Raw genomic sequence first — 101,746 nt, forward strand, 5'->3', positions numbered from 1 at the left:
TTAACCTCCAAACATTGCCAGACAACTGTGGCTAAGACAGACTTGCTGGAACACAGACTGTCTGCTCAGGGTCTTTTACTGGAAGCCTCAGTGATATACAAAGGTGAACTGAAGGAGGATTCATCCTCTAAACATCAGACACACCCAAATCCGAGGGACTCACTTGCATTTTGGGGTGTTGTTATACACACTGACAAAGATGTAACAGCCAAGACAGAAGGCAACATGAGCGGAAAGTTATTTTCCATATTCACCTTAAAACAACCTTGGTGAATGATATTTTCTAGGGATTAATGACCAGGCCAGTTTAATGGCTCTCTGCTGAACTTCAGGCTATCAACTTTTCACAGCCTATCATTAATCCCTGGAAAATATCTGGATTCGTGGTAGATACGAGTGAAAAATAATACACAGTGTGAAGGTAAGTGTATTAATATATATACTGGTATCGGTGAAGGTAATTGTTTAATCATGAACTGGCCCTAAGTGCTAACTTCAGATGCACTTCAGAATACAAGTAAATGAGGTACAGCTTAATTACACTGTAATTACAAAGTGGCTTCACTGCACTTCTATTTATATGGTGTGTAATTGCTATCTGCTCTGGCCGAAAGCTGAAATCATGATATTATTGTCCCTCGTGTTTCGTACTGGAATTTGCTACACAATACTGTATTTTGAAGGATATTTGTAACAGGTAAGCCAGAGTTCAAATACTTAGTGAGTAAATTAATTCAATATATTTCTAGGCACTGCAGCTGTGATCATTTGGGGTTTCTTTAATCAAAAAAGAGTATGGCAATGGTTGGCTAACAAAAACAAAAAGAAACAAAAGATAAACCCAAATGGTCAGGCTGTTTTCCAAAATGTTGAGTTTAGTCAGAAGGGCACCAGGCTTCTGGATATTTGGGATTTTCTAAGCCAATCCCCTGATGGAGGTCCCCAAATGGAAGCTTATCTTTAGAGAGGTGATTCCTCCTCATAGATCTCTGTTTAAATACAGTATCACAATAATGATAGTGATGCCATGTTTGCACTCCTTGCAGAAGAAGTCCCACCCTTTGAGCAGCAGCAAGGTTTTGCTTCTGGTCTTAATGAATCAGCACAGTTGTCTTTATAAACTTCTCACTCATCCATATGGTCCATATCATCCCAATAGGACTGTTGTCCAACAGACTTTTGATCAACTTTCTGGACAACACAGCACCTCATGAAGGGGTACACATGTTAAAAAAAAAGAAAAGAGTCCAAAGAAATAAGAAATGTGGATTACCATACATCATGTCCTAGGTCCTCAGCTGTAAACAGACTTAATTACATGGGTTGTCCTGCCTGGAAGAGTGGAAAGGAGAGCCCAGCCATGCAGAACAAGCTGTGCTGCCTCCTCAGTCCCTGACTGTGGTCTGAGGCAGGGGGTCAGTGCTGAAAGGAGCTTCCTTCTCACTTCTCATTGTGACTGGCACCTGGCTGGGACCCACCCAGCACCATCAAAGATGCTCCGAGGATCCCTCTGGGCACCAGATTTGAGTGATTCACAGTCTTTTAACACAATCCTGACAGCTCTGGGGAGTGCAGCCCCCAAATCCAAGCCTTTAGCAGGTGGATTTTCCTTTCAGTCTGTTGGAGCAAGGTTGGGATGTGTGTATCTGCATGTGTGCACAAGGTAGGGCTATCTCAGATGTCTGAGGCACATCAGAGAGATTTTCTTACCCATGCTGCCTTTGCAGCAGCAGGGCTGCAGAGGTTTCCATCAGACTTGTAGAAGTGCCAAAAGAAACCCCATAGTCTGCTGGGAGAATAATTAGGCTTGGCAGGTTTGCTCCACAAGCACTTCTTAAACATAGTATTAATGGGTGATAGGTAGAGTCTGTGTTTTTTTCACTTAATAATGCATGGAACCTCCTAGATATTCTAAGGATCCCTCTCTGGAGTTGTGCTTTATGATCAGATGGCATAACTAATGGCTGGGACTGATTACATACTGATTAAAAACTACTTAAGAATTTCATCTGTCCAGGAGAGGAATGCCAGGCTCTGCAGCACGAGGAAAGTGCTTGTTCCTGTTTCATTTCAACTGTACCCATTAAGCTGAGGGACTCTGCTTTGCACATCAAAGGGGGTCCAGGATACATCAGGAATCCTGATGTGTCCAAGGTTAGTCAGAATCAGATCTTGAAGCTGATGTCTTTGGTGAATGGATATCTTTTCCTCCTCAGAAGCCAATGGATTTGACCAGGAAAGCATAGAAGCTCATTATTGTTTGGTGCTTATTCCAAACAGTGTTCCCAACAGAAGGCGGGAATTTCTTCATGTGGCACATTTTGGTGGGATACCCTTGCACCGAGCAGACAAGTCTAAAAAATTCTGGAGAGCCAATGGGAAGCCCGTGTTTCTCTGGTTTTCTCTTCCCACGGATTTAACCTGGTGTCAAAAATGACAAATTCACGGGCTAGGGAGTTGGACCATGGGCTGGACAATCAGAGATGGTGATGGTGTGATGATGGGCAGTACGAGCTAAGCTGTTTGCATCATTAGGACTGTCAGATACTTGGTCAGAAGTAGATCCATACTTTGGCTCCTCTGGACACAGCAATACCTCAGTGAGTGCCAGAGCAGACAGCAGGTCAAGTCTGTGTTTCTGAGCTGCACTTCCATTGTGGGAAGCTTTGCTGACAGCTATGAATGTCACTCATCAAAACACCCTCACATGGTTCTGATAAGTCTAAATAACACTATTTTACAGACAATGTCATCGTTGCTGTAGAGGGCACGAAAGTCGTATTTTAAGTTCATTCCAGATGTAATGAATGCACCTGTATTGCCTATTAGGTGTTTTCTGAACACAGTCAAATAAATTTGGCATCAGCTGCCATGGGAACTGTCCTGAATAATCTCTTGTGTCATCTAAAACAATTACATATTTCAAACATATAGGTTGGCACTTCATTTCTTTGCTTACTTGCTTGCTTGCTTTTATTTTAACACAGTTACTACCAAGTTGCCTCTACTCATTCGTAGCTCCAGACTTCTCAAGTCTCCTCATGTGTTTTGCACTTTCTGAACACGGTTCATTCTCGTTATTTAGAGGAGGATGAGGCTGTGTGCAGCAAAGCAGCATCTGGCACAAGGTGTGATGACAGAAAATGTCCCTTTCAAGTAGTGTGACACTCCCCCATGTGGCACAGTCACTGCTCTACCATTCTGTTAAAACAGGAGGTGGGAAGGTGTACAAATTTTGCCACGTCCAAGTGTTGAAACATCTGAATTCCACCTCCATGCCTTTAAATTTGGAAAGTTAAATATAGGGAGGGTAAAAGTGAGGGGAACTATAAATAAGAAATGAATACATGGGATAAATCTAAATTCAATCCATGATACTTGTCACACCTCCCCATCAAACAACACTTGTGCCTCACCAGCAGGACATGGCAAGAGCTGGGAGTGCTGTGTGGTGTCCTGCTCTGTTGGCTTCCTTTGTGGTTGTTGGGAATGACGGTTCAGCATTCAAATCAGGCTCTTGACAAAGTTCAAGCAACCCTGGAAACAATGGGCAATTACTTCTAATAAGGTCACAAGCTAATGAAATACAAGAAAAAAAAAAAGTCTCATAATTGTACTCCAAAGAAAGTGTTTGCAATCATCCTTGCATGTCTGACATCCCAAATATCCCCCATGTGCCTAGTACATATATTTATGGTACAACACTTGCACTTCTTGACTTGTCTACACAGGTGCTTTCCAGGCTTAAGTAAATATGAATATTGTGTTCAATTTGCCACACAAATCGCTAAATTAGATGCACAGGCAGTTTCTACTCTGTCACAAGAGCTTTTTGTAATGGATATTTCATATTGCACCAGTCATTTTTAATAATTGAAAATGTTCTTAGGAAAGTTTGAGAGTTTTCCAAGAATGGATTACAGCTTGAGCCTGCAAGGTGCTAAATTCACAGGATTTGAGTCAGCAGAGCATTTCTAGGGCTGCTCACAGATTTTTAAGTACAGTTACTTGGCATTGCTTTGCTGCAGTCACTAGTGAGATGTCATGATCAGAGGCTTGAGTGTGGGGTGGGAGCAGGAGGAAGGGAACAGGGAAGAGTCAGGCCACCCACCACCGAAAACCAGCTGTAATCACCAAAATTGTCTTAAAATTATTAAGGCTTCCTACATGACAAAAGTAGTGCCCCAATCTTAAACAGAGTATATGCTTTTATGACAGGAGGGTGAGTAGGTTAAATGAAGTAGCTGCTTCACGTTAGAAGAATTCTGAAGCCTTAAAGATCCACTTATCCAACGTAGCGGGTTTTGCCCTCAGGGACAGTTTAACAACAGCGTCTCTTTTTCCAGAGGATTTTCATACCTAGCTGAACAGAACGCCTTTTATTAAAAATTTTATCTGTATTAACAAAGTTTTGTAACCTCAAAAGCTTGCTTTGGGTTTTTGCTAGGCAAGGAGCCTCACACCAGCTCCCACTGTAAGGACAGCTGGGAATCTGGGTCATTGTTCCTAGGATTAATTGATATGACCTGGTGGAAAGGTATGAAAATCTTCTTGCCAGGTCATTCTCCACTCTTTTCAGACTCATGGGCCCCTACAACTGGAGGTGAGAGTCAGGCTGGCCCAGATCACTGAGGATGTCAGAGGAACCCTGTGGCAAGGAGCTCCCAGTGGTGGTCCTGGAGTAAGAGGCTATGACCAAGAGTTGTACGACCATGTACAGGGAGCCAGGACTAGAAATCCTCTGAGGATAAACTCCTTACTGAATCTCAAGGCAGCATTACACACGTGGGCAAATGTAAATCCGTTTAATTTTTAAAAATAGTTTTATTAAGTATATGAAAGCTTCCAGAAGGCATATTGGAAAATGTTCACCTCTTTCAATGTCTTTTTTACTGAAATATGACAGGTAGATTTGACAGAAATAAAGGGTATTAAAAACACAGCACCAAAGGCCTGAATATATCATATAGACTTTGGGGTTTTTTCAGAGAAAATACAAGATATAACATAAGGATAAAATTTAAGTCCTACTGAAGACAACGGCCAAAGACCACTATTCTTCAGCGAAATAAAAGATTTCACAGAAAAGGTTTTGTACAAGAGGATATATTTCAAGAGTACAGTGTATTTATGAAAGTATTTTTGCATGGCTTTCTTCACAGTGTGTACACAAGTGATAATTAAATAGAGCTTTTCAGTGACGAAGTCATGAAAAAAGTACTATCTGATCACATATGGGCACCTCTGAAGTAAATTAAAAGGAGAGCTAGCCTTTGGACTGGTGTTGACTTCAGATTTGAGTGACCTGCCTGAAAAGTCCTATTTTTTATCTAGTCACTTGGAGTTAAATCCACAAAAGTCTGATGCACTCAGCAGCATGATGCCATGCTCAGCACCCATGGCTCCTGGGTAACAGCTGCTTAGTATAAAACACACCAGTCAGAGTCCTGATCTTCCCACCTCAAAATTATCACCACAGGATGACAGTCTCCTGCGTGGCCTCAGCTCCACCTCTGCATCACTGACCTGGGGAAATTTATTTAATTCCAGAGGATGGCATGAGGCCAGCAGGTATTGCAGTGCAAGCACGAGGGAGGTGCCTATCCCGGCCCAAACAAGGGGGAGGCAGCTGTGTTTGTATTCCCTCCAGGATGGATGCAACTTAACCAGGTTAAAAAAACATGGCACAAGGTCGCAGCTCTGAGACAGTGTTTAAAATCACTAATCCTGAGTAGCATGAGGCACACAGTGAGCAGACTGCACTGCAGAGAAGGTTGTGGTTTAATGCACAACTATCCATGGTATTCCCTATTTTCTAGCACAGGATACCTGTGCTCAGCAGGGCTTTTAGGCATCCAGCTCAGGGCAGTGGATCCCCATTTCAGCTCTGGCATGTCTAAGCTTTATTCACTGATGCAATGATGCCCATAGCTCCTCTGTGCTCCAGTCTTTCATTTGTACAATTAATTAATAGTAGCAGCACTTATTGCCTCACCAGGGTGTTGTAAAGAAAAAGCATGCTAAAAATGGTAAGGCACTCAGAAATTGGATAATAAGGACTTTGTAGCCTCCCAGGGTAAATTTCAATTTGCACTGTTTGAAAGCAGATCAAAGTTTAAACCCTTTAAAACTAAATTTCTGCCCCACACAGACAAAGTACTTGAAGAAGGACTCCTGTAGTATGGACTTGTCCTGGACTCCTGCATAACATCACCTTTCTGGTCTTTTCCCTGAGTGCAGCTGTAGTACAGGGAATAACAGCAGGGTGTCAGTTATACCCCAACTCAGCCCCTCTGGGAAATGGAAAACATCTAAAGGAAAATAATATTGCAGGACCTTTGGTATGCAAATGGATACTGCACAGTGTCCCAGCACTTTATGAGAATCAAGACTTGATTCTGTTCTAGTTTTCTCCTACAACAACAATGAAGACAATGCACGTGGCAAAGAGCAAAATTTAAAAACCTATTGGGATTTCACAGCAGGTGCTCACTTAATAAACCCAGAAGTCATTTCTTGTTCAGCCTATGAGAACAGGTTTAAACTTCATTTGTGCCATTTATTTCCTTCTTTACTCCTTCTTGTTCCTCTCTCAAGGGTTCCAGCTCAGGTCCAACCTGTGTGGTATCTTTGTTCCAGTTATTTCTGCCTTCATTTTCTGTCCTTACAGATTTAGGATCCTCTTCTTTTGTCTTTTTTTCCTTCTCCTCCTTGGCAAGCATACAGTAATTATAATAATTCATGATGAACAGGAAAGTTCCTGCCAGGACCATCACAGCTCCACATTTAATGAACATATATTTATAGTCCCCAAAGGTATCAATAAGAGTTCCTGTAAAATATACATCAAAAAAATAAAAAAAAGAAAAAGAAACTTAGAGATGAAGGCAAGATTATTTTGTTTTCAGACCCTAAATATAAAGGAACACCCCTGTGGCTTTAGAATAGGATAAGACATTTTTTGGACTTCTGATCTCTTCCACAGACATCCTGAACCTGCAAATGCTTCAAACATGTTCCACTATACAGCCTGTGGGTAGTTGACATTTGTACAGGTAATGCTACCCATAATTTGCATAAAGTAGAAGAGGACAGAACCTACACTGTAAAGAGTGGACTTTTCCAGCACACCTATTTTTATCCTAGTTTATGGAGAAACTATTCCTCTGATCTCAGAGCCTGCAGGCAGCCTTTCCACTGACTCCAATGATCAGCTACAAGGATGTCCATTTGACTTGGCAGTTCTCAGGCTGCCAATAAAACTGGCAGCTTTTGAGAAGACCTTCCTGAGGAGGCACCTGCCCACTGGATCTCGTCTCAGACTCCTGACAAAGACCCTCAGATTTATTCCACCACAGGTTGTTCACCAGCATTAGAGGGGACTCAGCTTTTGGTCACAGCTGCCCTTTCTGCATTTATACTCATGATCTGAAGATGAAAGGGCACAGAGTGGAACTGGGAAACATTAGTTCCAGGGAAAGCAAAGATGATGCTGTCAATGTCAGATAATTTCAATGCCAAGACAAATGTGACAGGTTCCTCTCAAAGGTTAATGCCTCTGCTACGGAGCTGCAGAGTAATTGAAGGGAGATGGCTTAATTGAAATGTCACTGTTCTCCATTATGTCAAAATGTAATGCAAATCTTATTGGGATTACGATCCTGAGCATTAATTCCCATTTACTGGTGCAACACGGACCATTCTTAACATCCCAAATCCTAATTAAAGTAAGACCCACTCCTAACCTGGCCTTGATAGTACAGATAGTCCTGCTTGAAACTGCCCATCATCCATTAGCTCTCTGACTTTTTGGAATATGTTCTCCTCCTTAAAGAGAGGGACCTTTAATTACTTCCCGATTGACCCCTAATGTTGAAAAGCTGATGATTATTTATCCCACTGCATTACACTAACAAGGGATTTTATGGTCACCAAATAGATTTCTTGATCACAAAAAATAATAATTTTTCACTGGTTTTGGTCAATGGTTTTTCCTGGATCACCCCTGGCTGCCTTGGTACACCATTTTCAATGCACTGTGTTGTAACTGCACAATTCACATTACTGGCGAAACATCAACCAAGTGTTAATTGCAACAATTTTTCCTTTTCTGCTCATCAGGATGACCTAGAGGTCTCCTAAATACATTTCAATGAGAGTTTTAATGAGTAGAGTATTGGAAAATTCAACAGTAGGTTAGTCTTGCCTCTTTTCCTTTGAGAATAAGATAAAGTCATAAAACACACTGGGAACAATTTACTTAGTTCATTAAAGCAGAACCCTGTAGTAGGTTATTAAAATGCCAAAGAACCAATAAATTTGCTGCTTATTAAAATGGTGGGAAAAACCCTACAAAACTAATATTACTGATTATTACCTAGAACTGTTTTAGCCTCATTAGGAGTCTTCTGGTCATTAACTTAATCTTCCACACAGAAAATGATATAATTCAGAAAATAGTCATTTTAAAATTGTATTTTCTTTTGTTTGTCATTAATTAAATAATGAATCTCTAAGACAGCAAGAGGATACAGCTGCTTCTGTCACACTGTATGAGCTACATGGTAATATGAAGAATTAAATGGCTCTGCAAGATGTGTCATATGGAGTATTAGCCAGATTTCAGTGTTGAATCCAGGAAATGGGTTTAAACTGCCTACTTTCTGTGCACCTTATACATCTAAATAAAGACAGCACACACAACCTAATTAAACATTTTTGCATGCTTAAAGGTGACCAGTTTCCAAACCAGTTATTCAACATTGCATGCAGGTGAAATGCAAATTGCAGGACAGGGCAAATAGGTAGGACGGTATCTATACACTGAGAGAATGTCACCTATAAAGTCATTTAATTCATGTTCAACTCAAATTTGATAGTACCTGAGCCAAATGCCAGATTCAAATACGGTGTCTTTCAGATATGGTGTGTTTTTTGTGGAAAGAGCACATGTTATAGAGGGAATATTAAGGATATTAAATCACAGGAGATCACTGCTCCCACTTACCTTTTTATGACTGTAAGTCCTCTTAAAGGTTCAATATTGTCCACATGAACCTCTGAGGGTCTCTTTCTTCTGATATTTCAAACCATCCAAAATAAATTTTTTAATTATTTTTGGAACAGCCTTAAATCTATCAGCTGCACTAAGATAACTCAATTTTGTAAGTGAAGTGCTCAGAGCCTTAGAGACAAAGAGAAAGGCTTAAGTTTGACTCAATGAAAGGATTTCGTACAACCAGTGTGTTTTAAATTGTGGTGGACTCCATCCTTTTGCAACAGGAGCAATCTCCAGGAGGAACTATCTGAAGTGCAACATTCCTGGTGTGGTAGGAAGTCCTGCTCTGCAAGTTCAGTTCAAGTGTTTGAAGGGATCAGGGATTAAAAGATCACTCTCCAAAACTGACTTCAGCTGGAAGACTACACAGAAAGGAGGAAGGAAATGCTGGAGGAGATATCAAGGACCTCCTTCCCTGTCCAGTTACTAGTGGCTGGGAAGCAGAGAAAACACATTTAGAATAATTTCCTACAAACTGTGCTTGCAAGAGGCTAAATATAAGCCACAAGCCAGCGGAAGCAGAGGAGGAAAATGCACTCACCTCCAATGGGTGGTCCCAGCAGGATGGTGCAGCACTCCGCGATCGTGACCAGGCCGACGGCGCTTGTGAACCGGGCAGCTCCCACCAGGTCCATCAGTGTTTCAAAGAGCATGGCACAGACCATGCCAAAGGCAAGGCCGAAAAAACTGGAGTAGACCACGAGCCCCGTGTAGCTGGAAGCCAGAGGGCACAGGAGGTGACAAGCGCCGTTGAAAGCAATGGCAAAGCTGAAGAAGTACTGAATGCGCGGCCTCACCCATTTGCTGTTTGCAATGATGCCGGTGGTGGGTCGAGCAACCATATCCACGATGGCAAGGATTGAGAGGAGGAAAGCAGCTGAATATTCATCAATGCCAGTGTGCTTTGCATAGGGTGCCAGAAAAACAATGGGGGCAAAGAAACCCAGGAACATGAGCACGTTTCCGATCAGGTAAATCAAGAACCCTCTGTGTTTAAAGAGGGAAAAATCGAGGTACTGATTGATTTTTTCACAACAGTCCTTTCCTCCTTCTTCTGTTTTATTCTCCATGGGGACATTTTTGGGACTACTCATTTCCATGGCATCTTCAGTGATCTTTCCTGTCAGAGCATCCTGGGTTTTGGCTGATGCCATGGCTGCCCCGACGGGTCTGAAGAGAGCTCCTGCCACACAGCAGTTTAATAAAATTGCCCCAAGAATTAAAAAGCTGCCCCTCCAGCCAAAATTTTCAAAAAGGAATTGGTTGAGAGGTGCCAGGGTGCAAAGCATCACAGGGCTCCCTGCCATAGCAAGGCCATTTGCGATGGGTCTCCTCTTCAGAAAGTATTTCCCTATGATTATCACTGATGGCTGGAGGTTGAGAGCAAGGCCAAGTCCTGGAAAACAGTTAAGATTAAAAAAAAAGAAAATTTAAGACCCATTTCACCTCAGGTCATTGTTTAAGGAAATTCATGGACAGTGGGACCGCTGGTGGCTCTTCAGCATGATAATCAACATGCAAACTTTGCTCAAGGTGTCCCTGAGCTTCTAGCTGCCAAATTTGGGTAACCGAACTCCAGAAAGACCCTCTCAGTCAGACTGTCCCCCTGCTTTTGAACTGCAAATCTCTTGGGTGGCAAAACTGGGACAAAGAGTTTGATTCAGGAAAAACTGAAACTGTTCCTTCAATGAATGCTGATGGGTTCTGTCTGGGCACAGTAGCCTTGCTGGGGGAGAGCATGGATTTATTTTTAAAAAATGACAACTCCCAGTTTGAGGAAGGTTTTTCTGGCTTGGACAGTGCCAACCACCAAAGCATATCCTTCTGGCACTGGCCCTCCCTTCCATGGGCCACGGGCACCCAACACTGCTGCCAGGCAGAGAGTCCTGCATAGAAAATAACATCACCCCTCTCAGCCATGACTAATTTGGTGGTGTGAGCAATGTAGGTGTAATGCAAGAGATTAAGAGGTTTGAAAGTACACAGCAAAAGAGCTACTGAGGATGCTAATTACACAGGACCCTAGAGTGTTTCTTTTAATTAAAATTTATTTTTATTGCACTTAGGTATATAAATGCTATTATAAATCTGCATTGCTAATTCAGTTAGAGAGCTTCTCTTGCACAGGCAGAGATACCAAATGCTGGGACAGTCTTAATTTTCTGTGGTACTGTTTGAGAGCACTACCATACAGAATAAGAGAAACATGGAATCGTTCAGGTTGGAAAAAAAGTTCAAGACCATTGAGTCCAACCTTTGACCAATCATCACCTTATCAACTAGATCAGAGCACTAAGTGCCATGTCCAGTTTTTTATTGAACGCTCCCAAGGATGGTGAATCCACCACCTCCCTGGGCAGCCCCTTCCAATGCTTAATCACACTTTCACTGAAAAAATGCTTCCTGATGCCCAGTATCAATAATCAATAATTTAACACCAATAATATTTCCAAAAATTTCTGTGATGTGCAGTATTTTCTTAAAAATTTAATTCTTCATAATCTCCATCAAAATTACATTTAAAAATCATATTTTCCACTCTATCATCCAGGAAACAATGAGCCACATTAGACCAAAGCAGAAATATAATCCTTGGAGTGATTATATCAGAGAACATGAATCCTGAAAATAGGGTCATGAGGATTTTTTCTTGTTCATTAGTCTATATAATTAGTTTGTTTAACTGTGCAGTACATAATTAGGCATATTGCTTTACAGAAGAGAATTTAGAAAGGTCAAGGTCCTCAAAATTAATTAAGGAACACTATCATTAGGCGCTGATAGAGTAGAATCCAACTGATGCAGCAGAATTCAGCTGATGTTGGATGGCTTTAGTTAGAATGGGTTTACAAAATTATGATTTTTGCCAAGTCTAAGATTCTTTTTTTTTTAATTACTTTGATGTTTACAACATTAAAAATAAATCCAAATGGCAACATATTAAAATTAATCTTGATATGAAACACATTCTCAGCATGAACTTTGCTAGATAGTCCATATATTTGGTAGGGCACGTCTTTGGGAAGTACAAGCTGCTCATGACACATACGGGGCCAAATTCAGGCTGACCTGAGAACCACAGAGGGTAAACACCACCTCTGTTAGAGAACACCCTTGATGGTGCTCAGATATAGGAATGCATCTTCTTTCACCTGAGAAAATGCAGTACAGTGGATGAGAATTTGCCTTAACTCCCCATTTCTCAGGCTGGTCATTAAGGGCAGAAATTGAACCATCATTTCCACACAATCATTTTTGGTAGGGACCTACCACATGTCTTCCAGAGAAGGAAATCCAGACTGGATGCCAGCTACCCACTTAAACAATAATCAACTAAAATTTTTTATTATGTGAACATTAATTTGCCAGTCAGACAAATCCAATTTAATATTACCTCATGCTCTTCCCATTAACTAAATTTGCAGAGTTCCAAATTTAATAACTGGAATTTCAATTTACTTTAAGCTTTTGGCTTACTTTAGTTGGAAATATTTACATCCATTTTATTGCAGTTTTCAGAAACTACAGCAGCTTTTCCATAGCTGAAATTGTTACTCAATAACCACATTTTCTCCCCAGGGATATGACAGAGAGGCCTGTCAGTGGACTTGCATGGGCAGAAGCAAGCCTGTGCCAGATAGAATGTCCTTCCCTGGATTAAATACATATCCCTCATATTAGAAGGAAGTAAGTGCTGCTACAGGAGTCAGCTGTGTAGCTATTGATCATGTTCTTACTTTATCAGCAAGGGGAGATCTGACCAGGTATTTCAATGTTCAATGTTTTCAGCTGTGGCAAAGACTCTACTCTCATCAGCCAACAGGCTTCATCCAAGATCCCATTTTATTTCCCGGCAGTCTAATTGGTACAGGTTGAGTTAAACTCTGACCAGTTGTTACTGCCTTGCATTTAGCTTTGAAATCTGCTTCTTCTACCTCAGACTTAAGAAGAGGCTGCACGCTGAAAACACCTATTTAATGCATCCAGGCTGGCAGCTGTCCAGGCTGACAGCTTGCAAACCCCATTTCTTTTTCTAAGCGCTGTAGGGAAACAAATGGGAAGAGACTGCGGGGTTTGCAGCACGTGCAAAGAGCCTGGTGCAGCCCAGAGCTTGGTGCCATCAAGGACAGGGCTGCCTCTGACAGCAGAGCCTGGTTCCTGCTCTGCATGCAAATGGCACAGACATAGTCATGAAAGCAGCTGAGATTGCCGTGTCTAATCTCTCCACCACAAGCAGATACTTCCTGCTCTGCTCCTCTGAAGAGATTTCCATTAACATACCACAGGCACGGGGCTGTAGCAGAGACCTCCCAGCACCAGCTACCTCGTTTGTGTCTCCATCCCTGCGAATTACATGAACAGAGACTTTCACATCTCTCTGTTTCCTTTCCAGGCTAGCAGGAAGGAGGCTAAAAAGAGGGTGATGTTTACAGGTTGCTTTGCAGTTACTGCAAATCCCCTTCACAAAAGTCTCTCTCCTCGTCCAGTAACGCTGTCACAGCTGCATGATGAGCAGGCAGCTCCCTAATTGCCCTTGAATGCTTCCATGTAAGGCCTGACCAGCAAAAGCACTTCAAGCATAATTAGAGGTATCAAGCATGTTAGCAGGAGTACAAGCATCTTCCCTTCTCTCTCAAATTAATATTCCTTCTCCAGCACACACACCATGCCTGGAAATGATGGGTTATTAGCCAAGAACTCATCCATACGGCTGCCCTCGTTCAGCAAGCAGGAGGAAAAGGGGTACACAACAAAAAATGTGCTTTGCTCTGAGGAAACAACACAGCACTAAAGACAAGGAGATGTGGGGGTGGTTTGCCCCGTACCTTGAGGCTGCACACATGTGCACTGAGCACAGAGCAGACTATCAGCTTTCTGAGGTGGGCAGCAGACCAGATTTACAAACATATTCAGGGACCAAAAAAAATCAAGGTCTTTATCAATCCATTTGGGTTAGGCACAAAACACGTCCTGCCATGTTTTTAGACAAGGACCTTTGAACATAGAAGCTGGTGTCTTCCTACAGCCCTGTTTCTTGCCTAAGCCCTTCTGCTTACCAAAATGCATATATTTTTAGCAAAGGTTTTATGGTTTCTGTGTGCTAATCCAGTGTCAGTCAACTCAGAATCATAGAATGGTTTGGGTTGGAAGGAACCTTAAATATTTTCCAGTTCCACCCCCTGCCGTGGGCAGGGACATCTCCCAGGATGCTCAGAGCTCCATCCAACACGGCCTTGAACACTTCCAGGGATGGGGCAGCCACAGCTTCTCTGAGCAACCTGTGCCAGGGCCTCACCACCCTCAGAGGGAAGAATTTCTTCCTAATACCTAATCTAAACCTACCCTCTGTCAGCTTGATGTCATTGCCCCTTGTCCTGTCACCACATGCACTTCCTATAGAACACTTGTTCAGCAGGGAAGGATGCAAGCTCATGCATCAATAAATAGTGGGAGATATTGGTTATTTTTATTTCCCATTGCTTTGTTTCTGGAATTTCTTTCAAGGAATCTGCAAGATTTATTCATCCAGTAATAACACAGTTTCATCTAATTACAGTGACACTCCATAGAAAGAGCAAGGTTTAAGAGAAGGAATCCTATATGGGGATTTATTCACTACTCTACAGATTTACTAAAGCAATATTGGTGTAGAAGAGCAGGATGACAATCTTTCTGTCCCAATTTACTTTGTTAGTGGCTGGTTTTATTGATTTTAAATGTTGAGCTCACACTTTTCACATTCAGAAAGCAGCAACACAATGCATCTGTGGAGAGATGGGGAACATTCATTAAAACATACACCTTGCAACCTCAAAAGCCAATTTTGAACTCACTGTGTCATGTTTTCAAGCAGATGTCCTAGCTGCCCTGGAAGAAACATTGTCTGTACCTTATCCAAAATAATAAACAAAAATATTTATAATTAAGCATCTATACTCACTCAGGTAGAGAACTCTTATGCATCTACCTTTTAAAGCCATAACCTGGCACCTGCAGGCTTTAAAGTGCTGGACTGAGCCTATGCCTTCTCCTGTTTCCAATATGTACATAGAATACAGACAATTCAAATTGAAGCTTCAATAAGGAAATACAGTTGGTGTTTGTTCACAATAGGGAGACTATTGCTTATTTCCAATCAATTCCCAGGTTATTATTTTCAGATAAAGGACCTCCTCACCTCACAAGCTGGCAAAGGGCAAGTGAACTAAAGCAAACTCCTGAAATCTCATTTTATGTATCTCACAGAGGGAAGATAACACACAGTAATATGGGAACACTGGTGCTCTCTTGTAGTCACACTTGCATCCAGAAAGACTTGCCTTGCCCAGGGCAGAGCACAGTCAACCTGAATTTGCTTCAGTGGTTGCTGAGGGCACTGATGGCCATCTCCACTGTCCCCCCCAGCCCAGAGCACGCAGCTGCCAAGAGCACAGCCCTGCTGAGATCCCACACGCGATGCTCAGCCGGGAACACAGCGCTGAGCAGGGACGTGCTCTTTGCTAAAGTTCATCTGGAGCAGTTAATAAGGAGGGCCCTTGTCCCACCAGCTTTTCGTGTCACCACTTTCCCATTGTGTTTGTGTTGATCCTCACATTGCCCAAGTGTGGATGTCCCAAGCCATCAGATGTGAACCTCAACCGTGGAGGGGAAGGAGGTGCTCTGTTCTTACCTGTAATGAAGCCCACGCAGATGTAGAGCTGCAGGATGCTGGTGCAGAAGGCAGCTGAGATCATCCCAACACCACACAAAAGGCCCCCAAACATGACCACGGGGCGGCTGCCATAGCGGTTCACTAAAATACTGCTAATGGGACCTGGGGAAAGAGTGGAAAAGGGTCCTTGAGGTTGGTATCTTCTGACAGAAGGGTATATTTGTCACAAAGCAGGTAAAACTCTGCATTATCAGTGCTCCTGAGGTGCTGCTGACAGCTTTTAGGGTGACTTCAGGAAGAAAATGGAAAACCAGGGAAAGATGATCCACACGGAGATGGCAGCATGCCTGAGGCCAAGGCTGTGTGCTCGGTGACAGCTCCTGCCCCCAGGACTTTCAGATGTCATCAGAGAAGGCAAACAGCAAAAACAAATCAGGTGAACACATGATCTCAACATAGGAGCTTCCTGATTTATGGTGATAGTAAACCACACACACAAAGCAGTGGTTCATATTACAAGGCTGATATCATGAATGCTGTTGCATTTTTAATGCCCCCATTTAATGCAATTCCGATACTGCTGACCAGGACCAAAGCTTCAGCAGAACAGTTTTAATTAAATCTTAATAGTAGTCCATGTAGGTAGAAACAGTTTAGGATGATGGATTAGCTAGAGCTCAAAAGAATCAGTTTGGCCTTGCATTTATGCAAAAAGGAGGTTCAGGAAAGTGTAAAATTATGAAAGAGGGAAATGGTTTAGCAAAGACCATGCACACTGAAAGGAAGCATTGAAATCTGAGGAAGTGAAACGTGGAGGACCAGTAAAAATCAGAATCACAGAATAATATATATATGAGAGACTTTGATGGACTCAGGACCAACCTCCTGCTCAAAGCAAAGCCAACTCTGAAGTTAGATCAGGCTGAGGCATCAGAACCAGAGAAAGCAAACCAAGTAGGAAAGAGCAGTCCAGAAGTCCAAGCCATGAGATGTGAGGAAAAGATTCTGTTTTACTCAAAAACCTTGAATCAAAATGCTTCAAAAATAATGTTGGAAATGAGGAAGGGGAACACAGGCAGCTTTTAGTATCTCATCTTACATGGTTCTACTCATCACACAGCAATGGTATTTCAGAGCCCAATGTACCTGTTTGCCTTCCTGCCTGCCACTATGAACAGCCCACACACAGAGTACTGCAAACAGGTATTTTAAACGTACAAGCATCTCTTAGGAGTTTGCCTGTGGGGACCTACCTTTCCATAGAGCCATGTGAAAGAATATTTACCTTTGCTTAAATAATCTCAGCCAGAAATAGGGTCAGAGTTCTTTCCAAACCCTGCAAACCACAGCACAGCTGAGCACAGGAACGAGACCCAGAAACCCAAATAGTCCCTCAGCATGGCTGACAACATACAAACAAGTTCTCAGCTGTTAAAATGTGCACAAATAGAAAACAGTAGGTATGACTGGTTTAATCTGGGGAATGAAGCCCACAGAAATACTTTCCACTAGATGTCTGAGGTCAAAACACTCCAAAATGAAATACACACAAGCACAGTCTCAACAGCATCCCTGTAACTGTGTGATCTGTGAGCTGGTCCCATCAATTGCACCACTCAATTAAAATTTCTCTGTGTATAATTATGTGGAGAGTTTTTGTCCCCTAATCCTGTAACTGGATTCACATACACACACCCTTCTGCTGCACAGAGCACTACAAAATCCAATGAGAAGTTTTGGGGAAGGAGATGGATATTTCAGATCAGCACAGTGAGAAAGGGCCCCCTTTCTGTCTGAGTTTCCCCTGGTCAGGGTGTGGACTTGTATCATGCTTGAGCTGGTCTCAGCATGTCCTGTAATTCAATAGATCGAGCCAGTGTTCCTCAGAAAGGCACCAACACATTCATCTGCAGCCCAAGGGCATGCAACTCTTCCATTTTTCAATTTTCCACATGTCCACATTTCTCCAGAATCAATCTAATTACTCAGCTAAGAAAATGTGGTTTCAATTACTTTCTCACATTGGAAGAGGGCTTTCACATCAGCCCTAGAACTATAGGATGTTGTGCCACAGAGCAGAGCATTTAAAGCCCACAGGATTCCTTCTAAGGTCCCTCTCCTGTTCCAACCCAGGGCAGCAAACAGGGAGAGAAGCCCCTGCTACGAGAAGTGAAACAGCCTGCTCATGTACGTCCACTCTTGCAGCATCCAGCTTGGGAAAGGGAAATATGGATCTATGACCCTCTCACTTCAGTCCATTTGCTCTGGTACCAGGTTCACCCATCAGTAAGGATGGTTTGGAGCATGACAGCAGATTATGAACTGGAAAGGGCTGAGGGTAGGACACATTCTGCTCTGCTGCCCAGATATGGGGACAGCCCAGGGAGGGTAGATGCTGGAGCAGGGGAAAATAAAAGTTCATGTCCAAAACACTGTCTGTACAAATGAGAGAACCCTTCCTGCATCCCTGGGGACCTTCCATGAGTGCAGTGTCCCTAACCTCATCCCAGCTTCCCAGTGATCATTTATTAAGCCACAAGACTGCAATTGCTCCCTGTTCTTGTCATGTGTGATCTCTCAGCAATGCTTTACAGCGGGTCTGCATGACCTTCAGCAAACAACCTTCATCTGCTGTAACTAGCACTATCAGTTTTACAGGGGGATAATCAGTCCCACTTGTTTGCCAGTCTGGTGTGTTCTTCAAAGGTGTCACCTGCCTGGGCTGGGCTGGACTCACAGGGAACTCAGGCAAACTTCAGAAGCACATAAGCCTTTCTCTTTCACACCTTGAAACTGTAAGTCCAGGCACTGTGAGCCCACTTTGGTGAAGAACACAGTGAACAGCACATTCCTGTGAGTGACAGCATTTTATCTCCCTGAGTAGCCTCACCCACAGAGCACTGAGGGTTGGAGACCTCTGAGGTACTGAGTGCAGCCAGTTAGAGAAGAAAACAGGAGCAGAACACCTGGATTAAACATTTCCAGCCACTGGAGAATCCACAGCGAAGGCCATGATGAGCACTCAACCTGCAGCAAAAGCATCACCTACACCTACCCTTTACAAGACACCAAAAAATCCAGCCCAAAGCCCCAAACAGTTGGGAAGCCAAACTTCCCCAAGCTGCTGCTCGAAGGCCGGAGGGTCTTTAATAGTCCTGAGCAGACCTTTCAAACGCACTGAAGCAAGTGCAAAATCACATCCCCAAAATTACTTCCACTTAAGTCATTCTGGACCTACAGAAACACCCACAGATTTAACGGAGCAGCCCTTCAAAAGCTGTCCCATCTCTCAGCAGAAACCAGCGCACTCAATGTGTCACATATTGCACACTTCAGCTCCCAAATCCTGCCAGTCTGGGCAGGGGCACAGAGCACAGACACGTTGCCCTTCACCCTGCCCAGGTGTCTTCAGTGATCAGCATCACACCCAGCAGATCTGAGCGCACCCCTCCTGCCCCGTGACACTCACAGTGTATTTCTTAGGGGGGGGTTGATCAGCCATTAGATAACTTTAACAGCAGTGTTGTGGGGAACTTCAGGAAACATCAAACAGCAGAGGAATTAAGACGAGGGAACACAAAGCCAGCGCTGCAGCTGTGGGAAGTGGGAAACACAATTACTGCTTTGCTCGCAGCTATTGCAAAAATTAAAAGTGTGACAGCCCCTGGCAACATGGTGGAATTGAAAAGCAGGACCTGTCATTTACCAGTTACTCAGCTGGCATGGAAAGAATAAAGATGATGTATATTACCACAGAGAACTATTTATGGTAACAATGTGTGTAGCTTAAATCCCAAGGCACATTTACTTGATAATACCTGCCTGGTCAAATGTGCAGGAGCCACAGGCTCCCTGTCCTGGCATCCAAAGGAAATAATTCTTCCTTCCTGCAAGCCTTCAGCAGGAGAAGCTAACAGGAGTCTGGGTGATTTTTGCCTCTTAATTTACAGCAGCAGGTGAGAGAAGGGTAAGAGAAACAGCTGGCAAAGTTCTCAGAAAGCTGCCATTTGCCTGGCTCGACCTTGCAGAAGGAACCACACAAACACTTTGCAAGTCCCTGAAATGTCAGAGCAAGGAGCAAAAGATATCCCAGATGCTGAGCACATCCCAGTGTATGGCTCCTCAGGGAGCAGAGCAGCCAGGGCCGGTGTCACCCCGCCAGGGCTGTGCCCACAACCCACCACCGTGACAGCACTGAAAATACTAATGAGGAAATTAGAAGTAACATTTTAATCAAGCCCTGGCACCCCGATACATTGCAATGACAAGGGTGCTGGGATAGTATCACCAGTGTTTTAGTGCAGGAAGGGATGTCATTCCCACACACTCAGCCTTAGGAAACACAGTAGCCCCTTCCCAGATCCAGCAAGTGGCTTCCTCCCTTCTGACAAACTTCCAGCCACGGCCATCATGTATCATCCAGTGCAGGGGGATGACACAAGGCAGAGGAGGACACAGGGAAAGCTGAGCCTCATCCTGCTGCAGGCTTTGCTCGGAGCTGTGCCTGTGTCTCTGCAGCTCCCCTGGCTCAGTGTCTCCATCAGTGTCTCCATCACCCCTGGGTAAGAGCAAGGAATGCCCACTCAGAAATGCCTCACTTACACCCCAAGCCCTTGGAGAGCAGGGTGCACACAATGAGGGTTCTGCTTCTGCCTGCAGTAAAACTCTGTGGTCTGGTGAGCAACAGTTTGCACCAAATATCTCCAAAAGATGCAGCTGGGATCATGGAGCCCCTGGAAGACTGATGAAATGTAAAGCACTATCCTCAGCCCCTATAAATCATACTGGTTTAGTGCCTGTCCTGTTTAAAGCCTCTCTTTTCTCATATCTGTGGCAGATTTCCATTCTTTGTTAGCTGGTACATGAAAGGCCATGTCAAAGAGGCTGCTCTTGGTGGCAAGAGAAACACAGTGGGGAATGCAGCAAGCCCCAACTCATTTGTTAGCTTGTCCAATTACTTTTCACCTTGAGTTTTGTGTTTGCAGAAGTGAAAAGGACCCTGAAGAGGAGACTGTAAACCCAAAAAGAAAATGCAAAATACCCTGAATTCTCCTCTCTTCTCCTCCACAAAGCCAGGCCATCTTGTCATTCATTCTTTTTGAGTCGCTGAACTATGATCCAGAGAGGATGATAATGGAGAGTTGGCATTTAACAAGAAACATCAATCCAGACTGGCTTAAATTCTTGCAAGTATGACAGTGCTCAAAAAAAAGACACCTGAATTGCCTTTCTGTTTTCCTCAACAAGGCTTATGAATTTTTTATGAGCCACAAAACTTCCAGTCTCAGTACAAAACACTGATGTATTTCTAACAGGGACTAAAACATTCTTCTCTCCCATACCTCTACATATATATATATATATATATCCCTTATTTGTAAAGTTTGGTGGGTTTTTTTAACTTAACCTCACACTAACAGACACAGTGCTCCTCATTTTCGGTGGAACTTGTCTTGGATGAATTTCTGCTGAAATATTTTTGTACAGGGCTCTCAGAGAAGTAACTAAGAGCTGAGACCCTGAAAAACTGACTCTGTCACCCAGAGGCCTCCAGCAACAGGGTTTTTTTCCAGGTTTCACAAGACTGACCTTCCGACAGTGTAAAGTGGCACAGAGCCATTGCAAATGTTCTAGGTCTGCTGGTAAGAGCATTTGGTGACCACACAGATGATAAAATAGCAACACTTTAAAATCATCAAGTGCGTGGAACTGCAGTGTTGGGAGATTTGGGACCACCAGTGCCCCCATTGCTGGGGGTGCAACATGCAGCTCAGCTTTTCCTAGTTTTTCACAGTGAGAAGTGGCTCTAAACAGCTGTTCCTGCACAGGGACATGGGTCAGCACCAAAAGAACTGCCCAGGTAGTTAATATTTTTCCAAACTTCTGTGAACACACAAACAGGAACTCAGCACAACATGACTGGTGCTGACTGTGGGGAGTCACTGGGGATGCAAGAAGGAGCAGAGTGTACTCAGCTGGGAGGAAAGGGGGGGAATCATTTATGCTAATAAACTAAAGTCTATTTTTACACCAATAGTAAAACGACAGGAGCAGGCCTGCAATTTCCTCAGTAATAATCTCACCCCCTCCGTGGAATAGCGACACTGCCTTTGGCTTCGTAATTTATCCACCAGGGGACCAGCCCACTGTAACAGAGCAACCTCCTCATTACCCTGAAAATGAAAGCAAGTGTCCCCACATTATTAACGTGCTGCCAGACCCCCCCAGCCTCTGGAGACAGGGAGGATCAGCCATCAGTTGCTGGTACCCATGCACAGCCTGAAAGGGAGGTGACCTGAGAAAACACGGGGCACAGTTCCAAAGGCAGGGGAAAAGGGATGAGAGGGTTAAAACCTACAGCCTTTCACTCATTGCCACGCCAGAAGAGACTTGGATAGCTCATACTCCTAAGTATTTGTGCCACCAGAGCTTGGAGAACTGCTGCTCACCAGCTGATCCACAGTAGCTGAGCCCAGCATGTGCCTGCTCCAGATCACTGGAGAAGAACTGGTGGTACCTGCTAATAATGAAGTATATTATTAATCTCACTTGCTTGGTTCAGATGGTTTTGTTTGCACCTGCATTGGCTGAGGAGCCCACAAACAACTGGCTCTTCCTAAGGCAGTACTGCTGAAGACAGGATGGCCATGCATGCCAGTGCTGGAGGACAAGTGGCAGTGAGCAAAGGCCCCACGTGACAACCACAGCATCAAATACCACTCTACCAGACCCCACAGGGCAGCTTCCAAAGACCTGTCCACACCTAAACCACCGTGATGCCTCCAGCTAATGACCCTGACCTCTCATCAGAAATACTTGCATTTACCAGAGCAGCTTCCAATTTTTTTTTAAAAAAATAAATAAATAAATAAAAAAGAAGAAAAACAAAATAGACGAGTCCCAAGCTTCAGAAAGACAAAATGTTCTCCTCCTTATCTAGCAATCTTTTCTGATCAGCACTCAGGCATTTCAATTCCCAGATAACCCGGCTGACACGTGCTGCTCCTGCGGCACACGGAGGAGCCACAGGCCAACAGCTCCAAAACTGGGGCTGCAGCCAAGGTCCCTCATGTCACTTCGTATTTAGGCAGTTAAATAGCTGCTCCTGCAAGGGGATGGCGTCTCAGGTGCCCAGGACGTGCCACCTTCCTGCGCTCAGAGGCTGCCTCGACTGCTGGTCTGGATCTCACCCACACAGCAGATAACAGGCACTCACCCTCAGAAGGTCACAGCATCACGGTTTTTGAACTACTTTCCCATGATTTCTTTACTTAACTTTTTGCTTTGGCAGGACCCCTGACTTTTATCTCTTCCATCATTCAAAGCCCAGCTGCATGAGTTCCTTCCTGGAGGTCAACAGCCTACTCGTTGCCTCTCTTAACACATTGTTCTGCAAGCAAGTTGGCCCCTGCCTGGTCACGTTCTCCAAAGGGCTTTACCCACCCCTGGAAAGACCTGCGTGACTTGACCAAGAGGCCAGTTATGCTGGAGAGCCCATCCAGGGGCAGAAGAGCTGCAGTGCTGTGGGATAGGTTGGCATCAGAGCTCTTGCCCACCCAAAACACATCCTGTACTGACTGGGGAAAGAAGCCTTCAACTTGGGGCAGTGGTTATAACTTATTCCTGGGCTTAACACCTGCCTGTGCACCACTAACAACCCCCACAACCAAAACTCTTTGCTTTCTTCTTCCTAGTTCTTATTAATCTTGGTTTTTATTAAGTCTATCACATCTCTATTACTGCTGCCTGGTGACCTTGCTAGCTCCAATGAAGGGCAAAATGATAAAGCTTTGTGACCAAGCCCACGAACACAGAAATATTTCACCTGAGCCTATAGTGCTATTATCGCTCTTAAGTAGAGCAGAGCTATTTAAAAAAATAAAAAATATAAGCCCATACATGGTGACCTTGCAGAGCTTGAGTGCTCTCTGAGAGTCAGGAGAAGTATATGAATCTGCAGCACCATCCATTACAGAAATCATATCATTCCTCATCCAGCATTCATATCAAAATCCACAACTGTAATGGTGCTGCTACCCCAGGGATTGCCTCAGCATGGGAAGATGTCTTGTTTCAATGGGGTCTCCTGGAGGCAGAGAAGGTTTTGATGGAGTCTGGACCAGAGCAGAAGAGAACGTTGGCAGTTTTGATAAAGTTAAAAACTGCAGAATCAAACTTATTATTAATATAGCTCTACACCACTGCATGTTGTAAGGTGCTTTCTAAACCTGTCACTGCAATTTATCATGCTAGCAATGTAATAAAATACAGCTATAAAATTTTGGATTAAATGTTCAAGGTCAATGGTGGACTTTCAGCTTCCCCATCTCTTCCCTGCTGCTTTAGGAGATGCTCTATTAAGCAGCTACAAGCTCTGGGAGAAAGTTTCTTTGGAGAAAAGATTCAGTTGTGGAGCATTTCCAGTATTAAATCTTCAGATATTTCACCAAATTACAAAACAATAAATAACAAACAACAAGAGTAATAAACACTTCAGGTTGAGGCTTTTCCTTTAGAAAAACTATCATTTTTCTTGTGTTTGCAAAATGTGGCTCTCTGCTGCTGTCTTTGAAAAATAGACAGAAGGTGATTCCTTAATTTTAATAGAAATTTGGATGTGTTAGAGCAGCACCCTGGAGATTTTGGGAGGAGTGTTACAGCAGCGCACAGCAAGGCTGAGACCAAAATTCCACTTCAGTGCATACTGAATAAAAACAATGTTGATGCAACTGAGCTTTTTATGTATTAAAGGGCAACAGAAGCAGCACACATTTACACCTACAAGCTGTGCACAAACCTGCACAGCAATTGCAACAGACTGAAGTTCTTAAAAATTACTAAAAAGATCTCGTGTTCCCTGCTTTAGCCCCAGTTATTCAAACCAAGCTGCTGAAATGACTCTGTGTCAGGATCTGGTCAGATGACTCCTCTTATTGCATTATAAAAATGAAGGAAGCAGTTGGCCACAACATCACCATTTAAAAAAAAAAAAAAAAAAAAAGGAAAAAAAAGAAAAACCCACTGAAAATGGGGGTAGAGATACTGCTCTAGGCATTAAATTATTCTCTCTATTCTGGCACATGTGCCAGAGAGCTGGCTTGTTGTTCAAGCTCTAACACAAGTCGGCCATAATAAAAGACATTACTTCTTCCCATGATCCATACCTCTCTTATAGCCTTACAGGAGAAGGTAACAGCTACAAGAACATTGCTGCTACTAAATTATTAGCAAATTAATATTGCTTGTATTTTCTTTCCTGGGAGCTCAGCTGCCTCCTGCTTTCCATGGGTAACAGTTATCCCCAGGGACATATCTGTGGCTTAGCTTTAAATGTATCACCCTTAAAAACGGGAGAAGGGAAGCTCAGTTTGGTGTTGTGAACGTGACACAGGCACAGGGCCCAAATCAGGAGGTGCAAAGGCCAAAGACTTTTGGCTTTGCAATGAGGTTGTTTCCTGAACAAAATGTACTTGAGGCAAGACCTCGGGAACCTTGGTATTTTGTTGGCATAGCAAAGTCCAAGGAGGCAATTTGCAAAGGGAAACCCTGCCCAGGGCATCTGGCAGCATGATGGATGCCCTGTGGGGCTCCACAGTTTGACAATGTTGGTGTGCCCTCTTCACCCCCAGAGCCTGTTGCCTGGGTGCTGAGGTGCAGCTGAAGCACCTTTAGGGAAGGATGATACCATGTCTCCTGGTCCCTGATGGAATCAGAGAATGGTTAAGGCTGGAAAAGTCCTCTAAAATCATTGATCAGATCCTGATTCCTTTTCTTTTCATCCATCAAAGACTCCGCCCTGTAACATTTTTCTCATTTGGGGTAAGGGATGAGCTCCTCACCCACGACAACAACAAAAAATGGTGGAAAGACTGTAGAACAGAAATCCTTCTTTATCAGATTGGCAGGGCTTCAGCCTGTGGGATTTAGTCAGAGAAAAGCAATGTTCTCTCATGCTCCTTACTCACAAACCTCCCAGTCTGCCCTCCACGACTGGAAACATGGAATTGCTGAACATGAGCACTGACAAGCACTACAAGTACCCCATCATAAAGTCCAGGCTATCCACTTTACTGCACAGTAATCTGTTTTACTACTTGTATTATAGTGACAGAATTGTTTTCTGCAACCTAGTTCAGATTAAGAAACTGGGGGATAAGACACATTAACTTCTGTAATATATATTGCCAGGGCCTCGGCTGGAATAAAACAGTTTCCTGGGGGAATTAAGCAGAAAGTGAAGAGCAGAAACAGTCTCGGCTGCTGATTTTCAGTTTTAGTCTAAAAAACTGGAACTGCTCTAGTGCTACAAGCTAAAGCCTCAGGTGGTACTGTAAATCTGCATCCACGCTGTCAAAGTCAACAAAGCTTCTCCAGTGAAGATTTGAGTTAGTTCATGTATTTTCAGAAAATAAGCTTCATTTGCATTATTTATGAAATGCAAACATAAGCTCTGTCACACAGTAAGCTGCACGTCCCAAAAGCAAGTCCCTACACCAAGGAGCACAACCAGGAAACCAGAAGCTGTTTCCTGGGGGTGTTTGCAAACAAAAGCTGTGGTCAGTGGAAGCATCAACCCCTGTGTGCCCTGCCAAGGCACCAGGACATGCCAGCTGCCCCCAGCTTCCAGGGACAGAGGGAGATGAGATTCCATGGAGTGTCAGCCCTCACAGGGGACATTCCTGTGCCCAGATGCCAACCTCACTGCCCTGAGTCCTGGTTCTGAGGGCCATGGCACAGTCCAGAGACAAGGCCAGCACTGGGAAGGGGACAGAAACACCGTGGCCTTTCTCTGAGGACAGCTGAGCAAACAGCAGTGCCCATGCAATCTTGAGGAGAGCTTTTGATCCATGTGGCCACCTTCCAAATCACTGCCATTTATTGCAGCTGGAGCAGGGGGAAGGGGTGTGAGGCAAGTTTGGGGATTTCCTTCAGCAGCTGTGATGCCCACACCTGACCCCAGCAAAGGCACCACTGGCCCTTCCAGCTCCTCAGGATATGGACTTGTTGCCTCACGTAGGAGATGCTCAGTGCCCCCACACAGTTCCCACACAGCTGCAGACTGCACCTCCTGCACCTCTGCTCTGTGACAGTTCTGCCCCACCACTGATTTGGGAAAGGAAAGGAATAGACAAGCCATGGCAATATTTAGTAACATTATTAATTATTCAGGACTATGTTAAAAGTGCGGCATTTATAGAATTTTTTTCTTTTCAGAAAGATTAGCAAAAATCCAGTGTTCAACTATTTTATCGTCTTTCAGCAAAGTAAATCAAACTTTACCACCCAGCTCTAACAGGCAGTGTAGCAGAGCAAGAGTTGGGCAGCTCACAGGAACCATCCTTGAACGAGAATTTTCAGATCACTGGAGTCATTCATAAGTTAAACCCACTCTGGCATTAAATGCCTGGTCAATCAAATTAGTTGTGTTAAATACACTCTTGGGCACGTGCATTTTATTGCTCCATGTTCTACAGATTCCCACCATGGCCCTGTCTGCAGGCACTGAGTGACTTGGTATCTCACCCTGCAGAGAAAGTGAGGATCAAACAAGCATCAGTCATATTCCAGAGCAGAGCAGAGGAGGGGAGGATTGGTAAATGGACATAACTCAGCAAGTGGGAAGGTACAAAGGTACGTTTGCCTGCAATTAAATCTAGTGGTGTCCAGCTGTACCATCCCCCATATTACTGTGTAATATTAGGGAGGGTAAAGTTAAAGATCCTCGCAAAAAGGCAGGAGATACTCAGTTCATTGGGATAAAAGTCCACTACGACGTCCCAGGTACAGAACACTCGGCACTGGCTTGGAGAGACAGAGAAGGAGGTGGGCTGGAAAGTGAGGAGATGGGAGGAGGCAGAGGCAAGCAGAGCAGCATTTCACCTCCTCCAGCACCAGCTCGTTGGCCATGACCTGCACCCTGAGGGGCTCCAGCCCCCCCTCTATGTCCCTGTGAGCAATTTCAGGCCCTGCCAGGTGCAGGGTTAATCTGCAGGGCATATTCCTCACTCGGTCATGGTCAGGAACTGAAGCACCTCTTCCATAGTGGGGGAAGTATGGAAGTATACAACATTTTTGTATTGGAAGACAAAGTAGAGCTGCCAACAACCCACAGGGGCAGCCAGGAGCCCCCAGCCCACAGGCACATTTATTGCAGTGTAGTGGGACAGACGATGGGACAACAGCAGTGGCTTAAGCAGGGGATTTCTCCTTCTAAATCACATTTTGCCTTAAGTGCTCCATTTGTGCATTCTCAAATAAGAACTCAGCTCTTGCAGAGCTGTTCTCCGTGGGACCAAGCCTTTGCAGTGAGTTGCAACAGAATGCATTACAACAGGCTCTGTACAACACATCTTTACCTTCCTTAGCAACTGTGCTGCTCAAAAACCACTACAGTGCACTATTAAGGAAACAAAATCCTTTGCAAAAATAGAGAATATCTTCAGAATTGCTCTAATAGCCAGGATAAACATTGATGAAGTTTCCTGCAATCACAGAGCATGGTTCCTGTCCACCTCCCACTGCAGATTTAATCAAGAGCAGCCCAACTTTTTCATTGAGTCATGAAAGTGATACTAAAATCCATAAAAAAGAGCAACATTATATGCAGTGCTTTACAACTGATAAGAACGACTAACTCTGGCAATTTCATTGCTGTGATTACAAGCTGCCACAATAAACAAGCAGCTACTTCATTTATTGCTCTATATCCACACTCAGCTCTGGCTGAAACCCAGAACCAGCTGCTTCACACCAGTCTATTCCCAGGGCTTTGTCCCTGATGCCCATGGAAAGTTTTCACACTTAATCTTCTGATTTCTGGGTAGGTGACCTCAGCAACACACTGGGTCTGGCCATGCTGGTACTTCACAGTCTCTTGGCTGCAAAGTTACTGACTTGTATCAAAGCAAGGCAGAAGATGCTAGTGTTGCCCATCCCTTTGCCACTTGGATACAAGGAATACGTCTGGTATTGCGTATGGGGGGAACGGAGCTGCTGCGTGACAGGACGAAGCCCTTGTTTTGTTCCCGGTGTCAGAGAAAGCCCCTGATGTGCAGCCTGTGGCTGGCAATGTCCTGGGGAAGGGGGTGCAGCAAAGGGACACACCATGCTGTGGCTCAGCTTCTGGTGCACAGAGGGTATTGTACCCCTATAGAAAGGCTTTTGTGTAACACTGTGCCCATACCAGTGAAATACGCCCTTTTTTGAAAAGCAGCGAAGGTACTGCAACCCTAACTGGAAATAAAGCGGATATCAGCACCAAACTGGCCACAAAACATATTTTCAAAGACATTTGGAGTCCCCTCCAGGCCAAAAAAGCACACAGAGGGGTCAAAAGAGTCCTGCACCCACTGAGCCCAGTGGCAAATTCAAAAGGTGCCAGACCTGTGTCCCAACCAACACTAATTCAACCAAAAATATTTCCCCTTCGCTTCACATATGACTTGTTTGCCTGAGCTAACGTTTGGAAACAGGATCAGAAAGTAAACCTGTGGGTGCTGCTGCTCCTCATCTACACTGTCCCAAAGTGGAGATTTCTGGCTTGTTTCTGCTTTCCCCCCAAAGGCAATACCACGCTGCAGAGGCTGGTGCAGGATCACTCACCTGCACCGTACGTCGTGGCCAACATGATCGAGGAGATCCACGCCACCTCGCTATAGGACGTGCCAAAGAAATCCTGGATTTCTTTGAAGAAGATGGCCAAGCCCTTGGGGAAGGCGTAGGCGAAGCCGATCGAAACGAACGCCCCGAACACCACGGCCCAGCCCCAGCCGCCGTCCGGCGGGACGGGAGCTCGCCCCGGGGGCTGCATGGCTGGGGGGGCGAGCGGCGCCCACGCTCCTCAAGCAGCTCTGGAATACAAAGTGCAGAGTTGCCGGGTCAGGATGCGGAGCCCCGGAGCCCCAGTCCCGGGATGCTGCTCCCCCAGTCCAGGGGTGCTCCTCCTCCAGACCCTGGCCCTGGGAATGTCACTTCCTTGAGCCTCTCGTCCCAGGACGCTGCTCCTCCATACCCCTGTTCTGGAATGCTGCTGCCTGGAACCCCAGTCCAAGGATACTGCTCCCCCAGCCCCGGAATGCTGTTATCCCAGTCCCAGGGTGCTGCTCCCCCTGCCCCCAGCCTACAGTGACACCGCGGCCCCAACACACTAGTGAGTCCCGTCCCGTGTCGCGCCCCCCCGAGCCGTTCGCGTGGCCATTTAACGCCGCGGGACGGTGCAGAAATGCCACGTGGAATTGGGTAAAACAAGGAACAGCGGCTCCAAACCGGTGTACCTCCCCCTTCGTTCCTGCCCAGCCCCCGGGGACACGCCTGCGATGTGGGATCCCGCATCCCCGCACACGGACCCACCTGCGGAGCGCGGCGCCGGCACCGACCCCGCGGTACGGGATGAGATGGGATGGGATGGAACGGGACGAGATGGGATGGAACGGGACGGACAGGATGGGGCGGGGGAGCACCCGCACCGCCCCGCGCGGGACCCGCCCGCTCCGGCGGACGGGACACGCACCAAACCTCCCCCCGGGAGCTCCATCCCTTCCCGCTTCTCCACTTCCCCCGTGTTTTCCTCGCCCCCCTTGCTCGCAGCAGCACCATCCACTCCGTCGGCGTTAATTAAACCACCCTCAGTTACTTAATGCAAATTGTTCTTTTTCTCACCTCCCTCCCGTGTTTCCATCAGCATCCCTCTTCTTTTCTGCTCAGTACCAAGTTGCAGGCTGCTCTCCTGCCCCCAGACCACATCATCATCATCAAAAAAAAAACCATAGTGACTTTTTACATGGGCAGATGGGGATAGGACAAGAGGGAATGGTTTCAATCTGAAAGAGGAGAGATTTAGGTCAGATGTTGGGAGGAAATTCTTCACTGTGAGGGTGGTGAGGCCCTGGCACAGGTTGCTCAGAGAAGCCGTGGATGTGTTCATGAACACATCCCTGGAAGTGTTCAAGGCCAGGTTGGACAGGGTTTGGAGCAACCTGGGCGAGTGGAAGATGTCTCTGTCCACAACCAGGAGTTGAACGTGATGATCTTTAAGGTCCCTTCCAACCCAATTCTGAATTCTGTGATTGTACGATCACTGCAGACTTCTACCCTCTATTTATGTTCACCAACTTGCTGTATATTCTACTTTTCACATTGAACTCTGGGAAAACGTTTAGCAGTGTTTGCTCTGGCTGGAAAGTTGCAGTTTCACCACAAGGTGTTTATCTTACTCAATCTTGCCTCCCTCTGGCTTAACTAGCATCCCCTTGGGTCTTGAAGGAATGCAGGCATGTGCCTTCCTGGGCCCAATTTGGTGGAAATTCATATGGAGATGGCAGATGAGTGTCAGCACCTTGTCTCTTCCTTTGAGGAGACCTTCTTCCATCCCCATGTAGCCATGATTGGAGTACAATGGGGCAGATCTTACAAATCATTTTGGCAAAAGACATTTTGCTTGCAAATAACTATACCATCTGCATTACAACTATGGCCCTTTCTTCCCTCTTTCCCCAAGAGGAGTTTTCATTCCCTTTTGGTTTCTCTGTGTGTCAAGGCTCAGATCAACTCTTCCTACAAAGCTGCATTCAGTCTGTTTCAAAAAAAAAAAAAAAGACAACCCAACACTCAAAAAACCAAGGCACACTAGTTAGGTGTGTGGAAATTAGCTGGTTTTAAAATCTCCCTTCAGACACTGCTGCTGTTCACGTTTTATTTTTCTCCTCTTCTTTTTGAGCTGAACACCACCTACATGGGGATGTCACAGGGGGCAACGGGTTTCCCCCTCCATTGCCCACCTGAGATTGAACTTGGCACACCCTTAGCAGCAGCATGGAAGATGGGAGGGCAGAAGGAAACCCCCAGGAGCAAAGGGATGAAGAAGCAGGTACAGCTCCAGCCCTGGAAGCTCCATCTCCCAGCTGGAAGTTGAGAATTTCCTTTTGCAGAAAAATTGAATTGGATGTCACGCTCAAGAATGTCCCCCACAGGACAGCCTTGGGTAAATATTCACACAAACTGCTGGCAAACTCAAAACTGGAGCAGGAAATCATTTGCAGCAGGAGATACTGGGGGCAAACAAATGATTTCTAAAGATGTCTAAATGCAATTAGTTTTTGCACTCACGTGTCTGCTCTGAAGAGAAGCTCACAAGCGAAGCACAACAGCCTGAGGGCAAAGGGTAGGGGACTGACAGTAGAAATCCTGGGCTCACTAGGTCAAAAAAAACTTCCTAGCAGTTTAGGGGGACTTGGACTCATCTCACAGTAGCTGCCTGTGCCAGTGCTCCCCTCCATTTTGGGAGCACACACTGCCCCCCAGGGCCGGGCTCTGCTCCCTCATGCACTGACAGCAGTCGCTTCCTGGAGGGCAGGTTTTTTAATTTGCTGGCAAGCGGCAACAAAATTGATTAAAATTGTAAAGTACCTTTTCAAATGACTCATTTCCCTATCACAGTGCTCCATGTAAATAAGTGACTGCTATTGTATTCCCAGAGCTCCACTCCAGAGCTGTTGAAAGAAGAGGGGCAAACGGGGAAAAGGGGCCAGGAGCAAGGCGGAATCTGAAACTCTTCCTCTCTCCCCAAAAGGGCTCATTTTCCAATCTTTGCAAAGCTTTTCGTGGCAGTTCCCATGTCATGATTTTTAAATCAAATGAACTAACATCCTTCACTTACTTACAGCCCGAAGTTTCATGAACAATATTTAAAATCACAGAATCTTGGGATGGTTTGGGTTGGAAGGGATCAACCCCCTGCCACAGGCAAGGACACCTTCTGCTAGACCAGGTTACTCAAAGCCCCATCCAACTTGTTCTTCTTGAACACTTCCAGGGATTAGGCACCCACAGCTTCTCTGGGCAACCTGTGCCAGTGCCTCACCAACCTCATAGTGAAGCATATAAGTTGCCTCCAAAAAAGTGACTAGTGATGACAACTTGAGTGTTTTTCTTTTCTTGAAAAACAAAAAAAAAGGTGTGGGGGGAGAGTGGAGAAACCCTGGGCTTCCTCGAGAATGGAAATCTTTCCTATTTATTCTCAGTGGATCACTTTGGTATTTGGAAATAATTTCATTCAAAGCCTTTAATGCAAAGCATTTAATGGCAGACAAAGGCAGGAGCTCCAACTCTGTAACTCCAACAGTGTTTTTCCTTCATTTAGTCTTTGGAAAGTCAATTAAAAGCTTTAGAAACTGCTTTCACATTAAAAAAAAATCTTTACCTAGTTCTGCTGCATGAAAACAGCATCTGGTAAGTAAACACTGAGAGAGGTAGCTCTGCACTTCCATGGCACACCCCATTTCTCAAAAGAACTCTGCTGTCATGTTCCATTTGCTCATAAAATGCAGCAGCAGTAAAATGCAATCCATAAGCATGGTTAAAATGGAGCTTCTGAATTAATGAATGAGATTACAGACATTATTGAGATTACAGCATTGTCCCCAAAGCCAAAGGGCTGGACCTCACAGCTGGGATATGATATCATCAGCATCCTCAGTGCAATGTCTTAGGAGGGAGACATCCCAGTCCTCCAAGAACAGACCTACACAGCTATGTTCCTAACAGTATTCTTAGCTTTTTTCAAAGGATCAGTCCAGACTAATACAAGAACAGATTTCAATTCAGCAAAATTATTGGCTCTGGAACAGATGCCATCAAGAAATGCCAGCTGGGGGAAAAGAGCAGCAGTTCCCTCCCCTGGTGAGTGCAGAATTACCCTCATACCCCACGTTCTCCTCACCCTGAGCATGACCAGGCTGATGAAACACATTCCTCATTTATCTTGGTGGTAAACCCCTGAATGCTGGAGGTCTTGTTCTCCTCCACAAGACCTCCAGCATTCAGGGATTTACCACTAATAATTTCATGCTTGAGGTTTTAATTAAAGGGCATCTAACTCTGGCTGGTGGCTCCCAGGGGAACTGAGCAGCAGGAGGGATGCAGGCAGCACCCCACCAATGCAGCACCCACACATGCTCCACGTGGGACACGTGGGTCAAGCATGGCCAATCCACATCCTTGGCATCTCAAAGGCTATTTGGAGGGGACCTTTAATTTCCATGCAGCCTCTCTGCTGCTCTGTGAGATGTTCTGCTGCAGGCAGAGCCACCAGCCACCTGGTTATGGGGTGACAATGCATGGAGCCAGGCAATGGAGCTGGCACTGCTCAAAACCACCCAAGACACTGGGAGAGCCTCATGGCTTTGCTTTTCACTGAGTAATGTTTTACAAGAGGGTCAAGGAAAGGTCAAAATAGAAAGTTATGAAATGTCAAACTTGCTTTTTGCTAAACCCCAGTATTAATAGCATGGAGACCAGACAGGCAAAGGGATTCATATGACATGAAATACGTCTCTTCAGAGCCAGCAAACCTCTTAGACAGCCTCAGCCCTGTGTCTGTGCCATCAAACCAGCCAGGTGCATGAAGCATCACTGCGGGATGAGCTGGTTTCCTGGAGACAACAAAATAAACCAAGCAGCAACATCACTTCTTCTGTTTCTCCCCTGTTGCAGGAGTTTAATCAGCAGCCCAAACCAAAGCATTTTTGCTGGTAAAAAGATGGTGACAATTAATCTAAATCTAATAACTGGAATGTTTTCACTGGGGAATTAAAACAAATTATTCCTTTGCTATTGCATCTTTGTCTCATTTACATTTTAATCCCGGAAGGATCTTCCTGTGTTATATTTGGAAAATGACTGCATAAAAAGGGAAAAACAACATGGTTGAAAGTACTTAAAGATGCATCCAGAATTTAGCTATTAACTTTTATGGCAGAAGTCTGACTATGCCAAGTCCTAAATGGCTGAAAATTAGGACAAATACTGTGTTTTTTTCTCAAACACTGCTGAATGCAGAGCCTGGTGCCATTTCAGATTGTGCACACAAGGTCGGGCAAACAAGCAGCTGAGGCAGAAGGTTGTGTTGAAGGTGTAATTACACATTAGCCAGAGCAGAGAGAGTCACTCTGTCATTTGTACTGAGAGTAAAGGGGACCCTTTTCTGGTGACACCATTTGCAGAGGGAAACCTCTGCCCTTCCCACCCTGTGGCTCTCCACTCGCAATCTCCAGCCTTGTTGTCCTTGCTCTGAGGTTTCACCACAGGATAATGAGTTCATACCCTTTAGCTCAAGGTAAACAAATGGTGAATAAAGGCACTTTAGTGTTGTCCAAGTAAAACCAGTGCGATATCCCACCTTATTCCAGCCTGTCTTACCCACTTTGCCTGCCTGAGACTCCTGATGGAAATGTTCTTGTGGGAGTTTCTTCACTCACTTCAGTAAAAAGGAAGCAGATTAGCAAAAATCTGCAGCTCAGATTGTCAAAACTAATCCAATGAATTGTGACACATCCAGCCCCTCCATAAGGCATGGCCCTCAGCAGCTGTGCCACATCTGCATCCAGAGGACCAGTGCTGCCTCCAGCCCACCTCCAAGTAAGCTCTCAAATAGTTCTCAACAGGGCAGGAAGAGGATCAGCTGCCTCAGGGCTGCCTGAATAATGCTTCACCAAGGTGGAGAGCTTTAGATCTCATTAAACCCTCACGACGTTTGAGAGAGGAGAGATGATGCAGGGCCACCATGAAGAATGATTCCCACTCCAGAGCAGCAAAAACCTGGAGCTGCACCATGTTGACTATGCCTGAAACAAAGGTCAGTGGCTGGGGGACAGGGGGATGTCACACCAGTTTGCAAGTAGTCTCTGGGACACTGCTGTTTGCAGATCACAATACTCTGAGTCATAATATAACACAGGTATTTTCCCAAAAAATTAACCCCACCTCACCCAAGTTTTAAGGTATTGGATGGGTAGCCAACTAAAGCTACAGAAAAATATCACAGAGAGGTAGCTGAATCTTTGTTTTGATTTTTTTTTTCTCCATCAAATAAAATTGTGACAAGTGACCGTAACTCCACGAGGTCTTCTGCATTTGACATGAGTTTCCCCAGGAAGTCTTCCTGTAGGACTGCAGCATTCTGGGAGCAGGTACTGCTGTTTGCTGCATACATGTAGGACACCTTTGATGTGCTTCAAGGCCAAGGATGCACCAAGCAGAAGCCAATCTCAGCTGGCTCCTCACCACACAGCCCTCGTCACCAGCGAGGCTCCTGGGCACTGAGAGAGCGGGTGGGGAGCAGGATGACAGGATCAAGCCTGCAGCTGCTCTGCCCACAACCAGATCCTCTTAGTGGGGTGGAAGAAACCTGGCAAGCTCCTCATTAGCCTTCAAATTCAGTTAAATGCTGGGATATGGAAATAAGAGGCAGACTCAAACCTGGGAAGAGCTAAGTGCCTGCATGACATGGTGCAGAGAGCTGTGTGTAACATCACTGTGCCCTTAACACAGGGTGATGCAATGCACAATATTGCTGTAGGTTAACTCAGCCAGGCTCCTGAGCCTGAATTTTCTGTGTTGCTTTGCCCTCCTGGCTGACCATTGTCCAGCAGATCAAGCATGATGCTTTAGTATTAACTTTCAAGGTCTTGCAGAGATAGTTCTTTAGGAACTTGTTGAACTTTTGACATTGTGCATCCATGTTACCCCACAAGATAAAAAGAGGAGACTTTTTGGTCGAAGTGTAGTATTTGCCCAAAGCTTGCTGTAATCCTGGGTTTACAGACTGGCCTTCCTAAGAGCCCCCAAAGTACCACACAAATGACTCCTCATAAGACAGGCTTCAAAGATGCACCTATTTTCTTGTTTACTGGGCACTCCATCACTTCACATCCCTGCAGATCTTTGGGAAAGCCCCTTTTCCCAAATGCCATGCTTGGGGCTGAAATTTGCCAGGCTTCTAGTGCTGTAGTTCAGCAGATCAAACTATGCAGCTGAAAGATGAAACCCTGGCTCCACTAAAGGTGATGGCAAGGTGCCTGCTGACTTCAGTGCAGCCCAAGCTTTACCCAGAAATAATATTTAATGTTTGGTGAAGCTTTTTTTTTTCCCCTAATTACTCCAGTGCAAAGAAGCATCTGTTGTCCCAAACAGCTACTTTGTAGACAGTCAGCTGTAGCATTTCTGAATATTGTAAAATGAAAGCTGGGGTTTGAAGGGATCCCCTGCAATCCCTCAGTCATTCTGGGTAGGCTTTGCTGGTGCTTTCCTCCCCCCTCAAACACAGCATGCAGCTTCACTGGATGCTACACAATTGCTGTAGACTTATGCTGCTGTAGCTGAAAGGAAGATCAAACTGAGTATTCAATTACTTATTCACTCGAAGATATTTATTCCCTGAGATGAAACTCCTAAATTTGTTATTATTGCCATTCCCTCTTCTATTACTACTTGCATGCTGCTGCTTTCAGATCTATGGAGGTGTCAACACCATTTACTGGAAGCAACAAGTGAAAGATGAGAACATGACAGGGAAATGTTTAGAATTATGAATCATCCTCAAGAACAGAGGACATAATTGATATTCCTTAATTCTGGAAGAGTCTATAATCATTACACAGGGATTCTTCCAAGGACTTATGCTTTTCCAAGATCTATTTCTTTCATAGGTTGTTTGGCTTTTTTAAAACCCAGTTGCTGCAGTGATTTAAAAACTGAGGGAGGTGAAGAGCAACAGCTACCACAGCACAGGCAGACCCCCCAGAGAGGAAAGATGCTCTTGGCAGCAATGAACACAGGTATTTCTGAAAGGGACAGGACCCCCCTACCAAAGTCTGTGTGAAGCTAAATGCAGTGCTGAAAAGGAAACGTCACCTTGCTTCATAACATCTCACAATTATCTGCTTGTGCTGACACCCTCCTGTTGTTACATGTGCCATCTGGGAAAGTCAGGCACTTGCACACACAGCTGTAGATTACAATGGCAGCTCTGCAGCAGTAAGATTTCATAAAAGTCTGTATTTAAGGATGGGAAGATCAGGGCCGAAAACCATAAGTTTTATACTGTAATGGCTTCTTCCCCCATCGAAACCACCAACAGCAGTTCCCTTGCTGCACTCTCCCCTGTATCTTTGTTTGGTGTCAAGGGCACCAGCTCAGGGAATGTGGAGAATGAAAAGCCAGAAATCTCAACCACTCTGAGACATGTCCAAAGTCTGGTGCTCAGCTTCAGACATCCAACTTTCAGACTGCCCTAAACAGCAACCCCGAGGAAATGAGTCCTCTAAATAAGTCTCTCTTCTGTCTCTCACTCTGACTCTGTCAACCCTTCTCAGCTCCTGACATGAAACCACCAGAGCCAAACAGCAGCCAGAGGATGAACATCCATTGTTTCAAGGGGGAATCAGTGTTCAGTAGAGCTGCTGATTTAATCCCCTTGGAAGTGAACCCTTCTGTCCATCTGCAGCAGCAGACCATAGCCCAAAGAGATCAATGAAGCCACTTCACTGCCCAGCTCATCAACTCCAGCCAGACCTGAAAAGGTTCTTTCTGCAAGCAGGGAAGCAGCTCATCCCTCACACCTCTCAGGTCACGTACATCGCCTTTCACCTTAATCCATCCCATATCAGATGACAAGACAGCTCCTTTTTTTTATTGCCATGTAAAACCGGTTCCTAAAGTACATGAGTGCATGACACTTCCATACACAGGGTGTACCCAATGTCTGCAATGTGTGACCCAAGAAGCCTCCAAACCACCCTGTCCTGAAGGCAGCACAGTACCAGGAGGATCCTACAACTTCTTTTGTAGTAGTCTTTCCAAAAGTGTGTGTCAGTGACCTTGTTTGAGGAATAATACATGTTTGGGTTAGATGCAAGTCGTGTGGCTATTCTTGTGTTCTTAAGTGTTAATCCATTTACCTTTCACCCTTGCTAAACAAGCTAAGAACCACCAGAAATCTCCTCACAGCCCAGAAATAACTATCAGCAGCTGAGCCTCACAGGCATTAGTAACCTAAAAGCAAGATGGTCCTCTACTAACCATTAACAGCAAGATACACATCAGCTACTCAGATCAAAGTGACAGACTGACACCTGGCACCAGTGTCTGAGGGAAACATCCCTCTGAGAATATCCACTTGATGATTTCATTATGAGGACAAAAGATACCTTTCCCACAACAGCAACTTTTGCAGCCAATGTACAAGAAAAAACCCAGAGAACATTTTTACTTGAAGTAACCAGTGGACATAGTTGTTCTTTCAGAAAGATTCTGCACAGAAAAGTCTAAAACATCATCCCTTAATTATTTGTAGCAAAATTTTAGCAGCAGAATTAGGGAAAAACATATTTAAATACTATATCAATATATACACACACACATCCCATGTTTGTTCATCAGCAAAGCTTAGATTTCAAGTTTCCAGCAACTTCTCTACAATCATGAGTGCAAGTAACATATTTTTGTTTCAAATAGAAAGACAAGAATAGGAAGGGAACAAAATACAGTGCTCAGACAATCCAAGAGTCAAATAATTCCACCATGGCCAAGCCTCCACCCACATATAGCAAGATTTCTGATGAAATAATAATTGATGACATCATATATATTGCCAATAAAATACTCAGCACTACTGGCTTTCTCAGCTTTGCCAATGCACATCATCAGAAAACAGAAGGCCAAGCTTAGAATCAGCAAGAACTTTCTCAAAGAAATATATTCTCCCCTTTTGGCGTAGAGATCAGACCTCCTTCTTCCCAAAGGAAAATACAGTCTCGCTTCACTTACCTCCTCCATAGGTGGTAGCACACATGATGGATGTTGTCCAGGCAATCTGGCTGTAGGAGATGCTGAAAGCAGCCTGGAGCTCTCTGAAGTAGATTGTGAAAGCTTTAGGAAAGGTAAACGCAAACCCAATGGAGATGGAGGCTCCAAACACCACTGCCCAGCCCCATCCACCATCAGGGGGGACATAGCCCAGGTCCGAAAGGACTGGAGGAGACATGGTCAGAGCAGATTTCAGAGCAAAACCCACTTCCTGCTGTCCTGCAGAGGAGAGGATACGTGTGTTATACAGAATATACATATCATGTAATCAGGCAACATTTTAAAGCATAATTAAATAATTTAGAGATACAGAGGATCCCCCATTCTCAAAGCTTTGGACTTTTTGCTGCCTATTAATGGTTCTGCTGTTCAATTCTAACACAGCCAAGATCACCCTTCCCTCTCCAATAACCCTGTCCAGCCCTTCCACCTGGATTTTAAATACATACCCTCAAAATACTCCCATGGCCTCCAGGCTCAGGGATGGACCTCAGTCAAAATCTCAGTCAAAGTCTCCACTTTCTGTTCTGTCCCCCATCCAGCTGGTGGCTCGGTGTCCCACCTTGGGAATGGCTTCTGGAGGTAACTCCTGTCACAGTCCCTCTGGAGAGAACCAGATGCTCCAGCTGTACTGTTTTCAGGGTAAATGCTTCACTGTGTATCTTTCAAAAGTAGGTGGAAATCCTTGTGGTTTCAAGATATCCCCGCTTAAAAGAATAGTTCTCATGACATGAGCAGCAGGTGAATGGCCCCAGTGTGTCCAGCACCCCCTGTTCTGCCAGGGCACAAGGCTCTCCTGGCTCTTTGCTTCCCCCAAACCAACAACCAAACTGAGCAGCTGCTTGCAAAGGGGTTGAAGTTTCTTCCTACTTGGGGGCAGCAATTCCACTCATGCCTAGTGCCTGCCAGGATAGCAGATTATGCTCAGGAGCAACACAGATAAAAGAGGGCATTCACTCATTTGCATTCTTCCCATTTTTTTTGCCATTAATGTAAAATGAGGGTAAAAAGGAAAGAAGAAAAACCTACATGTCTCTCAGGAGTTAATCCACAAGCCTTCTATCAAGGTCAAGGTCTTAAACTAGAGAGGAGAGTCTCACAGCAAAAGGTGGCAGGTAAGTTGGATAAAAGGTTGATTAGTGCCCTTATATACTGAAACTCAGAAATAAGAGAAGCTGGTAGGAAAGGGCATTATCAGAGCTAATGGGAAGGAACAGGCACAGATATCAGCTGAGAACATTTTGCTCAACCTTAATAGCAGCAGTCAGCTAGCTAGGGAGAGAGGAAACTTTGGTTATCTTGGAGGGGGGAAAAAAAAAAGAAAAAACACCTTAGGAAAAGCACAGTGTAATTTGCATCTATTTGAGAGTCCATTGTCTTTTGAGAGATGTCATTCAGATTCAACCTGTAAGTAGGAGGAAACAAGGAAACTACTTTAACCATACAGGAAAAAAAAAGGGGGGGTATTTTAAGCTGGTGATGAGTGTCTGCAGATAAACTCCTGAATTGATGTTTTCATCTACTTTTACAGCTGTTTAGTGGTAACACCAATTTGGGGCCTTTACACTACAGGCTTCAAGCTCTCCCAGCTGCAGCTGGAGGAAACATTAGTCCAAAATGCTAATATTCAGTAAATCCAGTATTTAAGAACTCTGATAACATCCAGGATGGCAAGTTGTTGGTTGTCCTGAGATTTCATCGCTATATCGAGATGACCAGCTAAGAAGCTTTTCACAACAACAAAATAATGCATAATAATGAAAAATGCCCCTTTACAATATGAGGGATGCTATGTTGTAATTTCAGGATCAAGAAAGATTGCACTTGCAAAATTTCTCTTGCTCTTATATTAGGTAATAAAATGATCTGATAGAGATTCATGAAACATTCTTTTCCCTCTACAGGCATCCACAATATATAAACAAGTTATTCTGATGTAGAGTCTTACTATCCACCCTCACCTAAGCTTTTCCATTAAATGAAATAATTGTCTTTTGGAATTACACTAGCTATACTTCCGTACTGCAGGGTGGGATTTTAAAAGAAAACCCAAGTTAAAAAGCAACAGTGGTAATGTTGGAATGACTGCCTGTTGATGTTTAAGAGACTTTATTACCCATCAAGTTGCGTTTCATTGCACTGTTTCTTTTGTTTATGGTTATTCTACTCAATTTAGACCATACAAATACTGCAGAGAATACCAAGCTCCCAAAAATATTGACATATACTTGTGGTTCTGAAATTAGGCAAAATAAAACTGATTGAGGGGTGGGTATAGTGAGGATATGTTTTCTTATTTAACTTTGTGTTTGGTATTCCAAGGGACAATCTACCAAAATTTAGGATACACAAAATTCTCAGGCCCCTCAAATTTAGATCTTTTTTGGTAGTCCTTTAAAAAAGGTTGAGCCTGAACTTTAAATATATTTTCTGGGACTAACAAGAAAGGTTATTTTTTAATTACTACCAGTTCATTCTGCTTGTAAAATTATGACTAATTTTACACCACCTTTAAAAGTCTTGCATGACAAATATATTAATTCATTTAATTTGCTTTTATGTACAATGAGACATATATTGAGAAGATATCACCATAAAATCAGATTAAGGTATCAGTCCATTGTCCAGGTTTTCTATATCAAGGTAAACTCTTACACAACACAGAAAACCAAAGAGACGAACTGAAGTTAAATGAAAATGTAGTGTACAATAAAATATAAAAATCACATCAGCTGACTTGCTTCCCCAACTGTAAAATAAGGCTTACAGAGGTTGACTTGGGGAAATCAAACTTTGGGATTGTTTTAACAGAGTTTAATAACCTAAGCAATGAGCAGGCAGTGATACAGTCCCAGTCTCCCCTCTTTTCTCATGGTTTATGGGGACATTGGCACTAAGGAGGGCACAGGACCATTCCCTCATGGGGTGCTACCCCTTTGTTACCACCCTCTTAGCCACTGCTTTGTAATTTTAAAGTGAGAGTTGTCTTTGTACAGCCATGATCTGGCACAAATTTACTTGTTGACTCTCTCACTTTATTCCTATTTCCTTTTTGTGAAATTATACATGTCTGGACTTCCCATTTCTCCACTTACCATTCCCTATAGGTTTCCTGATATCACCATCTTCTTTCCCTAATTTATCGAGCTGCTGTCTTTTGGAACCAACATATGCAATCACAGTCTGCATTCTGTAAGCCAGATCAACTGGGGACTATTCTTGGACTATACAATTATTTTCTACAACAATTGTTTTATCAGGTCGGAGCTGGTTTTTTGTTGAGTGAGAGAGCACCAGGACAAATCAAACCCAAGTCTAATGCAGCTTCACCTGTCAATCCAGGGACTCCCTGATGCCAAGTTTCCCTCAGCCCAAGGAAGCCACCACACACCAGACACACACACTCACCAACCACTGTCCAGTGGGACTGTTCCCTCTTCGGCAGAGGCGTGCACCACTCGGGCTCCCTTCCCTTGGGAATGCCGGTTGCTGGCTCCCTCAGCAGCGACCTGCTCAGCTTTTAAAGCCATCTGCTGACCTTGTCCCCCACTCCAAATGCAATTGAGATCAAAGGTTGAGATCAGAGGCTCTACTCTCAGATGTAAAACCTTCCAGCAATTGGAACATCGTCTGTCACCCAACCCCTCATGTTACATCCAAAGGCTACTGTATCCCACATTAACTAACTTTTCATGAACGGGATTGCACTTCACCCAGGAGCAACAAATCCATTTCCATTTGTAGTGCTTGGAACATTGGCCTCTCGGGTCTCTGTGGAGGTTAATAAATTATTTGTCAGATATCCCTTTTCCTTGTACCTATTAACTTATTCTCTCTTTACAATGCGTTTTTACAGACTCTGCTCCCACTCTCCCCCGGGGGAACTTGCATATGGAGATCCCCTGTCTTTGCCCAGCCTGCTATGGCAATTTTAACCCTCTACCTGAAGTTCTCCTCTGTGACTTCTGGGTCACCTAAAATCCTGCATCAGATTGATTCAGACCACCCAAAAACAAATGCAGGGATTCACAAGCCACAGCAACACCTATCAAGGGGTAAATGTCACTCTGGAGTGGACAGAATAGGATACAGAATATTCCTGAGTTTTTTGCCAGTAACCAAGCAGTTGACTTGGATAGTGACTGAGCAACGTCCACACCACCAGTTTGTGCTTTGGAAAGGTTAATGTAACCCAGTTTCTGCAGGAATGTTTCCACAAGACTTACGTTGCAAATCCCCATTTGGGGGATTTAAAACATTCCCCTGCCATGTTTATAATCCAGACACTGCAACACACTATTTAAGCACAGGAAAAACAGGAAAAAACTGGCTGTAGGTGGTCCAGGGTAATGTTTTCATCCAGTCTGAGTAGAAAACTCTGTAGAAAGGTAAACAGAAAGAAAAATCATCCATCTGAACTAACTTTGTGAGTCAGCATCTACTGTAGCGAATATTTCCTGCCTTGTGGCCACATGGAGTCATCTTCACTATTTCATATTGCCCAAAAAGAAATATCTTCCTTGCAAGGACACAATGAGTGCTCAAAACCACACACTGGCTCCCAGTTTGCATTCACAAAAGAGGCTGCCAATGGTGCTCCCACAGCCAGCTCAGATGCTCTTCTCACAAGCACAGGACACACAACACTCACACACCCCTCCTCACTTTAAAGAATTTTCTACCAGCCAGTTGTAACAGCACGATAAAAAATTTCCAGTGGTCAAAAGACAGGAAGATAAATTCTGGGGAGAAATCCATTGAGTGCTATTAAACACAGAGATGCCTCCTCTGGCATTGCAGATGGCAAATTGCTGGAGCCTGGGGAGTATTGACAGGTAGCTCCATACTTGTCTCCCCAGGCACCCACCATTAATTCACTGTCAGGAGAGAATTCCAATTGCACATACCTTGGGCTGATTGATCTTATGGTCCAGCTCTTCCTGCCTCACTGGTCATGGCTTCTACCAGTCCTTCTTTCTGAAAATGTTTTACAACCAGAAATGTAACAAATATATCTGGTGCTTCTTCTGTCTTCTAAAAGGAAAAAATCTTTAAAGGCAGTTATAGGTGCTATGGGAATTCATTACAGATTGTTGGAGGTGCATGTGGATCCTCTGTGCTCCATCCCATGGGAGGGCACCAGGATCTGCCTGTTGAGGATGCTGCAATCACACAAGACCTGGAGTTCACAGGAGTCGTTTCTTCCAATGCTACACTTTGAGGAATAATGTTATTGTAAAAACTTTATGGCATTGTAAAAGGTAAAACTCCTAGGGACCCCACTAGTAACTTCTATAATTTCAAACATGTACTTTCTCTTTTGCTTGAGGATAATTCACAGTTCCCTTGGCTCTGAGCCATTTCAGATTGGTGCTTTACCAAATCAAAAAATGAATATGCCTTTGTTAGATTATGTTGACGCTCTTTCCATCTCCATGTTAATAGAAATTGCCTAATTTATAAGGGTTTTCTGCTGGTAGTTACCAGGCAGTGGTCAATGCACTTCAGACACAATAGCCATTCACACCATTGAGATTGCTCTTCAAAATCACTTTGGAAAACCTTGGACACTTCTACCATTTCACTGGCCTATGAAAAATTGAAGCTTGAATGTCTAAGCCAAGGGCTCTTTCGTCTTAATACTTCTTATATTAGTTCTGATATAAAATGTGGTACCTCTTTTATTTAAGAAAAACAAAATGCAAATTTGCAGATCAAGTACAGTTTAAACACTTCATTTACTAGAAGAAGATTAATTTGGTATTCACCAAATATTCCTGCCCCAAACTTTTCAGAATACATGAAGAAATCTGTTCCTGGAGGAACACAAACTGAATCAAACTGGAAGGGTTTAAAGTGTTTCAAAATTTATCTACAAATCTTTTTCTGCAGCTGATGTATCACACGCCATCTTGACTTCAAAATCATTAATGAAATTTAGAGCTGAGTTTATGGATAATCAAAAACTAGATATGTATCATTAAAAAACAAGAGAACCAAATTTTGGCACAAACTGAGCATAAAGTTCACACTTCTTACATTTGTACTGGGCAGCTTTCTGGGGCAGTAAAAGCTGCAGAGCAGGGGTCACATGCAGATCTGAGGAGATATGGGAACACAGAGAGCATTCCTTAAAGTAGATTTATTTGGTACTATTTTAGTTGATGTTTTACAGATATGTTATCATCGCTTGCACTCAGTGACACTTAAAAGTTCTAAATAAGCACATACCATCTTTTAAGTGTGGAGCTGACCTGTTACAAGGCAGCAGCTTGAGGTCATTTGGGCACAGCCTCCTGCCCTGTTAACCCAGTGTGGCTTTGGGGCCAGGTTATGTCCTGGCCCACAGCCAGAAAGAGTGGGAAGGCGTGGGAGAAACCAGGCCCCACTTCTGCGGAATTACATGGAGCAATGGTCCTTCCACACTGGGAAGGCCTCACCATCACCCAGGTACTACAAAGTGTAGGACATCATGCTCTTATTTATTTCCCTTTTGTTCCTCTTCAGGCAGATCTATGCCTTCTTTACTCGAAGCTTGTGATGCCCAGAAAGCCACCTGGTCCTTCAAAAACAGTCAAACCCAGACAAATGTTCTCCAAGTGGAGATTTTAGCATTTTTCTCCATGAGGAAACACAATATGCAGGGTTTTGTACATGTGCTCGATCACTCCCACTATCTGCTCCCACACACACCTCAACTTCTGAGATAGTGCCTGCCTTAAAATGTATTTTGTGTAGGGCCAAAGCTTTCAAATATGTAAAGAGCCTGTACAGGATTTGTGTCCTATTAGTTGGCTAAATAAGAAAGGGATCCCACCACCACCTTCTGAAAGGGAAGGCTGACAAACACCTTTGTTACAACTCAAAATACACTTGAAGAGATACATTAGAAATTAGCTGGTTTTGCTGCTCCTGAAATAATTTGTTAAACCATAACCTAGTCACATAAACTTTGCTAAAATTAGTAAATGCCTGCCTCTCACAGTGGATATTTGCATCATTATTTCTGTAAACACAGGAATACAAAAATCAAGAGTAAAGCACAGGGGACTTTAATAAGATATCAAGAAATGGGAGAGGTTCCAGCTTTGTTGGTCTGACTCTTCCCTCTTTGAGAGGCCCAGAGGGGAGAACATGTTGTAAAGAGATAAGGAGAAAGGAACAGCTGGGTGGTTATTTCCCCACCTATTGACAGTACACAAGTGCCAAGTTCTCAAGTGAGATACTCCCCTGCATGCAGCACACACGAGTCTAGCTCACAGCTTTGGGCTACAAACCTAGTGGATTAGTTCATTTAAGTAATGCTTCTTTGTTTGGGGGGCTGGGGGGTGTTTCTGTCCTTCAGCAAATGCTTCCAAAATTACATACCTTGCTTCCAAAAGGATGTCTGAAAGGAAAAACACGCCCAGGAAATAATTCCACCATCAACCCACGAACAGAAATAATCTCTCAGACGCCCACCTACTTCTCTCTTCAAAAAACTACATTGGAATTTACTTTAGTGTCCAAAGAAGGAAAATCTAAAATCATTTGCAGATCTGTGGCTCCCCAGCTCCCTGTTTGCCCTCCTCGTACCTGAGCAAGTTAACTGAACCTTGCAAAGTGATCCCACTCACTCTGCTATATCATTGGCATTTTAACACATGCCAAGCACTGAGAGGATTTCACAAGACCCCAAGGGAATTTGGGACACTGGGGGACAATTCATGTATCTTTTCTTTGCCACAAGAAGAGAAGGGAAATTAAAGAATCGAAGAACCTGGTTGAACCACTCCTGTCCCTCTTTTGTTCTGATCCTGCTTCCATCTCCTGTGTATTTCCTGCCCATGCTTGAGTAATATCAGAGTTCCTCGTTCATTCACACAGATCTCTTGCCTCTTTTTCCCAATTTCTTGCTCACTGGGATGCATCATTCTTGATCCTGGGGGAAGTGATTCTTGAATATCAACCAGCTCTCTTTGGCCACTCTTCCCTGAAGGGCTTGTTCCCATGGGATTGCTATATGAAGATCCCTGAAGAGGCTAAAGTTGGCTCTCCCAAAATGGTTACCATCTTGCTGCCCTGCTTCCTCCTCTCCCAGTACTGAACTCCACAGTCTCATGGTCACTGCAGCCAAGGCTGCCCCCAACCACCACATCTCCCACAAGCCCTTCCCTGTGTGTTAGCATGAGGTTGAGCAGCACACCATTCCTTGAGGGATCCTCAACTCCTGTGACAAAGTTGTCACCAACGCTTTCCAGGGACCTCCTGGACTGTTTGTGCTTTGCTGTGTAGCTTCTCCAGCTGATATCCAGGTAGTTGGAGTCCCCCACAAGAACCAAGGCCTGTGACTTTGAGGTTGCTTTAAGCTCTGTAAAGCCTCATCCAGTTCCTCCTCCCGCTCATGTGGCTTGGAGCAAACACCCACAGCAATGTCACCCTTATTAGTCTGCCCTTTCATCCGAGCCCATAAGCCCTGGACTAACTTGTCATCCACCCCAAGACAGAGCTCAACACATTCCAAGTGTTGCCTCACACAGAAGCAACTCCACCAACACACCTGCCTGGTCTGTCTTTCCCAGTGTGCAGCCCTTCATGCCAACATTCCAGTTACACCAGCTATCCCACCACATCTCTGCAATCCCGGTCAGATCAAAGCCCTGTGACTGCACACAGGTGGTGCCTGGAGAGCCTGACAAGAGCAGCACCTTCCCAAACAAGAGAACCCCATGTTGTTTTCCCAGGCTGCCATGACTTGGCAACTCCACTGGTCATTGGGTCCCTCCCTCTGGAAGGGAACAGAGGTTTACAAACAACCAGTATCATGCACAAGCAGCTCTGCTGAGCAAAATCACTGCAGCAGAAGCCACAAATAAAGCTGAAGAGTTTTGCTTAAACAGCCAGGGGAGAGGAGGCCTCTTGTGCTCAGCTCTGCAGCAAAGATGCTGGGAAATTCAGTATAAAGCATTTCAGGGTTTTCCAATACACAGTATTATTAGGATGAAAAGCCCTACTTGACATTCCTGCTAGGATGTCAGCTCCAGCTACAGGCAGGGAAGAAGGGAAGGGAAGGAAAGTAAAGAGAAAGAACATGTTGCCTGTGTGCAAACAAGTAAAAAGTTAGACCTGAACAGGCACAAGGAACGAGACAAAAAAGTAGAACAAAGCACCTTCCACCTTGAAAACAAAAGAAAAAAAGTGACACACACAACTGAGACATGAGTGCAGAAACAGAAGAACTGAACAAACATCAAAAAGATACATCATTGGGTTAATTTTCAGAAATTTACTCTACTAAAATGCACACAAGAGATTTATCACAAAACCAGTTGAACTCCACTGTATTTCAACAATAGGTTTATTTTAAGAAACATAACATGACATTAAGTAAAAATGCAAAATTGTGCAATTATGGCAAAATGTTTAAAAATCCACACATTTGCCCTCATAGGACTACAGTACTTCTTACTAACATACCTGAGCACTGAATGTTGGATGCCACTTCTCAACAGCCTCACGAACAGGGAGCTCTTCGATCTCTGTAGAACATACACTGCATGTCTGGTGCACCAAAACTGCTTTTAGTTATTCTAGAGTTTACTGATGGAATCAAGTGGAAGTTACAAAATGTCTCCTTCTAAAGTTAACTAATAATTCTGGAAAAGAGATTTACACTCACCTAAGTCCTTACAACGCTAGAAATTCATTTCATAAAGGGAAATAAACGAATGCAGAAAAAATACCAAATGGGCAAAATGTACAGATTACTGTTCAAATATTACCAGTACCTTTGGTGCAATTATTTTTTTTTTGTTTGTGCTGTGCAAGTTTACTTAAGCCTGACTCTAAAGCAAAACTTTACCAGGAATCTGACTTTCAGCAAAACATAGAAGCATTTAAGAATTGGCAAAATGTCACAGCTACATTACTGTCTCAACAAACTCCTCATGCAAAAGATTTAGTATATTCTACTCCCACGGCAAGTTCCAGGATTTAGCTTTCAAACACATGACAGACTTGGATCACACCCTCAGTTTGAATGGTTAAACAGAATGGAGATCTTCGTACTTTAGTGCAGATAAACAAAATTAACAAACCTACTGCAGAATTAACCACAGCATATTGTACTTCTATACATCACATGACCAGTCAACTGCTAACTCAATCCTATTTCATAGTTTCAAGTAATATATTGAAATTTGTTCTACTAAATAAATATAGAAGATTGTCAAAAAGCAGCAAGAAATCTTGTAAATATTCAACCAAGCTTAAAAAAAAAAACAAAACAAAACAAAACCAAAAAACAAAGAAACAAGGAAAAAGCTCCATAACACTTTGCAAAAAAAATGGTCTTACACACAAATGCAACACTGTTAGGGAGGGTGCTTCAGAAAGCTTGCAGCTAGAGGCCTACAACAGCGCAAAGAGAGCTAGCCAAGGACTAAGGACCATTTTAAAAATTAAATTAGTTGTACTCTTCAAAAAGCCTCTTATTCTTGGCTATGCGTATATATAAAACTATCCAGAAGAGAACTAAACAAAGGAACAATACACCTCAACACTGTTGGAAAATGCAGTCTTAGCGAGAATTGCCAAATTCAGGACAAAAAGAACCACAGGTGCTCGCACTGGAGAGAAGCGTTTGGTGAATCTCCGGAAGATGAGGTATGTAATGCAAAGAGGCATTTTTGTTTTCCTTTCCATTTCACAGTTTTTTGTTTGTTTTTTTTTTTTCTTTTTAGACATTTTGTGCAAGAATTAAGAAATAGAACCAGGAGAGTATTTTCGTGTATTAGAAAGATTCCATTTGGGAACAGTAAGACCACATAGTAAACAAACATTATCCAAATCCTCAGCCATGCCAGGGGGATAAACAATGAGCTAAATATTTGGCTGACTGAAATGTCAGCTGTTAAGTCAGATAGTGGTAAGCACTTTCAGCCAGTGATGGCCAGTGCCATGTGAAGTTAACTGGTTTACTTAGGTCAGTTGGAGAAAATAGGAAAGAGTAAGATAACTTACAGCTCTGCAAAAATTAACAAATTAAACCTGGCAAATTACAGCTGATACAAGTTTTAGAATTCATCTTTTCCCTTTTAAATCCAGTTTTCACTACTGAAGTGGAGGCTGAACTTTGAACTTATTTACTTCTTAAAAATAAGCTAAAAAAATAACAGAAAGTGTTGTAATACATTGGATTCTTATTCTGTATTTTCTCTAAGAGTATTTAAGCCATGGACATTTATTGTCAATTTTGCTTTAATACACTGGATAATGATGACAGCTCAGTAGTGCAATTTTTCACATTATAGATCAGAACGGAAGAGAAGATATTTGAGGGCTTGACTGCGGAGAGAAAAGAAAAACAACTTGTGAAGTTAAGCCACACTTTTCCAAATCACTGGAGCACATGCCAACTCTGCACACAGCACTGTACTTTAGTGGAGACAGAATGAACACTCCACACAAAAAGAAAAAATAAAAGAGAACCAATATTATTAAGGCCATATCCTGTCACCATTCTGTGCAAGAATACCACTGCAGTAAAAATGTTATGTTAGAAAAGACAATCTGATGACAGGACAGGGCCCGAAGACAGACACACACTCCATGAAAAATAACAGGCTGTCTTAAACAGTAGCAGAAGGCTGGCCCATTTCAGACAAACAAGTATTAAAAATGTACTAGCACCATCAACTTTTGGGTTAAAGCCCTTTATGGGATGAAAAAAAGGTTTTAATCAGTGTTAAAAAAAAAAAAAAAAGTTTTTACAGCACTACATCTACGTGGCAAAAAACAGGTGTGGGATTTTTTTCCCCCACTATCATTAAGCTCAATTTTAACAAAAGTCCACAGACAACAAGTGGTACAACAATATGAACAGGCCTCCATCCGGGGCTAAAGAACTCCACAATCCAATTCTGACTGAGCTTTTCTCCCAAATTGTAGTGCACAAACAAATCACGAACATCTCAGAGGACTTCAAAAACAGTACAAAAAGAACAGATCATTATGAATCAGGATCTACCATTCCTATGTACTTTCAATCTAAAGTAAAAAAAAAAAAAAAAAGCAACAAAACTTAGTGATATTGCCTCAAATTTTACCCGTATTAAAAAAAAAAAGAGAAAAAAAGAAAAGTCACTTCAACACATCTTGGACATCCTTAACTATTAATGCTAGATTTTCTTTCACTGTAGTGCATAGTTATCCTGGCTCTTCCACTTAATTTGCTTTTACCACCAAAACACCCCTCTAGTATGACATGATTAAGTGTTTACCAGAAAAAAAATGCTGATAATTGCACTTTGTAACCTCCTTCTCATTTCCCAGGAAGATATCAGTAAATATGAAACTGAACCAGCAATTCCCTCCCCAGACTGCAACCTTTAAAGAGCACCCATCCCCACAGACAAAAAACTGTCTGTTTCAGCTTACAATAAATACTGACAGAATTTCTTTGTTTTCTTTTAAGACATGTTTTCTCTAGCATCAAATTACCACTGAAATCACTAAGACCTGTTACCGAAAAAAAAAAAAAAAGAAATTTAAATAACTTTCTGAAGACACTGCGGATACAATTTAGCAACAACACATTCAAAATGCCGGCCTAGATCCCAGAGCTTGTCTGGAGTCTCGTATACTTTCTGCCACTGGTCAGTAACCTCATCGTACTGGTAGAGAGAATTCTTCCTGCTGGTTCTGAAAACGTGTTCTTCAACAGTGACTTGAGTAGCTCTGACAAACAGATGGAGTTTGTTTTTGAGGAGTACGAGTTTTATGTATGGATTAATGGACTGGTCACACGGGAAGTCTTTTTTTCGAGTCCACTTGTTCTGCTCGATGTCGTAGGCCTCCACGGTGAACATGCGCTGGTGGTTCCCACAGGTCCCAGCTATGTAGTAGATGGAGTCGTTGTACACCGTCGCCAAGCCTTGGAGTCTAGGCACAGTCATTGGGGTCAGAAATCCCCAGTAATCCTTCTGAGGATCGTAGCAGAGAAAAAATTCCCCTGAAAAGAGAGAGGAAAAATAAAACATAACTTACGCTTCGTTTCCAGACCAGCAGTTCTGCGGCCATCAAGCTTTCAGGTTCTCTCTTCCACAGACAGAAATGCTCTTCCCATAATAAACACTCACTCCCAGTACCATCACCTGCTTTCCTTCAAGTGCATTACAACAATATTAACATCATGAGTAAAAACTACTTTGAGTTTCTCTTCCAGTGGTAGAAAAGGGAATTTGAAGCTCATCAAAATCACAATGTTTTACATATTTCCTAGCTACTCTTTATTCCTTCTAAACCATGCTTATTAATTCAGGACAAAACCTTTCAAGATTGCAGTCTTGAAATGTCTGAAGTACATTTGTTTCACTCTTTAACATCTTCACAATGTGTCATCCACAGACTGGGGAGTCTCAGAATTCAGTGCTTAAACCTGAGCAAATAACTGTGCTTTGTACTCCACACAGATCTTGAAGCTACTCATATGAGGTGGTCAAGTTACACATATAGGCTGATTTGCTTAAAAGGAGGCCAGGTGAATCCCTGCATGAAAGTACTGACTCATTGTTAGCTTTGTGATGAGGTCATAAAACACCTCTGCTGTTCACTGCTCAGGGCAGCATAATGGAAGTTCAGCATTCCTTTTTAACCACCTAATGTCTCTTTGACCCAAGAGAGAGACGAGAGAGAGACATTGAGAGAACTTGTGAACGTAACAGAATCATTTAAAGCCACAACCAACAAAAGTCAAATCTGATAAAGAAACAATGAAAGAAAACTCTCTGTAAATCACATGAAAGCCCAGGAATGCAAAGTCAAGGAATCAGGCTGACTTTCTCTGGTAAATAACAAGGACCTTACAGTATTCCCTATCCTGTTTCTTTCCTGTGGTTCAGCTTAGTATGGGAAGTGACTCAAAGAGGGAGCTGGTATGGATGCAAGAACCCAGCTTCTACAGGTGTTTACAGAGGTGGTAACTGAGACACCTTCTCCTCTTCCTTTCTTTCTTTCCACTTCCTGGGCCTCTTACCACAGCCCCACAGACCAGTCTCAGCACTTTTCAGAGTAGGCTGTGTATGGCTCATGCACACACTCAAATACATATTTTATGTAAGATCTTCGTAAGTAAAATAAAGGGAAGAATAAATTATTTGATCCATTGCCATAATGATCTTTTTTATTCATTTAAGAATCAATATCTAATACACCAATAAGTCTGATCACTTGCCAGAAGGAAGGATGTAAAGGCAGTACTGTAATTACTGACCAAAGAAACAGAGCTAATTAAGAATGACAATTTATCTATTTCTAGTTACTAGAATGATTTCAGAAAGCAGGGCAGGGCAGGAAACAAAGACCTACAGTGGTTAATTGACTTGTAAAAGTCACCAAAAACACAGACACCAGGAACTCCCACAGCTTTAGCCCAATAAAATGTAAAATGCTTTTTCATGGGACAGTATCTTTTCTTCAACACTAGCATATTTCACCCAGGTAAAGATTTAATACAGAATTTTCACAGAAACGTTTTATACGGTTGACTTAGAACACCAAAATTGCCATTTGTGCAATAACTCAACACAACCTACTGACACGTTTCCAGGGCATGAGAATTCAAGCAGCAACCTCCCTCTTTCTTGCCCACTGCTCTCCCTAGTTTTCCCCCACCCCAGTGCCCCAGGGGTTTTTCCAAGGTGCTTAAGAGAGCACAGAGATTGAAAACTCCCCACTTCCAACAAAATGCCACAGTCAGCCAAACCACCTTACCCTGTAAAACATAGATGTTATCCTTATATTCCACAGCACTGTGAAACTCCATTGCCACCGGCATGGGACAGACAGCTGTCCAGCAGTTCTCCCGGCTGTCGTAGCACTCCACAGACTTGAGGGAGTTCCTGCCATCTCCTTCATAGACTCTGCCCCCAATGGCATACAGCTTTCCACAGCAGTGAACCAGCTTGCAGCCTATCCTGGCTCGCAGCAAAGGAGCTTTTGGAAGCCACCTGTTGCCAGAGTGATCGTACATCCAGAAATCACTCTCCGCTCTGTGGTCGATGGAGACCTCGCTGCTGCTCGGTCTGTAACCACCCGCGATATAAATGTCGTTATCAGGAGACACGAGAATTCCGACCTCCCTCAAGTCATTTGGTGGCTTGCATAGTTTAAACACTCTCCCTGTGACCGAATCGAAACAAGGCACTGTTTGCTTCTTTCCTGAGTGTTTGTGGGCAGCATCAAAGCATATGATCATTTCAGAAGCGGTCATTCCAAGCCGTTGTGTGTAGCCATTGGCACTGGGTTGTCCCTTTTGTACACAGCTTTTGGCCATCGCCTGTGCAAACATGGGAGGGATTTTCTCTAAAAATGTCTCTTCCAACAGAGGCATACGGATGCATTTGGCAAATATTTCTGGAAGGTGCACTTCTCTCTTATTTTGTTCATGCTCAAACCACCTTATAATGCTGTCATAAACGTGTTCTTCTTTGTCTACATTTAAATCATCGCTGTTGAGGATACTTATCAGTTGGTCTTTCCTCAACTGAAGAAACTCCTGCTCTTTGGTGACACTCAGAAACTTTTTACGAATGTAGTCTTGTGACCTGTCCTTGAGTTCCTGATGACCATAGTGATCAGCGAAGATAAACACCCCGATGGAGTTCTGTGGGTCCAAGTGACTAATCATGTATTTAGCACACTGGTCTTGTATGGAAGGGATCTGGAAGATACTGGCTGCAGTGAACAAAGCTTGGACGTTGGCCTCTGTCAGCACTACTCTGGAGGTATATGCATAGTTCAACACTAAATGCATTGACTCTGCTTCCACACCAACTATCCGAACTTCCTTCTGGGTGCTCTCGGTAAGGCCGCTCGTGAACATCGATCTGCAGAGGAAACACATTCAGTAGTTTATCTGCAATTACCTCCTAACTACTGGTATGAAATTAAATTACACTGTACAGGTGATCCCAGTGCACTTGTCTTCACATCAGCCCAAATACATTTATTACAGGTGTTACATTTAGTTACTCACACAGGTGTGAATGTTAAAATATGTAACTTTAAAAGAAAACAATTGGAGGCAGTTTTGTTTGTTTTACAGTTGTGTGACATTTTCTCCAATGAGACTTTCCTTGACACACAGACACTGATAATTCATTGACCTTAAGAGAGCAATAATGTTTACTTGCTAGGATCTATAATTACACAGAATATTAGTATAGGTGCAGGGTTTTTTAATTTTCATTTAACAAAAATAAGCTCTAATTCTGTTTTGATTACCACTAGAGCAAGGGACTGTCATACCTGAAATAAGGACTGATTGCAGCAAGAACATTCCTGTGACAAGAGAATGTTTTCCCATGATCCACTTCCACCACAATATCTGTCAGCTGTCCTTCATCATACATGGTCTTCAGCTGTTGCAGGATACTACAGGCATGGAAGGGGTCCATTCCACTGCTGACTGGGTTTGAGGGAGGAATTCCGTTCAGTGTTTGTGAAAACTGACTTGGTTCTATAAAGCAAAATCAAAACTGTTTAACAAAAAACAACCACCAACAACAACAATAAAAAAAAACCAACCTTCAAAAAAATTACCACATGCCAAATAACCCCATGCATGACCAAGAATCAGCACAAATTTGTTCCACAGTTCCTCAGTGTCAACATCCATCAACAGCAAGTCTAACATTTTCAGGGGTAAATATATATTTTTTTTCTTTTCACAATGTAGATGTCAGTTGCCACTAACCCATAAAATTATATTCATTAATGTTAAGGAAAATAATACAAATATTTCATATTTATGACACTTCACTGGGGATTAGGGAAATCAAGTCAAGAATCACAATGCTTATTGACTTATAAAATGAAAAAAACAAGGAATGCAGAGGAATAAAATAAGTCCACAACCTACCCCACCATTACACAAGTCTGTATGTAAATATTTAACTTCACACCGAAACAGGAACTGCCTCCTGCCTTACACAAGTGATGGTTTGAGGACAGACTCATGAAGAAACAGCCCTACAATAAGTATATTGGGCAACAAATTTAAACTCACATAAATTTGCGTCTACAGTTACATGCTTTTCTCTATAAATAAAATACAATTATCATTTAAAATTGCCCGGGTATGAAGGAGTTCATGTGCCACTGTGGAAACGTATTTAGTGGAGCATATGCTGCTAAACAACATGTGATAAGCCTAATGAAGTAAATCCCAAAGTGAAAATTGAGCAATAGCTCAAGCACAAAAATCCGTTTCGTAATAGCGACAAAATTTTTACGCAACAACAACAACAACAAAGGAAAGCCCAAAAGAAAAACATTAGGTGGCAAGAGCTGCAAATCAGGTAAAGCTGCTGACTTGCAACAGAGAGAGCTTCCAACGAAATTTGGGAAACACAAAGGGGCAATGAGGAGAGAGACCAGCGATGATGAATGGGAGATTTAAACTCTAACTCGTGGTGATACACAGCAGCTGCAATTCCTCTTATGCAGAATTCAGACACAGCTTCCAGCACAGCCACAATAAACCAGGAGGGATCTGCTGCTGGGCACCCATTTCCCACAGCAGCACTGAGGCCAAATATCATCAGTGTCTCTTCAGAGTATCGTTAGAAAAAGTCTTCAAAACATTTGTTTATTTCTTTTTTTTTTTTTTTCCAAACAAACCGGTAAATAGTTAAAGGTAAAATCTACAACCGGATAATTTCCTTATCCTTACTGATAATTTCAATGTTCCCAACATTTGAAACTAACCAATCATTAGAGAGGGGGAGAATTTGTACTTGTTAAAAAACAATGTTAATCACTAGTTGCAAGTAAATAACACTTTGCTAGGTCACTTCCAAAGCGTCCTACCTAGCAAAGCTACAAGAAAACTTTGATGCATTTACTGTTGCACAAGAGTTTCAGTTACTTTCTAACAGCGAAAAAGATGCAAAATTGTTCTTCTCTGACCGTGCTAGTCACTCAGGCAACGAGCTCGTTATCAGGGCAGCTTCCAGTGCTGAGAACACTCATCCTCGTATTCCAGTTTTTCTATTTAATCCTTGACACGTTACAGCTTTCACCCCATAAAACCTCCCCAGTCGCTTTGATCAACTTCATTTTCTCCCTCCCACCCCAAGCGCCTTTTTTCCTCTATTAACACTCCTCTCGCTCGCACCTCAAAATTTTAACTCTGCCCCTCACGAACATCACCCCAAAACACTCTCTACGTTAATTTATGAGTCGCTCCTCCTCTCCCCACACACCCATTTTCACAGAAGCCTTTCACCAACCCCAGCTGAACTCGCCTCATACCGCGGGGGGGGTCTCTCACAGGACCCCCCTCATACAGCACAGCCCCTCACACACACCCTTTCCTCTCACAGCATTCTCCTCCGCCCTTACACCCCGCACCCCGGGACCCCTCACAGCCCCCCCATCCCGCACACCCTCACACGGTGCTCCCCCCCCAGCACAGGCCCAAACCCCCTCACCGCCGCCCCCACATGCCCCTCACCACACAGGCCCCGACACCCCTCCCCGGGCCCCCCCCGCCGCCCCGCACGGACCTCCCAGCGCTGCCATCCTGGGCCCCGCTCGGGCAGCGGCTCCGGGGGCGGCCCGGCAGGAAATGTCACCGCGCCGCTTCCCCGCCGGCACCGCGCGCACCCCGCAGCATTGGCCGCGCCGATTGGCCACCGCCCCCGCCACCTGCCGGGAAATGTAGTGCGGGCCCGCCGCCCGCGGCGCGCGGAGCATGCCGGGAGCTGTAGTCCCTCCCGGGCGGGATGCCTGGGAGTTGTAGTTCCCTAGGGGGCGGGCTCTGCCCGTCGCGTAGCAACGAGGCGGCGCCTCCGGGCGAGCCGCCATTTTGGGCCCTGGGGCAGGGATGTGGGGGCACCTCCAGCGCCTTGTTCCGGAATGTTGGAGCCTGTTCCCTGCTGACCGGCTGAAATGGCCTCTCCACGTAAATAAATTATCCTCCAATTCCTGCAATTCTTCTATCCACGCTGAGTTGCAGCTCCTGGGGCAAACCCTTCCAAAGAGGAGTGAAGGTGTCACTCAGAGATGGCTGCCTAGCAGGTTGGGCAGAGCTGCCACCACCATCACTGATGAAAACACACAGAAAAGGGGAAAAGAAAATACCTGCAAACGTCCTAATGCTGCGAGGATGCAGTGAGGGGCAAGGCAGTGACTGGATGTGAGAAACAGAGCTGTGTGAGGCTGAATTGACCTTTAATGAAAACCAATAATCAGCTGCTTAGTCTGAAAGCTCGTCATGCCAGGAATATTCTTTATTTCCCCAGGGTTTGTTCCCCCAACACGCTGTGGGCGGTCACGCAGCCGTACCCATCCCACAGAGAGCAGCTGAACAACTCCAGCACACAAGCGACCATTTTGTAGCCCATGACCTTTAATATCAAAAGCACATTTCTCTCTCCATCCCGGGGGTCAAGGGGATGATAGTCACCAGCTTTTGCAGTTTTCTGCAGCAATTAGCCACTGGTCTCCTTCTTGGGGACTGAGACGTTATCAGACATTTGCCGTGGAAGAGGTTTGGTTTTTTTTTTCTGTCCAAAATCAACAAAAGAATTAAATAAAGGAAGCATTGCGAAGTCCTGTATATTTCTGTGGGTTTACTCAGAACAGGTTTAACGCAATTTCACAGCTTTTAGCTGGGAAGTTTTGCTAGAGAAAATAAACGCAAACAAAACCAATTTAAATAATATTTTTAAAATAAACTCCCCTTTAGCCCTCAGAAATAGTAGCCTCCATACTTGAACAGTGCTGTAAAGCAGACGAATTTAAAGGCAGTGCCATCTGACTGGGTTTGCTTTCACTTGCAAGGCACAGCCTTCCCCTCGCTCAGCAATTATCAGCAGTGTCCAGGCTGCTGTCCATGATAATGCTGCGCAACTCAGGGGTGATGGAGGCCCTGATGAAAGGAGGTGTAAAAGAAAATAGAACTTCACGTCTGCAAATCGATTCTGCAGTTTTCCAATTTCCCCATTCGGCAGCGGCACGGCCTGTGAAATTGTCCCTAGAAATATAAAACGAAGGGCTGGAGAATTCCTCCACTCTTGCCTTTTAGTAAATGACATTGCCTGATACAGTTCATTTCCTTCGGCGTGGGCGCGTGGGCCGGGCTGGATGAGTGTTCAAAATGCAGAAGTCAAATGTAGAATGTTTTTTAATACAGATCCCACACTGAACAAGCCCTTTGGAGCACAAGCTTTTCTCAAAATAGCTTATCTTTGTATGTTTTCTGGGGGAGCAAATAAATTGCCGTACAAATAGGTTTAGATGTGCTTTAAGAGGCTTCAGTAGCAGGATTTTCACTTGGACAGAAGCCTTTCTCAAGTGTAATAACACCATCACCCCCTCCCCTCTATGGAAACCTCCATTAGAACTCCCAAGCACTCAGAGGGTGTAGAACTGAGAAGCATTCCCATGGAAGTCCAGGGATCTGGATTTCCTCCCCAGCTCTGCGTATTATTCACTGGATTTCTGAAGGGCAGAGTGAGACGTGTTGTCTGTGCAAGTCGCTCTGAAATCCGTGGAAGTCACACCCCACGTTAAAACTTCATATGACAAATGGCAATTGCATTACACACAAATATTTCTGTTTTTCAGAAATTACAAGATGCTTGAAGAGTTCCATGTCCCTTTCCTTCTGATGCATCCTTCTCTCTCCTGACATTTTTTAGTCAGGGAAGCAACGAAGGCCCATATTTAGTGTAGAAGTAAGAAAATTGGGCTTTTGGCTTGGTGCTGCTACTAATTTACTGCATGCTGTTGATCAAGTAATTTGATTTCATGGATTTGGGCTTGCCAGAAGACAACAGGGAGCTGTGAATAGATTTATTCATGTAAATTCCTTTATCTTGTAATATTTTTTTGTATGTATTTTAATAATTTTTGGTACATTTTTTTTTTAATTCTTCTGGTCAGCAAAGCACTGAACCTGTTGGTACCATTTTCAGATTTTGCAAGAATTTGAAATCCTTGTTATTGAGGGACTGGGATGCTTGCACTTATGCTTTAATTTCACACCTAATTTATCATTCCTGAAGATAAAGCTTGAAAACATATACCTGAAAACACTCGGTGGAGAAATTTTCCCGCTTGATATTCCAAAGGTTCAAAATAAAAGTTAAGTAATATCGACTGATAAGAAATACAGAGTCCATGTCTGTCTTTCATAAGTGACTAGAAACATTGCCCCCCTTATGAACTCAGAACTGGCACTGCATGTTCTGGGATTCCTGCCTTCAGAATAAAGAATGTCTTTGTCATGAGCCCAAGAAAGAAAAGAGTGAAAGGAAAAAGTTTCAGGACAAAATACAAACTTTTTCAGATATTTGAGAACTTGAAAGATAGCAGAGAAAGGAAGGGCCAGCCTACTCACACACACACCATGCAGCCCAAATGGAGGAAACTAAGGGCTGCAGAAGCTTAACAAGACTCTAGAGTTTTTCATGGAAACATTAGAAAGGTGGCATTTTTCATAACTCCTGAGTTTACAAAAAAAAAAACAACAAACCCAAACCAAAGCCCAAACAAAAAAACCAAACAAACAAAAACCACAAAACCAAAAACAAACAAACAAACAAAAGAACAAAAAAAACCCACCAAAATAACCTCACAATAATTTCCAGTAAAATTGTTTAACTATAAAATTTAAATACAAGACTACTAAAAGAAAGTAATATTATTTGCTATCTCTCAAGTATGTCTCAATTACTATTTACTATTCTTGAGTTACATGTACCTGTTAATTTGTGCTGTGACTCTGTGAGAAGTAATAGAGCTGATGCAGCTTCACTCCCAAAACCCCTCATATTTTAATTGGAAAAATCTTGGTATTCACTGTGGAACAATCTAACCTTGAAAAACAATCTTTTACCAGTTGGTCTTTAATGCATAAAACACTGCTCATTTTCTGCCGTTCTGTCACCAAGGGGCACATTAATTTAGTTGCACAATAATTTAATACATCGATCCATTGATTGAAGCAGAGAGGTTTTTGTTTAGCGGTTCCAAGAAATCCACACATTTCTTGCAGAATCCGTAAAAAGACAGTTCTGGCTGTGGTTTAAGTAGGGGAATTGCGGATCATTAGGGAAAGTTGCCCTTCAAAGCCGATCGATCCTGCCACACTGAGCACAGTGGGCATTACATCAGAAGAGAGGGAAGAGTGGCAGGGGGCAATTAATGGGGCAGATATGGGAGTGCCTTTCCTGATTACCCCATACCAGACAGTGGATTTGGCCTTGCTGAGCCAGGCTGGTAGAAACAAGAACCCCGATGAGATACGGCTCTGTTAATGTCAAGAAGTGCCACTTCCGAGCAGCAGGAGCAACTTTATTGGAGCCATCTGTTGTTTTGGAAGACACGTGTGCGCACACACACCCCCACTTCCTCCTCCCAAAGCATTTAACCTTTCTCTTAGGGCTGCATTCGCACAGCTAATCCCTCCTTAATCTTGGAATGACGGGCTCTGATGTTGTCAGCGAGTCCCGGCAGCTACTGAAAATCAGGGGTACTGGAGTCGTTTGGGTGATGTGACAGTGATGCATCCTGGAGCAGCCACTTGAGAACAAAATGCCCATTCATCCACTGTCAAAATAAAGTTTGGCAAGAGCAGTGTGTGATTGCTGGGAGGCTGACAGAGAAGGCTGGGGAACCCGTGTAGAGGTGAGAAATCTGCACTCTGCCGGATCTCACTGCTCTGCCCAACACAGGGAGAAAGAAAAGGCGGCTGAGTTTGGTCCCAGTGGAAGCCTTTTTTTCAGCACCCAATGGCTATCTTAAAGGAAACAGCCCTGTTTCAGTTACAGCAGAGTGTGAGCTCTGTCCTGACTTGGCAAGTCTCTAGTGGTACTTTTGTGACGATTCTTCCTTAACACACCAGAAACCTCAAGATTCTCGTGGCTGTGTTAGAGGTGTGCACCAGAGCCCAGGCTGCCAACAGAAAATGTGGCACTGCTGAGCATCCACTAAGACTGAATTAGCTCCAGCTTCTTTGCAGGTAACCTATTTCTGTTAGTATTTCATGCACATCTGTACATGTTTTATTTATTATTCCTAAAAGTGGGGTTTAAAATCTCCATTTAGGAAATTACCAGCTTCCCAGCTCTTTGGAACAAACACTGCATATAAGACCCAGAGTCCACAGAATCCCTCTTACCAGTAAACATGACCCATATCCTTCAGGCTTCTTTGTCACTGTAAAATAAACCACACAGGAAGGAGAAATTATTCCCCATCCAGAGTGGGAAGAGGCATGTTTCTGTCCTTGTCTCCAGTATTTGAACAAGTGGTTCCATCTCATCTCCAGATTCTTCTGGCTACTTCCTGTCTACTTCCAGAGGGTCTGGATCAAACAGACCTTTGCAATGATGGAAGAGGTAACATCAGAGAAGAACAAGGACTTCTTGCTGCCCTTTTTTTTCCTCCATCCATATTTACTTCTACCTACATGTGTGTGTGTTATTAAAACTCTGCATTTCACGTGGACAAACCCATACTGGCCTCCACAGAAATATGTCACTGGTGGTCTGACCAGCTCCAGCAATTAAGAGCTGGGACTTTAGGGCACTGATGTAGTTGCAAACTGATCCCAGTGTGGTCAGAATGTGATTCAGCTCTGGGAAAGGTGCAGGCCCTTCCCAAAGAGCACAGATGGCTAAAGAAAGGGGAGAGCAAAAAATACACTGCCATTTCTGCCTGGAACAAACCAAGAAGGTTAAGAGCAAAGTAGTTTTCCTTTTTAGTTTTAGGAGACAGCAAAGCTGCAACCTCATTTGTTTCTTTTTAGGGAGCATACAGCAAATTTGAATCACTCAACACCATCATGTGTCCCTGGGCCATACTGAAGGCATCCCTCAGAGCTGCTGTGTCTTTCAGTTCTTTCTCTCTTCAGTAACTTTTTGGGGTTTTTTTTTGCATTTTAAAGAACTGGAATATGAAACAGGCAATCCCCAGAGCTGAAACAGGAAGGAATGTATTGCTCCCTTTCATACTTTCAGCCTGAGGAACACTAGAAGCTTCATACACTAAAGTTACTAAGATAACTCAGAAGGCCCATTGCTTAAAACAAACATAAAGTGTCTCAGACATCTAATTTTTAGTGGCTATTTTTGAGCCAATACTATCTGTCAACAAGGTGAGGCAATGTGGTGTTACAGACTTGTCCAGTGAATACAGAAAGTTAACAAGCTGAAATAATCTCAACATCCCTAAAAGGGAAATGGATAGTGTGTATATTTTTATAAGTGCCCACGTGTTTGATTCTTTTGGATAGAGGAAAGCCCAATATTTCAGCTTTCATAAGGAAATAGGTTTAATACATGGTATTATTTTTTTAAATAACAGGTATGATACAGATATCTCAATACCTCCCCTTATTTCCTTGACCCATCCAAGTCCAACTACATAATTTATTTTCTATGGATTCTGTTTGAAATATTTGACTGTTTATGAAAACTTTACATATTTCTGTTTACTGGCAATTTCTATTTTCTGTTTGTGTTTTTAGATCCATTTCTCCTTGTGGTCAATAGTTTTACTACTGAATGAAAGAACACTGAGCTGAGGTCCAGGAAGAATGGCCTAGTCTGATATTGACTGTAAAAGTGTATTAAATGGTTATATATTAAAAAGAATGAGAGGTTATTTCTTCTAAAATTTCTTTCTGCAACAGAAAAAATAAGATGACTGGAAGTCAGACAGTGGCTGGGTTCCTAGAAATTATATGCAAATACTGTGTTAGAATAAACAGAGGAAGATGATTCATTCTGGAATCTAAAGCAGGAAGGTGGACAACAGGGTTTTCCCCCATTTGACCCCCATCCTCCCACAAGTAAGGTCACACAGGTTTTGCTCACTAATTCTTTTACCAGGTAAGACTTTGTAACTGCAGTCACACAGCTTTAGTCTGGCCCAAGGAGAGACTAACAACAGCAGAGCTGCAATGGTACAGCTGTAATACAGACCTGTCACCCAATTTGGGCTCCTAAAGCTTCAGTGACTAAACTGATCTTGAGTCCCTGGGCCTGTCACACTGTGGCTGGCTGGACTGTTCCCACACATCCTGCACTGCACCTCTGAAGCAGAGGAACCCTTACAAACTGAATTCTTTTCAGTATCTTCATTTCTCCTCTACAAGTCTGTCCTGATGATATATGGGAAATAATTGCCAGTTTAAAAGGCCATTTTGAGAACTGCCTTTTTGAAAGTCCTGACACACAGCACAGCTTTAAAGCCTGGAACTGTGTTCCACATACAAGAGGGCCTTGAACTCTCTCTGGGCAGACCACTTTCATATCCTCTTGGATAGAACACTTTCATATCCTCTGCGCTTATGTATTCATGGTAATAAGCTGTGGGATTTAACTGTGCTGAGACAACATGCCTGCTCTTTAACCTACTGGAATAAAGAACAGCTTTCCAAGCAAAAATAATTGAGATAAAATGGTTCATATGATGCCTGGAGCTGGTACGGCATTCCCTTTTTGCTATTGAGTGGCAAGGTGAAGGTTTTCCAAGATTTCAAGTCTGACCATTTAAAAATTACACCAAATACCACTACCCTGACTACAGGACATCCCTAGGCTTGTTTGATAAACTGGCATATATATAAAAGTAGAGATTCATTTATAGGTACCTGTATTATCCTGCCATAGCATCCATTCATATTTTAAACTTAATTCTTTTGGTCTGTTACACAAATTTGAGAGCAACTACTGAAGGCCACATTGGAGTTGAAAATCAGGATTCTTCTCTGTCGTGCTCAGGATGGGACCGTGCTGTGCTGAAATGCAGACACTCTCGGCTGTTGTGGCCCTTGTTCTGAATTTACTTCCCATTTGAGCTTCCCACAACCATTTCTGTTCCAACCCTGCAAGTTTTTGCATTCATCTCTCCTTGGGAGGAAAGTAAAAAACAAATCAACAGTTCCAACAATCTGAAATTAGCAACATCTTGAAGAGATTGTGACCAGTTTCAATGACTGGGGCAGCACATGGTGAAGGACACTTTCAAAGACCATCAACTGAGTCAAGAAGGGAAGGGCAAGGACTGCCAAGAGACTGCACAGCCTGTGAGCCAAGACAACTATCTGGCATGTGGGGGAATGGGAAGATCAACTTTTGAGGCCACATCTCAAAGGATACACATACAGGGTTTTTTATGTAGCATGTTGGTGCTAGGTCAGATGCTCAGCTCAGCAAGTCTGACCTCCTCAATTGAGATAGATTGCCTTTTGGATTTATTTTATGGATAAGTGATATGGATAAGTGTTCTTTGCATGGCATATGCCCAGCAGTGCACAGCACCAGAGCCTTCCTTTCCCTGCCTCATCCCAGGACAAGGCATTCAGTACATGCAGAGTAAAAAGATCTCAGGGCCTGAGTCCCTTTGTTTTCCCCCACCCTTCGCGTGAAACTCGCCATAAACCAAAAGGCTTTGTCCTGAGTCACATGCCAGGCAAGCACAGGACATACAATTCCCATAGGAAATCCAAGACAGTCACACTAGGGATCAGAAAAGTACTCACCCTGGAGGATCCACCACTACGACATCTGCACTTCTTTAAAAGCCTGGTTGTGCCTCCAAAACAAAACTTGCTGATCAGCCAGAGAGCAAATGCACAAACTGACTGCATGTCTGGCTGGGCCCTTCATGCCCATCAGCTCCTTATGCCACCTTCAGACACAGCAGCCCCTCCCCACACCTGGCTTGGGAAGTGCTCCTCCACCTTCTGGGAGATGGCCCTGCACTCCTGCAGCCCCAAACAAACGGGAAGGGAAAGCTCATCAGCAACACAAGAAGCCCAGGAATTGAAGGGAAGGGAAAATGAGTTAGGAAGTTCGTTCATTTTTCAGATTTCTCATGCTTGCTTGTCATAGGCACGAAGAACTCTGAGATCCATTCTTTTTACTAATTGTAGCAGTAAATGCTAAAAGGGAAAGGCATTTTATTGCCACTTCCTTCTTGCAGAGCCTGTTCTCATTTCTAGCATGCGCTGTACAGGCAAGATCTCAGGGCACCTCTTATTCACCATTCTTCTTCCGTTTCAAATTAGGGGAAATTAAAATTTTCCTCTATTTGCCAAAGAAAATGGCAAGTATGCTTTGGGGACCTTGTAAGACAATTAAGTACCATTTTTAGCTGCTAGCATAGCCACTCATTTCAGCTAAAAGATTCAAATCTTTATAAATAAGGATTTTATAAATTCAGATTCGAATAAAGATTCATCTTTTTATTATTAAAAACATTTAAACCCAATTCTATCATAGTCAATATAAATGTCCCCTTGAGGCAAAGGGAATTCTGGGAGAAAATTCACTATGAGCCAAACGCTTCTCCACAGAGTAGTGGAGATTAAAGTGGGGGCAGAACTTAATTCTTTCAGTGACTGAAATATCAACAGTTGGGAAAGCAAAAGCATGTAGTATTTGTGAGGATGGCTTCTGTCAACTCATGGTAGTAGTTTTCTCTATCTTCCTGAATTTATATGGAGACTATTGATCCTGGCATTACAGCTTTCCTGTCAGGAGCAATGAACCAAAGCATACATACATTAAACATAATACACATGATTTTGACATTTATGTAATACACTATGTATTGCACATACTTTCCATACAATATATAGGCCTGTCATTCAGCTAAACAGAGACAGACCTGGAATTAGATACAACACATGCTAAAGTGCAAAGCATCTGTTTCAGCTAATATATTAAACCCCTTACCTTTGAGCCAGGGGCCAGGCTCAGCTCCCTGTCTCATTGTTCTCCTCCACAGCTGAAATGTGGGATTAGTTCCACTCCCTGAATTCAATGCATAGCTAAGCTCACCTGATGTGACTTGAGGACAGCTACTCAGCGGGGAGGTTTGAAACCTAATAGTGGAGCGGGAACAGAGAAGCTCCCCAGCGGCTACGGAGTGTGAAAGCTGGGGCTGTCACTCCAGCTGCACTGGGGTGGGAGCTGTGGACAGGCTCTTGGCAACTGTGCACAGCAGAGCGAGATGCAGCTCCAGGAGAAGAGGCTTGAACAGTATCAATGAGGGGAGAGAGAAATTCAGAGAGAGAAATTCAGTGTCAGCATTTTGGAAAATTAGCTCGATTGGAAAGTTTGCATTGCGAAGTGTGGGTTTTAGCACAGAAGTCTCTTCCAAAAGCCATTCGGTTTTTCAAGAGCGTCCTGGTTTTGTTTCTTAAATATTACAGCATAAAGAGGAAAACAAAAGAAGGAGCAATGGCAGAAAGAAGATGAGCCAACTGTAAGTGCCAGCAGAAGGTGTGAATGTCACACCACAGCACTCCACACTCACAGCTGTGGCCATGTGCTGATATCTGCCACCCCATCCCTGCCAGACCTCACTTGGTGTTCCAGGAAGATTCAGAGTGAAAAAAGAACATGGAAAATAAAAGGAACACACAGAACAGAGGAGAGCAGAGATGTCTTGCAGAGACAGGGCATTTGTTTCCTGTAGCAGGGATCTCACTCCAACCTCTCCTTCACCAAATACGTCCATAGAGCTCTCTACACACAGCAGCATTTCTCTGTTAAATCTGTCAGCACAACAGCCCAAACACTCTCCCAGTCAGTGACTTGCTCTTGCCAGCAGGACTTGGCTGCTCTTGCATGCCAGTGATTTTAGTTTGCTCAGACACAAAGATCCACAGACAGTCAAAGGGGCTGTGTCACTGGTTTAGTGACTTCTCCATTAGGAGGAGCTCCCAGCCAAGGGGCCATGGAATACTTCCTGTTGTCATCCCAACAGCCAGGGGTATGGCAAACCCCTTGGCTTACCTCTGTTGGGCTCTTTCCATGAGGTGTACAGGGTGGATGTTTAATGGGACCAATAGTTCAAATTTTCAGTTTTAATTTAAACAAACAAAAAAAACAAAACCAGAAAACAACCAAACACTCCTTTGTGTAACTCCAAGATGGAAGCAAAGAAAACACACGCTAACCCTGCATTTGCCAAGGCTGGCATTCCCCCCTCACTTTGCTCTGAGCCAAACCTTTGGATTTTACCTCCATCCTGTTGATTTTGAGACTGAGTATTTCTGAACTGCAGCCGTGCAGCTCAGCATCATTTCAGAACCTGACAGAGCTTTGCTGTTTTACACCAGTGGAACATCCTTACTCGGAGACAAAGCTCAGGAGAACTCCAGTGCGTAATGAATGCAGTCCAATTTCCAACCAGCAATATTCACTTCAAGGCCATGATCTTTCAGCCTCCCTCTGCTGCCACACATTACCTGCCAAACCTTCCCACACTTGCAGACTGGAACAATACCAGAAACATTGATTAGAGTTAGTCAGTAAATAACATAGGATGAAAACAAATTAGGTAGTAAAAGCACTCTTGAGAAATTAGAAAAAAAGCTCTATAGCTTTTCAACTTATTCATGATTTACTAGAAAGTTGTATAATGTAGCAGGCCTAAAGTGCTTCTAAGACCAAAATACCCCAATTTGAATAGCTGCATTGCCTATTGAAAGCCTGGGGAAGTGTTTAAAGTAAGTTAAAAAAAACCAACACTCTCCCTTCTCCCTTGCTCCAAACCTTTGATAAAAAAAAAGCAACAAAAATGCTAATCTTCTGTGGTTAAGCAGAAAGGCTTAAGAAGTGACTGACAAACAACATGAATTATTCAGGGACAAGGTTACTGCTATTCCACACACATTGCTCCAGAACGGCAGCGCAAAGCCACACAAGCACAATAATTTCTATGAGTCTTACAGTGATAAACTAGTTTCAAATAACCTCCTTTAATTGCACCAACATAATATAGCCTTTCTGGATCTTTAAGGCTCTATAAAAGACTCTCTAAAAATGGAGGGCCTGATCCCAATGGAAATCGAGCAGGATTTATATAATATGTGACTCCAGGAGGGGCAAATATTGCACAGTGTTGAATGAGTATGGTCAGAAGCAATCCCATTCTTCCATCTGATACTGTGCAAGCATTCAGGAAGCTTAAAAATCAATATTCTGGTTTAGGGTGCCATGTTGATAATTATTACTGTCTTCCCTAAATCCACAAGAAACCTTGCCCTCCTGCAGACTGAAGTCACACATATATACATATACGTATGTACATAGATACATTTCTTTAGCAGGAGAAGCAAAGGAGGAACAGTCAGTCCTGTTTAAGAGCTGAGTGACCAGAGCAACTGCCCAGACCTCAGAAGGGAACCTGTGCATTAAACTCACTACTCGTGTTTGGGAGGAGGCATTAGCAGCCTCCAAAAGCCTACTTTTGACCCAGCTTCCAACCTAGGCAGCTTTGGGTCCTGCTGAGAAGCATTGGGATACCTTTGGCTCCACTGTCTCTTACTTTGTGACTCACCTGCAGGTCCCCTGCTGCTGTTCTGTAAACCCTGTGCCCTGCTGGGCCGTTTGCTGTCCCACAGAGCTCAATGAGGAAACAAGTTGTGGTCAGATGGGGGCACTCAGGATAAGGGAATCATTAATGAGCTTTTCTGAGGGGACTGCACAAGACCCAGCACCTCTGAAGCACAAAACAGGGACAAGCCCTGAAAGTATCTCTCACCTACAGAACCAGAAGCCAAACAGAACCATACTTGCCACCCTGCTAAGGAGCCCCTCAGGCCAGAAAGCCCTTTTATTGCCACTAATATCTACACAGCTGTGATTAGAATCTCAAGGGAGACAACTCAGTGCTGGTCTCTCAAGGAAAATCACCTGATGCTGCAACACATCAGCTTGAAGAAGCAGCCAAGGTGGTAGCAAACAGCAATGCTGTTAACTGCACAGCTGTATGCAATGATTTGTCTTCTGTCAGTGGTTTTTGAGAGTGGATGGAAAGCAGAAAAACAGTCACAGAGAAGCTCAGTTACAAAAAACAAAGGTAAAGTTTCCAGTTAAACACATAGCAGTCAAGTTAAAATTATAGGTGACAATTACTGTAAGTTGATTAGGCACAATAGCAAATTCACTTCCCTAAATCACTTTCACAACTCTCCTAGGAGGTCTGAAAGATGTAGTATATGAGGTTCATTTAATTTCTAATGTAGTAATTATCACTACTGAAAAAAAAATAGTGGTGACAGACCCAGGAAATAAATTTAGCACTTGAGGTTTTAATAAAATTTTTATGTGCAACCCCGTTGGTTAGAAATTGTTTAATCAATCTTATCCGGTTCACAGACTTTCTGCTGAGCTTTTGCTTCATGTTATTACAAGGCAATATGCTGCAGCACCTTCTCAGCATCCCAGGTTGCAAAGCCACAACACTGCTGCTCTCCAAAGCTCCTCTTTTAGTTGTGAACACCCACAGTTTTGCTCATGTGCCACCAGTTGTTTTCAGCTCATACAGCTGGTTGTAAGTGCTGGTAACTCAAGAGCAGGGTCCAGCCCTCTCTGCCTGGTGAGACCCGTCCAGTGGTTTGCTCAGGGCTGGTGGAGGCAGACGAAGTGACTAAGCCTGTGATCCACAACTAGTGGCATTTCTGAGATTTTCCTGACTCCAGAGGTGTTTGGGTTTTTTTTAATTTGAATTTTTCCAAGCTCCTGGGGCACAGATAGAGAGAAAGCTGAACCCAGGTCTCCTGTCCTGCTACTTGCAGAGTCACTGCCCTGCATAAATTAAGCTGTAATAGTTTATTTCTGTTTGCAAACCAGGTCGGTGTGAGTAGCAAAGAAGTTAAAATGCAGTTATTAGTATCTAGGAGAAAAAAAAACAGAAGGATTTCTGAACTGTTTTTCTGTATTTCTCTTATTTAACCTAAAAAAAGACCATCTCCTCTGTTGAACCAAATGACTCTCACTTCCAGGCTGCTTACACTCTCGCTGTTTTAAAGTGTGGCAGTATGAATTAATTAGTGCCACTTTAACTGAGCTTTGGTACCATTCTGAAATCTAAGGAATGAGCATGTCCAGGCAGCCTGTCCAGCTAGACAGGACTGCTGGAGCACTCACCAGGCTTTTCTTATTTTCGTCCATCAGAAAAGGGTCTTCTCCTTGCCAGTGGGATTTAGCCCCGCTCTTTCTCTTTGCTGGCACTCTCTGGCCCAGCACACAGAACAACCCATCACCCAAGCTGGGTATGTTCTCTTTCTGTTTGCAGTTAGTGGCTAACAGGTAAATTGATATCTTCCAGACAAAAAAAAAAACAACAAACCAAAAAAAAACACAAACAAACAAATAAACAAAAAAACCAACTTAGAAATCAATAAATATTTGGGAATCATCACAAAGAAAACACACTCAGGGCCCCACATTTCACATCTGCAAAGGAGGTTTGTTATGTGAGTGCATCCCAAAAACCCACAGCCTGTGACCTCCTAACCCAGCTTTTGGCCTCTGCCACAGTTTCAATGCCAACCCCATGGAGGGCCAGCTGAGGCCAAGAGCCAAAGATGCAGGATGCCACAGATCCAGAGTGACCAACTGGGAGCCCCTCAGAAAGGAGATGGTCAGAGCTAACAATCACTTTTAACCAGGCACCCTAAAATCACCATGACCTTCAAAAATCATAGTCTTTGCTTTTACTTGTCAGTGCAGCAGCAAAGTCATGACAAAATGATTGATTAAAGCGCAACTGAAAATAGGAATCCTCTTTTTTGACTTTTTAAGTTGGAGTCAGAGTGTCATTTTGACACATTAAACAACTACAGCATAGAGATGCTCGATGCAATTTTATTTTGACGGCCTGTGTGGGAGCTGATCGAGCCCCAGCAAAGGAGAGCACAGAGGGAAATAGCCGGGATGCAGAGAAACACTCACCTGCATCTTCACTCAGAGCTGGATCCGAAGGCCACTGCTGCCATCTGGTGTCACTGTCACCGATGGGGAGAGCTGGGACTTTGCAGGTGGAATTTTCTGGATAAATGAAATGTAACGTGGTCCCAAACATTGAGGAAGGACAAAGTCTTCCCTGGCAAAGGAGGATTTTGCACATCAGAGCTGCCTCGTGTCCACCTCTATCTCAAAGGGACCAGTTTGTGTGCTTAAAGGTAACAGGAGACACAAGAAAGGAGAAGAGAAATTGCTTGAAAGGCTTTCTGCTGAGAAGGGGTACAACCTAGCAGTGTGAGTTATGGTCAGCAGCTGTGGGCATCCTACTCCAGCAGAGCCACCAGGAAACACTTGTGGAAGAGGGAGGCTTCCAAAGCTCAGGGCAGAGCAGGAAGTTCAAGGTCTTTGGAAGCTCAAACTGGAGCTGCATGGGGAGGAGGAGGCTCTGTCATGATTAGGTCTTCCAAGCCTTGGCCTTAAGTAGTTTTACATATGAAGGCAACATTCTCTTAAGGTTAAAATGCACCCTCACATTTCCCAGAGATACAGTGACACCCAATTATGCCACTCACCTCATTAGACAGGGTTGTGGCTCCAGCGCTTTTTTTAAAGTAGCAATCATGGTGCATGTCAGCAAAACCCAAGGGGGCTGGGTTTTAGAACTTATCAAAGTGGCTCTAGGTTTGGACAGCTGAACATTCATCATAACCTGGGTTTTGGTCCTCAAATCTCACCAAGGTTTTGTCAGCTCTGTAGCCACAGACACACCTGTGCACTTGCACAGGGATAAATGAAGGGACACAGCAGCAGTGGTTTCAGATTACAAGGACTTAGACATGGGCTTGTCTTTACCCACTGTGAAGGGCTCCAAAAAGTTGGAGGAGGATGACAAATGGGGATTGAGGTATTGGCCCCAGGAAGAGCTGTGCTCAATTGAGCTTTGGCAAAAGCCTACTTTGCTGTTTTAAGCAAATCACAGATCAGCACCTCAAAGGCTCCTGGGAGTCATTCTTTTACATTTCTGGAGACTTAACACTAGAACCATAACTCTCAAATGAAATTCCCCTGCCTCCCAAAGGTGCCCTGATGTTAAATCTCATCACAGGACTGAGGTGCAAAGCTAATGGGGCAGGAGGGACTGTTAGTTAAGAGGCAGATGAGTTTTGGGGGGATTGGAAAGGCAAACAGCCTGGACAACCTGGAGTAGAGTAGTTAAACCGTGAAACTGCTTCAAAAAAAGAAGAAAGGATCTCTTGGGAGAGTCAGTGTGGATAGAAATGGAGCTTTGCATTTATTCCCTAGCTACTTTCTACATCACCCCCAATCTCAGTGTGGCCAGTTCCCTCCAGCATCTCTCACTCAGGGCCCTGCTGGGCAGGATGGGACCAGCAGTGCTCACCCTTCTGCTGTGCTCACAGAGGTCAGAGTGGGCTCCAGGTTCTCCGTGCTCTCTTGGATACAGCAGAGCAAAGGAAACCCAAGAAGTACATACAAAATTTTCCCAAACCTTCCTTTTGCTGCAATTCCTGTTCTTCAGGCACTGCCCCATAAAAAAAAGATCCACAAGTTAAGCATGAAATAAAGCCAGCAGTAAGGGAATAGTAATTATTTGATCAGCTCCCAGGGTATCAAACGGCAGTAAATTGAGCTTCAGTTTAAAAAGCAGACAATTTTCAGTGTCATACCACTACATTTTCAAAGCTAATTTAACTATTCCATTAAAAAATGAAAACATATTCAAATTAAAACACCCATAAGATATGTAAGGGGGGAAAAAAGCCTTGTTGGAGAGAGGACATGAAATGCATCAGTAATTTCCCATCAGGCTACAGTTCCCTTAACTGACCATGACAGTCAAAGATGAAATAGAAATTTCTATATCAAACAGGAACACAAAGGAGAGCTGACCTTTGATCAAATGTCTGTTTGTAGTTTTGACAAGGAAATTTGCATGAAAATAATTTATGCTGGACACTTACAGGAGAAGTTAACTCCCAGCATGTAAAGGAAGAGAGAGGTCAAACCATCCTTAAACAGCCTGTCAGATGAAAGCCACGCTCTCCCCGCTGCAGAGATATTGAAGTTTGGAGCCATTCAGGCTCTTTTTCTAAAATCCCAGTGCTGAGGGTTTTGTGATGCAATTTTTCAAAGTGGTATTTATGCAGGGGTGGGAAAAGCCTATTTCAGGCAAACAAAGGCTTTCTTACACAAAGAAAACTCACTTCTAGCATAGCAGCAGAAGGCATATAAAAAATCAAAAAGCACCAATTAATTATAATATTTAAGCTATAGGTTTAGCTAATCCTACGTGTTTTCCAGCGGGGGGGGAGGAGGGAAAGAAAGAAGAAGAAAGCAGACTGAGAAGGGAGATCTGGTTCTGTTCAGACTCAGAGTACTGATCTGCCAGGGAGGTGAAGAGGGGTGAGTGTTGCCCCTTCCTGAAAGCAAATGTGAGCTCTCAGCTTACAGCTCAACTCTGCTGTGAGGTGCAGGTGATGAAACACTCAGCTGAGAAATATCAGTTGAATGAGTTATTTTGAGGTGGTTACATAAATAAGAGGAATTTGTTGAAATCCATAAGAACGTGGAGATTTTTGGGCTTATCTTGTCAGCAAAACTACTGCTGCTTCTTATTTGAACTCTTACTACAATTGCACAATAGCAATCATTTTCAGACAGGTTTTTACAGAAGGTCCCAGACTGTGCAGCTAAGAGATTTACCAGATTCCTTCAGGGAATGATGCCCTCACCAACACATGTGATAACCTCTTGGATTGTCTCCTCTCTTCCATACATTTATTTCTCTAACATTTCCAAGGTTCCCCTATTTCCTCACAGACATCGTTTTACAGCCTTCAGTTTCACTCCTACTTTTTTACCAGTAAGGGCTGTGGGATTGGGAGGGATTTTTTGATTTTGATTTCCAGGTCTCCCTTATCCCTATACTGTGATTTATTACTGCAGTAAAAACCACTTGCCTGCTGTGGTCTACTCACAATCACAGATGCATTTAGTTTGTTAATTAAAGATACCACTGAAGATCTGCATGTCCCAAAGGGCTGGTTCTGCCTCTTTTTTTTTTTTTTTTTTTTTTTTCATTTTAACTGTAAGTTGCACCCTGTCACTACTTGCCCAGCGGGAATGTTTTCCCAGGAAAGGTGTTCAGGGGCAGCTGGTTCGCAGCCGGCTGCGAGACGCCTGGTGCAGCCCGGCCGAGCATCCTGGGTCTGGCCAGGAGAGGTCAGTGAACACACACACAGAGCCCACAGTCTGCCAAGGAAACTATTGCATCTGATGAACAAGAGCATTTGGCAGCTTCAGGCTCCCGAAATGGGAGGGACTGTCACCTGATAGCAGGGGCTGGTACCAGAGTTGGTGCAAGATGCCCTTTGGGGGAGGCACCAAGGCATCAGCATGGGCTGCTCTGGTGAGGAGCTGGCAGCTGCTGAGAGCCCAACAGGCCCTTCAGATGTGCCCCCTGCACCAGCAGCTCCTCCAGCCTTTCCCATCCACTCGACTGGTTATGCTCCAAGATAAAAATTTCTCCTGGAAACACACAGAAAGTAAGTGTAAGTCCTGACAGGGCTGCCAGCAGTGGAGGTGAAAATCTCATCCAAGGTCTCCAGGTACCAAGCGCCCGTGCAAAGAAAAGCACTCAACATTTTGGGAATGCTTTGTTTGCAGGTGAGACATCTCAAACTGACATGTTTTCCATGGGACAGTCTCTCTGCTTCCTTCTCTACCTCCCAGTTAAGTGACTTGTAAGAGCCTCAGCATCCAACCATATAGGTAGTGGTTGCAGTGGCCTTTGTGCCACAAGATTGTCCTCTGGAGAGTGGGAAGGGAATGGGTTGGAATTGTACAGCAACAGCTAAGTGGCCAGGGTTTCTCTGCTGCATCTGTTCCTTGGGAGTCACTAGTTTTATTCCTGTTCAATTTATTTAATGGATTTTGAAGACCCTCCATAAGCCCAAACAATCTATTTCCTGAACCTATTATTGTGTGCTGCTTATTTCAAATGTTCACACTTGGTGTTTCCTCTCACTGCAGTTTGAGCTTTAATTAAAGATTTCTCCTATTGCTTAGTATAGATCTAGTCCAAAATCCTTCAAAATTATGGAAGTCTTATAATAAACTTCACTTTGAGTCAAGCATCTAATTTAGTCATCAGCACACTAGTCCTTCTTTCCATCATAGGGCCCTTTAAAGGACAGGGTTACAAATAACATGCTAACCCTCTGACACATTTAGGTAATAGATAGCAGATACCTGCTGATAACAGGAACACACACACTTGTCCCAGGGACTGCTAGGATATTGAATTAGTGTTTCGGAAGTGCAGTGAAATGCTTCTGCTGGGAACAGGTGCACAACTCAAATGCTATCTTGGTATTTAGGCTGGGAGAGGAAATCTTCTGGTAAAGCTCGCAGACAAATAATTCCCAGCACCCAGAAAGAGGGAGGCTGGACCTTGTGACTGAATTAAAATTAATTAAATCCCAGAGGGGAGGATCAGGGCTGTGGTCCCCAAGAGCAGCACAAGCAGACTTGCTTTCACCACCCTCTTTCTGCTGCTTTCTTAGTGCTGAAAAAGAAAGACTTCAGCTGAGCAACTTGAGCTGTTTTTCCTGCTGCTTGGAAACTGGAGCATCTCATTTCAAGCAGATATTATCCGAGTTCATTTGAGCTGTACCATTTCATGCCAGCAATGAATCTTTCTCTCCAACTCCAGCTATCAGAGCTGCTACACAGGAAAGAAATACTTACCCCAGTCCACCTGCTTCTTTACCCCAGGACAAGGGTTTTCATCCTGTGGCCTCTCCACAGGGACCTCTGGGATGGTGCCTTGGAAAAAAAAAAAAGCCCATATTCCACAAAGAGAGAGCCTTCTAGGAACCCCAGGACTGAATTGATGGTCACTGGAAATCACCTTTTATGCAAATGGAAGAGTTTCCATTCACTCCCTGAGGCCTGAGCATGCACAAGGGTGCAGGAAGGCACATCCTGAGCATCCTGAAGTGCTGCAGCTGATTCCCCACCATATGCAATGAGTGAAACGTAGGGGTGAGAAATTACCTCGGTGCTTGGAAGGCAAAGTCCAAGTTTAATGGCTACAACTTGTCCATAATAAAAGCATTTCCACCCAGGCTCCTGACTGTGAGCCAAAAACAGCTTATGAGTTATTACTTGTTGGCCTCTGTGATAAAAGATCTCACTGTTGCAGGAAAGCAAAACCACCTGGAGCAGAAGTCTGGGAAGGGTGAGGCTACCCAAGGCTAGGGCAGCTCTCTGAAACAAGCCATATAAAGCCATAGAAGAAGAAAAAGGTGTTCTACTTCAAAAAAAACCCCAAGCCCAGAAAACCAAAACCTATCAAAATATTCCACTCTAAGCAGGTGCTGTCTGCTCTTCTCCCATGCCCTAAGTACTCTTTGTGGTTTGATTTGCAATCCAAAGCCATAGAAGTGAGGACAGAGTCCTGAGTGAGGACAGAGGGGTCTGTCCATGTTATTTCAAGCACAGCCTTCCACCCCCTTAAAGGCACATCATAAATCCCTCCAGCACTGGGAAGAAGCAAATTAAGTTCACAGGAGGTGGAAGGAAGCGGGTGGCCCTCTGGCCTGGCCATCCCTCCCTCCTCCACCACGACTGGGACAGCAAAGCCAAGGCAGGGTTGGAGCTGCTTTCATGTCCTGCCAGCACAGTCCCCACGGCCCCAGCTCCCTCCAGGGAAGTGCTGGTGAGTCGAGGGGCCCTTCCCACTCTGGCACCATTCCTGGAGGATGGACTGGGGCTCAGCACCCCTTGGCAGGGCTGTGAACCTACTGGTGTGACTTGTCCCCACTTCGTCCCCACTTGTGACCACTGAAGGCAGTTCTTACTTTCCTCCCCTGGATGGTCCTTGGCTGCATCAGCTCTTTTCCTTGAACATTTAGGAAGGTGGCCAGAGACTATTATCACATGGAAAAGGTTCCAAATAACCTCAAAAATAAAAAATTTCCAGCACACGCCCCCATAAGCACTGGTTGGGAAGAGCTTCATTATTCCACAAAACATTCAAGGACACACTTAAGCCCCACTCACACCTGTATTCTGCAGAGAGGCCACAATCCCAGAGCAAAAGGTGGAAAGCTATCACCTGGTTCCAACAGGGTTTTTTGGTTCCATTTCAATATTATCTCATTGCTACCAAATCAAGCTGAGCTCAAACAACCCTCAGTCTCTCATCCTGCTGGTGTACACTGCAAATGTCCTGTTCAGAGCGGGGTGAGCAGTGACAGGCATTGCACAGGTCATCTGCAGTGGAGGGAAAGCATTCAGAGAACCAAAACAGATGCATTTGGTGAGGAAATCCAGCATGTTCCTCGTGCTTTGTGAGAAGTGGGTTCACCTGGAGAGCGCAGAAAGCTGAATCCCTGCCAGAGGAATAATCTGGTAAACTTCCTAATGAATATTTCTGCAACACAAAGTCTCTTTGTGGATTTAAATTAATCTAAAGCACATTCAGTAATTCATAGCTAAGAATTGAATTATATTTTGATGCTGACCTCCATGTTGTTTGTCTGTAACTAGATTTCCCCTTAAAGGCAGCAGTGCTATTTAATCATAATGCCAACCTTTGGATCTACTTCAGCAGCAATTACCCTGAGCTTTGACTTTGATATAATTTATATTTCAGAACACATCATAAATAACTCTTTCTTCTCCTTTCAGCACAGCTGTGTGAATGTGTACAAACCCATGGAAATATGAGTTGCTGCCTATTTATCTCATTCAGACTGTGTGAGTGAATGCTGCTGCCCTGGCCACGTGTCCCTGGCCACCCCTGTCTGCCCCACCATGACACTTTCGTGTTGTTGTGGTGTGAGAGAAGAGCTGTGTGTGCCATCATGGAGCTCCACCAGCAGTGCCACCAGGCAGAGTGGTCCTGGAGGTGCCACAAGATGGACCACAACCAGACCAGACCACATCTGCAAATCCCCCAAACAAGGTCATGTCAATTCACTTTCCTGGGATGCCCAAATATATTTTAAAAAGGCAAAAATTTTAAGGAATATTTACTGTCCTAACTATTTGGTGTACTAACCATCCTTCCCCCTTAGACTTACTTTGTTCAGCTGATGGTGGCAAGTCTTCTCATCCCTTTTCTGTTCCTTTCAGTAAAACTCCTTTTTTTTTGAAAGGAGACTGGTTCAGCCCCTTGCTTAGATGCAGAAGAAAGATGAATTCCTTGCAGGTGCTGGTTAGGAAGGGCCTAAGGACAAAGTCTGAAAGCCAGCAGTATGAGATTCCCAACTTAATTTAATCCCAAATTATCAAAAATCCCATGAGATTTTGGCTGGTTTGGGCCCAAGGAAATAGCACTGGTAGCTACAGAGATGCAATTAGCAGGAGAGGTAATTCATGCTACAGCAAACCTGGTGGCAATGGGCACATTTGAGCCTCAATGGCCTACATGTTTACACTGACAAGGGACTGTTAATCCTAATCTTGCTGACTAACACTCCAAGTGTTGTGGAAATACCCTCTAAATGCACAGGAGGGTTTGTAGGTCTGTGTTCATGAGGGAAAATAATAGTAAAGGTGCAGCATGAGCTTGGTCATGCTGTGCTCTTCCAGCTGCTGAAATTAGGAGTGAATTGCTGTCAGTGAAGAGCAGGATTTTAAAAGTGTCTGCCAAGATTGGCAGGACGAGGGGAAAAGGCTGCTGAAATCTCAAATGTGTAATGAGCAGAGCTGGGTCTTCATAGAAGTGGGTTTTTGTTGTGGAAGAGTTTCGCCCAAGAGGATGGCAGATTGCAGAAATCATTATGCCTTGACTTTTTTTTTCTTTCCAGTTTTATCACAATGTGAAAATGAGACTACAAAGTGCTTCTGCAGGAGTCTGACGTAGCCTTGCAATTAAATTCAAGTTGCTTTCATGAAGAATGACAGCCCAGTGGTGGGAAAAGAGCTGCAAAAACAATGCCTAAGACTGTCAAAGCAATCAAATAACATCTGTTAACTTCTGCTCAGGAACAGAACTTCAGGCATCTCCCAAAACCTCCTTATTCTCAACAAACACTCCATAAACCTTCATGATGAAGGTACAGTTTTCATGAATCAGTACAAAAACGATGGCTTCTCAAACCCCAAAGTACTGTTTCACAGAAATGCTTGTCACATACCAATAAAACCCAGTGACTGGGTACAACCCTGCCTTTTGGCTACCCTGGGCTCAGTGTGTCCCAGACGAGACAGTCCCAGCCCAAAGCAGGACCTGAAAGCCCCAACATCTAAGCCCTAAAAATTCCAACAAGCCTTTCATGTTGCTCAGCCTGCACAAGGGAGGACCTGAAATGTGGGGCCTTGGGAACATGGAGGTGACCCTTGTCCTGACAGCCCAGCAATTTCTCATGGCAGCTGCTGTCCATCATCTGGTTTGCACATTGACCAGGTGGGTCCAAAAATAAACTCCCTGTTAGCAGCTGTGATTATAACCAGCTTGTGTTACAGAAGGGCTCCTGTGATCACCCTCTGGCCTCTCTCATCCCTGGGAGAACTCAACCAGTGATTTCTGCCTCAAGTTCAGCACCGTGGATCAGCCTGGTGGATCAGGAACCCACCCCAAAGGCTCCAACAGGGAGAGATGTTGTTAATGCTCTTCCATTCAAAGTAAAATTCCTGTTCCAGCCAAGCTCCCGCTTCTCAGCTGGAACATGGCTCCATCACCCTGTCAGGACACCCTTCTTTGCTGGCCATCACCTGATGGCTGATGTCACCTATGTCAGTCCTCAGCAATGTTTCACTGCCTCTCAATAAAAAGCCTTTCAGTTCACAACCTGCACTTTTTTCCCATCTGATTATTCTTCATTGGGATGCTTATAAGTGAAGTGCCATCCAGAGACAGTGGCTATGGCCCATAAATTTAATTACTAACCTTTAATTCATAGGTGGCAGAAACAGTTCTTCAAGCATCTGAGTTAATCAGGCTTTGCTGACAGTGGCAATCAATTGTTCAGCAGCCTGCTTTTTGCTTAATTACTGTTGGACTACATTGCATTTTCAAAATGTCAAGCATCCTCTTTTAGAAATGCAATAAATCATTTTCACACGGTGTGCAAGGCTGGGGTAGGAGACTATTATTCTCTCACACCTGACCTTGGTTACAGGGAACAGAAATTGATCATTTACTGTAGCAGTGAAATATCATTTAAGGAAAAATGAGTCTTAACTAAGAACTTCAACTCACTAAAAGGAAGGACAGTTACTTTCTGGCTGTGCAAGAAAGATGCTGGCATGGGTATGTATCTCTTTTAAAACTCCTCTGTTAATGAGGCACCATCTACAGTGGGGATCAGGATCAGTTTGCAGGAATCCACAAAGCACTTGTGTCCAGATTTTCACTGTGTCCCAGGGACAGACAGCCCTGATTCTTGTTCTTCCCATACCAGACCGGGATATTTATGTGTCAACCAAAGAGTTACTGTATTCCTCTAAGCTTCAGAAAGAATGTCCCAGTGGAGGCAATGTAGTCAGCTGGAACTTGGAGGAGACAAAAGACATGTCTATTGAGTTTGAATTAACCAGAAGAATTAAGGCACTTCTCAGAACGCACCTCTGGGTTCCAGCCCCTCCTGTGACACCTCACAGTTGGCACCGAGGTTGCTGCATGAACTGTGTGGGTGTGGGTGGAAGGGCCATGAGCTGGAGCTGTGGCCTTCAAGGTGTAGCTGAGACAGGCAGAGAAGAGGCAATTTTTACCCAGCACCTCCCCTGGCTCCCGTTCTGCCCTAAGGAACTGTGCCAAGGATATGTCCATTCCCACTTCTCTCCAGCTCTAAGAAGTAATGAGCAATTTTTAGTTGTGTGTATTTACATCAACTAACACAGAAGAAACCTGCTTTCAGCTCAGTCCCCAGGCACCGGTGGGGTAGAAGTAATAAATGACACCTCCCTGCCTGAGAAATGGGTGGCATTTTCAGCAACAAGATTGTGCTCAGGTATGTTGAGAGCAGTACATGGACTGTGGCTAGTGTCAGCCAAGATGATATGAAGATAAAAGGCATCCACTGAGAATGCTGCCAGAAATAAGAAGGAAGAGGCTGTGTGGAATCATATGGAGCAAATTTTCTTTCTCATTGTGTTTAATAGAAAAGGTTTTCGCCTGCTCCCAAAGGTACCAATGAAAATTTCCTTCAAACTAGAGGTAGGATGGGTTTTTTGGCTTTTTTTTTTTTTTTTTTTTTTTTAATTAAACATACATGCATCCAGAAAAAGAAAAAGTGGTTTTCCCTTCCAGAAAGCAGAGCTGATTAGAGCCGGGAGCCAACAACAAACAAAGTGCAATCAAGAAATGAAAATGAAGCAATAAAATGTTTAGCACTTGCAAGACAATAAAAAACATTTCTTAGAGGAAAAAAAAAAAGGAAGAAGGATACAAAAGAAGTCTCTAATCTAAATTAACATTGCTGTTTTCCTAACTCAAAACAGATTTAACTTTTCTCCCTATTTATGCCAATGGTAGATGTTTCATCAGGAGCTTGACTGAGTGTGTCAAATGTCACCTGTTGGTTGAAACACAGTGCTATGGTGGCAGCAGAGTGTGACAGATTGTATGAGAGCTTCCCAGCAGGAATATGCCACCAGTTTGCAGGGATCCTCACCACCACACTGAGGACAGGAGGCACCACCAGGAGAGGACATCCTTGCAAAACCAGTCCCTGTCATCTACTCTTTCCAGTTCTTCCTGTAACCCCAGGGGGAAATCCAAGTGTAGAACGGGCTTTCTTCTGTGCCATCTTCATGGTGGCCCCAGTTTCTCCCCACCACTGGCAACCATGGCCAGCACCAATGCAGCTACTCCACGGAGAAGGGCAACCACAGCCACCCCATGCCCGGGGTGCTGGCAGAACTTAGGGATTTATGTCTGTCTGTGCCACCAGCTCGATTCGGGGTTTTCCTGTCACAGTTTTTCTGATTATTTAATGTTCTTTCTTTGTCCAAAAGGCAGCAGCACTAGAGGGCACTGCCTGCACGTGTGAGAAAAGGGGACACATCTCCAGCCTTCTCCCAGGACCCCCAATTCTGGCTGTTCGTTGGCACCTTCCCTTCTCACCTGTGCCCTTCCTGTGGGGAAAGACGTGGAGCCAGCTGGGGCCGTTAATTTTCTTGGCTGCAGATGAGGTTGGCAGCACAAGGTGATGTACCAGATCCCTCCCAACAAACATTTGGGAAAGCCAAAGTGAGACGTTATCAGGCATGTTTGTTCCGGGCTCAAAGCAGGCAGTGAAACAGCTGCACGTGTGTTTAGGCCAAAAGATAAAGTCATGCTGGGGGGTATCCAGGCATGCAGGGCAGGCAGAGCCCTCACAGAGCCCCTTCCTGGGGTGCCTGCAGGAGCTGTGTGCAGCTGTGCTGGGGGATCTCACTGCTGCATCTCTGCTCCAAACCCCTCCTGTGGACAGAAATTCCCTTCTGGGTCCAGCCATGCTGGAGAAAACAGCTCCTCCACCCTCGCTCATCCTCCTGCTGCAGCAGAAAAGCCCATGGGCTGCTGTCTAGAGAAAGCAGCTAATTCAGATTAACCCAAAGTGCACGGGGTAAAGCCTTCAAGCAGTCAGCCTCCATGAGGCTGGCCTGGGTTACAGGGAGCTCATGTCAGCCCAGGCTACAGGGGAACTGAACCCCTTCTTTTGTCAAAAGCATCTCATTTCAGCCGGCACATCACAAGTTAAAAGTCCTCAGCAGCATAGCTGGTGCTTTAGTCCCTCATTCCCCATGCCAAGCCCAGTGACACCGGCCTCACCTTGCACCACAGATGTTCACAGGCTCCCTGGATGTCACCTCCACACCAAAAAGCCATCAGGCCTGGACAGTCTGCAGTGTTAGATGAAGTCCAGACAGAGCCAAACTCTTCCAGGCTTTCCTCTGGGGCCCTGTGCAGCTGAATTGACACTCCCGTGACTGATTTCTTCCAGCCTGAACTATTTCCCTTGATGATCTGCCCTAATGGAAAAACAGCTTTTCCACCTTTCAAATGAAAGCAAGATAAAAAATGCCTTCCTGGTTCAAAAAGCACGTGGAACTGCTGCCAAAGAATATGCATGTTAATAACATATCCTTTGTATGAGAAGACAGTGCTGAAATTTGAAGTGATCTCCCCAGAATACAAACAATACCCAGAGAATGGCAAGGAGATTAAAATAATCCTTGGGATGCCTTTCGGTTTTCGTGCCTTTTGTGAAATAAATAAATAAGAACAAATTAGTAGTGTATCACAGTCTTCCAAAAGCTTGTGTTTTTGCCCCAAAGGATTCTTGCTCTGCAGTTAATAAAAACCACTTGCATAGATAACAGGTCCCTGAGGCTGAGGTGTTATTTCTAAAATAAATTGCTTATTTGAAAAAGATTGTGGGGACATCATTGTGTTTGGGAAGTTTGAAGCCTTTCCTAATTAATCCAGGAGCAGAGGGGAGAGGCACAGATCCCTTGTCAGAACTGGGTTTCTCCAAGTGCTCTCAGAGCACAGGGGCTGCTGCCAGTGTGAAACTGAGCCTGCAGCCTGGAGGCCAACTTGTTCCAGAGGAGAAGGACTTGGTGATGCTGTTAAGCTACTTTTTTCAACAACCAGCAATCCCCCAGTTAGTTGTTTTGCTGTAATCAGGATGAGGGATGCAGCACAGCAGCCACCTCCAAAATAAAGAGTGCCTTCTCTGGGGAGGCACACTGGCTGTGCTGCAGCAGGGCGTGTTTCCTTCTCCTGCAGAGGGAAGTGTCACTGCCCTGATACCCCAGGGGCATTCCATGGGTGGGAGCTCCAGGGTTAGAGCAGCTTCAGAAATCTGCAAATGCTTTATGCTGATCTTTTCTTTCTTTCACTCAAAAAAAAAAAAAAAAAAAAAACCAGACACTGGCATTCCTGAGTAGGGAGGTGGCATCCACACTCAACAAAGTCACCTACTGTACTTTGAGAGAATCCTGTCGACATCCCGGTGCTCCCCTGTCAAGCTTCCCCATGGATTTGCAGCCCTGTGCCCAGCTCAGTGGTACTGAAGGTCCCTGGGGCTGTAGTACTTCCACAGGGCACCACGGCACACAGCTGGATGAGATGAGTCCTGCAGCCCCTCCAGGACAGGGCTGTTCCTTAAAATCACAATGTAAAGGCCCAGGATGTCTTCTGGGTTTTGATTTGTCAAAAAGAGAACATTCTGTGTTAATTAAAAATAAAAGCAATAGCCTGTGGTGGAACAGCCATGAGATATTCCCTGCTGCAGGAGGAAGCCATGGACAGATTTGGGGATTAGAAAAGTCCACATGCAAAGGTGTGCCTCAGGGAGAGGAGCTCGCTGGGACATACACCTATCAAGGAGCAAACACAACCACGAAACACATGGTATGTAGGCTGTACCTGGAGACTGTATACCTGCCACAAAGTTCTTGTAGGTACAGGTTCTCCTTGGCAGGACTCACCCCCATGGTCCTTCCACAACCTCCTGCTGCCTGTGAACTTGACTCTCTGGAAAAGAAGATAAAAGTGAATGGGAACACTAGAAAAATTCTGTAAAATGGAGCAATTTCAGGATAATGAGATGTGGAAACGATTGTGAAACCTACTCTGTTTTTTTTTTACAAAAAAAACAAAACAACAAAAATAGGTTTCCCATTTTTAAGCTGATCTAGTTAAAATATAAATAAACATGGGGTTTGCTTTGCAAATATGTATTTATAGAGACCACCCTCTCACCCTTCATCTTTGCCAGACTAAACAAGCTGGTTTAGCTGCTTTTCTGACAGTCTCCCCATTGCCTCCCCATCGTGCAGCCTTCCCATGCACCCTCTTAAGCTACAAGTTTCTGAAGGTGGGTGACCAAAATCATACACACTGCTCTGGATGGTGCCTCACCCACAGCTTCTACAAGCTCAATCCATAAATCCCTGCTCCTCCTGGAAACACTTGTCCAGCATCATTCTCAGACCATATTTTGTGCATCACAGGCTCACTGCAGAGCTTTTTCTCTAAGGACCTTCCAACACTTTTGCGATTTTGAAGGACATTAAGGGCTTTGATTTCCATCTTTCTCATCCACTTGGTATCCTTCTGGAGCCCAGCCTCCTTCCATACCAGTGACAGCTGTGGAGCAGCTCCTGAAATCTCCACCCAGCTTCTGGAGGCAGGCAGAGAGAGACCATGATGGACAGAGGATGTTTTTTATCAGATGGAAATCATGGTTTGCCCATTCATGTCCTATCTCAGACTCCAGGTCTTGTAGTCCCTTTCCTGGCTGGCTGGACCCAGCCACGGACAGAACTGAGCAGTTAAACCACCAGCCTTTACCCATCCCAGTTACACTGGCTGTACTGGGATTCCTCAAAATGTGTTAAAATGCTGTGCATGGAGACAGAGGGAGAGGAGACAACGTATGTGCAGCAGTGAGAAAGCCCACGGCCTCCTTTGGTTAATGGCCCTTGCAGTGGGCAGCACAGTATATTTTTACTCATTAAATCAAAGTGGCTGCTCCTTGCCCTTCAAGTCCCCAGAGAGCAACTATTCCCGATAACAGCCAGTCCCCACAGACTCATTAAGCTTTCTGGAAGCTGTTTGCAGAGGCAGGGTGCTAATCTATGAAGATAAGAAGTCAAACCTTTCACTATGGGGACATTTTTTACTACTTGCCTCGTGCTCTCCCTTGTAATTTCATCAAAGGCCAAACCTAAAAACCTATCTAATCTGTCAGAAAGGCCAATCTAATCTATCATTATTAAACACTTTTATGGAGAAAAATGAATTGCAACATTAGAGAGCTTGTGATTTAGCACATGAAAGAGATGGAAAAATGTCTGTGAAATGACAAACAATACAAAATCTGCTTTCCCAACAGAACAGATTAGCTGGTGGCACAAATAAATAAGTAAATACAGTTAAAACTGCTTAGATTTATAGCAAGAGGTGTAGAAAATCCCTGGGACTTGCCAGTGATAGCCTTTTATGGCAGAAGTAGATTTTAGTGGACTTATATTGAAATGAACCTTCACCTACCACAGAAGGTTTCAGAGCCCAGTGCCACAAGAGCAAACGGTGAGAGGTCTGTCATGGGGCATTGAAAAGCCATTGCAAGGTGGTGGGTGCAGAGGGGTTTGTGTTTAATTTACGAGGTTTGATGGGGAGAAGATTAATATTCGTATAGTGAGTGGGGAAAAAGAGGCTTTCCCAGAAGATAATTGAAGGTAGGGACAAAATCTAGCTCAAATGTCATAGTGGAGCAACTCTCAACTCTTCCCTCTCCAGGCAAAGACCTGGGAGAGGTGGGACTTCTCACTGTGGACACAGAAGAATTTTTGCTCCATTATTTCCACGGTGTGGCTGCAGAGTTTTGGATGTTCTGCAGGTTGGGGATTTAAAGTCTCAGCCCTTCTTGCACCCACACTTGAGGTGCTCAGTGAGGTTCAGAGCTGCCCACAACCAGCAGAAGGGCTCTGGGACTCTGGGTGCCATGCTGAGCCCAAGGCTTCCTGCTAGAAAAAGGAGTCTGATTTCAACATGGGGAAACTTGTCATCATCCCAGACAGATTAATTAGACTTGGCAGATTTCTCACTGGTTGGAAACAAGACCAGTTGCCATGAAAACGTGGGGAGAAAAGAGGTCCTGGATGTTTTGTACAGGGGATACATTTGCCTTATGTGCCCTTGCAGCCTGGGCACTGGTTGGGAGCACTCTGTGAAAGTCAGAGACCAAAGCTCAGTCTGTACATCATCAAGGCTGGAGGCAACACTAGGATGTAGCAGCAGCCCCAGCCCTTTCTTCCCTTGGCTCCAGCCCAGTGCCAGGGCAGGACCAGGGCTGGGGGTGAGTTGGGTGTTCAGCCACCCCTTGCACTGCTCCACCCTCTGCTCATCCAGAGATTAACTCAAGCTCTGCCACACCAAGCTCTGCAATCAAGCCACCAAACTGTGTCACGAGTCATGGCATCATCTCTCTGTGGAGCAAATGCCCTCACAGCAAGGAAGGGATGCAGAGCTTGGCCATGCCCGGAAAGGACCAAGAACATGGACATCCCACCTGCAAATCAGGATATGTGCCCCGACCCCTCCTCTGACAGTTGGACTAGAAAGCTCTCCTTAGCTGCACTGAACTGAACACTTCCAGATTTCCAGCATTTCAAGGGAGATTTGGCAGGCCTTGCTCCCGCTTGATTTTATTTCAGATGCCATAACATTTGGGCCTTTTTATGCAGCTTTTGGCTGGTGTTGAAGCAATTTCTGTCTGTTTCTTCTTTCTCTTCCCCCGCCCCCTTGCCATCCATGGTGGGAGGCTGACAAAAGTCAGTGACTCAGCCCCAAAAGAGAATGGAAAACTCCAACAGGGCTTTGAATTGAAATGCAGGCAAGGAAGAAGAGACCCAAGGGGAGGTTGGGGAAAGGGAAGGAAAGGGACTATAATGAGAAAAAACATGAAGGGAGCTAATAAGCGCTCTATGTTGAATAAGTGAGCAAGGATAACTTCTTACAGGAAAGACACTTCTACAGGCTGTGGAAAGATAAATTTACGCACAAGCCAATCCCAAATTATTTGAACAAACAAAGAATTTCAGAATCTGCAGAACTACAGCCTAATTAACCACAAATTTGTGTCCTCTTTCCCCTTACCAGTCCCAGCACCACCTTTCTCTGTTGCTCTTACCAAGCAAGAAAGAGACTGTCTTAGGGCTAAAAAGGTGAGCAGAGGGACAAACAGGCAAGAAAAGGAGTGCCACTAAATTTCATGGTGTGTGGGAGACATTACATTAAAACCCAGCAGTGGGTTTTAATGCCAGCCCAAGCCTCAAGTGCACTTCTCCGGCAAAGCTTTGCACCCCAGTGCATCCCAACCTTTCTCCAGTCTGCAGGGACAAAGACTACCTCTTTGACTACTGATACAGGAAGGTGTCATCTAGCACCCACAGGCACATGTTTGTCCTGAGGATGTTTGACCTCCGTCTCCATGCAGAGAGTAGCACATCTGGTCTCCCTGCAGCCACATGGATACACAGCCTCCCCTCTAAAGCCAGATCTGACCCTACAGCAGTAACAAGGAGCTTCTCCAAAGCCAAAACCTCTTCTTCTATCAGATCTGCTTATATCACACACAGATTTTCCAGGTTTTTCAGTCTCCTAGAACAGCCAACATCCATGCTACCCCATGGAGTTGTAAGCTGAAGAGTAATGGATGCAAGGATACCCATGTCCCCTCAGCCTATCCAAGCACCAAATTACTCAGCCGTTTGCTCTTCTGGGTCCTTGACACGTCTGTGCAACACACCATGCAAGCATTTCAAAGGAAAAGTCTGCCATTTTGGGGTTGTGAGCCTCCCTCAATGCCTCATTGTGCCAAGGAAGGGCGACAACCAACGCATTGTGCTGGCAAGAATTTCTCATCGCTCTGGGTCCCTGGGTAAGCTGGGTCCACTCTAAAGGGCTGTTGTCTTTTGCTTGCCACCACACCACCGTAACATCTCACACATCCATGGCAGCCTACTCGCTTCCCATTCACAAATTCCTCCGCTGAATAACACCAAAGAGTTAAGGCTTTGTCCAAAGGTTGCGCTATGGGAAGGGAAACTGGAGAGAAAATGGCTTTCAATGCAGTGCGAGCATAGACAATACTGTTTTGTAACTGCACCGTTTGATGTGCAATGACAGGAATTAATCATTTTACTTTACAGAATTACTCTTTGTTATGTAAACTTTGTAAAGTCAGTCTCATGTGACCTCTTTCAATTAGGAACAAATTGTTTAAAACTGTCCTCTTTCCGAAGGCGCAGTATTCGTAAGAGCGACCTCGGGGATGGGTTGTCATTTCGCTCTGGAGTACTCACAGCTGTGCAGTTCAACACCAAATGGAGACCAAAATGTGCAGAATTACTCTTCTTCTTTTTTTTTTTTTCAACAGAGTGAGCAATCCCTCTGTGCTTATTCTAATATGGGACGAACATTTGTTTCCCATTTCATTTTCTTCAGTTCTGAGAGAGCTGGATTTGTTTTTATAGGTTTCTCATCACCTCAGTCTGCGAGCACCTCAGTGGTGAGAACAGACATGCATCCTGAGAGCCCCTTGGAGAAAAGGAAGCATTTTCCATCTACCAAGAGAGAACCCAGATCAGAAAAGATGAAGGGCCCCATCTTCAGCAAATGAAAATAATTTCTTCAGCAAAAAAAAAAAAAAAAAATAGAGCTAATGTCATGCAGAAAGTCTGCAGCAGGGCCAAGAAGAGCCTCCAGAGGTCCACAATTTCACCCCAATATCTCAGCCCCTCTCCTGATTCCCATAACCTTGAGAGCTGCTGCAGCTCCCTTTGCTGCCAAACATTTTCACACAAACTATTTGACCTGGGAAGGCTGGAAGCATCCTCTGTTACACACAGGGGTACTCTGACTCTGTATTAAGGCACAAAGCAAGATTCTGCCAGGCTGGTGTGAGCACCACAGATTTGCTTTCAAAACTACTTGCAGGAACAAGGCAGCAGCAGCCTTAGGATGTACATGCCCTGATGGTCCTGGGGATAATTGAGCTACACTGGATGGGTTGTGAGTTCATCCCTCTTTGGCGGTCCCATTTCACCTCTGCTGCCCATGGAGGTGCCTGGCCATGTTCCCACTCAAGTCCTGCCCCTCAGAGACAAAAACTCATTACACCTCATAACCTCTCTCAAATGCATCAACAGTCCTAATTTTTGTCCTCTTAACGCTGCACTAACAGCCAGCCCTGATTGCTCTGGGTGATAAAAGCATTTGCTCTCAGTGTTTCCCATGCATAATGCAGCCTTTACTCCGGGGTCCGGGCACTTTCAAAGGGTGGCTGTGCAGCTTTTAGTTAAGAGCCCAATCAGAAGATACGACCGTGGCTTTGAAAGGCATCGGCTGAACTTTGATCTTGTTTCCCTGGCTGCCCTGCCCAGCAACACTGGCTGCATTAAGGAAAAGGCACCTACCTTGTCCAGACAAGAAGGCGAACAATCTCACATCCAAGGGCTTTCAAGTCAAGCCATTATGTACATCCCCCTGAAATCAAAAGTAGTCAAAGATTGCAAAAAGTCTGTCGACAGCGGCGCCTGTCAGCCGAGCTTGTCCCTCATATGGCATTGTTCTACAACTACCTGAAAGAAGGTTGTAGACAAGCATGGATTGTTTTTTCTCTCAACTAACAAGTAAAGGACAAGAGGAAACAGCCTCAAGTTTTCTTCACTGAAAGGGTGGTCGGGCATTGGAACAGGTTGCCCAGGGAAGTGGTGAAATCACCATCCCTGGAAGTGTCCACAAAGCATGTAGGTGTCGTGTTCAGGGATGTGGTTTAGTGGTGGGTTTGGTAGAGTTAGGTTAATGGTTAGACTCAATTATCTTAGAGTTCTTTTCCAACCCTAATTATTCCATTATTCTGTACTGGCCCATATGGACTTTCCAAACCTGCAAATCACCAACGTGACTCCAGTACAGCCACAGGATTCACCTACTACTCACCCCAGTATAAAGGGAAGAAGCTTTGGGGTCTGCAAGGCTGGATTAACAGCTGGGGCCACAGCCCTGTTAAACAGCAGCTCAGGGCTGCCCCAGGAATTAAACCACCACTGTAGGTTTCTCTCAGCATCTTCCCATGGGAGTAGCTGAACATCTATGGGAGAAGGATGCAGAAAGATGAAGCCCAAGGAGAGGAAGCAGGTGCATGAAGGTGTCTGGGGATCCTGGAGCACAGCTCATGTCATAGCTGACATCCTCCAGGCTGCCAGCCTGGGCTTTGCAGGATGGTGTCACGGGATGGAAACCATGTGGTCCCCACGTTCTGCAATAAACCATGCTGGAAATAACCCCCACGAGCAGGAGCTTATTGAACAGGCAGGCTGCAAGGGCCTGCAGGAGCTAATAATAGTGTCTTCCTCTAACAAGTTCATTAGCTGCTGGAACAGTGAAATCATCTCTGGTATATTCCTCTTGATCACTGTGGTTATATCTAGTGTTTCTATCGAGGCATTACTAATAGCTAATATTCATTGTGGTATTTCAGTGTGGGATTTACTCCCACTCTCTGCAAAATAGCCCTGGTTCAGCCCCAGGAAATAAAAACAACGGCAGCTATCGGCAGTGTTAAGTAGTTGAGCATTTTTCTTGTCTGGTCTTTCCAGTCTTTTACATCATTTCATCAGTTCTTTGTGAAAAGGAGCCCATCCTTATTCCCTGGGACAGAGGCTGTGTGTGCTGGGGGCAGCCTGTCCCAGGGGAGCACATTGGGACTGCACTGTTGGTGCAAACAGGCTTTTAGCTTGACACTACCATGAATATATCCCTGCAAGCAACAGCCAATGCTTTTGACTCCCTTGAGCCAAGGAAATCAGCCTCATGGCTGGGAACCAAGCAGTGATCTCGTGAACAAATGAGGCTTCAACCCACAAGACCAAACTACCTCACAACTGAAACACCAGACAAGAGGGTGTCGACTGTGCAAAACCACTCCCCAGCCTTCAGTGCCTTTCAGTTCACTTCTGGTCTCTTTATCTGATATTGCATTTATGTACCCAACTACAGCCTTCATTCAAACACCAGCAAGACCAAACCTTTTCCTGGGAAGTGAGGATGCTGAAAGTGATTCAGGTAATGCTTCAGTAACTCCTCTGCATTTTCTGCTTTTGCATCTTTTGAAAACCACTATATTGACAGTTTTAATAAACACATAAAATCCAGTAAAAGCATTTCTAGTAGCAGCTTCTGCTTAGCACCAATGTCCCACCACAAAGAGGTGACATTAGGGCAATCCAGTGCCATCTTCATTAGAAGTAGATAAAGGTAATGGCACGCACACACACAAGCTTGTGTGATTAAAAGAATAGCAATTTCTGCAAACTATTTTTCCCCCTCAAATTCCAGCTGATTCTGTTACATACTCACTTAACAGCAATAAAACTCAAAGTAAGAACATCAGTCCCTGTTCCTAGTGCTTGCAGTCACTGAAATCCAGAGTCTGGGAAAGCAAGCAAGGAGATAATCAAGAAATACCTTCCCTGGGTAGAGTTTATTTTCTCCCCTATGCTTTCTCCCTTAAAGCCCAGGAATTTCAGTGCTGGAAGGCAGTGTCTCAAGGCTGATTCTGTCGGGAAAAAGAACAGTGCAAGCATGTTTGACAACAGTGGTGGTCCAAAGGGCTGGCAAGGCTTTAGGAGCAACCTGACTAAAAAGGGACATGAGGATGTCCTGGGAAAGTGTGTCCCACAGCTTGTCTTGACTGTGATAGAAACTTGAGCTCCATGTGCATCCAAAAATGCCTGACTGGGATGGAATTGAAGGCAAAACTCCAGTTCACCTCATTCAGGTGTGACTGCAGAGCACAGACCCTGCACACTGCTCAGTGGAAACCACCAGCATTACTCACAAGTTACACCAAGACCAGGTACATTGCAACATATGACAGAAATGCAATTTCCTTCACCTGCAGCATGTTCCAGTGGTGTTAACAGAAAGGGTGGACACTCCCCAGCCCCATCTCAGATCAGTGGTTATCAGTGGTGCCTGCCATCATCCCAGCCTCCTGCCCTGTTTTCAGCTACAAACTCCATTCCTCCAGGGTTTTATTTTCACAAAGAATTCTTCATAACTTGTATTTATTTGCTCAGTGGCAGTTAGATGTCTGCCTTTCTGCCTGAACTATCTTTAGCTCCCAAAATATTTTGCATTTCAGGGAAGTATTTGAGTAACTTTTCCAAGAAGAAATAAGGCAGGGCGTGAGGGCACGGAAACTGTCCCATTTGCTTTTGTTCTTGTCTTTATGGGGGCATCCATGACCTGTCCTGGAATGGTTGAGCAAGGCTTGGTCCTGATTAGTGGGACTCATGCAAGTCTGGGCATGGCAGTGCAGAGCAGGACACACAGTGCTGCACGAGCACTCAGCACAATGCACAGCCCAGCTCAGCACCTGCTGCACTGGGACACTGGGACCACTCTTTAACCAAAGAAGGATTTCCATCTAATGCCCAGGCAAGGAATGTGAATAAAATTGAACTCCCAGAATACCTGCAAAATATTGTCACTGAGAGGGGTGTTTGCCTGCAATATCTGCCTCATGTTTTGGCTCATGGCTTTCCTTCTCAAGCATTTTCCTGTGAGAATCAGTGCCTGTACTGTTTGCAGGTAATCATTAGCATGTTAACTTTCCTTTTGCATATGCAAATCAGAGCTATCTGCCTTCTGATTTTAATTTTAGCACATAAAAATAAAAGGCAAAGGAAATAATAGGAACATATTATGTTATACATATATTACATACAATGTATTATATTATTGTACACTATGGAATATTTTGGAAAGTGTTCTGCACACAGACTCGGGCATTAATGGAAGAAAGTCTCCTTTGAGATAAGTAAGTAAGAGAAGTTTGTGTCTGTCCAGGACTGGGACAGTTCCCAATCACCCATCCTTACCAAGCAAGCTGTCTCATCACAGAGCAGCTCTGGTGAATTAAAACTGGGATCCTTTCAGACCATAATCATCCCTCGGGATGGGTATTAACCAGTGACGGGTCCTTCAGAGACCTCTACAGCTTTCAGAGATATTTGGTCTAGGGAACCTGACCAAATCTAGTTCTAAATCAGCCACACACAGGTAGATCTGATTCCCCGTGGGGTTGCACCGATGCCCGGCTCCTCAGGCTCTGTCCGGGTGCCTCTCCCCGCGGTGCTGGCAGGATCGTTACCTTTGCAGGAGCTGTTAATCAAAGCCCTGTGTGCTGTGAGGGATATGCAGCGGGCGGCAGAGCGGCCCAGTGGATCTTGGCATTGTTAATGAGATTACAGTCCCCTAATCTCACAGCAAATCGGATTGTCACACTGAGCGCATTCATCGCGGGCCAGGGCGAGGCGGGAGGCAGCGCAGGGCTCTGCAGCAGAGGAGAGCCACCTATTTGTCGGTGACTTCTGAAACCCAGAGGGGAGGGGGCTGGCGGGTTTGCCCGGGACCCCCAGGACAGGGAGCGAGTGTCACCGCGCAGGAGGAGGGAAGGAAGCCCAGCTGCAGGCGCGCACCTCTGGCAGGGAGGAGGACGCAGCTCTTGGAACTCTGTCCGGCGTGAACAGCTGGGCTGTTTTCTGCGGGGTTATGCAACTGTTTTGTTCCCAAATAATATAACCAGTGTCATGTTTAAATTCATCCCGAGTCTTGTTTATCTTGCTTCGGTTGCACAGAGGAATCATGTGTGAAGTTTTGCCGGGGTCTGAGGATCTCTGGCCGCGGCTGCAGCACTCGCCGCCTCCCGCGCGTCCTTCCAGGCGGGTCGAGGGCTCCTCCAGCCCCATGAAGGGTTTGCTCCTATTTGGGGACACGGGCTCTTGGCTGATCACAGCTTGTGCTGCCTCAATAAAGGCTGCAATCCCAGGGCAGCTTCCCCGTGACGAAATCCTGTCGCCTGACCTGCGCCAATGCGGAGCAAGGAGATGAGATGAGGTCTGGGGAGAAGGACCTCTCCAACAAGACCTTGCAGGAAGACCCGGTGCCCAAGGTACAGAACATCCCTCAACTCAGAGGAGACCTTTAGTCTCCTGGTAAGCCCAAAGCAACACTCACACCTACCACTGGATGATCTGACAAAACAGCCACGTTTCTTTTGATAAACTCACGGGAAACATGGTAAAATGCCAAGGTCCAGCTTTGGGTGAAGAGAAGGGTGTTCATATAAGCTCTCTGGGCTCCTGCTGCAGCCAAACCCACGGTCCTGTTAAATGCAAGTACAAACCCAGTGTCTGTGGCATCGCTGGAGGGTGTGAGCAGCATCCCTGCATGTGCCGGCTGGGAACTGCATGGGAAATCACATGTTTTTGCAACTGCGTTTTGGGAGTCTGAGCCCAACCGTTCAGCTACATATTTGGGACAAAGTTGCAATAACCAGAGAGGCTTTTGAACTTGGGAACAATAGGAGCTATTTTCAATGGGTGAATAATGTTGAAAATCTGTCCCTTAATGTCAGCTCGCAGAATCATCATTTTTCCCAGTAAATAATATAAAGGTTTTAATTTTTTCTCAATGGATTTCAATGCAACATTTACTTTGAGACTGTTTATTCCTCATCCAAGAATAGCAGGGAGACACACTGAAAAAGAACAAGATGATCTTTATCATTTCAAATAGAGTAATTACAATATTTCTTTTAACCATTTGCATGTTCAAATGCACCCTATTAAAACAATTCTGGTAAATAATTTATTTTCATTAGTTATGTCACATGCCTTTGATGAAGAAAAATAAAACTGAAACTCATAGGTATTGCTACAGTTGGTGTAAAAAAAAATTTAAAAATAGTTTTCTATGCAAAAATGAAGCACATCTGAAGTAATACACTTCAGGAGCCTGTTTGGGAGGTTTAAGAAAAAGAAAAATTATTCCCTTGTATTATTTTTCTTAGTAATAATTTATAAATGTTCATTAAAGGCTTAAATATTGTAGGAGATACATATTTTGACTGACATAATATTTTGACACTACTAAAAATCTTTCTGAATAAATGTGGTTTAGAAATCCAATTTGGAATGAAAATTAATTTTGAAATATTGGAATCTCTCCTATTTCAAAGTAGGTCTCCTCATTACTTAGTGGAAGTATCTCTTCTTAATTAAAAGAATACTTAAAAGCATTTTTCATAGCCTGGCAGCAGTGTGCTGGGCCAGTAATTAATCTTGCATTGTCTTTCTGGCAGCATAGCCCTTTCCTGCAACACTACTTGGGCAGAAGTTTATCCCTGTATGAACTAGGAGCAGGCTGTGCTAAAATAAAGTTCTGATGCAGACACATTAGGAGGACTGAGATTTTACAGCCACAAAAGCATCTTTGCACAACAATTAAAAAATAGCAGTTTATCTAATCCTGTGTTTCATGAACATGGGTCTCATGTCAATTCAGAGATAGGCTCCTGCTCGTATCAGACTCTGTGCTAGCAGTATTTGTTTTTTTGCTTCTTGTTGTACACATTTAAACATCTGTTTTCCATCACTGATCCTCTGAAACACAACTTGCCACTGTAGCACAGGCAAAAGCATTGAGGATGGCCACGAAACCTCAGCTTTTGTTTAGAGCAGAGTTGCCAGATAAGATTATTTAAACTGATAAAAACCAAAACAATCTCGGAGTCACAATGTTGCTGTTCTGGCCCGCTTCTCTTTAGTAGATGTTTTGGCCGAGGGGCTTCAGCTGATCTTGTCACTGTTTCTTGTAACCTCCTGCCCAGTGATGATTTCATCTGCTCCTCAACACCACACTTGTGTGATTAGAAACGATCCTCTGACAACACGTCCGAAACAGAGAGGGGTGGGCAGGGCTTACGTCTCACACAGAGAGGTGGGCAGGGTTTACTGATGCAATTAGATGAGTGATCAGCACACAACACAACGTGCTGCTGCGACATCTGTGCTGCACCCTCTGACACCACCTTGGGAGGTACAACAGGAGCCTGTTGTACAACTTCATGCCTGGTGTGCCACCTTCACCTTACTGGTGACAAGAGGTTGTTGCTGATGTAAGAGGAGGTGGCAGCAAGGAAACCAGCAGTGTCCTTCAGTGCTGTGCTGCATATTGAAGAGGATGGAAATCCTGTTAAGTCAAAGCCAAAGGCGAGGCTGGTGCTGTCGACTCCGCTGCAGTGCTCATCCCTTTAGGCAATAGCAAAGCAGGGCTGGAGCAAACTGCATTTCCCCCATAGTGACAATAGCAACTGCTTCCCAAAGCTCAGCTCCTGGATGGCTGCTGTCCTTGGAAACCACCTGCTGTCCTGTGCTGGGGCTCGCAGCACATCTGACAGCCACTCACGGAGCAATTTCCTGCCAGATTTCCACTGCCATAAGAGAAGGTTAGCAGTGATGCCCAGAGAGCTGCTCCTCTGCACTAATTGATGCTGTAACTCTCCACAGTCCTATTTTGGGCCATCGGTTTCTGATGCTTTATAGCCCAAAATCTCCCCCTGCCTCTTCCAGCACTCACTCCCCCTCTGATGGGGCAGGGGCAGAGTCCAGCAAGCAGTTTCCACCTCCTCTCTCAAGGCACTGATACACTGGCAAGCAGAGATAAAGTCCCTTGAGTTTAAACTTGAAGAGAACTGACCCAATGTGCCTGACTTTTACCATGAGTTCAAGAACATGGAAATTTTTAATGCATGTTTTGATATGTCCTGGGATAATCTATGACCTTTTTGAGTCCTTTTTTATCCAAAGCAAACTTCAGAACATAATCCTGGCAGATTTCTTGGAATCGTGACGCTGAGTGATTCTACAGATATCCCAAGTGATGCTCTGAGAGGAATGAAAATATTTTCAAATTACCCCCCATTTGCCAAGGGATGAAAGTGAACAGTAAATGCTGAGTGCTTATTGTATGGGAATCTGTCAGAGAAATCCGTTTGTGTGTCTGTATTGTGTGTCCTAGTCCCAAACAAATTCCTTGCGTATTTCTGTCAAATTTAAATAGTGCCCACTCCTCAGAAAACAAAATATTTCACAGCCTTTCATGGGCTTTTCACAGTGTTTGGGGGTAAGAAGTTCAGGTCTTTCTCAGAGTGGCACAGTTTTTCTGAATTTGCACCCAGAGTGTCCCCAGGCACAGCTGACCGGGCACATCACAAACAGCTGCCCCTGCACCACTTTGTTCCCGTGGCCAGAGCACTGTCCACACCGTGTCCTTCACTAGAGCAAAGCAAACTGCCCCAAAAATGAGGTGGGACTTGAGCTGGAGACAGCCATGGCTGAGAAGGGTTTGCTCAAAGACACCAGGACAAGTTATACTTTCAGAGCTGAGTTTCTCACTGTGCATGCAAAGCACGATGAACTTCTCGTTACTGTCTTCTTGTAAAAGTCAGAAATTATTTTCCCTACTGAGCTGTGACTTGTCTAAACTCCCTAAGGAATTCCTCCTGCAACATTACCATGGAGCAGAGCAGACTTGATGAAGAGCCTTCAATAAGACATTTTTAACATGGGATATCATTGCTCCACTGCACCATTAATAGAATTTCTTTCACCCCTAAATGGGTAAGCTCTGTTGTGGCTGCATCTAACCCTACTGATGGCTAAGAGAAGATCATCCAGGGTTCCTCTAATGCCAAGTACACATTTAACATGCTCCATTTTAAATATCACCTCTTCAGAAGCTCTGCAGACACCAGACAAATGGGTCACAGCTGAAAACTCCCTATCTCACAGGGTTTAAACATAAATTCTCCCCTATGTGTAGGCACAGCTCAGTACCTTTCTCCTTGATTGTGGTTCCTGGAGTGTTTAGAGGATTACCCTAGACACCTGCTAGCTAACAGTTTGGGTTGGATGAACCCTTGTTTAGCTGCTCCCTTCATCATCACTAAGGGAAGTTCATGGATATTTGCCACAGAGAGGAAGAAGAGAGGACAATGATCTAAAACAAGACATAATTATGACACATAAACACAGTGACATCTGTCAGAAGATGTTGTTTTAGGAAACACAATGTTTGTGTATTTGTTTACTTCAAAATCACTTTGTTTAGCTGCCAAGAGGACATTGCATGAAGAACTTTCCTTCCAAACGTCATGCATAAGCCATCAGCCCCCACTCTTTCCTGCTCCGGATGAGTTTACTGCATGTGATTTCCAAGAACAAGTGGTTGAACCTCTCTATCTGACTTGTTCTCTTTCCCATAGTAAAAAACACATGCTCTTGGTTCTGGAGAGGACAGCAGCATGTGTGAAAGTCCATCTTTGTTCATCAAAGCACTTAAGCTCTTGCTTAAAGCTAAGAAAACACTTAAGTGCTTTGATAAAAAGGGAAAATCTGCCGAATTGGGACCAAAGAGATGCTACAGTTAATTGATTTCCTTTGAGAACAGCCTGTATTTTCCCCAAAGGGCTAATACTGTAGTTCTTCTATTCAACTCTAAAGCTGCTCCAAAGCTGCAGCAAGTTTGATAGGGTTGGCATTTCTTAGAAGCTATTTATTCACCCATGACCAAAGTATTAAGATTCACTCTCTGCAGTAACTATGCACAAGTGGACACACACTGGGAAATTCTTTGTCTTGTCCCCAGTTCTGCTGCTGAAGGAAGACACATGGTTTCAATGATGTCTTTGTTATCTGATCAAGCATTCAGTCCAATTTGCAATTTTAATGAAAATCAGACACCTGCACTGCAACTGATCTCCACTCCCAGGATTAACAACAGCGAGGACAAGAAGCATTCCCCCTTATCTGAAGAACTGAAGCCACCAGTATCCTGTTACCAAAGCCCAGGCTGTGATTTCAGATGTTACCCAGAAGAAAGGAACCCTTTATCCTTCTTTGGACAGTGATCTCCTCAGATGGAGAACCAAACTGAAATGACCAGCTACGGGTAACATTATCCTGAAGGCAGAAGCACAAGCTGGGGAGCTCTGGCCACACCAAACCTCTGCAAGCTGCAGAGACAGGCCACGTTGGCTGGCTCAGAGGCAGCATGAGTATTGCACTGACCTCAGAGACAGCTCTCTTATAAACATCACTCTCCAAAAATTATTACCAGGACATGCATCTTCTGGTGTTGATTCAACTTTTTTTCCTCTTTTTAAATCTGTACGGTCTCATTTTTAATCTGGCCTGTCTTGCTTGTGAAGATATCAAACCCTGTAGCACTGAGCAAACCCCCAAAATGAAATTGGAAAGAGATTTGGAAATGGGAGAGGTGGCCTGGCTGTAGTGTCACCTAGAAAAGGTCCCTCAGCACATCCCTGTGTCACAGCTGAGGCTGAGTGATGCCCAGGAGGGAGCGTGGCCCCATGGGGCATTCAAACATCAGGTGCATGCCTGGTACCTGTTTGCAAATCCATAGCTCCAGTGGAAATGGGAGAAAGAAATGTGTGCAAGAAATGGGGAATCATGTAATAGACTGTGTCAGTGTATCCTCCACTGCAAGATGTGAAGAAACCCACTTCCTCAGAGTTTTAGCCAATGTTTACTAAAGTGCTTTCAGTGTTTCCTGATTTCTCCTCTTGCCTGAAGCCCAGTTCTTTCCATCATCTGGGTTGTTTGTGTTTGTTGGTGTTTTTCACGTAGGGGGAGAAGGATAAGAGAAGGAAAGGAGGAAGTAAAAATACTAGTGAGCATCTTCAATGAGTTGATAAGCTTCAAAGACTACCCCAAATCAAGAACTTCTCATACAGCTGGCATTTTTTTACACAGTCTTTTGTGTTAAAAGTGATTTGTTTCAATCGAACACCCCACTCTGCTGCGGAGATGCTCAGATAGCTCTGATGAGACCAGAGAAATTTCACATGCCAGAGCTCTTGGGATCTTCCTTGTCCTGAGAAGAAAGTTTTATCTGCAATAGGACAAGAGGAAATGGCCCCAAGTTGCACCAGGGGAGGTTTAGATGGGACGTTAGGAAAATCTTCACTGAAAGGGTTGTAAGCATTGGCACAGGCTGCCCAAGGCAGTGGTGGAGTCACTATCCTCAGGTGGATTTAAAAGATGTGTAGATGTGGCACTCAGGGACATGGTTTAGTGGGGATTGTGACAGTGCTGGGTTAACAATTGGACTCGATAAACTCAGAGGTCTTTTCCAACCTGAACGATTCTGTGATTCTGTGATCTGTTGCACAGTTCGTCGTCTTCTTTAGCGTGAGCTCCCTCTTTTGCCCTTTGGAAGGTAAGTCAGGC

At 44.3% G+C, this 101,746-nt stretch overlaps 2 protein-coding genes across 10 annotated transcripts; both read right to left on the reverse strand.

Annotated features, from left to right (window-relative positions):
* Window positions 1–4,800: 4,800 nt before the first annotated feature.
* On the reverse strand, window positions 4,801–42,905 carry LOC127471650 (monocarboxylate transporter 2-like). 9 transcript variants are annotated; one of them, XM_051788807.1, is made up of 7 exons: window positions 42,759–42,905; window positions 40,681–40,755; window positions 39,800–39,953; window positions 39,312–39,569; window positions 15,729–15,872; window positions 9,600–10,454; window positions 4,801–6,832 (listed from the first exon to the last, which is right to left on the reverse strand). In XM_051788807.1, exons 4-7 carry the CDS (start codon window positions 39,526–39,528, stop codon window positions 6,540–6,542), a joined length of 1,509 nt encoding a protein of 502 aa, XP_051644767.1. In that variant the 5' UTR covers window positions 39,529–39,569; window positions 39,800–39,953; window positions 40,681–40,755; window positions 42,759–42,905; the 3' UTR covers window positions 4,801–6,539. The 9 variants fall into 9 exon arrangements, with proteins under 9 accessions (XP_051644767.1, XP_051644769.1, XP_051644770.1 ...); XM_051788809.1 differs by having other exon boundaries at window positions 39,800–39,976; XM_051788810.1 differs by having other exon boundaries at window positions 39,800–39,981.
* A 5,759-nt stretch (window positions 42,906–48,664) lies between these two features.
* Window positions 48,665–58,026, reverse strand: KBTBD8 (kelch repeat and BTB domain containing 8). Its single transcript, XM_051788800.1, has 4 exons — window positions 57,899–58,026; window positions 55,638–55,848; window positions 54,102–55,216; window positions 48,665–52,341 (listed from the first exon to the last, which is right to left on the reverse strand). The coding sequence occupies exons 1-4, from the start codon at window positions 57,912–57,914 to the stop codon at window positions 51,878–51,880; spliced, it is 1,806 nt and encodes a 601-aa protein (XP_051644760.1). The 5' UTR covers window positions 57,915–58,026; the 3' UTR covers window positions 48,665–51,877.
* Window positions 58,027–101,746: the final 43,720 nt, after the last annotated feature.

This window comes from Manacus candei, unplaced genomic scaffold, assembly GCF_025592945.1.
Source record: "Manacus candei isolate 608988 ecotype Guabito, Panama unplaced genomic scaffold, ASM2559294v1 h1tg000025l, whole genome shotgun sequence".
Lineage (NCBI taxonomy): Eukaryota > Metazoa > Chordata > Aves > Passeriformes > Pipridae > Manacus > Manacus candei.

What these genes read in the sequence shown, in the direction of transcription:
- LOC127471650 (XM_051788807.1), bottom strand. Translation starts at nt 39,528, where the DNA reads ATGTCTCCTCCAGTCCTTTCGGACCTGGGCTATGTCCCCCCTGATGGT. An exon ending in TGCTACCACCTATGGAGGAG is followed by an intron (nt 15,873 to 39,311) that starts GTAAGTGAAGCG and finishes CTCTTTCCCCAG; the next exon opens with GTCCCATTAGCAGTATTTTA. An exon ending in GCTGGGACCACCCATTGGAG is followed by an intron (nt 6,833 to 9,599) that starts GTGAGTGCATTT and finishes TATATTTTACAG; the next exon opens with GAACTCTTATTGATACCTTT.
- KBTBD8 (XM_051788800.1), bottom strand. An exon ending in GCAATCAGTCCTTATTTCAG is followed by an intron (nt 55,217 to 55,637) that starts GTATGACAGTCC and finishes TTTCCTCTGCAG; the next exon opens with ATCGATGTTCACGAGCGGCC. An exon ending in TAACATCTATGTTTTACAGG is followed by an intron (nt 52,342 to 54,101) that starts GTAAGGTGGTTT and finishes CTCTCTTTTCAG; the next exon opens with GGGAATTTTTTCTCTGCTAC.